General features: G+C 35.1%; 2 protein-coding genes across 3 annotated transcripts; one reads left to right on the top strand and one right to left on the bottom strand.

The window, feature by feature from the left end:
* Positions 1-43,157: 43,157 nt before the first annotated feature.
* Positions 43,158-138,541, top strand: LOC123557560 (uncharacterized). Of its 2 annotated transcripts, none has more exons than XM_053543836.1 (4): positions 43,158-43,288; positions 45,725-45,845; positions 131,601-131,726; positions 137,053-138,541. In XM_053543836.1, exons 1-4 carry the CDS (start codon positions 43,265-43,267, stop codon positions 137,466-137,468), a joined length of 687 nt encoding a protein of 228 aa, XP_053399811.1. In that variant the 5' UTR covers positions 43,158-43,264; the 3' UTR covers positions 137,469-138,541. The 2 variants fall into 2 exon arrangements, with proteins under 2 accessions (XP_053399811.1, XP_053399810.1); XM_053543835.1 differs by lacking the exons at positions 43,158-43,288; positions 45,725-45,845 and adding exons at positions 126,073-126,192; positions 129,764-129,884.
* On the bottom strand, positions 94,525-112,871 carry LOC128557114 (integumentary mucin C.1-like). The gene is made up of 4 exons (XM_053543837.1): positions 112,769-112,871; positions 111,845-111,941; positions 96,952-97,080; positions 94,525-96,708 (listed from the first exon to the last, which is right to left on the bottom strand). The coding sequence occupies exons 1-4, from the start codon at positions 112,790-112,792 to the stop codon at positions 96,275-96,277; spliced, it is 684 nt and encodes a 227-aa protein (XP_053399812.1). The 5' UTR covers positions 112,793-112,871; the 3' UTR covers positions 94,525-96,274.
* Positions 138,542-140,283: the final 1,742 nt, after the last annotated feature.

Raw genomic sequence — 140,283 nt, 5'->3', positions numbered from 1 at the left:
GTAAAATAAACCAGAAGGCCTAGATCTTAGATATTGGACATGTAGCGTTGCCTAGTAGAATTCTACAAAATTTGTTCAAATCATGACACCCGGGATCAAATTGACCCCGCCTCATGGGGTTACTTGATTGTACATAGTAAAATCTTCAAAATTTTCTAAAAATAAACCAGAAGGCCTAGAGCTTAAATATTTGACATGTAGCAATGCCTGGTGGACGTCTACAAAATTTGTTCAAATCTTGACCTCCCAGGGTCAAATTGACCCAGCCCCAGGGGTTACTTGATTGTACATAGGGAAATCTTCATAAATTTCCTAAAAATAAACCAGAAGGCCTAGATCTGAGATATTTGATATGTAACATTGCCTAGTAGACTTCTACAAACTTTGTTCAAATCATGACCCCCGGGGTAAAATTGACCCCGCCCCAGCGGTAACTTAATTGTACATCGGAAAATCTTCAAAAAATTTCTAAAAATAAACCAGAAGGCCTAGAGCTTAGATATTTGACCTGTAGCATTGCCTAGAGGACCTCTACAAAATTTGTTCAAATTGTGACCCCCGGCGTCAAATTAGCCCCACCCCAGGGGTTACTTGATTGTACATAGGAAAATCTTGCAGAAAATGTCTAGAAATAAACTAGAAGGCCTAGAGCTTAGATATTTGGTGTGTAGCATTGCCTAGTGGATCTCTACCAAGTTTGTTTAAATCATGACACCGGGGTCAAGCTTAAATGCAAATCTTCATAGCAACCATTTAACCACGCGAGCGATACAGGGCCATCATGGCCCTCTTGTTAGCTCATCAGATTTTTCGAAAAAAAGGAGTTATTGTCATCACTTGATCGGTGTCATCGTTGCCTAGTTAAGTTTTATGTTTGGTCAGCTTTTTTCCTAAACTTTCAAAGCTATTGTTTTAAAACTTGCAGAACTTATTAACCATTAATAGCTGATTCTGTATAGCAAGAAACATAACTCCATCCTGCTGTTTGCAAGAATTATGGCCCCTTTTGGACTTAAAGTATCATTTCTTGATTAAGTTTTATGTTTATATCAACTATCAAAGTTATTGCTTTGAAACTTGCAACACTTATTCACAATCAATAGCTGATTCTGTACAGCAAGAAACATAACTTCATCCTGCTTTTTGCAAGAATTATTGCCACTTTTGGACTTTGAAAATATCAGATTTCTTGGTTAAGTTTTATGTTTTGGTCAGCTTTTCTCCTAAACTATCAAAGCTATTGCTTTAAAATTTGCAAAACTTATTCACCATCAATAGCTGATTCTGTACCACTTGTCGGCTTCACTTAAGTTTAATGCCACACTCGGCGCTTGTGAGGTCTCGTGTTGGCTCTGCTGTCAAACCACTTGTCCGCTCCACTTTAGTTTACAGCCGCACTCGGCGTTTGTGAGGTCTCGTGTTGGCTCTGCTGTCAAACCACTTGTCTGCTCCACTTTAGTTTACAGCCGCACTTGGCATTTGTGAGGTCTCGTGTTGGCTCTGCTGTCAAACCACTTGTCCGCTCCACTTCAGTTTACAACCGCACTCGGCGTTTGTGAGGTCTCGTGTTGGCTCTGCTGTCAAACCACTTGTCCGCTCCACTTAAGTTTACAGCTGCACTCGGCGTTTGTGAGGTCTCGTGTTGGCTCTACTGTCAAACTACTTGTCCGCTCCACTTTAGTTTACAGCCGCACTCTGCGTTTGCGAGGTCTCCTGTCCGCTTTGCTATCAAACCACTTGTCCGCTTCACTTGAGTTTAATGCCGCACTCGGCATTTGTGAGGTCTGTTGGCTCTCGCTGCTATCGAACTACTTGTCCCCTCCACTTTAGTTTACAGCCGCACTCGTGTTTGTGAGGTCTCGTGTTGGCTCTGCTGTCAAACCACTTGTTCGCTCCACTTTAGTTTACAGCTGCACTCTGCGTTTGCGAAGTCTCCTGTTGGCTTTGCTGTCAAACCACTTGTCCGCTCCACTTTAGTTTAATGCCACACTCAGCGTTTGCGAGATGTGCGTTGGCTTTGCTATCAAACCACTTGTCTGCTCCACTTTAGTTTACAGCCACACTCGGCGTTTGCGAGGTCTCGTGTTGGCTCTGCTGTCAAACCACTTGTCCGCTCCACTTTCGTTTTCAGCCGCACTCGGTGTTTGTGAGGTCTCGTGTTGGCTTGGCTTTGCTGTCAAACCACTTGTCCGCTCCACTTTAGTTTGCAGCCGCACTCGGCGTTTGTGAGGTCTCGTGTTGGCTCTGCTGTCAAACCACTTGTTCGCTCCACTTTCGTTTTCAGCCGCACTCGGCGTTTGTGAGGTCTCCTGTTGGCTTGCTGTCAAACCACTTGTCCCCTCCACTTTAGTCTTACAAACGTCACGGTCACAGCATGGTCAAATTTGCTTCAAACTTCTTATAGTTATTCCTCACCATCACCCACATTATATGGCACAAGGGCCATAACTCTCACACCAATATTTCATGAATTATCTCCCCTTTTTACTTAGAATTTCAGTTAAAGTTTTGATGCACTTTTACTCTATCTCAGTTATTCCTAAATGGATTTGATTCAGCTGAAAGTAGTTGTTCCACACAATGTCACACATCATATGACACAAGGCCTATTACTCTGGCGCCAATATTTAATGAATTATCCCCTCTTTTACTTAGAATTTCAGGTTCAAGTTTTGATGCACTTTCACTATATCTCAGTTAGTACTGAATGGATTTGATTCAAGCTTAAAATAGTTGTTCAACATCATCACTCACATCATACGATACTATGGCTATAACGCTTACACCAGTATTTCATGAATTATTCACCCTTTTTACTTAGAATTTCAGGTTAAAGTATTGATACACTTTCACTCTGTCTAAGTTATTACTAAATGGATTTGATTCAAACTTAAAGTAGTTGTTCCACATTATCACCCACATCATAAGACACAAAGTGCATTACTCTGGCACCAGTTTTTTCATGAATTATACCCCCGTTTACTTAAACTTTCAGGTTAAGTTTGATGCATTTTCACTATATCTCAGTTATTACGAAATGGATTTGATTCAAACTTGAAGTAATTGTTCCACATTGATCATCACCTACATCATATGACATAGGACGCATAACTCTCGCAACAATATTTTATGAATTATGTCCCCTTTTTGCTTAGCATTATACTTGTATAGTGTTTTGATACACTTTATCTTTACCTCTCTTATTACTTAATATTTTTGACACAGACTCAAGCTATTGTGCAATATCTTCATCCGCCATTGGAGTCATTAAACACTCCAGTGACAGCTCCAGTTTCCTCAGATGTGCCAAGTTTCACTAACCAGTATCGAAATAGTCGAGCACGCTGTCTCCTGTGACAGCTGTTGTTTAACAACTTCTCATGAACCGCTCAGATTTGGACTGTTGACATTATTCATAGGTCTCTTCTATGTTTAAATGGGGGTTCTGTTAGGGGCCGCTAAATGTCTTTAAATGAATTCTTTTCATGAACTTTATGAATGATCTTCATTAAACTTGGTTTGTAGCATGTTTGTGTTAGGAGTCACTAAATTGTCCAATTGATGGAACTTGCCCCCTTGTAAGGGCCACTGATTTATACTAAACATAATTTGTTACCATTCATGATTCAGTATGTCGTACATTTATTCAAGATCAAACGGTCAAGGACAGGTGTGCGACTTTGTGACACTATCAAGAAAGAATGCTGTGGATTGACTTGAGATGCTAAATTTTGGCGAGGACTGTTGAAGAGACGCTGACTTTATTGCCCGGTGCTGTACGCAGATGAATAATACATACATCATTATGATTGTACACATATATATGTCAGTAGAAAAGAATTAATGTTGTCACATGATATTTGGATGATATCTATATGTGATTGGATTATTTAAAGTGTTCAATTATTAATGGGAGTTGTTGATGGGGATATAAGTGGGGTTGTAGAGTTGGGTGGGGCATAATGTTTTCAGACCAGGCCATGTGCCGAGCACCTGTGTTTCAAGGGTGAAACCTTTGGGGGATACCAATGATATAAATCATGATTGCTTTTTTTGTTTTGTATTTTTCACCACATAGTTGTTTATTCATGGCTGTACATCAAACCACTTTCATCACCCTAAAATGTCCGTATAGTTGGTCTGGAGCATTTTACATGCCGCTATGTTACATTGAATAATGGATGAAATTATAAAAATCAAAGCACTGAGAGGACTGTTGACAGCTTCTGGTAATGGGCATGAACGTTTAGCTTAAGTTTGGTGATTCTAGTTAAACCACTTTTGATTAATAAGCATTTTCAAGCTTTCTTTTACCAAAACAAGGGGTAAAACTCTGCTTTTACTCTGTCAAAGGGGATAAAATAATATATGAGCAAATTGAATCTCAGAAGCTTTCTGAAAGTTAAACAGACTTGAATTACGTAAAATTCATGGAACTACTTGTTCTTCGGTTTCGGATAGTAAATTCGTGGTATGGTAAATCTGTGGTCACGCTTCGCTGCCCGCAGTAATATTTCAAACGTTCATTATGGTCATATTTCTTAGATTTAAACTTATTATTTTTGTGTAATTTGTACGGTCATAAAGTTGACATAGCATTTCGTAAACAATTTCACTAAACTAGTGCCATCGGCGTAGAAGTGAACAGATGTCAGTGTTTTGAAACACCCAGAAATGGTTTGACATAGCCGAATTCATGGAGGAAATTTAAATGTTAGGCAAACTGAGCGGAATTCATGGAGGAAATTTAAATGTTAGGCAAACTGAGCGATATTTCATAAATCTGTAGGCAATATATGGCCTGTTTTTGAAAGGTACATGTTAAAGCATAAGTCCCATTCTAATTTTCTATTATACTTATGTCTGTCACCGTCTGAAGGGAAATAATAAATATACATACAAATGTAGTTTTAAAATTCTCCTTAGCGATTACTTCCCATACCACCTGTCATGAACTGACTAAGTCAAACCGAATCTTCTTTTAATTAGCTCATTTGCATTCTATAATTCCAGAGGATCTTTCTATGAATCTTAATGATATTGTACATAGACATGTAGAAGCTATATAATGCCCTTTTTGTAATAATTGATTAAAATTGATCAGTTGTTTATTTTTTAAATGTTCAATGTACATACAGTTACAAGATTATGACGCCACGGAACTCAGTTGTCCACTTTTGTTGAAATTTTATGGTGTACAATTAGGGTCGAAAGTCTGCTTTATGTGCGCGCACATTTCATTATTTCCTTATTCGATACGATCAAACGTAGATAAATTATTTATTCCATAGTCAAAATAAATCGAGGGAAGAAAGGAGTTCACTTTTAGAATTTGTTATCTGCTTTGTCATGTATCTACATTGTTAACACATTTTCTAGCTTTAACACCAACACACCATGCATGTACTTTAATACTATTTTTTTTTTCAAACAAAACGAAAAACTGCACATGTTTATACTGTAATGCAAAAAACTGCACACGTTTATACTGTAATGCAAAAACTGCAAAACCATCTTTATAATTATAATCTGTTCAACTCAACTTCAATCATATAAAATATCAATTTTCTTTAATTCCTACAAGGAAAACATACATATATGAATATACTTTCCCAGTCAGTGTGCTGCGTGGGAGGGGGAAGTAGAAAGATACCAAGTCTCAAGACCAGCTACCATTTTCTGGTGGCCTGACACCCCTCCCCACAATTTATTGCCGAAAATTATTATCCTCAGTGAAGATAATGTAGTCTATAAAAGTTCAATTGCTAGCCAAAAACATGTAAATTCATTAAATGTATGTCTTCTAAACATACCATTTTATTGAACTTACGAGTAAATATAAATTCATTTGAATTTTAACAATGCATTTATATTTTAGTGAGCTGTTTTGCACTTTTTGTAAAATACTGTCTTCTATCTTTCTGTCTTAAAGAAAATATAACTTTCTATTTTTAAAGGATCTTTAAACGAGGCAGAAGTATCATTCGTGATGCTTCACTCCATTATAGAACAGCATATCCATTCCGAGAAATCTAGGCGACAATGTAATCAACAAGTTAAGTACTGATTATACTTAAATCGGCTCTTACAATTAAGCATATCAAGCAAGTTAAGCAAACATATCATAAAATACATTGGGGAAATTTCAGTGCTGTGTTATGTACTGCTAATATTCGAAATAACTTTCTTTGATAATTGTTTTTATGCCCCCGAAGGGAGGCATATAGTTTTTGAACCGTCTGTCTGTCTGTCGGTCTGTCGGTCTGTCAGTCTGTCGGTCTGTCCGCAATTTTTGTGTCCGGTCCATATCTTTGTCATCGATGGATGGATATTCAAATAACTTGGCATGAATGTGTACCACAGTAAGACGACGTGCAGTGCGCAAGACCCAGGTCCGTAGCTCAAAGGTCAAGGTCACACTTAGACGTTAAAGGATAGTGCATTGATGGGCGTGTCCGGTCCATATCTTTGTCATCGATGGATGGATTTTCAAATAACTTGGCATGAATGTGTACCACAGTAAGACGACGTGCAGTGCGCAAGACCCAGGTCCGTAGCTCAAAGGACAAGGTCACACTTAGACGTTAAAGGGTAGTGCATTGATGGGCGTGTCCGGTCCATATCTTTGTCGTCGATGGATGGATTTTCAAATAACTTGGCATGAATGTGTACCACAGTAAGATGACGTGCAGTGCGCAAGACCCAGGTCCGTAGCTCAAAGGTCAAGGTCACACTTAGACGTTAAAGGATAGTGCATTGATGGGCGTGTCCGGTCCATATCTTTGTCATCGATGGATGGATTTTCAAATAACTTGGCATGAATGTGTACCACAATAAGACGACATGTCACACGCAAGACCCAGGTCCGTAGCTCAAAGGTCAAGGTCACACTTAGACGTTAAAGATCATTTTTCATGATAGTGCATTGATGGGCATGTCCGGTCCATATCTTTGTCATTCATGCATGGATTTTAAAATAACTATGCATGAATGTGTGACACAGTTAGACGATGTGTCGCGCGCAAGACCCAGGTCCGTAGGTCAAAGGTCCTAAACTCTAACATCGGCCATAACTATTCATTCAAAGTGCCATCGGGGGCATGTGTCATCCTATGGAGACAGCTCTTGTTTCTCCACTATTTGAATATTTGTCCTGGGTTTGATGATTAATTGATATACAAATTCAATTGAAAATATTAATAAATTTACTAGTTATGATTACCTCCCTTTATGGCTTTTGTGTATTTTAAAAAAAATTAAATATTGAAATAAATGATGATTCAGCAGCGTGTACTAGTATATCGATAGCTTTTTCATTTGTTTTAACTTTTAATTTTATTTCAGGACTTTAATATTTTACTGAAATTTAAAAATGATGCAGTTTGTATACATGTAAGCAACGTGAGCTGTGTTAAGCAATGCAGCCAACCTCGAATGACTTAACTGACTATTCAGCCCAGCTATGGACTTACTGAAAATAGCAATCAAACACTTCAGTAACCTTTCAATACAAAAAATCTCGATTTCTTTAAACCTAGGATAAATACATCTAAATTAAAGTAATAGTAAAATGAATTGAGACTGTAGTGTAAGATAGTTATTAATTTACGTTTTAAAAGTACGCTGAAATGAGATAGAAAATGACATGTAGCAGTTAGAAATGTGAATTTGGCAGAACCGGTAGCAGTAATAGTATAGGTAGAGCGCACAGAAAATCTAAATTGCGCAGCATCGTAGCGGGCAGCAATAACACGTGCTACAAACGTACGGCAGTAACAGTAGTAGCAGCAGCAGTTGCTGTAGGTACAGTAGCATTAGCAGCAGCAGTAACAGTAGCAGCAGTAGCAGTAGCAAACACGTTAAATCGGCAGTAACAGTAGTAGCAGCAGCAGTTGCTGTAGTAGCAGTAGCATTAGCAGCAGCAGTAACAGTAGCAGCAGTAGCAGTAGCAAACACGTTAAATCGGCAGTAACAGAAGTAGCAGCAGCAGTAACAGTAGCAGCAATAGCAATAGCAGCAGCAGTAACAGTAACAGCAGTAGCAGCTAGCAAACATGTTAAATCGGCAGTAACAGTAGCAGCAGCAGCAGTTGCTGTAGTAGCAGAGCATAGCAGCAGCAGTATAGCAGCAGTAGCAGTAGCAACACGTAACGGCAGTAGCAGTAGCAAACAGTGTTATCGCAGCAGCTAGTAGCGCAGCAGTAGCAGCAGCAGTAACAGTAGCAGCAGTAGCAGTAGCAAACATGTTAAATCGGCAGTAACAGTAGTAGCAGCAGCAGCAGCAGTAACAGTAGTAGCAGTAGCAGTAGCAAACACGTTAAATCGGCAGTAACAGTAGTAGCAGCAGCAGTTGCTGTAGTAGCAGCAGCAGCAGTAACAGTAGCAGCAGTAGCAGTAGCAAACACGTTAAATCGGCAGTAACAGTAGTAGCAGCAGCAGTTGCTGTAGTAGTAGCAGCAGCAGCAGTAACAGTAGCAGCAGTAGCAGTAGCAAACACGTTAAATCGGCAGTAACAGTAGTAGCAGCAGCAGTTGCTGTAGTAGCAGCCAGCAGTAGACGGGTAGCAACACGTTAATCGGCAGTACAGTGTAGCAGCAGCGTGCAGTAGCGCAGCGTACAGTAGCAGCAGTAGCAAACACGTTAAATCGGCAGTAACAGTAGTAGCAGCAGCAGCAGTTGCTGTAGTAGCAGCAGCAGTAACAGTAGCAGCAGTAGCAGTAGCAAACACGTTAAATCGGCAGTAACAGTAGTAGCAGCAGCAGTTGCTTTAGTAGCAGCAGCAGTAACAGTAGCAGCAGTAGCAAACACGTTAAATCGGCAGTAACAGTAGTAGCAGCAGCAGTTGCTGTAGTAGCAGCAGCAGTAACAGAAGCAGCAGAAGCAAACACGTTAAATCGGCAGTAACAGTAGCAGCAGCAGCAGCAGCAGCAGCAGCAGTAGCAGTAGTTTAGTAATAGTAGCAAACACGTTAAATCGGCAGTAACAGTAGTAGCAGCAGCAGTTGCTGTAGTAGCAATAGCAGCAGTAGCAGTAGCAAACACGTTAAATCGGCAGTAGCAGCAGCAGCAGCAGCAGCAGCAGTAGCAGTAACGCAGTAACAGTAGCAGCAGCAACAGCAGTAGCAGCATCGATAGCAGTAACGCAGTAGCAGAGCAGGAGTAGCAGTAACAGTAGCAGCAACAGCAATAGCAGTATCAGTAGTAGCAGTAACAGTAGATGTAGTATTTACAGTAGAATAACAGTGGTATCAGTAGCAGTAGCAGTAGAAGCAGTAGCAAAAACGTGAAATCAGCAGTAGCAGTAGCAGAAACGTGAAATTGTCAGTAGCAGCATTTCGCATACCAGAGGACTACTATGGTTGCCTGGTTCGTCTCGAGATTTTGACTAACCTTTGATGGATGAAAATGTAGTAAAAGTTGCAGTAGCAAAATATGAAATGGACAAGCAGCAGCAGTAAATTTGCTACTGCTACTGCTGCTATTGCTACTGCGTTTCACGATTAAGCTACTGCTGCAGATGCTATTGCCGATTTCACGCTACTGCTACTGCCATTTCCAATAGAAGTAGAATAAATATTGCTACCGCTACTTCCATTTTCACGTTTTTGCTAGTTCTGCTACTGCTTATGCTGCTATTGATACTACTGTGTTCCTGCTACTGATACTGATACGACTGCCAATGCTGCTACTGCCACTGTTACTGCCAGTTTCATGTTTTTGCTGCTACTGCTGATTTTACCATAATAAGTTTCATATCTTACATTCATGATTTAGCTTCAAATAATACATTTGCCCAGGCAGCGTACTTGTTACCTTATTTTACCAGATAATTTTGCAATATCAGTTATATAGAATAATATATTAGATAAAAATATATATACTTGCTTGAATCAATCTATTGTGATAATTTTAGTTTTTTTTAGCTCATCTGATTTTTTGAAAAAAATGATGAGTTATTGTCATCACTTGAGCGGTTGTCGGCGTCGGCGTCGGTGTCGGCGTCGGCGTCTGCGTCGGCGTTGCCTGGTTAAGTTTTATGTTTAGGTCAGCTTTTCTCCTAAACTATCAAAGCTATTGCTTTGAAACTTGGAATACTTAATCACCATCATAAGCTGACCCTGTATAGCAAGAAACATAACTCCATCTTGATTTTTGCAAGATTTATGGCCCCTTTTGTACTTAGAAAATATTAGATTTCTTGGTTAAGTTTTATGTTTAGGTCAACTTTTCTCCTAAACTATCAAAGCTATTGCTTTGAAACTTGGAATACTTGTTCACCATCATAAGCAGACCCTGTACATCAAGAAACATAACTCCATCTTGCTTTTTGCAAGAAGTATTGCCCCTTTTGGACTTAGAAAATCAGTTTTCTTGGTTAAGTTTTATGTTTAGGTCAGCTTTTCTCCTAAACTGTCAAAGCTATTGCTTTAAAACTTGCAACACTTGTTCACCATCATAAGTTGACCCTGTACAGCAAGAAACATAACTCCATCCTGCTTTTTGCAAGATTTTTGGCCCCTTTTGGACTTAGAAAATATCAGATTTCTTGGTTAAGTTTTATGTTTAGGTCAACTTTTTCTCTTAAACTATCAAAGCTATTGCTTTGAAACTTGCAACACTTGTTCACCATCATAAGCTGACCCTGTACAGCAAGCAACATAACTCCATCCTGCTTTTTGCAATAATTATTGCCCCTTTTGGACTTAGAAAATCATTTTCTTGCTTGAGTATTATGTTTAAGTCCACTTTTCTCATAAACTATCAAACCTATTGCTTTAAAACTTGCAACAGTTTTTCACCATCATATGTGGACACTGAACATCAAGAAACATAACTCTATCCTGCTTTTTGCAAGAATGATGCCCCTTTTTAGACTTAGAAAATCATGGGTAGGACAACATTTCTATTACACAAAAAAAAATCAGATGAGCGTCAGCACCCGCAAGGCGGTGCTCTTGTTTATAATTTTATATCTATCAATTTTGATAACCTAAGTCTTTCGGGTTTTTTCTGTGATATGTCTTCCCATATAATACTACACAAGAACCACAATGGAAATAAGATGATTTCTATCTATTTTTTGTGTCATTCTTTGTGTTATAATGTATATGACATGGCTTTATTTAACATGCACACTTGTTTCTTGTTATCTGTATGTTGTTATTTATATTGCCATGAATATGTACATTGTACACAGAAATAAATCTATCTATCTATCTAGAGAACAAACTAGTAGACATCTCTTACTCGAAAACCAGGTTTTCAAACTGCATCACGCCAACAGATTCTTTAAAAAATGGTCATATTCTATTATACATATCTGACTGCATCCAATCATGCCACTAAGAATAGTACATGTGTCTTTTCCCTTTGTAATTTATGATTCTTTGATAAAAGCTACCTAAACACAAAGTTTGCTGACAATACATGCACCTGAGCATAAACCATTTTTCTATTTTTAGTAACAGTGACCCAAAATACAATCCAAAGTCAGTTCTTATATTTAAAGTTATAAAGTCGAAACCAGCTTTTTGATGATCAAACTGAACTTTTTTTTTTAACTTTGACCATATTTTTCTATTTTCAGTCACACTGACATTGACCCTGATTCAAGTGACCTCAAATACATTCCCAACCTTTTGTGTTTGACAAAAGCTATCTACACAAGTATACTGGTAATAAGTGTACCCAAACTAAGGATACCGAGTGTAAGTCATTTAGCTCACCTGAGCCAAAGGCTCATGGTTAGCTTTTTAACTGCTCAATGTCCGTTGTGCGTCGTTTGTCGTCCGTCCGTCAACATTTTCTAAAACAAAATTTTCTCCTAGAAAACCACTGGGCAGAATTACACCAAACTTCATAAGAATGATCTTTGGGTGGCCCCCTTTCAAAATTGTTCAAAGTACCCAGCCAGCTTTCTATATCGGCCCGATATCAAACCGACGTCGTTTTCTATAACGGCCCGATATCGGCTTCAGTTTCGACTGCAAATAGGAATGATGTCGGCCCGACGTCGGCAGACGGTATCGGGCCATTATCATAATGACATTGGTCCGATATTGGCAAACGATATTTGGCCAACATCAAAATGATATCGGCCCGATATTGGCAAAACATATCGCGGTCGCGTAATAGTGTGACACGCAGTGCTTTATCAAAGTTTTCTTAAAATACACACTTTATAAATTCTCAGAATAATTTTCTTGAGAACTGATGTGTCTCGCATCATGTGTATGATGCTTATTAGATTTTATTGATATAATATTTTTCACAGCTATATACTGCATGTTTTATACAGGTACGTAAGTTTTCTGTATATTCTTAATACTATTAAAATTTGTTAATTAGAATTTTAAACATATTTATATTTTCAATTTTTTTAAATGGCGGCATTTTACATAAAACTAAAAATGCATCTTAATTATTACCTCCCTTTATTACATATAAAATTTTGATAAATACCGTCTACAAATTTTGTTTGGAACCTAGTTTGATTAATTCTGGCATACATCATATTTGTTTGATAAATTAGCACATATAAACAATTAGATTACTTTTTATACGCCCGTTTGAAAAACGGGACGTATTATGGGAACGCCCCTGGCGGGCGGGTGGGCGGGCGGCGTCCACAGACCTTGTCCGGAGCATATCTTCTACATGCATGGAGGGATTTTGATGAAACTTGGCACAGTTGTTCACCATCATGAGACGGAGTGTCATGCGCAAGAACCAGGTCCCTAGGTCTAAGGTCAAGGTCACACTTAGAGGTCAAAGGTCAAATTCAAAAATGACTTTGTCCGGAGCATATCTTCTTCATGCATGGAGGGATTTTGATGAAAGTTGGCACAATTGTTCATCATCATGAGACGGAGTGTCATGCGCAAAAACCAGGTCCCTAGGTCTAAGGTCAAGGTCACAGAGGCCAAAGGATACAAGAATGAAAAATTCAAGAATGACTTTGTCCGGAGCATATCTTCTTCATGCTTGGAAGGATTTTGATGTAGCTTGACACAGTTGTTCACCATAATGAGAGGGAGTGTCATGCACAAGAACCAGGTTCCTAGGTCTAAGGTCAAGGTCACACTTAAGGTCAAAGGATGTAAGAATGAAAACTTTGTCTGGAGCATATCTTCTTCATGCATGAAAGGACTTTGATGTAGCTTGGCACAATTGTTCACCATCATGAGACAGAGTGTCTTGCGCAAGAACCAGGTCCCTAGGGGCAAGGTCACACTTAGAGGTCAAGGATACAAGAATGAAAACTTTGTCCGGAGCATTTCTTCTTCATGCATTGGGGGATTTTGATACAACTTGGCACAAATGTTCACAAGCATGAGACAGAGTGTCATGCGCAAGAACCAGGTCCCTAGGTCTAAGGTCAAGGTCACACTTAGAGGCCAAAGGTCAGATACAAGAATGACTTTGTCCGGAGCATTTCTACTTCATGCATGGAGGGATTTTGATGTAACTTGGCACAGTTGTACACCATCATGAGACGGAGTGTCATGCACTGGTCTCTTCTTTTGAATTACTTCCCTTTGCTGTTACTATAAATAGCTTATATTGTAACTTTTCATTACAAGTCGTAGGGAAAAATCGGGACCACTTTTCTGTAGTACAACATGCATGTTACATCCAATTCTGAGGTGTATTTTGAGCTATCTCTACCTGGTGAGGATTTTTGTGTGGACTTGTAATTTTTTTTTTTTTTTTATTTATTTATTTTTTTTTCTCTTTAAGGATTAACTTCCCTTAGTTGTTACTATAAATAACTTACATTGTAACTTTTTTATAATTGACCGTAGGGAGAAACCAAGACCACTTTTCTGTGGTACAACATTGATGTTACTTTCAAATTTTGGGTGTATTTTAAGGTATCTCTACCTGGTAAGGATTTTTTTTGTGGACTTAGAAAAATAAAAGAATTACAATCATTTCTAAAAAAAAAAACATTGTAAACAACTAGAAAATTAAAATTCCATTTGCAAATACAGGTGCTAGTGTAAAGAAATTTGCTCTGACGGGCATATATTGTGACATTCTGGCACCCTAGTTCAAAAATATCTTGAAAAATATAATTATATTAGAGAATCCAATATCGGCCCGATGTCAATCCGACGTACGAAATAGTTACACTGATTGATGTCGATCTACCGATTTCAATATTTTGCGGCACTACAACTTTCTGACGTCGGCCCTACATCGGCACATTTTGCCGACATTCCGACGATATACCTATATCGGGCCGATGCAGTCATGCTGGCTGGGTATTGATCGAATTCCATGAAGAACTCTAGTTGCCATGGCAACCGAAAGGAAAACTTTAAAAATCTTCTTGTCCAAAATTTCAAGATGTAGAGCCTTGATATTTGGCGTATGACATCATCTTATAGTCCTCTATCAAGATTGTTCAAATTGTGTCCCGTCGTGTTAGTACAAAAATGCAGCATTTGAGCTTAGGACCCTCAAACTTGGTATGGAAATTGGCCGTGACTAGGTCAAGGGGACTGTTACAAGAAAATAATTATCCTGATGATATTTAATGTGTATACCTATATGCTCTATGTCAATACTTGATCATATTATTTTGAGCAATGGTACTCAGGTGAGCCCTCTTGTATTAAGATACTGCCTTGAAATTTGAATGACATGTACAGTTTTGCATGCCGATCTTATAACTGACTTTCAGTGACCTTGAGCATGACCTACTGACCTACTTTCTTGTTGTTTTTTTTTAAGATTCTGCCTTGAAATTTGGATTTATTTCGTCCTTTCGTGTTTTCGTTACTTTGACATTTCGCCTCGCCGACACGAACACACGAAATGGCCGAAATCAGTTTCTGATTTAAAAAGGCACATTATTAGTTCACAATTGAATGCACGTACTACTGTAATTACAAATATTGCTCGAGCTGACGGCAATTAAGAAATTTAATAAGATATTTAGAATATAATCACTGCAAAAAAATAGGTATTCATAACTTAATGAAAATATTTAAAAGATCAAGTTTCTAATACTACTACCTTTTGAAATATGACACAAGAAAAATTTTGAGTTTCCGCGATTACCAGCTTCTGTATCCGTTTCCATGGTTACGGCACACCGCTAAATTTCTACGACCGATCTTAAAAGTCAGTTCTTTTTTTGCTTAATTGTTTTATCATAGTAAAAAAGTTTTGCATGATGGATAAATTAAGTGTGGCAAATATTTTGAAAGATTCCTCGTATAGTAATTGCCGGTTCATTTTCCATTTTATTTAGTGGACCTTTTTTTGCCATTTATTTGGCCTTTTTAAACAATAGAAAGCCCCAAAATAGATGTAGATATAAATTTATGTGTGTGTGTGCGTGCGTGCGTGCGTGCGTGCGTGTGTTTGTGTGTGTGTGTGTGTGTGCGTGCGTGCGTGCGTGCGTGTGTGTGTGTGTGTGAACGTTAGACAGATATAAATCCGTCTAAAATAGACTGCGGGCGATTTTTTTTTTTCAAATGTAATAGCTCTAATATTTTCGTATTCTTTTAAATGATGTAATCTCAAGACAAAAATAATATTTTAGAAATAAAAACACCGGCATGAAACATTATTACCTAGCGTCCTAGACCTGTCAGCCATGGCGACAGGCAACTGACTAGGCGAGTATTTTTTATAATAACCATTGATGATATATATTCTCGTATTTTTGTGCTGAAACGCTCGGAGTAATTTATACTTGCTTTTTTATTATTGCATTGAGGTCACACTACACTAAATAGTATTCTCTATATATTCTTTATAAGACTGACATTTTTTAAAGAGCTACCAAACATAGTTAGACCCATTTCAGAGAACAAATCCTTACCTCAATTTAAAGAATTATGATAAAACTGATATGAAATGAAGAGAAACTGCTTTCCTCGCCAAAAAAAGTCTTGCCACTCTTAATCAATACTTCCTTCGAACACTTGGCCCAAATTCCAGTGTGTGTTTGTAATCTACACATTCGGTCCGTAAAAATCATTTGGGCCAAGTATCAAGAATTTCTGGCAGACGCTTTGTGGTGAGGAAAGCATCCATTTTCTTGTATTTCACGCTTTTTTAAAAAAAAAAAATATGTCTGGTAACAAGGAAATTATAGGTAAAAATGTTACTTGAATCGAGGGATTTTCCCCGGGAGTAAGGTACCGAAAAGTCACGTGGGTTTGCCATCTTGAACGTGACTTTCTTAAAACAAGATATTGAAAACAGATTTATTCCGAATTTTGAATATTGAAATAATTGGCAGATTAGATTCAAGGGAAAGGAGTGGTTATTTCATATGTAGGTAACTATTCATAACTTTCATACAAAGCCAGATACATGACACAAACGACCCTACGCAATATACAAATAATTCTAAAGTTTCTGGCTGTTTAAAAAATGATACAGCGGGAAAAATAAATATTCCCATAACTGATAATCTCTTGAAGAAAAATGATGAAGAGCAAAAGTCTATTATGTAATAAAAAATCAAAATTAACTCGGCGAGTACATTACATGCATCTGAAGTAGTGTTTAATTACTTACCAAGATCTTTTCTACATTTCTCAAAGCTTGGTTTTGCGTGCGCATCATACACGAGACATACCAGTACAATAAGTAAAGTATGCTAAAAGAAAAAGAACTTAGGGAAAATGTGGCCAATACGTCAGATAATATCATTGCTGGACTTGGGTATAACGGAGTATATTTACAATGAACATATAGTGACTTTAGAAATAAATATACACTAATTAAGAAATCAAATTAAGATTTTTCACTGCACATGCCCCAGATGATGCTACAAACAACAAAACTTTGAAGTTTCGTTGAAATATTATATGGATTTACCGTATTTTCCGGACAATAGGCCGCGGCCTATACGTTAAAAAAAGTGAAATTTTCCAGGGTGCAGTCTATGCGTGGAAGCGGCCTATACGTCATTTTATTTTTTCTAAATGGGCCTTTCCTGTGACCTATACAACAGTTTTAATTTTTCACTTGCATTTTGAAAGTTGTTGAAATTCAGCTGCATATTCCAGTGTCGATTACAGATAATATAATTAGTTGGATAATCTCTTGAAGAAAAATGATGAAGAGCAAAAGTCTATTATGTAATAAAAAAAAATCAAAAATGAAAATTAACTCGGCGAGTAATTACATGAATCTGAAGTAGTGTTTAATTACTTACCAAGATCTTTTCTACATTTCTCAAAGCTTCTGCCACGGCCATTTGGTTGCGTGCGCATCATACACGAGACATACCAGTACAATAAGTAAAGTATGCTAAAAGAAAAAGAACTTAAGGAAAATGTGGCCAATACGTCATAGTGTATTTGCTTAGAGCCATATTTTGGGTCCCGTGCGATTGGAAAAAAGATTAATGGCGACATTTACCAATCTGTTCAGTAATGTCTGAAGTTAATTTTAAGCCATGTCGCCAGTCCGAATTCCGCGACTGGACCGAGTTATGACGTCATCAAAATGGCGGCCATTTCTTAAAAATAAATCTATCATCATCTTCAAATGATTGATCAGAGTTGTTTGATTTTGATGATCAAAGTGAGTTTTTTCGTAATTTACATCGTACAAACACATTATTAACTCGCAATTTGTTATTTTGAATAAAAAGAACGTCATTTATACAATGTTAAAGGTATATTATGCCCAAATTTCATATCTGAATATATGAAAATTACCATACTATCTATGTGATAGTAAAATAAACATGTTTGTGAGTAATGTTAAAATACTACATACTAATGAATGTGTAACAAAATCTATAAGAAGATAATCTTGAAGCACAGAAGCAACCAAGCAAGGTAATAGCAGACTCGGTTTGATTGACTCTGTTCATAAAAGGATATAGAGTGTAACAACCCTTGTGCTCCCTAGCACCGGCCTAAGCGAGACTCTATTACATAGGTGTTGAATGAACTCCATGATCCCAAAAGACCAGAAAATATAACAACATTGAATCCAAGTACCGGGAGACTTTTTACAGTCGCCACATAAACACACAGTATGAACGCCACCAAAAATATGGAAGTTTGTTTGGAACAAATGGTCGTTACTATACAGACATGTAATTGTGACTGCAGCAAACACATTTAGTTTATATATTTGGCTAAGTTAAAAAATGTTTGATGAGGATTTTCTAGATTTAAATCAATATGCAATGATGAAATATTTACGTGAGCATAGTACATCTTTAAAGGAACATGGAATAAAACGTATTCTTTGACGAAGTCATTTCTATGCTGTTTCGTAATAAAATGTAAATTAAATACTAGTATAGAATCCCGTTTGATAATAAGAAACGTACATAACTGAACACAATGTTAATAACAAAAAACAAACAAACAAAAAAAAAACAACAACTTCATACCAAAAACACCATTACCTCGCTGGGGCTTGAACTCACTACCCTTCAAAAATTGTATATAAATATACTGTAATATAATTCTATATGTGCGTTATTTCACGAATCTTTCTGTGTGAGTGAACGCTTTTCTTTCGAATGAACTCTTGTTTTTCTATCACCACTATAGAATAAAACCCAATGGTAAGTATAACTATAGATGATTTCACTTTTACATTTAGTAATTACTTTCTACTTTTTGCTGTTTATGTGACATTCATATATCGGCGCTTTTCACCCATTTAAATCGATGTGTCGCGAAACCTTTAAACCATGAAATATCGCTGTTTCGTAAAACAGACATAGCAGCCAGTGAAAACTGACATGTTTATGGGGCATTTACAATCGTTTCAGAAATGTTCTAATAAATTTGCTTCAAATATTTCATTGAAAATAATCTAACTTCTGTTGTAATTATCTTTTTAACTAATATTGTTTTGTACCTGTAAAGATGTATCAAAATGTCTGATCACACAGACACTAAGCCCCAGGAGCACATCTTTGCAGGATATGGAAAGTATGTATCATATGTTAAAGGTATGGTAATTAAATGTGTGGTAGCGCTTATACAACTGTCTTTTCTACTACTCGAGAACGCAATATGATGATCGTGATATGACATGATAAACTGACTTTGCATCTTGGTAAAGAGATTGTGATAGAGCCGCGGCAAGTAAGTACACAGTAGTTCGTGCTAAAATCAAGTACTCCTAGTACTTACTAGAAGTTATGATGATCTTTTCAGCGTATCAACCTGTTAGTTTTCTGTCAAGAAAGGCAATCGCAAATATCAGTTGTTCAAAGAGACCAATGCTCTGTCGGTCCTTCAGCGGAAAGCAAAAATGACAATTTGAACATGTCGTAGACAGTCGCGTTCTCAACTCGTCACAGAATTTTACGTGTTCTATTCTTACATGTACGCAAACATCCACAAACCTTCTGCAGCTGTTCGTGGTCATAGCTAATAGCATTTACAACTTGCAGTCGGTTATTATGCATTCAACATTAAGCAGTACTGAAGTAAAAATACTACTTAAAACACATCAAAAGCAGATAATAACCAGCCAATAATAACATAATATTATTATTGTAAATGGTCGCCATACGTTCTTAGCCGTTGAAAAATGTGATTTCAAGGAAGGTACTTGTTGTGATAGCAATAGTGCTGTCAATAGAACTATTATGAAAATGCTCCAAAAATGTTATGAGATATTGTTTGCAAGCCCTTGACCATTGATAAAATTATCTTAGAACTTTCAAGAGTTAAATCAGAATGTCAGACTATGGAAAATGCTTTTTCACCCAGCCATGATCATGAAAAGTTTCCACAGACTAGCTTAAAATGGCCGAAATATTCTAAAATGACAGTAACAATGGAAACTGTGGATTGTTCAAAGACTCCATTATTGTGGAATAAGTTTTGAGATCCTATGGAAACTACCAATCTAACATTTTAAGGCTTCTATCAAAATAAAACATATCTACCGGGAACGAAACATTATAAGAAAGGTAGGGATTTATTTGCATGGATGCTAATCATTACATTTAATTAAGTGCAGATGTTTAAAATCATTGTGCAGTTCATCGCAATACGAATGCTGAGCCGGCAAATTGGTATAGAATAATGTTTATGTGTAAGCAGAGAATGAGCTTTGTTCAATTACAGGGTGCATAAATATTGAAACTGACATTTATTCATCACTTTTAGGTAGTTAAAAGCACATATAAAAGCTACATCACTGTTGGAATATGATGATATTCGTATATTTCAAAGGTAAAGCTTACACGAAACAAATATATTCAACAAGAAATAAATTTGTTGAAATAAAGTGGGTGGGGTAAGATATATTTTGATTATTTCACATCATTTTATTGTTTACATTCTTCAATAGTGTTATTTTACTGACAGCATATATTCCAGGATAGAAAATTAAAGAAAATAATATGAGATTTTGCTGTGTAACGTAAGTAAATTTTAAGATAAGCAAAGTTATATTTTCAAATTTGGCCGCCATTTTGATGACGTCATAGATCGGTCCAGTCGCGGAACTCGGACTGGCGACATGTCTTTTTGTGACCTTCAGACATTGTCTAACAGTTTGGTATATGTCGCCATTAATCTTTTTTCCGATCGCACGGGATTCCCGTTCTGTATACACTATCAGATAATATCATTGCTGGTCTTTTCACTATGATACTACAAGCAGATTAAGTCAGTTTCATTTCTTCTGACAAAGTATACATCAAATATTCAGTTAGCTCCAGCTAAAACTATACGGTATATTAAAAGGATTTCTAATATGACTAACAATGCTTTAATCATCACAACGATTTTATGTTGACGTCACGTCAACGTGTTATTTAGCGCCATGTACGCATCAAGAAATAGTGCTTTCAAATTTCGTGAAATGTTTTACTTAATAACATGTTTTAAACGAAATGTCCCTTTGCACAGATGTTTTGATTAATTTACAAACATACTGAGTTAGTTATTCGCTTTGCTGAATAATTCGCAATAATTTTCGCCCGAACTGAATTCTGCCGCAAGACGTATTACCATGTCCGGCCCAAACTCCATCGCAGCGATCTCCCTTGCCGCTTCGCTGAGCGAAGCGGTAAGGGAGATCACTGCGTCGGAGTTTGTGTCCGGCCTTGGCGTGTATAAACAAAGACCTACTGTTGGCGCCATGCTTGCGCGAAGAAACAGTTCCATCATATTTGATATAAATTTTACAATAAAGAACATATTAGAATCGAAATAATTTATAGCAAAACAGTGCTTTATCACTATTTATACACGATGGGCGGTTATACGTCGTCCGAAATAATTTCACTCGGGCTGCGCCCTCGTGAAATTATTACGCTCGACGTATAACCGCCCATCGTGTATAAATAGTGATAAAGCACTGTTTTGCTATAAATTATTTCTTAAATGTAGCATTTCAAATCAAGAAGATTTCTTTTCAGAAAACTATTCTACAGAAGTAGCAATAAGCAAGTCCATAATAAATTGTCTTATTTTACATGTATTAACATCTCACCTTAAGTAGCACCGCCGCTGCCATTTTGTCTACTGTGATGTGCGCGATCTTTGCTTTCTACTGCCGTTTTATATAGATACCTAAGTTTCGTATTCTATTTTTGTCTTCGGTTAACCAAAGGTAATTGTACGTGGATATGAAACAGGAAAACAAAACATGTATACATACGCGGAAGACTGGTGAAGAAATACTTTTTGATATACAACGATAAATTCTTCATAAATAATAAAACATGCAGTGCCTAAAGGTACGTCACTGAATAAATCGATTACTTTATGGTGATTATAGTTGTTAGGACCAAAGTGTGCGGTAGCCATTTTAAACATAATACATTTTATATCCAGATGGTTACTATATATTTATTCCTTTATAATAAGAGGCTGCTGGTATTGCCTTTTTCTTCCACATTAATTTATTTGATCCAATGCTGAAGTAACAAAATCGCCACAACTGCGAGACATATTTTAACAATCGTAGCCAATCGAGCATTGTGACCTTTAGAATACTCCACTTTTAGGGTCACAATATTTACCTTTCTGTAAACAGCTTCAGCTAAGGAAAAGTTTTATTAATGCGCATTGGCGTGCGAACATATAAGCCAAATTGCAGCAACATTTCTATTTAACAAAGACAAAGGTAGTAATTCGATTGATTAACGTTATTAATACACGGAAAGAGGTTACGTCCGCGAAATAATTTCACGAGGGCGTAGCCCGAGTGAATTATTCTGGCGACATATAACCGATTTTGAGTGTATTAATTAAGGTAAAACACGATTTTGCTATACATTTTTTCGATTCTAATATGCCCTGTATCTAAAACAGTAGATAAAATATAGTAGCGCTCTTTCTTGGTCGTAACAAAAACATTGACGTCATCGCACGTTAACGTGACGTCATTTTAGTGTAAGCGTGTTTTAACAGAAACAAGCATATTAGAATTTTCAATATAAATAGAGAATACTAGGTTAGTGCCGTAGATGAGAAAGTTTATCTGGCGAGGTGGAGGAGGTTATCGGGTGAGCCGAAGGCGAACCTGATAACGTCCGGAGCCGAGCCAGATAAACTTTCTCCATCTTGGGCACTAACCTATTATTCTATTTATCTTGTCATTACTTCATTTTCCGATATTTTGCAATTTATTTTACAAAAATAAGTGTGCGACAACCGTTTTAATGACGTCATATTCGTAATGACGTCACTTATATAATGACATAATCACCGACAAAATCGCAATAACTTCTTCGTTTTTGAGTAAAAGCTCATTATTTGACCACTCATTTTCTTAGTTCGGACATTTCCAACACAATTGATGGTTTCAATGCAAAATTTCTTATGACAACAATATCGATTATAAGGTCACATGATCAGCTGACCGTATATCACTGGTCACGTGTCAACTGACGGTATATCAAGAAAGATATAAGGCACCCTGATATCGGGTCGAAAATACTGCAAGTGACAGGATAAGATGCATTTCGCGACCATTTCATAAGAGTTATAAAATAAAACGAGACAAATAAATTATTTTTAGACGAATTTACAATTGGCCTGATTCTTAGCATTTTACATAGGGCAAAAAAACCCCAAAAAAACATGTGCGCAGAATGTAAAATACGTTTAAGTTATATCACATTTCAATCAGTTTGGTCAATATGAGTCTGCATTGTAATAACATATCAGTGCTGGACAAAGAAAGACATATGTAATCTTCTGCACGTCCAACACTGCCCTTACCAAAATATCAGGCTTCCGCCGAACGTTGCGGTGAATTTGCCGCAAACTTTCTTTTGGAAAACTTTTACCATGCAAATTAATTTGCGGTAAATTTGAATGGTAAAAGTTTGCGGCGAATTCGCCAAAACCGTTCTGGCGAACTTCTGGCAATGTTCTGGCGAGCTTTTGGCAAACTGTTTATGGAAATTAGTTTGCGGCGACTTTGCTGCAAACAATTATGCAAATGTGTTTTGCCGCAAATTTGCTACAAACCTTTGGCGCAAAAGTAACAGGCTCTTTGTTTTTGAAGAACAAAGGAATATGGGTTCAGCAATATATTTTCAAGAAAAGTAAGAAAAGACATATTTGTCTCTTAAATTAGCAAAATATATTATCTGCTGATAATTATTTATCTTTTCTAAATAGTTATACAGAAAGAAATACAAATGTACGAGATCAGTATAATAAAGTATGTCTTTAGTAAATATGTTTTATGCTAACATGGGTTTGAAACTCTTTAATATAAAGGTTGTGAAAGCTGTAATTCCTCTGTGTGCAAATGTCTTAATCAATTTGCAGATTCACTAAATTATTTATTGCAATATATTGTATCTAGTGGTCTTCAGGTAGCAAAAGTCTGAAAAAAAAAATAGCTAACCATTAAAAATCATTCAGTTTTTGCATGCGTAATAATGTGAGAACTAACCTTACATCGCAACATTTATCCACGGAATTAAACATAGTATACTTCCGTGATTTATCCGTCTTTCTGTAAAGTGTTTTGTTTACGCATGCGCCGGGTAGACGAGACATGGATTTTAAGCGGGGATATATATGTGGAATAAAGTGCAAATTTAGTGTTATCTGTGGATTTAAAAATGCCTTATTCTACAAAGATCTGTTGAAAATAGTATTATCTTCATGCCACCAAAGAAAAATTCAGTTGTCATAACCAGATTCAAGATTAGACACAATCATTTTCATTACGTAAATTGTACATTTTAGACATAAAAAAAAACAAAAACAAAAAAAAACAACCTTTCATGGCTGCACTATCATCTAACACCAGTGTGGTATAGTTTGGGTCAAATTTTGTAAAAGTCTTTTTTGTTTTGATACTGATGTATTTTATGCAATACGCATATACGAGTATGCAGAGCTAAACCAGTTCGATACTGATATGTTTGAACAAATAGGAGCTGGCGTTGAAAAGTATAAAACACAAGGCAAAGTATTTTTAAACGGTGACTTTTATTGTAGAACATCGAACGAATCATGTTATATTGTTTACGATAGATTTTTAGATTGCGACACAGTCTTAGAACATAATATTTACATTCCCCAAAGGGTCAGTCTGACTAAAGTACATCTCCTATTACGCTACGCTTAGGACCTGACAACGAACTGTTGATAGCCTCGTTCTGACAACCCTTCCGCTAGCCAATCAAAAGCTAACTTACAACATTCTGCAAGCTTTAAAAATCCTTGGTTTTTTGATATCTACAATTTTTATGTCGAAAGCTGTCAGATAGCCAGTTAGCTCAGTCGGTAGAGCACTTGCTCTGTAAGCGAGAGGTCCTGGGTTCGAGCCCTGGATTAACTGCAAATTTTTCTTACTGTTTGACATTCGAACAAGTTGTCTGATTGGTTCAGATAAAAAAAGATTTGCGAGAATAAAAATAGCAATATTGGAAATCCAAAATATACAGAAGACGAATGTGAATGGGTCGTTCTCAGATCTTCGTTTAGAAAATCAAGTACTTTAGTCAGATTGCCCAAAGGGTAACAAAGACCATGTGCTTGATACACGTGGTAAACGTCTGATTCAGTTATGCATATCGACCAATCTATTAATAGGAAACGGTCGTCTGTGTCAAGATGAGAATATAGGAGAATTCACTTTTCTCAGCAGAAATGGGGCGAGCGCGGTTGATTATTTTTTATTAAATTATAATGATTTCAGTCATATTAGGCATTTTGAAGTATTATCACCAAATTAATTTTCTGACCATTGTGCTTTGCGTATTTGTATAGAACAAAAACGCCCACGTGTTGTACCACTTGACATTAGTACCCGCGAACTATTTTTAGCATGGGATGAAAGATAGATAGATAGATAGATAGATAGATAGATATCTTTACAAAACAATAGGTTCAATATAACTTCATAATAAGGAATACAATAAAGTTAGAAACAATAATAATAATTATTATAATTATTTATTTTAGGACAAAGTACACAATACGTACAAGACAAACAAATAAATTATGTATCCCAGACAAAAGTGGCAAATATTAAGAATCACCATTAAAACAAGACATAAGAATTAAAACAAGTTAGACAGTCTGCATATAAAACCTAAGTTCATAGCGTACTTTTACTTATGACCAAAAGGGAGATGACTACTAAAAGTTAAAAAAAAGACTGTACTATGTTCCTATGGATAACCCATTAAGCTAAAAGCTTATTTCCAATGGGGCCCATGGGTAAAATTAACATGCCCAAAGTTTATGTAAAAAATGAATAATACTTTTAAAAAATGAAATCCTTTGTCAAGATTTAGGTTTAAAACAAGAGTAAAAATTATATTCGAAGTAAACAACTAGTAACAAGGAAATATTTCTTATTAAAAAACGTAAGTATATTCAAGAGCACCGCCTTGCGGGTGCTGACGCTCATCTGATTTTCTTGTATAATAGAAATATTGTCCTACCCATGATTTTCTAAGTCTAAAAAGGGCCATTATTCTTGCAAAAAGCAGGATAGAGTTATGTTTCTTGATGTACAGCGTCCGCTTATGATGGTGAAAAACTGTTGCAAGTTTTAAAGCAATAGCTTTGATAGTTTATGAGAAAAGCTGACTTAAAAATAATACTCAACCAAGAAAACTTATTTTCTAAGTCCAAAAGGGGCAATAATTATTGCAAAAAGCAGGATAAAGTTATGTTTCTTGCTGTACAGGGTCAGCTTATGATGGTGAACAAGTGTTCCAAGTTTCAAAGCAATAGCTTTGATAGTTTAAGAGAAAAGGTTGACCTAAACATAAAACTTAACCAAGAAATCTGATATTTTCTAAGTTCAAAAGGGGCCATAAATCTTGCAAAAAGCAGGATAGAGTTACTAGTATGTTTCCTGCTGTACAGGGTCAGCTTATGATGGTGAACAAGTGTTGCAAGTTTTAAAGCAATAGCTTTGATAGTTTAGGAGAAAAGCTGACCTAAACACAAAACTTAACCAAGATAACTGATTTTCTAAGTCCAAAAGGGGCAATAGTTCTTGCAAAAAGCAGGATGGAGTTAGGTTTCTTGATGTACAGGGTCAGCTTATGATGATGAACAAGTGTTGCAAATTTCAAAGCAATAGCTTTGATAGTTTAGGAGAAAAGTTGACCTAAACATAAAACTTAACCAAGAAATCTGATATTTTCTAAGTCCAAAAGGGGCCATAAATCTTGCAAAAAGCAGGATGGAGTTATGTTTCTTGCTGTACAGGTTCAGTTTATGATGGTGAACAAGTGTTGCAAGTTTCAAAGCAATAGCTTTGATAGTTTAGGAGAAAAGCTGACCTAAACATAAAACTTAACCAGGCAATGCCGACACCGACGCAGACGCCGACGCCGATGCAGACGCAGACGCCGATTAAATGATGACAATAACTCATCATTTTTTTAAAAAAAATCAGATGAGCTAAAAAACAAAACGTAAATGTAAAACTAGTGTTGGAAAAAAGGAGGGTATTCGAATTTCAAATTTAGCTAACACAAGCCCGAAATCTTTCTGGAAAAAAAATAAATATACAATATAAAAGAAATAATGTTCAATCAGATACTATAAATATAAACAGCTTGCACTCCAATTTTAATGACTGGTACGGATCACAGCCGGCCGGGAACCAAAACAACACGGATCCCAGAATAAATCAAACACATGATACGGATCAAGACTCGGACTTTACTATGAATGAACTGAAAAGATGCAGAGTTTTTGCCCAAAATAATTCAAAAAGCCCCAGAAATGATCATCTTATTGCAGAAGTTTTGAAGCACTCTTTTGATATAATATCACCTTTTCAATCAGTCTGTATAAATAAATACTCACTGATGGTATTTTTCCTGAAAGCTGGGAAGAGAGTATTTTTATTCCGATTTATAAAGGCTCAGTCCGGACGAAGCCAAAAATTATAGAGGTGTAACCATGAATAATATATTATCAAAAATTTATTCAAAACTTGTAGTTAATCGCTTAACACAATGGTCCGAAAAACATGAAAAATGTATTGACAATCAGTAAATCAGCAGGTGATTGTATTTATATTCTACAAGCTCTTATTTCCAAAACATTGGCTAAACAAAAACTGTATGTTGCTTACCTTGACTGGGAAAAAATGTTTGATCGAATTGATAGAGTATATTTGTGGAATAAGTTACTTAATGAAAATGTCAGTACAAAAATTATCAACGCTATCAAATTTATGTACTCAAACGTTAAGTCATATATACGTTATAAATCTAACAAATCGGAATTCATCAACTCAAACATTGGAGTGAAACAAGGAGACCCGGCTAGCAGCTTGCTTTGTTTATCTTTCTTAAATGATATTTTAAATAGCTTAAAGTCTAATATCAATGGTATTCTAAATCTAGATGACATAAAAATATTTTACTGTTAATTGCTGATGATGCGGAAGTGTTTGTATATAATCCAGTTTCCTTACAGTCCATGCTAAATGATATAGAGGGATATTGTAATACATGGGGATTACGTCTTAATGTTAACAAAACAAAAGTTATGGTCTTCGAAAATGGTCGACATACGCAGTATGATTTCTATTTATACAATAACAGAATTGACATTGTAGATTCCTTTAAATACCTTGGTGTTCACCTATTCAAAAACGGTAGTTTGCATCGTACACAAAAGCGAATAGCGCAACATGCCTCCTTTTCGTTGCACAATCTGTTTACAGTGTATAATCAACTCGAGTTACCTATTTCTCAAAAAGTAAAATTATTTGACTCTCTGGTTTCTCCGACATTAAATTACGGGGCCGAAATATAGGCTATCATCAAGGACCGGATGTTGAAGCTATACACTCGAAATTCAGTAGAAAACTCTGATGCGTTAAACGGTCCACTAATTTAGATGCTCTCTATGGTGAACTTAATAGAATATCGATGAAAATACACAAAACGTTGCTAATGATAAAACACTGGATTAAATTATTAGCATTAAATGACCAATCACTGTTATTTAAAACTTATAACATGCTTAAAACTGACGTAGACAACGGGCTATATTACAACACAAATGATTGGGCTTATCATATAAAGCTTATTCTTGATGAATGCGGCTTGTCTTATTTATGGACTAATCAATTTAACATGCTTATAAGCTATAATGAGATAAAGCAGAGAATTTTAGATATATACTTCCAAGGGTGGTACTCATCTATTGATACTGCAATATGATCATGATAGAATATGAATACCACTTTCTATTGATATGTCCAAAGTATTCTGAATTGAGAAAACAGTGTATAAAGCGTTACTATCTTACAAGGCCAAGTATTCAAAATGTCAGCCAAATCTAAAACATTGTTAAAAAATTGTGTAAGTTTATATACTTCACGAACCTACTTAGAACTCAGAACAATTAACATTTGATGACATTCACAATATTTTGCTCTTCTGCAAATCCATGTCTATGCTTACATGTATGTTTTGTTTGCAATAAACATTTTGTATGTTTTATGCAATAAAAGTATTGTATTGTATTGAAACAAAAATAATCCATGTTAATACATCGATGTTCAAACTCAAACGCAGCCAATAAAAACAAAGAAGAAGTCATGTGATATTGTTCTGGCAATCCTCTGGCGAACGTTCACATCTGATCAGATAATTAAAAGATTATGGCGAATGTTTTGAAGACGAAAATATAGATAAAAGATTCTGGTGATGTTTTGGTGAACAAAATTATGTGATAAAGTTCCTGGCGATGTTATGGCAAACTCTACATTCAGTAAAGTCTGTGGTGAGTTTGCAGCAAAGTCACCGAAACGTTTGCCGAAAGATCGCCGCTACCGGCAAACTCCTGCAAACATTTATTACTCTGTTCTGGTGAACTAAAATGTTTGCGGCAATGAGAAACACACTAAAAGAAACCTGATAATTAAGGCTAATGCACGTTTTTTCGTGTAACAACATCCGGACGGACGAGTGCACCATCATAGCCCTTTGGATCCTGCAGTTGTTGTTACACGAAACAAACGTGTGTTATCGCTATTCTTGCACAAGTCACAACAATAGTGCCGAAAATGTCGAAAATACATTACATAAGATTATTCAGGTGACTTCAGCCAATCGAAGTCGGCTGTTTCACGTTGTAATGGACACATAGTATTTGCGCATTTCAGGCGCGACAGTAACTGTGCATTCAAAATTCTTATCAATGTCGAGTTGACATTTATAAGTGTAGCAAGTCATGTAATTTCTTATCAAAATGCAAAATGAGTGTGATTCTCCCTTTTTTGATATTATTGGTACACAACGAAAACTTAAGACCTTTGTCTTTACACAATACATATGTGTCGCCATTTTCGTGTAATATAATAGGAATCGATACACGTGTACATTTTTTATATAATAAAAAATGAAATCTCTAGGCCTATTTATTTTGTAAGTCAACTTAGAAAAGTTTGCACTCCGCTCTGTCTCAATCAAAGTTTGATAAGCGCATCGGTCCAATCTAAGGGATTTTCTTATTAGGGGGAGGAGGAAGGGGGACAGGGTAATTTTCTGGGTAGGAGTAGGATATTCTACACACAGACGTTTTATCTATTTACTAGACCAGTATCTCTATATTTTTGTGGAATTCAAGTTTATTGTTTTAATTACGCTACTAAATGAAGGTTGTTGATTGCTGCACATGGTATATTTCCTCAAGATTAACGATTTCATTAAGAATATGAAACTGTTCCAGAATATAAGCATGAGATGGAGATATTTTAGGTACTTCCCTTAAGTAGATAAATACCTATAGTAATTTTATCCTTTGATACGATGCAGATCTTACGAATTTAGAACATCATTTTAAAAAGAAATTTGCATCGAGCCTGATGATTTTATATATTCTTGCATAAAAACTACTTTTATCACTGGATCCGCCCATGTATTAACGGGAGAAAAATCGTGTGCAAACAAGGCATAAAAGATGCAATCTAAACCATAGAATGTTTTGTTGCATCAGTTACCAACGCCAAATGCACTGCCCCCAACAATGTTCGTACTCGCTTCTTCCCTTGTTTACTCCCCTTTTAGAACTCAGCGTCGTTTCAGTGTTTGTAGATAACCGTGAATGTTTAAGAAATCGCATTAACTTGTGCGATTTTGCTTGTTTTCAGGAATCATATTTATGGTTTTGGTAAGTATCAGTCGGTATGTTTTTATCTAATTTCTTGGCGAATTTATATATTATAAAACAGCTTGAACGTTCGTACTCATCCTACTCCGAATGTGTCCGTACTCAAAATAACTCGAATGTAAAGTTGTTATTCTTGAAATTGTGCTCATGTTTACCAAATTTTGAAGTTATATGAACAGTTATTGGTAATTTCATGTTTATAATAACGAAAGATAAAAAATCGTTCAAAAATCTTCAGTTTGTGCTTTTGGTAATGTTGTTGATTTCTGGGCCCTGGTTATGGATATTTAAAACATGTTTACCGCTTCCAAGAACAACAGAATGGTAATTAAAAATGTACCGGAATCGTAAAATCATCACATATGTGAACATTACATTTAGTCGTCGTGTAATGTTTTTTATGCAAGAATAGCGACCGACAATACACGTTTGTTTTGTGTATTAACGACTGCAGAAGCCGTTAATACACGAAAACGTGTATTATCCTTACGATAACGTTGATTTTACAGCTGTAGATTTCAATCTGCAGCTGTAAAACGATTGTAAAACAGTTGGAGTTACGAAAATGAGATACAGCTGTAAAAAAGCTTACAGTTGGAGTCTCCAGAAGGTCAAGGTCGAAACTGCGCGGGGTTTCACTTTTCCAAAAAAAAAAATCCATTGTGTCACTTATTTTCGCGACCTAAATTTCATTGTTTACATTCGAAATCTTCCCCTTCGGTGTGATATGTATACATATACTCTGTGTGTGGTGGGGGTTTATGCTCGCAACTCTTTATATTATGAGTGCTGAGATAATGCAGGAAATATACCTCACAAACAAGATAATGGAGTCATTAGACCAAGTCGTGACCTATGGTCGAACGTTTTTGAGTACAAATTACATTCTCATAGCAGCCTTATTAAAGCATTTCTGTAATATTGTTGGTCAGCCTTTTGTTTCTAATAAATTGTCTTTGTATTTTGAACTGTGTTCTGGTCTAATCACTCGCCATAAGAAGAAACCCTTTGGCAAGAACCGTCTCACATTCCTATGTTTCATACTTACTTTAATGGTTTTTGAAACTGAGTCAAATCCCGGAAATGGCATCAAGACCGAGGCATATTTTGTGAGGACTGTAATATTTGGTTTCACGCCGAATGCTAGGTTATGAGTACTATAATGTACCAGTTTCATTCTGATCATTAACCCGCCCGCTTAGCTCAGTAGGTAGAGCGTCGGTCTACGGATCGCGGGGTCGTGAGTTCTGGGCGTATGTTCTCCGTGACTATTTGATAAACGACATTGTGTCTGATATCATTAGTCCTCCACCTCTGATTCATGTGGGGAAGTTGGCAGTTACTTGCGGAGAACAGGTTTGTACTGGTACAGAATCCAGGAACACTGGTTAGGTTAACTGCCCGCCGTTACATGACTGAAATACTACAGTTGAAAAACGGCGTTAAACCCAAAACAAACAAACAAACAATCATTCTGATCACTGAAATGAATCATGGCAGTGTACATATTGTGGTGTACGACATTTTAATTCTTCATTTTTCGACTATTCAAAATCACTAGATCTAGATCAGTCATTACCCTCCAATTCATCTATTCAGTCACCATGTGCAGCAAAACTTTCCATGCAAGTACACTGTAGCATGCCAGTCAGTACCTTCATATAACAGCAAAAACCGTCTGCCGAAACCATCACTCTGTCTTCCAAACTTAGAAAGATTAAATCTATGATTAAAAAGAAAACGGGATCATACGAATAACATTGTTTGTAGTCCTGAAGAACAAAGCATGGCACAGCCAAACGTTTATGGGGTTTTATAAAAAGTTTACGAAATGATTCTTGTGGCTTTGCTCCATTAAGAGAAAATGGTGTTTTAAAATCTAGCGCCAAGGATAAGTCTTAAATTTTAAACAGACAATTTTCGTCTGTTTTCACAAATGATCCAGATCATAATCTACCAAACCTTGGACCTAGCCCTTTTGCCAGCATGTCTGAAATAAAAGTAACAGAAAAAGTGGTGAAGGAAAACTTAAACCTAGAATTTTAAAGGAATGTGCAAATGAGATAGCACCAATTTTTACTGCTTTATTCAAGAAATCAATAAATCCATTGATACTGGTTCTGTACCCTCAGATTAGTCCGATGCCTTTAGAACGCCTGTTTTTAAAAAAGGTGAAAAATTTCAAGCTTCAAATTATAGACAAGTGTCTTTAACCTGTGTAGCTTGTAAGATCTTAGAGCACATAATAGTTAGTAATATTTTAGATCATTTAGATAAATTTAATATCCTGGTGGACAGTCAGCATGGTTTTCGAACCCAGCGGTGTTACGAAACACAACTAGTGGGTTTTATACATGAGTTAGCTCAGTCAGTACAGCGAAGCTAGGTTGATATTACTATAATGAATTTCTCCAAAGCCTCTGATGTAGTCCATCATGACAGACTGCTGTTAAAAATAACCCATTATGGCATCAGGGGCTCTACTCATTTTTGAATAAAAGCATTTCTGGGAAATCGAACTCAAAACGTTGTTGTCGGTGGGGCAACTCGGCGCTCCTGTTATATCAGGCGTCCCTCACGGGTCAGTTTTTGGACCTCTCCCTATTTCTGCTTTACATAAATGACCTACCTACGTTGTGTCTTCCAGTGTACGCCTTTTTGCAGATGGCTGTGTAGTTTATAGGACAATAAACTCTCAGAATGGTTCAGCTCGGCTGCAAGGGGGCCTAGACAGTTTATCATTATGGGAGCAGAAATGAAAGCTGTCATTCAATGTAAACAAATGCTACATACTGCATGTCTCTAGGTCCAGAAAACATATAAATACAGTCTACACCTTGCACAATCAGCCTCTGTCTGTTGTCAGTCAAGCCTCCTAGCTATTTAGGCGTGGAAGTATAATCAAATTTATCTTGGTCTCCTCGTGTAAATAAAGTTTTTAATAAAGCTAGTCAGAGCTTTAGGGTTTTTAAACGTAACAGACATTCTTCTAAAAGTTATACCAAAGCAGCTGCTTATAATACTATTGTAAGACCAACTTTAGAATACTGTTCTAGTTATTTTAAAGGACGAAAGCAAAGGTACAAAATGTTTTAGGATAAATTGTAATTCTCTCATAGACTTAATTGCTATAGCAATAGCAAAATAAATGATCTAGTAAGAAAGGAATAGTATGTGATATCTTTACTGTAGAGCAAAGTAGGATAAAAAGTAGACACTAACAGCCAAAACCAAAATTTTTACCCACTTATAATGGACAAAATGTAAAAAAATGAAAGTCTAATAACAGTTCTTAACTTGTAATATTTAAAAGTCCAATATCTCCTGGTGGCTCTACCACAACATTGATAGCCTTTTAAAAAAATCAAACGTCGAAGGGTAGATTTCAGTGACCATCTATATTTTTGTACATAAAGAAATTAAGCATTAACGCATTTACTTAATCAAAAGAAATTCTTTAATGGCAACATGTTTGAAAAGCACATCTGATACACAATACAATCATTATGACATTTTCTAACGTCTACGACGAGAGAGAATAAACGTAAATGACTGGCATTTTTAAGCTGTATTCTAGCATAAAACTGCTGTTATTGTCATTTTTCGGGGGTGTTTTAACAAGTAAAAAAACGTGTGTTAACAGAGAGGTTCTCGCGCTCACGTGCTGTTATAACACCTTTTTATATATGCGCGTTCCGTGGCAAAGCGTAAACGTATTACTGCCCCCAAACGGATAATTCAAATGGAAATGATGTACGTCAACGGAAGAAAGTAACTCAGATATTCCCGCGCATTTCGTGGAAATTTAATGACGTTGAGGTAGAATGTAGGGATAAACACGTTTTTTTTGTGTATTAACGTCTGCAGAAGCCCGCGGGATTGTTTGTGACCAAGACCGAAGACCAAATGTGTATTGTCGCTATTCTTGCATAAAAAAACATAACACGACCACTAAATGTATTGTTATCCCCCGCCGATGAAATCGGGAGTGGGGTATTGAAATGACGTTGTCCGTCCATCCGTCAGTCCGTCCGTCAGTCAGTCTGTCCGTCCGCAGCCATGTCTCAGTAACTACCAGGTAGAATTTCATGAAACTTGAAATAAACATGAACCAACATACTGCGATGATGCCCGTCAATTTTTTTTTTTGATTGGTCAATTTCCCTTAGAGTTATTGCCCTTGATTTAATGAAAAATGTCCGTCCGCAGCCATTTCTCAGTAACTAGCAGGTAGAATTCAATCAGACTTGAAATAGACATGAATCAAGATACTGCGATGATGCCCTTCAATTTTTTTTTTCGATTGGTCAATTTCCCTTAGAGTTATTGCCCTTGATTTAATGAAAAATGCACAAAAATGTCTGTCCGCAGCCATTTCTCAGTAACTAGCAGGTAGAATTTCATCAAACTTGAAATAACAATGAGCCAACACACTGCAATGATGCCCGTCAAGTTTTTTTTTGATTGGTCAATTTCCCTTAGAGTTATTGCCCTTGATTTAATGAAAAATACACGTCTGCAGCCATTTCTCAGTAACAAGTTTGTAGAATTTCATGAAACTTGAAATAGATATGAACCAACATACTTTGATGATGCCCGTCATTTTCTTTTTTTATTGGTCAATTTTCCATACAGTTATTGCCCATTAATTGTTTAAAAATCCACAGATTTGTACATAACAAATCAACCAATTGGAAGAATTTCATTAAACTTCTTTCATTCTTTTCCATGAACATTTATTATAAACATGTGAAGTTGTGTACCCACACCTGGGGTCGCCACCTTGCCTTGGTCACACCCCCTCCCCCTCACAACCCCCAACCCCTTTTTTTTTTTTTTTTTAATTTAATTTTCCATCAATATTTATAATCAACATGTAAAGTTTTGTACCCTCCCCCCCCCCCCCCCCCCCCCCCCCCCCCCCCCCCCCCCAAAAACATTCATTTTCTGTTAATTTGATTTTGACTAATGAAATTATTTGCTTCTTTGTAACATTCTTAACTTTTTGCTGGATATATTTTTTTGCCGTTCCTCACCACAGACCCTTTCGGCGGGGGATACCAATTCATCGAATTTGCTTGTTTTCATATGTGATGACTTTACGATTCCGGTACATTTTTTAATTACCATTCTGTTGTTCTTGGAAACGGTGAACATGTTTTAATGAATGGTTTTTTTATCTCTCGTTATTAAAAACATGAAATTACAAATAATTGTTCATATAACTTCAAAATTTGGTAAACAGGAGCACAATTTCAAAAATAACAACTTTACATTCGAGTTATTTTGAGTACGGACACATTTGGAGTACGGATGAGTACGAACGTAGTGTCAAGCTTTCAAGCTGTTTATATAAATTCTTCCAGAAATTAGATAAAAACATACCGACTGATGCTTGCAAAAATCATAAATATGATTCCTAAAAACAAACAATCGCACAAGTTACACGCGATTCTTAAATATTCACGGTTATCTACAATCAAAGCGATGACAGCACAGAAAGGTTGAAACCCGCAAACCACTCCACTGTAACAGTTCAAGTCACTTCCATGGAACAGTATTACATTCAAACCATTTGCATCCATGTTACATTATATACTAGAAATTTTGCTCTGACTAAAACCATCAAGTATGTTGAAACACACTGACAAGTTGGGTAAGGCAACCCTATATCGGCTTCATTAAAATTTACTATAATGTACAGTGTCTGTTTTATTAAAAACACAAATATTCAAAGAAAATAGAGATAATAGAAATATTAGATATTCTAACACGACCCGCTTTGTTTTCCTATAAAACAAAGAAGGCTGGCAACTGTGTGTTATTTAAGAAATAATAAGTTCACAAACGTGGTTTAGCATAGAATAATCCGTGTTTTTCGTTCTTATGCGTAAGAATATATCACGAAGGCCGTTGGCCTCAGTGATATATTGTTTCGCATAAGAACGAAAAACTCGGGTTATTCTACGATAAATCACACTTGGGAACTTACCATTTCGATTCTAATACGACATACTAGTATCAACAGTGTTAGAAAAAATGGTAACTACTTTTTACGACATGAATCGGATGACGTCATTGCACGCGAGTGGTTTATTGCAGAATAACCCGAGATAGATTTTGCTCTACATGTATGTAGGTTATTTGCTGATCGTATTAGATAGTCCACAATTCATTTTTCTGACATCATTATTATTACGTCAGAGCGTTAGACGGCATAGTGGCGCGCTGGGAAAGAAGGCACATATTTGATGAATATCGTCAAGGGCGTACATCATAATCTTCGGTAACGTGTTAGAATCGAAATAGTATATCTCAAACAGTGATTTGCTCATGAATAAATTTTTAATAATTGTTTGTTGTTTAGATGCGTATTATTATATCACTCGGGCTGCGCCCTCGTGATATAATTCCTTTGCATCTAAACTACAAACAATAAATCACTGTTTGGGATATATTATTTTTATTTCAAATTTAACACTTAAAGGCACTGGCCTCCAGCTCGTCCGACAACAACGACAACAACAACAAAAAAGAAGATTTTTAGATATCTGGAAATAAATGTTATATTTCTTAAGAATGCTTTGAAACTTGAGAATTAGCTGTTTTTACTACTTTTTACGATGAAAATTGAAAAGCGTTTGTAACACTTTACTCTGAATTACAATATCCAAACAAAAAAAAGATCTTTATATTGAATCCGCCCTTTGTACCTGTGGCGACACTGAGACTGCTTCAGTGTCGTAAATATCAAACAATTCGTGAAAAGTTTTTTTCCAATACTCCATGTCTATTTTCAGTAAACAATCTTCACAATGGCAACGACCGGCTTTCTTTTGAGCAGAATAAATCTCTAATCGTTGATGTTCAGCGTTTCATTCTCGCAACAAGAAGTTTTAATACCTAGGTCGGCGGGTCCTGCCCCCCTCCCCCAACGTGAGTATATAATTGGTTCAAGCAACACTCCTTTTTATTTTACAAAATTCAATTGAAACAAATAGCATTACAATTATGTTATACTAACCTTATTTGCCATATAAAAATTAATTAGTTATCACTAGCCATGATTCCTGACAATATCATGAATATGGTATTTGATGAATTGTAATTATTTCCTACATGGAGAGGAATTTATTTAAGATTTAAATAGCTTGTTTTCCAATCCATTAATTTTATGCAGTTATTGTTGTATACCATGTATACCCAATAGATAAAGTTTAAACTAACGCTTTACTCTGAGTAAACTGTCTTGAATATCTATATTTAACATGCATTAAACACTAAAGCCCCCATAGCTCTATTGGTAACGACATCCCGAACGCTGTGAATTGCAGCAGTAACAAGGATTCGCCTCAGATTTTCGTTTAGAAGATCAAGTACTTTAGTCAGATTGCCGGAATTTGTTTCTTTGACGTCTCCGCCATTCTACAGTGTCATGTGACTTTCCCTCTTGTGAAAATGCAGTGGTTATTAGGTCTCACTACACTAAATAGTATTTCCTATATATTCTATATAAAACTGACATTTTTAAAAAGCTACAAAACATAGCTAGACCAATTTCAGAGAACAAATCCTTACCTAACTTTAAAGAGTTACGATAAAACTGATAAAAAATGAAGAGAAAAGTAGGGGTTATGTATCTTCTAAGAGAGATTTCTCTTGTCACATTTGCTTTCTGTAAAATCACATCAAAATCACACTGCTGTGACCTGGAAGTACTACCCATACTAAAATTGAGTTTCACTTCGCTAAATACAACCTCCTCTCCCAATTTTTATACCAAAATGTCAAAAATACAGCCACAATGAAATTGAAACAGAAAACAGCTTTAATTTAGACCTCTGAGGCCATGCAAAGTGAAAAACCTGTCTGCCATTACGCAACTAGACCAGATGACTCCCACACTGGTTCCTTTACAATAATTAGGCCCATAATGAACGCATGTGAGGTTGATTCCGCATAGGAGACATAGATAATAATTGCTAGTTCTAGTGTCAAAGTAGCAAAATTGTGCTAAATATCTACTAAAATGGACTGGTCTATCATTCAATTTGGGCAGTGCCGTTGATCCCATCTTATTTGTAAATACACTTTATGTTGTTATTTCCATTATGTTTCCTTAAAAACGCCCTACTTTCGATTTCGTTAATGCAAGGGACCCTGCAAGTTTGCCTCACAGGATCCCTCTTGTCTGTCTGCACCCAGCCCGAGAACCAAGATTAACAAGATTTTCTATCGGCACGGCACCCTCAACTTCAGTGTTAGAATTTTAAGATGGTATAATTATTGAAAACAACATGTTTTTTTCTGAGGGAAATAAATCATGTTGTTTTACCCCCCCCCCCCTTAATATGCTTTTAAATTGAAGATTAATAACATGCATATTTAAATTTTAATATCAAATTTACCTATACCTTGGCGATACTTAAACCACCTTTAAACTAGAATTTGTATAATTTGATTTGATACAAAGAGGGGTTATTCATGTATAGCTAGTCAGAAAGAAGGTGGGTGGGGGGGGGGGGGGAAGGGTGGCGCGCTGTACCATAACAAATATAGGAACCCCCGTCCGCCCGACACACAACTCTGTATTATTGTGCTGCTTTTAAATACGAATACCATCTCATATTTCTAACAATGAAGTTAAATTGAGAATCTTAACTTTTAAGAACCCAGTATTTTATTTATTAAACTGATATTGACTTTTACTTATATTTTAGTTTGTTCGTTAAGTTTGCTATGTTAAGTCGGTTTTAAAAGCTCATTAGAGCTTATGTTATTTGTTACATTTGCACCGACTTTGTAAATAAAATTGACTTGACTTGACTTGAAGGCGCCGGTGCCGATAGAAAATTAATTGTGCCCGAAAGGGTTCCCGTGCGGGGTGTAGAGACTTAAAGACCATGACATAAATAACCGAACACTGTTTAAGCGTCTTCTTCAGTACTTTATTAGTATAAATTTAAGTCGTTCTACATAACTAAACAACTACCTGATTATCTTTATCTAGATTCGAGCCGATGACGATATTACATGTTCTATAAAAAGGTAACAAAGATCGTTTACTGTGGCTTTCCACGTTCGAATGACATCATACTCTCGGTGGTTGTCGCCCTGACGTGTTGCTGCACTCCGACGCTTTTTCGGCAAGTAAGTGTACTATCAATGTGAACATTGGCAATTAAATTCGAATCATGAAAATGCGACTGTGCCGGTTATGTGAAGCTATGGTTTTTAAAACGTTATACTTGCTTCCCCGGAAAACTTGCACCGACTGAGAGGGATCCCGTGCATTAACGAAATCGAAAGTAGGGCGTTTTTAGGAAACATAATGAAAATAACAACATAAAGTGTATTTACAAATAAGATGGGAACAACGACTTCACATCTTAGGTACTAGATACTTGCTATATTAAGGAAAAATCGTATTTAAGTTTCATATCATCCTAGCCAGTACCCTCCGTTTACATCCCATCTTCGTTTGTACTTTTAATTAAACAATTAAACAAATGTAACAATAAAAAGCAATGGTACATAGCTACGTCTTCCCGCGGTTCATATGTTTTTATGCACAAACCTGTGTTCAGGACGAACATTTCGATTGTCCGAGCTCCCTGTCGTTGGAGTTCATTGTTTATCACATAGAAGGTTCTGTGCGCGGACTGAGAGGGATCCGTTTTCTCATTTACCACAGAGAGGGATCCGAAATGCATACACACCGTGTAATAGTTTGTTAGTTTGTTTGTTACGGTTTAACGCCATTTTCAACAGTATTATGTACCCTAACCAGTGTTCCTGGATTCTGTACCAATACAAACCTGTTCTCCGTAAGTATCTGCCAATTTTTCTGATAAGTCAGAGGTGGAGGACGAATGATTTCAGACACAATGTATTTTATCAATTCCTCACAGAAAATACGCTTTGTTCAGGGGTCGAACTTACGGTCCCGCGATCCGCGCTTACTTTACTGAGCTAAGCGAGCGTGTATAGTGATCTATAAGAAAATTATATTTGTATTTTATTCGGAATCTGATCCATTCTCAAAATACGCCTATTTCATAATTCTTTACAAAATATTGAAAATATCTGGAGAAATTAACATTTTAGGTCAAGAAGGCGTAATGCAGCGTCATCTAGCGGAACGTCAAACATTACGCTTGACGACGCCACGTCTTTGTGTTCTAGGTGTTGACGGTAAACAGCTTGTATGCTAAAGATTTCATTTCGCATCCACATTTCCGTGATATTTAAAGCTAGAATCACACTGTCCCGGATGGGCTTGCGGATACGAGAACTCCTTACTCATTCGTAAGTCATCCGGTATATCCGTTCAGATATCTGGGCATCCGGGGGCAAGTGTGCAAAGGTTTGAACCTGTTCAAAATTTTGCCACGGATAATATATCCGTAAGTAATCCGTAATAAATCCGTAACAGTCCTGAAAAGATCGCAACAGATCTTAAAAGATCGTAACAGTCCGGAAGACAATCATAATCATGTCGGACCGAATGGCACACTGGTTGGAGCGTTCGCCCGTCAATCGAGCGATCATAGGTTTGGTGTCCGGTGCAATCACTCTATCAATGACGTGACTTATATTATATAATGAGACAGTGGAAAAAGAATTTAGTGCTTGTAAAAAAAATGTTGAAGAAAACGGGCGTAAAACCCCAAAACAATAATTATTCCTGGCTAATTCTGACTTTTAAGCTGGTCGAAATATGCACAGTCAAAACGACATGAAGTTAAACCTCAGATGAAAAATGTACGGACATGAAAAAAATTATTGCACTTTTGCATTTGATATCCATTGGGTTGGGTTTAAGCCCTTTCTCACCAACATTCCAATTATGTCATGGCGGTCTGCTTACACAACCTGTCTTTATAGTTTATAACCAGCATTGTACATCTACAATCTACATTGTAGAAAAAATTCCATTCACGAAAATGTTATTAAAGTTATGATATTTCCTTAGACTCTCGTTATGAAAAATTGCGTGAGGTCCAAGTCTTTCAAATCTATCTAGCAAAACATCAAGCACACGACCCTATTTGTTTTTTATTTGCTGAATTTTCTAAGTATTTCTGAAGTCTGAGTTTAATCATATTCTACATTGTAGAAAAAAAATCGATCCGAACGTGCAGCACTACATTAACATTTTCTAAATAATTAGAATTTGACATGCATTGCAGTAACCACTCCTAAAGTGTAACCTTACCTTCAGTATCAATTGAATTTATGGGAAAACTCAGATATTTCTGACATTATCAAAATACAGTAACTCTGACTGGCAGTGTAAATTGTGAAAAATTTAGAAGTAGAAAAACATATTTATATAGATGAGGGCAAAAACACACACACATATTATTACATCTGTCATGAAGCACATATTAACATATAATTCTGAAGATTACGAAGACAGTTAAACTCTTATAAAACATATAATCATTATGAAACACAGATACATATTTCTACAAAGATTATACGTGGCTTAACGAAATAAAACAGTTTACCTTCGCCGAAAGGATAAAAAAAGAGAATGGTTAGCTGAATAGGTTTCATCCCATCAAAATAGTACAAAATTCAGATTTTTTTATTCAGACTTTTTGATAACCATTAGCGTAAGAGATTGATGCTTAAAACAAAATGCCATTTCTAAAACTTCGCTTTATACTAAGATGAATGCATAATGTGCTGTTGCTCACATTGAAAAAGATATGCCCTACAAAATTGTTTTTCTAATTTCAAAAGCATTATGTATGAATTTTCTTATGATTCGTATTTCTTAATTTAAAAATTCTACCAATTTGAACACATTTGGTGTGTGCCAGTATTTTTGGTACAGATTGTTTTCATAAAACCGTATATATTTGAAACTCTATATAGAAGTGACACTTGACATACAGTACATTTTCTTTCATCCAGAGGAATACTAACTGGTCTTGCCCACCATCCGGTCTCAATCTGTAACCTATGAGAGGAACTCGTAAACACGTGAATTGACTAGCAAAAATTTATTAGTACATTTATTGAAACAACTAAGATAATATTGAAATTAAACGACGAAATGTGTAAGTATGATAAAATACTACTTGAATAATTTTAGTTTTGATTTCCAGATTTGGACAAGCATGTCACTTAGTTAAATGTCATATTATTAGCTTAGTTAATGTCATTTAGCTAAATACAAGAACAGGTCAACATGACACACACCTTAAAATGCTCGAGCATCAACAAAACCTAAAGTACACCAACGTACATTGTGTTGTTCATAGAAACAATGGGGATGTGCGTTATGTTTCACAAGAGAATAGGCGAAAACTTGTGGGGAACAGCGAGGAACTTTTTTGGTTATGTTCGGAAATGATTAACTTTACTGAAGAAAATAAAATTAACGTTTGTCACCTTATACGTCTAACTTTGGGTGAAACAGGGAAATAACATATCTATTCTTTTTTCTTTGCAAGTACTGTAACCACATTTAATGCAGACAGTATTAAAACATTTTAGTCGATAACTTCCTAATTTGCTTTCAAACGTAATACTGGTAAAATAAATCCCTACAGGCGCAAGAAAATAAAAACCCAAATCCATAAATAGATGAATGTATATTTAAATGGTATATAAAGAAAGTGAAAATCAAAATATTTCACAGCAAACATAGTCTGACAAGATGGTCATTGCTGCGACATCAAAGGTATGTTGAGTTAATTATACGCACTTTACTGCGCATTGGTCAAGGAATGTGTTCGTAAAATGTTTGTAAAAGTAATAAAATATGTGAATGTAACATTTTTATAAATTTCTCCATTGTTAGAATAGTTCTATTTTTTGTGTCATAAACTGCAATCCATAATGGGGGATGACGCACCGAGACGTTAGTTATTCGTCTTTGTTGTCTGCATATACCAAGGCAATTCGAAGTCGATGACCCCCATTTAAAAACAAAATACGCGAAATTAAGCCCTGTGCAAGCAATATTTCAACTTTTTTTTACCTTATTCATGAAATTTTGATTCAAGATCCATTTAAGCGTTAAGAGATTTGCCATTTTCAATCAGAAAGATGCTAATTTCAATAACATTTAGACAATTGCAGTGCTAAAATCAACCAAAATAGAGCCACCTGGTCGAAAAGTGGGTCTAAATTCAGAAAACTATCTAAAAATATCTAGAAAATAGTATTTATTGCTGAAAAGTTTCAGAAAAAGTGCACACATTTCCTGGAAAATTTGCAAATGATCGAGATAGCTACCTAGCTATCTCGTGGCAGAAATATGCCACCATAGAATAGGTTCTCGCGAATTTTCACTTTCTTTTGAGTAGTGAATAGTTTCTTTGTAATAGGATAGTTCTGCCACGAGATAGCTAGGTAGCTATCACGATAATGTGTAAACTTTCGAGAAATGTGTGCATTTTTTTCTGAAAACATTCCAGCAATAAATAATATTTTCTAGATATTTTTATTCATTTTCTGAAAATGATTTAACGCAAAATTTCGCGTTAATGCTTGGAACTGCCACGAGATGCTCGGTAACTATCTCGATAATATTTTAAACTTTCCAGCAAAGTTGTGCATTTTTTTTGAAAACATTATCGCAATAATTTTTTTTTCTCGATATGCTTTTTATTTCCAGGAAATTTTAGGCTATTGCAATAAACTTGTCAGAAAAGTTCGAAATATCGAGATAATTTCTAAAAGTATTGAGAAAAGTAATCTAGCTAATAAATGGCAGTTGTGGGCATTTACACAAAAAGTACTGAGAAAATAATGTAAATTACCGCAATAATATTTCTAGGAAACCTCCCACTATTGAGATAATCTTTTCAGAAAACATCGCTTTATCAAGATATTTTTTTTCTAAAGTGTAACTGTTTGTGTTATATGTTTACGATATCCAGGGTTGCCAACCCACGTGACTTTTTGGTATCATACACACAGGGAAAATCGCTCGATTGATGTTACAGTTTTGTTTTTAATTTCCTTGTTACATGAATAAAAACGAGCGCTTTTCTCGGCACAAAACGTCTAAATAATTTGCGCCAATCTATCTCGTGATAACAATGTAAAAATTCCAAAGGGATTTTCTTTCAGTTTCTGTCAGTCAAGATTTAAAATGGAAAACTCTTTTGGAAAATATTTTCTTTCAATTTGTCTCATAGCCACTAAATAAAATTATAAAAAGATCAACATATCTAGTCGTTATGGGACAAAATGGCAGATTTTAAAAAATAATCCTTTCAGTTTATCTCGTGGTCAAGAAATTTGCCTTCTAAGGAAAATAAAATACATGGATTTTATTTGAAATATCATTAAAGCCATTGAAAAATCATATAAAGTGTCGTGTCGAATTTGTTCTTTACCGTCAGAAAAAATAGTTTCGCTATAATGAATGGGATTTTTGTTTTGTTTGCGTGCGTGCGTGCGTGTGTGTTTTAACTTTTGGTGTTTGATTTTGAAAGAATTTTCGGAACGACGCCATCTTGTTCGTGTTTTTATGAATGACGACATATTTCACGTGTGATCTCGCGGAAAGATCCTTCTTTGATATGTTTACTTATGAATAAAGGCATATTTCTTCACGTACAAAATATACTGTTAATGTAAATATGACAATATATTTTTATTCTCCGCATTCCTGACGACATCCGGCTAATATTGAACATTTGTTGTTTCTTTTGTGTTTAAAAACATACATATAGGATATAAGACAGTGTATTTTCATATTGAATTTATTAAAAGAATTGAATAAAATAATAAAATGCGAGGCTCAGCCGAGCATTTTATCAATTTTATTCAACAATTTTAATACATTCAGTGAAGTAATATTCTTTTTATCACATGTTAGCTTTTCCTGCTGAAACATCAAAAATTCTACTTTTTTTAACTTTATAAACAAGTCAATTTGACCAACGCCTCACATATTATAAACGACGAGGCCCATCGTGTATAAATATTGTTAAAACACGGTTTTGCCATAAATTATTTCTTAATCAATGGTTATGTATTGTGTGATGACATTCTCAAACATTCCTATTTTACACACACAATATAATACTAATCATTACAAAAGTATTGGTATAATTCTTGCGATTACAAAGTGTATCTGACTCGTGCTATTTTTTATTTGTAGCACGTGTCTCATCTGCTGGTTGTAGCCCTTCTCGTTCTGGCAACATGCTCGGCTCACAAGTATGGTTATAATTCACAGAGGGGACGAGTGTCAAGCCGCCGGGGAAATCTGGCAGGAATCTGTAAGTCTTTTTTAATATCAAATAGATAGAACTGAAATGGATACTACTTACGATGATTTCTGTATGATTTTAAGATTCCAGTAACAATACCATTTACCATTCTGTGGTTATGGGTAACTGTCAACATGTGTTAGATACCCAGCGTATAGCATTAACCGTGGCACACATATGGACGACACTACCAAATGCATATATTCAATACAATGTTGGTTTTCATTTACTCTTTACTACAAAGAAAACGTTAAAGTTGCTAAATTATATCGTTTAATAATTAGATAATTATACTAGTAAATATTACATACATATTTCCTTATCAATGGTTAGCCGTCTTTTGGGCAAGTGTATAATCTTCTTCAAAGCCCAGTTGCTAACCGTTTACGCACAACAAGCAAGCAACGCCGTACAAAGCGGTAGTTTTCTCTCTATCCGAATAAATCTCATACATTTTTGGCACCAGAGTCTTCCATATAAAACGCATTTAAAAATAACTTAAGAGGCGACCAGATCAGGCTAAATGCAAACTAACAAGAAAACAAGAGCTGTCCGTAAGTCAGTAAATGCTCGACTATTCGAATTGTTGTCCCTGAAGCAGGAGTATTACCCTAAATGTTAAAATATCTATAGAGTTTCAATCCAGTGTCTGCATTAGTTTTGGAGATAGTAAGTTGGATGCAAAACTTAAACCGGGATTTTTAATCCAAAAGGGGGCATTATTTGGCAAACAACTTGTAAGAGTTATGGGACTTGATGCTATCACCTGGTTTTATAACACTGAAGACACAAATGAAGTTTCACATCAATATCTGCATTATCGCACGCAAATCTTTAAATAGGATTTTCTAAGTTCAAAAAGGGGCATAATATGCTCGAAATACATGTCAGAGTTATGGCACTTGATCCTGTGAGGTTGGTTATTGACATGGAAAAAGAAAAAAATAAGTTTCAATCCTATATGCCTTTAAATAATAGCTATATGAACTTGCATGCAAAGCTTTAACCAGGACGTTCTACGTCCAAAAGGGGGGCATAATTTGGCTAAAATGCATGTCAGAGTTATGGGACTTGATGCTATTACCTAGTTTTATATCACCAATTACTAATGTGAAGTTTCAATTCAATATCTGCATTAGTTTTGGAGATAGTAACTTGCATGCAAAACTCGGATTTTAGTCCAAATTTAAAGGGAGCATAATTTCGCCAAAATACATGTCAGAGTTATGGGACTTGACCCAGTGAGGTTGGTAATTGACCTAGAAAAAGAAAAGTAGTTTTCAAAGCTACATACCTTGAAATCATAGCTATACGTACTTGCATGCAAAACGTTAACCTAGGTGTGACGCCGACGCCAGGGTGAGTACAATAGCTTGGAGCTTGGACTATTCTTCGAATAGTCGAGCTAAAAACTACTTAAATACCTACAGGTTTTTTATTTAGTTGTTTTGCTTTCGCAAGTTATCTTAGTCCGCCATGATTTTCGATGACAAAACGGAAGATGCAAAGAACGTTTTCATTGACGAAAACTACTTCCGGATTTTATACATAGCGGTGAAATCCGATTCCTATCCGAATATTATAATGCAGCAATGGCAGGTGAAGATAATTACCGAAAGCAGACAAAAATAAGTAGCTATTCAACTGAGAACTGAGAACTGGAAGCTATTTACCTTCGAGTTTGCAGTTTCAGTTCGAGTGTAAAACTTGATTTATCCCGGGTAGTGTTATCCAGCATTGTACGGACGAACAGTACAGACTTTTGTCAAAATATCAAATATTTTAAAGTAGTACAATTGCTATTTATATATTATGTAGTTTGCATGAAATTTGAATTGTAGCATGAACTTTGTTTGCATTATTCTGTCATTAACGTCATCGTGTTGCTTTTTTAATGTTGCCCAATGCTATAGCTTGCAACAATATGCATGCCATGCTTTTGGATTCATTGTTCGGTGTTAACCTTCGAACAAAAATGTGACGGAACTCGCAACTGTCCAGCGGGAGAGGACGAGTTCAATTGTGGTGAGTATCTTCAAACAACTGTTCTAAAAAAATCAATAAACGAGTTCTGTTTATCGAAATGTTTTCAAAGAATGAAAAGTAAAATATAGCTTTGTTTTATAAGACAGATAATGAGAAATATGTAAAAAAACGTAGCAATTTATACAATAATATTATGTTGTTTATTATTGCTATTATAACATTATTAATTGTTATTTCAATGCTATTAATTGTGTGAGGTGTGTCGTATTGGCCAGACATCGTAGGGTACGTGAACTGCGCATTTGATTGGTTAGCAACCTAGTTTATCAGGCATAGCCATGTAAGATTAAAATTTTACCCTTCTGATTGGCAAGTCCTTTCTTCTGCTACAATATTGAAATAAAAACGAAGAGGAAAAAATACATGAACAGTTTCATCTCTTCTCATCTCCCGCACAAAGGTAGAAGATGGCAATTTGATGTTATTGACCATAAATAATCGAGTCTTTCACGATTCAAACAAATAATGTAATCTACGAGGGCTGTTCAAAAATAACATGGACGTTTGCTGTCAAAAGCCGTTACTAGTATTGTGTAAAGAGCAATGTGAAATATATCATTGTAATTCACAATCTTTCTGTAATTTATGTAACATGATAGGGGAAGCAAGTAGAACGTTTTAAAAACCATAGCTTCACATAACCGGCGCAGTCGCTTTTTCATGAATTGAATTTAATTGCCAATGTTTGCATTGATAGTACACTTACTTGCCGAAAAAGCGTCGGAGTGCAGCAACACGTCAGGGCGACATCCACCGAGAGTATGATGTCATTCGGACGTGGAAAGCCGCAGTAAACGATCTTTGTTACCTGTTTATAAAACATGTAATATCGTCATCGACTCGAATCTAGATAAAGATAATCAGATATATTTAGTTATGTAGAACAGCGACTTAAATTTATAAAGTACTGAAGAAGACGCCTAAACAGTGTTATCTGTGTCTTGATCTTTAAGTGGTATAAACGATTCGCAAATGGTTCAGAATTACTTAAAGACAGCTAGGGTAAAGGGAGAAAAGAAAAAAATCATGATTTGACGTTAACGTCAATGTATGACGCCTTGGATAAAGACCAATTTACTCACGATGCGCATCCTGTCTGAGATGCTTGCATAAATGGTCATACTTTTTTCAGTATTCTAACCAAACAGCTTATTATGATTTACGTATTGTTCTTCGAAATTAATTAGAAAATCTACAAATATAAATTAATATGAACTTAATGAAAGCGTCTTGATGAAGGCACGACGTCGTTAACGTGGTTGAATTATGATCACCGTGCTCTGGGTTCGTATAAATGACTTCTTATGAAAAGTCGTAACTCCTAACTGTATGATCATAATCATGTCAAATTTGCAGCGGGGTTTATTTCTTGTTTTACTTTATTTAAGTATATTAAAGCTAGAGACAAAGTCTACGTAATTTTTGAACAGTCTCCGCAGTAATGGTAAGACATATTGACTTGTTCTGCGCCATAAAGCCTAGACCGATCCAGCCTTCTTTTATTAAAAGACCACACAGTTCAAATTGTATATGCCGCTTTTATCTAAGATTACCACTTCTCGTATCCACTTGTTGGATACAGATGGCAAATGGAGTTTTGAAAAGTACGCTCCGATACTTTTGTCGCACGGTAATAAATAAACAAGAGGTTAAAGCAAGACCGTCTTCTTGTAAATAACCAGTACGGAGGTTAAAAAAGACTGTCTTCTTGAAAAATACCGGGTTTCCTTTCCAAAATAAAATATTACCATTTCCTGAGTATCGCCAATAAATTCTTCTACTATGTTTATGTAATAATTGATAAAGTCAATTTCATGGAAGACCCATAAAATGCAAAGTGTAAATCCTTGCACACAAGTGGCCTTGGATATTTTTAATCAACAAAAGAACCCCTAGCTTAAAAGTCATGGATCAAAGGTTAATAGGTTTTTTCCACTTCCCGACCCTAACTTTGTCATCCATCAAAGGATTTTAATATTACTGGACACAAATGTTCCCCATAATGAGACGATGCGTTAAGCTAGATCCCTAACTCAAAGGTCAATGTCACACTTGGAGGTTAAGGTTCAATAGTGTTTTCATGTGCAGCCCGTAACTCAGCCATCCATCAAGAAATTTTAATATTTTTTGGCACAGTAGTTTCCCATAATGAGACAACTTGTCATGCACAACCCCCAGACCCCCTGGCTAAGCTCCAAGATCAAGGTCAAACTTGGAGGTCAAAGGTCTAGCATTTTTCCCTGTCCGCCGTGTCCGGTCCATAACGTAAAGGTTATAAAAATTTGACCAAATATTTACCAAGATTTTATATATCAGTTACCACTTTAATTTAAATGAAGTAGTATGTACTTTTTTATACGATTGAGAGTTAAGATGTGCACAAGCTGAACCACAAGGGCGTCAAATATCCAAGCAACTGAAAGATGAACTATGGTTAATTTATATGATTATCCACAAGAGGGTCTTGTTTATGTTTTAAGTAAACATGTTGATGAAATTTATGCTGGACTTCATTATCCGAGTAGTAATCATTCTCACATACCTCAGGTCTACCATGGTTCCCTTGTTCGACCTCTGGTTATGGCACGCTAATTGTCCAATAATTACGTGAACCCAGGTTCACAGTCGAAAAACTAGGATTAACGATCGATGAACCAGGTTTTTCGAATACTAACCTATAGTTTCGAGCGAAAACTAAGGATAACGCCGTAAACCATAGTTTACGCTCGTAAACTTAGGTTCACGCCTGAAAACCCATTTTCACGGCGGTAAACGTAGGTTCATGCTCGTTAACTATGGTAACGACCGAAATTTATAGTTCAGTCGAGAAACCAAGTTTATCAAACGTAAACCATGGTTTACGGTCGATATATTAGGATTTTAAAATCAACAATGAATTTCGGGCGTGAACCATATTATGACCATAAACCATAGTACGTGAACCTATGTTTACGGACGTGAACCTATGTTTACGAACGTGAACCATAGTTTACGGACGTGAACCTATGTTTATGGACGTGAACATATGTTTACGAACGTGAACTTGGGTATAAAAGCATGAACCTAGGTTTGCGTTCGATGCGTTCGATAAACTAGGTTTTACGGTCGTAAACTTAGGTTCACGCTTATAAACTTAGAATAACAACCGAAATTCATAGTTCAATCGAGAAACGTAGTTTATCGAACGTCAACATGAGTTCATGAGCTTAAACGCCCGTTAACCTATGTTTTCACTCGAAAATATAGGTTAGTATTCGATAATCCTAGTGTTTTGATCAAGAACGTAATTTTTGGATAATTAGCTTGCCGTGAATCATGGTTTGCGGACGTGAACCTATGTTTACGAGCGTGAACCTATGTTCACGACCGTGAACTTGGGTTTACGAGCGTGGTTTCTCAAACAACACTATGATTTTCGGTCGTTATCCTACGTTCACGAGATTGAACCTATGTTTACGGTCGTAAACCCATGTTCATGGTCGTCGTAAACCCAATTTCACGGTCGTTAACATAGGTTCACGCTCGTGAACTTGGGATAACGACCGAAATTCATAGTTCAATCGAGAAATCTAGTTTATCGAACGTAAACCTGGGTTCACGAGGGTAAACTATGGTTTACGCCCGTTATCTTATATTTTCGCTCGAAAATATAGGTTAGTATTCGAAAAAAAACTGGTTTTACGTTAAAAAAACCTAGTTTATCGATCGTTAATCCTAGTTCACGTAATTATTGGACAATTGGCGTGCCAAATCTGGTAGTATAAATCAACCGGATGACACATACGGCAATTGACGTAATACCTGACGTCACCAAGTTTTCTAGACTGCACATCAACTGTTCTTTGTTTAACACGGAGGGCGATCCAACATATGTATTCCTAAATGGGCACGCTTAAAATCATATGTTGTGTTTCCGGTAGTACATAGGTGGTAAACATTTCACAAAAAAAACAGGTAAGATTTTTAATTGTGATTGAATTTTGTGAAAATGACATTCTTTTGCCAAAATATCGCGATACAGTGCAACCGAGTATACAATACCAAGCACGTAAGTGCATTTATCTTACCTGTATTTGTAGAAATTACGGAGAAAAACTTATCCTCCATGAAGCGGTATGACTGAAAATTAGCAACATTTTTATCAACAGATGGAAAAATGTTGTAATTGCCCTGCGCCTTCTTAAATTTTGCCCTTGAAATCTTCCGTAAGCTAAACCCCACCAAGAAGAAAAATTATATGGCGATCATTTTGCTAAAAAACTATTTATGAGCGAAAAACCGAATGGGATACATATGTTGTGCATGGGCTACATATGTGGTGCATTAAATTTTTTAAAACTCTACAGATCTTGAGCTAAAATGAAGGCTTGATGCCTTGTTGTCTTCAATTCGTTTCTTACACTCACATTCTCTTCTGCAACATGCTAATGTCAATATTACTTAACAACATTGAAACGACATTTTCAAGGTTTAAGAATATTAATGTGAGTATCGCGTAAAGCATCGCGATATTTTGGCAAAACAATGCCATTTTAACAAAACTCAATCACAAATAAGAATCTCACCTGTTTTTCTGTGAAATGTTTACCACATATTTACTTCCGGAAGCACAACATGATTTTAAGCGCAGCCCATTTAGGAATGCATATGTTGAATCCCCTTCCGTGTTATTAAGCTTAATAACTGACACAAAATCAGGTAAGCCGTGTTGGAATAAGAACTAGAATCTATGTGTTTTGAATGGGTCAGCCTGGCCATGTTTGACAACTCTGACATATATTTGTGACACAAGTGTGTATTTTTAAATTTATATCGATACGAACGCGTCACATTTAAAGATATCCAATAGATCTATTTCGACTTTAAGACTGAAATGCTAAAGGTTATATATACCACGAATTATTCTACATGGTTTGTACTATATATGCTCGGTCTTAAGGTTAACAGCTAATGTCAAAACTTTATGGCTGAAATCTGTTTCTGATGTCATGTAATTATAAAATACCCACTGAATTGATTGGCGGTCGGTAGTAAAATTTTGACAAGTTTAAGCACGGTCTGAGTTGGAAGGGAACAGTCCATCTATCTAAATTATTTTAAAGTATGCGAAGAAAGTAAACTGTTAAATGTGACACAACGAATTTCCACTACTTTAAATACGCCGTTATCTTGATTTATTAAGTAACAGCTGTATTGGCGGCTATATGCAATACATTCGCTCTATCCTTCAATGAAAATACTCAAAATTAGATAATGATTTTTTTTTCGCAAGCTGGCAGTATCAACTCTTATTTATGGATTTTTTGTTTTTAAAAATGCAATACTTTGTACTCGTATGGTTAGTGTGAAGTGTCTAATTGTTTAGTGGTCGAAACGTAATGTCATTGTGAGAATTCCAATGTGAAAAAGTCTGAATTGATGATAAAACGAAATCTTGCTGAAGATTCAAATATTCAAACTCAGTCCGACAAAAGACAACCAATTTAAAGACTTGGATATCACAAGATTGAGTATAATACACCAGTGCAGGTTGTGTCTGCAGAAGGGACCTATACGGCTGACGACATCGTATGTCAAGGTCTTGCCCAAGTGCCTACCGGAGGAACTACTGCTGGCACTAACGCTTTCCTTGTTACTACTTCCACACCGACGATAACTATTCAAGCAACCGCACACGTGATGTGCATGTCGTCTACTACATCATTTGATTAGTCAAAAGAAGCATTTCTAGAACATTTTTGAGAACTTTTACAAGCAATTAAGTCACATTTACTTAATGAAGGGGTTACGTTTACTGACACATTTATTCGCTTCTGTCAATATAGACAACCGTTAATGGCAGTGTACCTGTAAGAGAAGATCACATGAAAATAAAAGACTAATGGGCTCTCCAAGGATATATTTGACTGTATGTTTGCCTTTATGCCTCACATTGCATATTTGGTGTTTGTTTAAAAATGACGATGCACGCCTTGATAAAACGAAAAATTATGCATATATTCAATAATAAGATAATGTAGAAATTAAGTCAAAGCGGTTACCAGAAAGATTTTTGTATTCAGACGACAATTTAGTGTTTGATCTTTATACAAGCCAAGAAAAAAAGAGGAAAAACAATGCATCGAAATTTCATATAATTTTACCATATGATGCTTTTTAATGCTGCTAGACACGTATGATTTTATTGACATTTACACCAAAATTTACGCTCGAATCAATGTATAAATTACTGTAACAGCACTTTCAAAATGCTAAAACGCAATGATTTCATAAATAATGTAATAAGCCCTTATTTTTTTTTTTATACTTTTCAAAATGTTTTAAAGAAAACAAACACGCACCGCGCAGGTAAATTCGCTTTTATTGTGTAATTTGAGTCAGAGGTGGGCAATTCGATATCTTACAATCGCGTGAAAATATTTTTAAGCTTATATCTGTTAAATATGTGGGTTCTTTTCTGCACAACAAATATTTTTGGGGTATTGTGTATTTCTTAAGTTCATTAGACCTGGGCCTTTGAAAACGAAGTTCCTTAATTATTTTTAGCTCACCTGAGCCACAGGCTCAGGCTGAGCTATTCTGATCACTCACCGTCCGGCGTCCAGCGTCCGTCGTACGTAAACTTTTACTTTAAACGACATCTCCTCATAAACCGCTAGGCCAATTTCATCCAAACTTCACAGGAATGTTCCTTGGGTGAAGCTCTACAAAAAGTGTTCAAAGAATTGAATTCCATGCAGAGCTCTGGTTGCCATGGCAACCGAAAGGAAAAACTTTAAAAATCTTCTTCTCAAAAACCAGAAGCCTAGAGCTTAGATATTTAGTGCGAAGCATTGCCTAGTGGACCTCTACCAAGTCTGTTCAAATCATGACCCCGGAGTCAAAATTGTCCCCGCCCCAGGGGTCACTTGATTTTACATAGGAAAATATTAAAAAATCTTCTTCTCAAAAACCAGAAGGCCTAGATCTTAGATATTTGACATGTAGCATAGCCTAGTGGGCCCCTCCCCAGGGGTCACTTGATTTTACATAGATTTATATAGGAAAATCTTCAAAATCTTTTAAAAAATAAATCAGAAGGCCTAGAGCTTAGATGTTTGACATGTAGCATTGCCTAGTAGACCTCTACATAATTTGTTCAAATCATGACCCCCGGGGTCAAAATTGACCCCGCCTCGGGGTCACTTGATTTTACATAGGAAAATCTTCAATTTAAAAAAAAAACAAAACCAGAAGGCCTAGAGCTTTGATATTTTACATGTAGCATTTCCTAGTGGACCTCTACAAAATTTATTCAAATCATGACCCCGGGGTGAAAATTGACCCCGCCCCAGGTGTCAATTGATTTTACATAGGAAAATCTTCAATTAAAAAAAAAACAACCAGAAGGCCTAGATCTTAGATATTTGACATGTAGCATTGCCTAGTAGACTTCTACAAAATTTGTTCAAATCATGACCCCGGTGTCAAAATTGACCCCGCCCCAGGGGTCACTTTATTTTACATAGGAAAATCTTCAAATTCTTTTAAAAATGAACCAGAAGACCTAGAGCTTAGATATTTGACATGTAGCATTGCCTAGTGGACCTCTACAAAATTTATTCAAATCATGACCCCGGGATGAAAATTGACCCCGCCCCAGGGGTCACTTGATTTTACATAGGAAAATCTTCAAAACATTTCTAAATATAAACCAGAAGGCCTAGATCTTAGATATTTGACATACAGCATTGCCTGGTAGACTTCTACAAAATTTGTTTAAGTCATGACCCCGGGGTCAAATTGACCCCGCCCCATGGGGTTACTTGATTGTACATAGAAAAATCTTCAAATTTTTCTAAAAATAAACCAGAAGGCCTAGAGCTTAGATATTTGACATGTAGCATTGCCTAGTGGACTTCTACAAATTTTGTTCAAATCTTGACCCCAAGGGTCAAATTGACCCAGCCCCTAGGGGTTACTTGATTGTACATAGGGAAATCTTCATAATAATTTGCTTAAAATAAACCAGAAGGCCTAGATCTTAGATATTTGATATGTAACATTGCCTAGTAGACTTCTACAAACTTTATTCAAATCATGACCCCCGGGGTAAAATTGGTCCCGCCCCAGGGGTTACTTGATTGTACATCGGAAAATCTTCCAAAAAATTTCTAAATATCATCAGTTTGACATTTGAAACATGTAGCTCATATTACTCAGGTGAGCGATCCAGGGTCATCATGACCCTCCTGTTTGAAACTATTAATAAGAATGGTACAAATAGCGGTATGTAACAGCTAATTAATATGTTGGTACAAAATGGCCGCAAACAAATGCAGTAGAATACTTCTTAAATTTTTATTCCTATGACAGGCTTGTTATTTGAAGCCTTGATTTATAACATTAACCTTTATCTCTGGTGAATAAAAGTATAAAACATCGTAAATATGTTTCTTTAAGTGTTGTTTTTAGTTACTATATAAGACCTCCGCCGAAGCAAACTTTTGGCTCCGGCCAATGATAACCAATATATCCCCGCACGAAATTCATGAAAATCTTTCTGAAAATACATTTGACGTTCAAATAGATATATACTGCAATGCCTTCATATAGAGATTTACCCTAAGTCTTTTTTACGCAAGGGAAACAATCTAAATATATAGTGAAAGTTTTGAGTGAACACCGTTTCTTAATCCTAATCCTGCCTATGTTTTATCAGTGCAAAGGAAAAGTAACCTGTCTGTGATAAATGCCATGTATAATTACACAGTTATGCATCTAACAGTCTTGAAATTGATTTCTTCGATTTTTTCATATTTCTAGATATTTTTCCCATACTTTGACGCATATGTATGGGTAGTTGAGATTGTTCTCTTTCTAGCAGTAGCCTTTTCAACATATTTCACCTTGTTAAATTCTGTGGGTTTCATGGTTAGAGGTAAACAGTGGGTAGTTTGGATGAGGTACTAGGTCAGTTGTCACCTAAGCCTATCATAAAGTCTTTGCGGAGTTGTCTCCATTTTTTCCAGATATTTCATCCGGGATCATTTTTTTCAGCTCAAATAACTCTTTTTCAGGAAATGATATTTTAATAATTTTTTCAGTCCTTGTATTCTGATGCAGTTAACTTCACATACATACAATATAGATAGCTCCTACTTGAAGTTTGTATTTTCAGTTACAATGCCTACTTCATATAAATGTATTTTCATAACCTATCCGCTAGCTAATGCTTTTATAATTTATTATTGTTTACATATTATCTAGCTGAATATATATATATATATATATATACTAATAAACTTTGATAATGTGGCAGTTGACCCCAATACAATTGACACCGTTTATTTTCCAATACAGGTAAATCCAACGATTGCTTTACAATAGATCTGTGACGGATTATCTTTGAACAGCCCTGGACTTACTGGACTCAACTGCCACATTATCAAAGCTTATTGGTATGTATTGCACTGTAGAAACGCAGTTGGGTAATCAATTTATTAGACTGGCTCCCGACTCTATGTTTGTTCTTATTTACATATATCAGTTTTCTTCATTAAGAGGGAAGTAACTCCAGCAGGTTGTTTCTACATTGACATTTTTATTGCCCCTGGCTCCAAACATAGGTGTGGTTCAACCATCAGATAAAATTGTGCTATTTTAGAGGCTTAAAATGTTCTTATAAAATGTTTCTTGTATTTATATAAAAAATAACCATGCAGCCAGGGAGCCAGGTTATCAATTTAAGACGTACTACAACTCGCTGTCCTACTTTCCTACCCCCTACCCCCATATACTTCATCAACAGTCAATCTCTTTTCAGTATGGTTTTAAAAACATAGATAAATAACTACCTTACACTGTAGAAACAAACTTTGGTCTAAACATAGTACTAACTTAAGCATTCTGCTACATTAATTTAATAGAACGTTAAGACATTAAATACATTGCCTTGGCCTAATATAGGTCATTGTCAATTTGTAACTATTTACTTGCATCTCTCAGTTTGTATGCAGATCATGTATAAATACCATCATGGGAACACAAATAAATTCAGTTAATCTGTGTTTGGTCTTTAACTTCATAGCATTAGTCTGCCCCTCCCCACACACCCCACCCCCACCGCCAAAGAAATACATACCGGTAGATTACCAGGCATCTTTAAGTCGCCGCTTCAATAAATAAAAAATATTGTCAGAAAAGGTCATGAAACGCTACTGCCAACTGCTTGATTAGTTTTGGGTGTTCTAAGTACATTTTATTTGTTCTTGTTGTTGTTGTTGTTATTGGATTTAACGTCGAACCGACACATTAATATGTCATATAGCGACTTTTAAGTTTTGATGGTGGAGGAAGACCCTAGGTGCCCCTCCGTGCATTATTTCATCAAGGGCGGCAACTTTGGTAGAACCACCGGCCTTCCGTTAGCCAGCTGGAAGGCGCATTTTAACAACGTTTTAACAAATACTGGACAGTGTTTAGTGTAAATATTATTTTTTTGGAGGCGGGGATGTTGCTCCTCAGGTTTCATTAGTATTCATAATTTTCTGCTCGGTAGATTAGTGCATTGCTTCCAGATTCTGGCAATGCATTTCACTTTTGTTAAGGTTGAATCTTGCCGAATGAAAACTATTGTTGGAGTCTGTTACAAAATATCTCGTAATAACGATAAAAGATCTCGAAATAACGAGAATAATCATCTCCTAATGAAGAGAATAGATGTCGTTAAACGAGATAAGATCTTGTTTTCATCATTACAAGATAATCATCTCGTAAAAAGGAGAAAAAATCTCGATATTGCGAAAAAAGATCTCGTTATTACGAAAAAAAGACATCGTTATTACAAGAAAAGCAGATTTGAACATCCTAACAATAACTTGAGAACAATTTGACCTTCATTCTAGTATAAAACTGCTGTTTTTGTCACTTTTCGGGGGTCTTTTAGTAGGAGACAAAACGTGTGTTAACAGAGCGATTCTCGCGCTCGTGTGCTGTTAAAAAATCTTTTCAAATATGCGCGTTCCGTGCCAAGCGTAAACGTATTACGGCCCCAAAACGGATAATTGAAAAGGAAATGTCAACGTAAAAAAACTCAGAAATTCCCGCGCATTTCATGGAAATTTAATGACGTTGAGGGACAATATATTCATTTACTAGGTTTTTACGCGTTTTTATGCTAGAATAGCGTTAACGCATGTTCATTTCATGTTATAACATTTTCAGAATCTCTCAGGGTACGTTGGTACCCTCGCCCTACCGGGCCCGGGCACCAACCGATCCGTCGGGATTCTGCAGATGATATAACACGAAAAAACACGCGATATAACACGAAAAAACATGCGTTATCCCTAAATTGTCAAAGTGGACATATGTCAAGGTTCAAGGTCACAGGGGCCTGAAAGCAGTTTCCGATCAATAACTTAGAACCTTTATTTAGTCTTTGTCATAGGATGATTTCTTTTGATTTTGGGGCCAATAGGTAAAAGGTTACCTTATGAACTTTGACGGTTGTAGGTCAAATGCTTCTCGGGTTATTGGTTGGAATTTGTTTTTAGCCAGTGCTTTAGCATCTGGCTGTAGCTCTAAATTAACTACCAAGTTTCAACCTCGCGTCATTTGAGTTTTCCTTCTACGGCCGCATCACACAAATATTCTGGACGTGTAAAAAATAGTCCCATATTTATTTTTATAATCTTAATATTGTGTGAGTGTCAGCAACAGAGGACTCTGTTTTAAACAACAAAAACAAGCAGCAAAGAATTCTACAATTATGAACTTTATATTCACATTCGAAATATTCGGAATCACTCCGCTCTAGGGTTAGGGTTTATGGTTAGGGTTGAAATTGGCCCCACCCTGGGGCAAACTTAGTTTTATATATCTAGAGTTGTATAGGGAAAACCTTTAAAAATCTTTTTGTCTTGAACCACAATGCACAGAGCTTAGATATTTGGCATGTAGCATTGTCTAGTGGACCTCTACCAGTATTGTTTAAATCATGACCGGTCTATGCACAATGAAATGTTGATTCTCTAGGTGTTTCGGTTGAAATATCACTCAATAAGCACTTGGTAGCAGTTCTTTCAGGGCTTTGATTTTAAGTTCAGGCCCATAACTTGACTTGATCTATTGATCACAAATTTAATAGGAGTAATCTACTGACCATGACCTGTGTGCATACGCTATTTTCACAGTAAAGTGCACCAGCATGTTGCAGTCAAGTAGTAAAAATAAACTTTCGAAAAGAACTATAATTTTATTTCTAATGTTTAGCATATTGACCACTGTAACGCAATTTACAACAAAGGGGTCGTTTGCTCTGTTATATATAGAGGATATTACATGAGTGTCTCTCCATATTGAATTTATTAAAACGAGTTGAATAAAATAATAAAATGCGAGGCTCGGCCGAGTATTTTATCAATTTCATTCAATGAGTTTAACAAATTCAGTGCGAAAGTCACAAATGTAGTATTCTTTCTATCACATGTTTGCTTTTCTTGATGAAACATCATTTTTTTTTATTTTCTTTAAGGTAGTTCGGTACATTTTGTGCACATGTGCGAACGATTTCGGCTTAAGTAAAGTCGAAAAATTTAAGTTTGCTGAATTTGATTTTTTTGCTTGCTTTCCAAGAGAATCTTGAATAATTGGCGTTTTAATGGAGAAGGAAACTATTCGTTGACGATGTAAGTCAAAGTTTACCGTGAGGTTTTTAACGACATTCACCTGTTTCGTGAAAAAAAACCCAGAGAACAAAAGGGTTAGAGTGTCAAACAGCAAGAAAGTAATTGGAAGTGTCGCTGATTATCTAGAAAAATTGTTACAATCTTCATAAAACTTACCAAAATGGTTTGCCAATACAAGGCATGTGTACATACAGTTGTGAATAATGGCGGTAAAAAAGAAGGGTCAGTTAAACTGATCAAAGGAAATATCGATTTATGTCTTGTGAATAAGCGCGAGACCACTGGTTGACATTATCTTAGTTGGAATACTTTGAGAACACTTTAGAGGCCATTTTTATGGCAATTGGTCAGAATTTCTGCATAAGATTTGTATGAATTCAAAACTGGATCATGTGGGGTCAAAAGCTAGATTATGTAAAACCCGCCTAAAGATTTTTACAGATTGTTACCAGGGATTAATGTATGTTTTTTCATGTTATAACATCTGCAGAATCCCGAGGGATCGGCTGGTGCCTGAGCCCGGTTGGGCGACAGAACTAACATATCTCGAGGAATTCGGAAGATGTTGTAACACCAAATGAACATGCACTAACGCTATTTTAGCATAAAATGCCTAAAAACTGATAAATGAATACATTGTCAGTCAACGTCATTAAATTTTCGAATTGCTTTTACGTTGACGTCGTTTCCTTTTGAATGCTCCATTTTTGGGCCGTAATATGTTTCACACTTTTCCACGGAATGCACATATATGAAAACGTGTTTTAACAGCACGTGAGCGCGAGAATCTCTCTGTTGACATACGTCCTGTTAAAACACTCCCGAAAAGTAGAAGAACAGCAGTTTTATGCTAGAATGTCAGTATTCAACCATTTCACTTTGTAAGTAAACTTTTGCATGTGCTTTAAAACCTACATAGTAAGGTCATCAAGGACAAAATATGATGAAACTCATCCATTGGTCTGCTGTAGCTGTAAAAACAAAGTTTTCAGATTCCTAGCTCAAAGGTCAAGGTCACACTTGGCAGTCAAGTATTAACATGTCATGAAAAGGATTTTTGTGTGTGTCCTATCCCTTACTCTGTCATTCATCAAGAGATTACAACATTACTTGGCACAAATGTTCCACATGATGAGACAATGTGTCATACGCAAAACCCAGACCCCTAGTTCAGAGGTCAAGGTCACAATTTGCTGTCAAAGGTCAACAGCTTTTTTTCCCTGTTCAGTCAAAAACTGCCATCCATGAATGGATTCTAATATTACTTTGTACAAATGTACCCTATAATAAGACGGTCATGCACAACGTTCAGACCCCTAGCTTAATGGTCAAGGTCACAATTAACAGTCAAAATGTTAACATGGCATGAACGGTCTGTTTCGTGTCCGATCCAGAACTAAATGTCATCCATCAAGGGATTACAATGCTACTTGGCATAAATGTTCCCCATGATGAGATGAACACCCAGAACCATAGCTTTAATATCAAGGTCACATTAGGAGATCAAAGTCAATAGTTTTTTTTATTTCTGTCCAGTCTATTAATTTGTCATGCAAAACAGGATTTATATATCAGTTGGCACAAATAGTCCCCTGGATGAGACGTGTCGTGCGTATGGAAGTCAAATGCCAAAAGGGCTTTTTTCGTGTCCAGTCTGTAACTCAACAATCTTTAAAGGGATTTTGATATTACTTGACCTAAATATGCACCATGATAAGACGATTTGTCAAGCACAACACTCAGACCCCTACTTAAACGTCAAGGTCACACTTGGAGGTCTCTTTATTATACCAAATAAGGCCTGTCCGGACAATTTCTTTAAAAGTATTAACGGCATTTCATTGTAACTGCACGAAATGATAGAGGCCATTGACAAAAAAAAGTGCAGTATCAAAGAACTATAACTCTACTTTACCTAGTTTTTGAATAATCTCCCTTTATTATTCAAAATAAGGCTTGTCCGGAGCCTTATTTTCAAGGTCAGTGAATTGTCAGGGAAATCTTGATAAATGGTGAGTGAAAAATTACAATTTAGAAAAGTCAGGGAAAAATGAAATTCTAGGTCGATGTTTAAAATGTTCAGTGGCTGTGGCAGTCTTCAAGCAGTATTTATATGCATTTCCAAACACATTTTGGTGTATCTGTGTATAAACATAACTTAATGTAATTGAATCAATTTCGTCTCTATATTAACTTTGGAATTTTGAAGGGGTGTGTTTATAGCCAAGTCAACTCAATTATTGTCACTGACTGGTATCATCATTATAATGTTTACACTCATATATTTTTGGTATTTTTAATGACAGTTTATATCTGAAACAAAATAAATATAACAGGATGGATTGGACGGTAGTAGGGGAGGAGGAGGCCGAAATAATATGGTGGTATTGGTCAGTGAAAAGTATGGTATAGTCAGGGGAAAATCAGGGAATTTTATTTTCTCAACAAAGTGGCAAACCTGTAAAAAGCTCATATTGTAACGTTATTACTGGCCGTAGGGAAAAATCAAGACCACTTTTCTATAGTACAACATGCATGTTACTTCCAGTTTTTAGCTCCACTATTCGGAGAATAGGGGTGCTATTTTACTCGCCCTGGCGTCAGTGTCGGCGTGCGCTTTCTTGGTTTTTCGCCAACCTTTGTTTTTCTTCGTTACTATTGCTTATATCTTACTGTAACTTCACATTAACATTGTTCAGCATACAAAGTATATGCAGGGGCTGGGCCCATTATACCCAAGGTCAAGGTCACAAAGGTGTTATACTTAAGGTTAAGGTTTTCGGCAACCTTTGTTTTTCTGTCATATGTTTGTTACTATTGCTTATATCTTACTGTGATTTTTTTCTTATATATTTTAATTCCATCAAAATAAAGAGTGTCAGTACCCCTGCCATGTTTGACCTTTAACCCATCTAAGTAGTAGGGTCTTTTTATATCTTAGTGTATCTTCCTTTTAAAGTAGAGGTGTCTTATTGAGACATAAATTCATTTTACTGTCAAATCGCCGGATAGTGGACGCGATGTCTTACGGACAGCTCTTGTTAGGTGTATGTTTACCTATTGCTAACTGTTAAGGATTTTTGTGTGTAATTAGAATTTTATTAAAGATTAACTTCCCTTTGTTGTAACTATAAATAACTTATATTGTAACTTTTTATACGCCTGAAGAGATGTATTATGTTATATCACCGGTGTCCGTCTGTTAGCAATATCGTGTCCACTCTGTAAATCTTGAACCCCTTGAAGGATTTCAAAGAAACTTGACACAAATGTTCACCACATCGGGACAATGTGCGGAGCGCATGTTCTGGATGGCTCGCTTCAAGGTTAAGGTCACACTTAGTGGTCAAAGGTCATATGAGTGTGTTTCGTGTCCGCTGTACAACTCTCAAGTCAAACGATAATAGGGTCTGTTTCGTGTCCGGTTCGTAACTTTGCCATTTATCAAGGGATTTTAAAATTCCTTAGCATAAATGTTTATCATAATCAGACAATGTGTCATGCGCAAGACCCAGATCCCTAGCTCCAAGGTCAAAGTCATACTTAGAAGTCAAAGGTTAATAGGGTCTTTTTCGTGTCCGGTATATAACTCTGTCATCCATGAAGGGATTTTGAAACAACTTGGCATAAATGTTTACCATAATGAGACAATATGTTACGCGCAAGACCCAGACCCCTAGCTCCAAGATCAAGCATGTTCTGGATGACTGGCTTCAAGGTTAAGGTCACACTTAGTGGTCAAAGGTCATATGAGTGTGTTTCGTGTCCGCTGTACAACTCTTGAACTGCTTGAAGGATTTCAAAGAAACATGACACAATTGTTCACCATATCAGTGCGATGTGCAGAGCGCATGTTCTAGATGGCTTGCTTCAAGGCCAACGTCACACTTATGGGTCAATAGTCATGTTGAATGTGTTTCGTGTCCGCTCTGTTACTCTTGAACTGCTTGATTGATTGTAAAGAAACTTGGCACAAATGTTCACCGCATCGAGATGACGTGCAGAGCGCATGTTTTGGATGTCTCACTTCAAGGTCAAGGTCTAACTTAGGGGACAAAGGTCATCACTCTGTAACTCTTGAACTCCTTGACGGATTTCGAAGAAACTTGACACAAATCATGCCATGAATATACTACCACTTCAGATTCCCGTTTGTTAACTCAGTGCCGGGTTAGAGTGATGAGTACAGCTAGTCTACCTACCCCTCTGACCCGTGACATTTCGTGCAAAGCATGCAGTTGTTAATACATGTACACTACTGACTAGTGCACAAATTAACCAATTAGAGCTAATGCGGCTTAATATATTATGTTGTTATTGAGTTCTTAAGCATATACTATTTCAAGAAATTTAACAAAAACATTTGATAATTTTAGGTTTTTATTTATTTATTAATAACTCCCTTACATCTTTAAATGATGTTTTAGCGAATAACTTTTTATTTAAACTACAGTAAGGTCTTTTTTATGCCCCTGAAGGTGGGCATATTAAAATCGCTCTGTCCGTTCGTCCGTCCGATAGTAACTTTGTAAATTCTTGTCCGGGCTGTAATTCTGCTATCCATGAAGGAATTTTGAAATAGTCTGGCATAAATATTTATCTTAATGAGACGGCGTTTCATACATAATACTTAGACCCCTACTTACAAGGTCACACTTAGAAGTCAAACGATAATAGGGTCTGTTTCGTGTCCGGTTCGTCATTGCATCAAGGGATTTTAAAATTCCTTAGCATAAATGTTTATCATAATCAGACAATGTGTCATGCGCAAGACCCAGATCCCTAGCTCCAAGGTCAAAGCCATACTTAGAAGTCAAAGGTTAATAGGATCTTTTTCGTGTCCGGTATGTAACTCTGTCATCCATGAAGGGATTTTGAAACAACTTGGCATAAATGTTTACCATAATGAGATAATGTGTTACGCGCAAGACCCAGACCCCTAGCTCTAAGATCAAGGTCACACTTAGACGTCAAGTCAAAGGTTAATAGGGTCTGTTTGTAACTCTGCCATTCATCAAGGGATTTCGAAGTTACTTGGCATAAATATTTCCCATAACGAGAAAACGTGCCGTGCATAACAACCAGACCCCTAGCTCTAAGGTCAAGGTCGCATTTAGAGGTTAAAGGTTAACATGGTCTGTTTCTTATCCGTTCCATTACTCTTCCATCGATGATCGACAGATTTTAAAATCACTTTGCATAAACGTTCCCTATATTGAGATGACGTGTCAGACGCAAAAACAAGACCCCTAGCTTAAAGGTCAAGGTCACACTTAGAAGTCAAAGGTTAACATTTTATGTTTCTTGTCCGGTCATTAACTCTGCCGTTCATCAAAAGAGTTTGTTTTTTATTATTTGTCACAAGTTTCCCCTATAATGATTTGTGTATCATGCTCAAGACCCAGACCCCTAGCTCCAAGGTCAAGGTTACCTTCGGAGAACTTTTTTTTATCTGGTCGCAAAATGATTCATACCTAAACTATTCTGGCATATTTTGCGCAGACAACTGTAGCATTCTTGGGCACACTTCGAGGGCGTTTGTCACTAATAGTGACAGCTCTTGTTTGATGTTCAGTTCTAAATACTTAGTATATTTTGAGAGTTATATACTTGCATTTTTCCCCTATAAAATGTCAGGATCAGTAGTGGCTGTTTGTCAAGTTACTTTGAAGACGCACCACAAAATAACTGTAATCTTTTGTATTTCCATGATGGTAATTATACATTTTTTGCATGGAGAAAATGAGAAATAACAAGTGTCTAGTTACAATTTGACAGTGACATATATAAGGCTAAGACAATGTATTTAATGTCTAAATATATTACTGAATTAATGTAGTAGTATGCACGGTACTTCATGTATTAAGGTGTGTTTAGACCAGGGTAGTGCCTAATTATTTTATAAAATAATTAATTAATTACAATTATTTTTGCAATCTTCTCTATTAAATTACAATTAATTTCTTGGTTTTGGGGACATATAATTAATAAATTACAATTATTCAGGACAAGTAATTAATTATAATTAATTTTCATCAAATCTTGCCTTAAAAATTTCCCCTTTGTATCTTTCGGCAAAATAAAATGTTTCAATGCAGTCAAGTTCATGGTGTGCCTAAGCAAACCAGACTAGTAATGTGTATCCTACCAGTTGGCCACTGTGTATAAAGTGACACTACTGTATTCACTAAGAAATCACTCTTCAGTTATATAAAATCATGTTATATTGGTTAACAATACTAGACAAAATCTTGTTTCCTTGCTACATTTTGGAAAAACAAAAATCCAGAGCCAATTACTGTCATATACATTTTTTTCAATACAATACTTTCATCAATACAATACTTTCTAAAAATAATAATGCAAATGTCAGTTTTTGTGTGTTAGGCGCAATTAAAGTTATTACAGACCAGAAATGCACCTTAAATAGAGATAGACCCTAAAAGTTTCAATGATAGTAATACATTAAATAAAATCTGGAAATTGATTTTCAAGTCCTTGAAATAACCAAAAATGATTTCACAAATGTGAAGTTTATGATAGTTTTGTTAATATCAATAACAGAAGTTTTAATTTTTAATTTAAAGTTGTGATCCACAACGAATGACAACTCTTGCCTTGGGCTAGTACTTATAAGCAGAGATATCTATTAGTTTACTTCCCTTGCAATTACACAATTGAATGGAAAATGAAAAATGTTTTAGACACAATATCTCAATTACAATATACAAATTGTTCTGACAATAGCCCCCTTCTCAAGAAAATACTTTCAGTTTTTCAAACACTTAAGGAATAATTTGTGTACAAAACAAAATCTCCTTTTCTTTTTACTATTTCTCGATTTTTACAAATCATGTATCACTGCTATCATTAACATACATTCAGTAATATACTTATTAAATTAGTATCAAAGATCAAACATATCTAAAAGACTCAACATAAAGTATATGATTTCAAGAATATCATACAAAGTTCATCTCCTGACCTTTTTATTTTACTATCATCAATTATTCATTTATTTCTCTGATTGTAAGAGTACTTGTCATCTTTTCTGTTGACATAATAATTGTTATCACCAAAACCTTCTTTTTCACGATAGCTTCTGTCAGACCTACGTATAAACCCTTTACCGATATCATTTCTCATGTCATTTTGTCTCCATGACTTCTTATGCTCAGATTTATTTGGGCCATGGTCTTTATAACCCCTATCATCTCGTCTGTTAATATCTCTATCATATATACCCTTTCTGTTATGCCAACGTGATCCTCTGTTCACATACTTAATAGATGACCTCTCATGATATAGGTTGAATCCTTAATCATCAAAATTGTGTGACTCTGGTCTGTCATCAGATTGTCTCCAGTTACGTTCTGTTCTATCATGATGCCTATATTCTTGCAAACCATGCCTACCATAACTGTTCTTTGATGCCAGGTCAGTCTTTACTTTCTGGCATACATCACATGACCGGCAAAACCTTTTTACTTCATTTGTGATGCCTGGCCAGTGAAAACTCGTTCGTATTTTATCAGGTGTCTCTTTTGCTGATAAGTGTCCCCTTGCTATTGACTTATGAGCTAATGTCATAACACTTCTCCTGAACTGGGTTGGGACTACTATCTGTTTAACAACTCTTCCCCTTTTCTCCTCGAAGATTCTATATAATACGTTTTTCCTCACTTCATAATGAAACCTGAAACCTCTTTTTGTTTTCAGCTTCGACTTATCTGTAGCATAAGTCCTAAGTTTCTCTAACGTCTCATCATCTTTCTGAGCAATTTTCATTTGCTCAACATTTAACGTTTGCTCTTTGAATTTGCAAACCTTAGAGGGTTCTGTAATACCCACATTTATTGAATGCTGGGTTTCCGTCATCCCAGTTGCAGCAATATCTTCGCCGGATGAAGAATGTCTTTCATCTCGGGTTTTCCAGTTTGTCTGGCTTATCTGAAACTCCCTTTATATTACCGATTATTAAATCGCATATCATGATCGGCACAACTATTGCCTCAATTTCACCTTTAAAATATGGTGTATCAACCTGTATCTTTGCTGCAGGAACTGTCCTTGAACGTCCATCGATCGCAGCCATAAGGTACCTCTTATCTAACATTTAATTCTACAAGATCTTTCTTGACAGCTGCCAATTCACACCCTGTATCTCTCAAAACCTGAACTTCTTTATCACCTATATATCCTTTCTTCAATATCAAGTTCATTTCACCGTTTGTTGAATCAATGGTACAGGTGCTTGCTATAACCGAAATGGATTTTCCATGTGCTAACATAAGTCGTCCATCTTCTATGCAGTATTTTAACCGTTCGTCATCTAATGATATTGCTATAACTGAGGCTGCAACTTTTCTGTCATCCGCCTCTCTGTTTTTCTGCGCTTGGCCTTCCTTTCTCCAGTCTGTAGGTGTAGACTCTTGCATTCCATGCCTATTTCTCTGTCTTTCCTCATAGGAGTTTGAGCTAATTGAAAATTGTTAGTTTGAAACATTTAGTGATTTGCCTGATCCCTGAAATTGTCTAGCTCATAATTAAAATCATTTACGAATCATTGGTACACGAATCATTTAAGCAAGGTAGCCAGAGGAAAATTCTATATATGAGATATTTGGTCTCACCAGCTATACGTTTTAACAAAGGACATTCTACATCGTTTGTCAGCTAGTCTAAGACATAGTCATCTTAGCGATAGGACCAATTTCTTTGTTCAAGATACTAAAGGCGTAGGCACTTCCCTAGGTTATATAACCCGTATCCTGACATAGGCACAACCCTGGTCTAGACCACACTTTGTTTCTACAAAGTAAGATAGTTATTATTCTATGTTTATAAAACTATACTGAGAAGAGAATGACTGAAGTTTGCAGATGAAGTTGTGAAAACAGGGCATAAATTGTCCACCTGTCATCTTGTAGAATAGCTGTATTATACCAGTATTACCAGAATTATTTGCACCAAATTCATGTGGAAGGAAAAGGGAGGCCACTAGGTCGTGGTGGGTCTTTAACACTTCTAGTAATTTCTTGAATACCGATGGTTAAAAATAAACATTAAAGCCTATTTATTAACGGTTAATGCGAATACGATAATGTGACACACCGATAGCCGCACAAGAACTACATGCAGATACAGACTTGTCATAGTACGCTACTGCGAAAATATAAAGTGGTAGTATTGGACTGGGAGTTCATGGCATGGTTCACCACATCAACACAATGTGCAGAGCACAAGTTCCGGATGGCTAGCTATAAGAGCAAGGTCATTTTTAGGGTCAAAGGTCATACCTTTAGGTGTATATTGATCCAAGTTGAGGTACTCTCGTTTATAATTGACCTAAGGAAAAACCAAAACCACTTTTCTATGGTACTAGAGCTATCCCTAAAGGGGATGAATACTTCTGCCTCGCTCACTGTCACTTGGTTAAAGTAGTACTGTTTAAGAGACATAATGGAAAATATCTAGGTCCGAGTTATCTCCCCTTTGCTAGATTATCTTGTAATATGAACATCCTCATGTCATATACTACCAGTCTGTAAAGTTTCAACAAAACCCTTCAAATAGTTTAGAGTTAGGTTCACAAGAATCATGGACAGACATAAATGGACAGATGGACAGACTTTGAACTTCACCGGTGGGGTATAATACATGTAAATTTAATTAAACTAAAAAACAGGACTCATATTACCATTTTATTAATTCAACTAACTTATTCCCAGAACATTTAAGTAATAAACTGCAACTAAAAAACTTGTGTCACAAGGAAATGTTTAACCATAACCAAAAGTTATTTGCTCAAAATAAGTTTAAAGAATTCAATTTATGAAAACTCAAAGAAAGTCTACACACCAAAGTACATTCTACACAATACACAATCATGTCACGTAAGTCAGTTCTGCTGTGCTTCTGTATATCTGTACAGAATCATTTTATAATTTGCACAAACAAAGTGTGCCATGTTTTTCTTTCATCTTAATCACCAAACGCTTTACAAAGAAAGACAGCTCCATATAGACAAAGTAGGTGTAACACCACTAAAATCTCAACCTTACAATCTTAAAGACGCGAATTTTTCAAGAACAGGGATAGCAATGCCGGTGTTTCTCTGTTTAAAGTTTTGCTTTTTATGTACACTGGCAATATTGTGAGCATACATAAAGAACAAAATTCCCGACTTTTTCCAGGTGTTTTGCTCTTTCTTTAAAATTCAAGTACTTTCAAGGCCTTGAAAATGAAATGAAAAATTCAAGGACTTTCCCAGTTTTCCAGGAAGCGTGGGAACCCTGGAAGGGTCATTCGAAGTACAGAAGTTGTTTGTTAGACTACTTACAACAAAAGACATACCAAACGAACGAATTAGGCAATCGAGAATTGCTTTGATGCCAGACAAGTTTCTCGAAATCCAAGAAGGACTGGAAAGAAAGGTTTCTCCGGCTTTCAAAGAAAGTGTCCAAGATACCGCCTTTGAGCCACGACATGAAAGTGTGCAAACGTCCGAACGGAAAATTCATACTGCAAATTCCGTGCGATCCAATATGTACGCGACAGATACAAGTGCACACCTCGGACTCGATATGTTCCATCGATCCGGGAGGCAGGACGTTCGCGACATGTTACGACCCTAGCAACTTGACTGCGTTTCAGATCGGACCTGAGGCAGACAAGATAAAGGTCATTCACGAATTTCACGACAAGATCAATTGGGTTCACCATCTCCTGTCGTGCGCGCAAAAGAAAAAGCAGACGCAAGCTGTACAAGACAGAATCGGACGACTGAAAAAACTGCACCTGAAACTTAAAACGTACGTCGACGACATACATTTGAAGCTGTGCTCCTATCTTGTCAAGAATTATAAACTCGTCGTTCTAGGCAAGATATCTGTTTCATCCATCGTGAGAAAGCACAGACCGAACCATCTTGCCAAAAGCGCTAACAGGGACTTGCTCTGTTGGCAACATTTCAGATTCAGACAGAGACTGTTGCATAGAGTTCGTGGCACGGACTGCGAAGCGATCGCTCAAGACGAACGTTACACTTCAAAGACATGTGGCAACTGCGGATTGCAAAACAACAAACTGGGGCGGGGGAGGGGGGGGGGGGCGGGATGAGTGAAACGTTCTCTTGTCAGAGTTGCAATTACAAAACTCACCGAGACATTAACGGAGCGAGAAACATTCTTTGCAAATACTTGGGACATTTTCCATTTGCTACATAAAACAAATTTTCATGACACTTGCTTTTTAGGGCTCGATTCTTTGCCTTCTCGATGCATTTATTGCCACAGATTTTGTCAATGCAGTTTCTGGGGCAAGAATGTGTTCGGGTAAAAAGAGTTAACTTTATTACTAGACCATCACGTTGTAAGAAATTGGAGATAGAATAAATGTATTCGTTAAATGACTTAGCTCTTTTACATGTAACACTATAACAATAAATAATAGTGTACATTCAACATTGTTTTGTTGTTCTATTTCAATGACATATTACGATTTGAACATTCAATTAAGATAGGGAAATGTTGTATCTGTCTTTGTAACACAAAATGTAATACAAGAACTGCTTCTGTTCTGATTTACAAACAAAGATGATTTGTCCAAGGCGGTGCCCATTGTGTTCATTTTTAAGAGAAGTTTTGAGACCAGATTTATAATTTTTATTTATTTAGACTATATAAACAGGTGGTGCTTCTTACAATAGATTACTCCTGAGTTCAGTATTTTACCAACACGGAGATATATATTTGTAAAGTAAAAACAGATTGTCATTACAACAATATGTCAGACCGTAAAGATGAGGAAAGCTATACTCTAAAGGAAACATTGACTCATGTGATAAATTGGAAGAAGTTAATGAATAAAGCATCAAGCGAACAGGAAAAGATGGCACTTACGTTATTGATGACTGTCCGCATGATGAAAGATCTCGACAGTTTGAAGTGGTTATGTGAACTATATGACTGTGACATTGAAAACATTAAAATGGAGTGGTATATGCGTGACAAGATAGAAGACATGTATTTGTTATTTAGTTCTGAGCAATAAACAGAAAAATGAATGTTTGTTTCTGGTTATAAGTTCCCATACACAGTGGCAGCGGTGCCCGTTTCGACGCACAACTGTGTACTGTATCAACAATGAATTTTTCTTTATCTCAATGATCAATCTCGCTTTGAACATTTAAATCAGACAAAGAAATGTTGGATCTGTATTTGCAACACAAAATGTAATACCGGAACTGCTTCGTTTATGATTTACACACAAATCATAGAGGTGCACAGACAGTCAACATTGCGCACAATTTTGACGCGAAAGAACCTATTTCAATTACAGTACACGTTCAAAGTTTTATCATTTACATGAGACATCTTAGTCTTGGTACGTACAAGGCTTAAACAATGTGCTTGTAACGTTTGACTGTCGCTAAAACAGACTGTTTCTGAAACATGCATTTTATACAGCCAAACACTGTTGCATTGTGATCTATAAAGCGTTGTGCAAATTTGTGATGCAAAACAGCTTATTTCAAAACAGCACAGGTTCAAACATTCTGTAAAATACACAAGTCTTCGTTGATTAAATGTAAATAAGGCATTAAACACCAAATTAACAGTAAAGCAGAGAAGTCTGCGAAACAACTATGACGTTCAGAATCATTTTACAGTGTACATATACAAACAGTGCGTCACAGTCATAACTGCATTGAACAAAATGAAAGTAAAACGTTCTCTCGGTTTTTGGAGCATTATGGAATAATTTGGAGGATTTGGAAGTAACAAAATGAAAAGGTTGGTGGATTTTATGTCAGTGAATGACATATTCTTGCTTTGGTACGTTTGTCTTAGAAATAAACTCTTTATTTTGACTTTTTTCGCGCAACGGCATGTATGCAGAATGACAACAGTAATGCGCCATTTGCAATGTTGCAATTTTCATGGGTGTAAAAAATATCTCTTTTAGGGTAAGAAAGCCTGTTTCCCTAGCGTATTGAATGCATGCAAAGATTAAATTCTGGAACATTTGGTTTAGCATATTTTTTACTTTGAAAAAAATGACGGAATTCGTCAAAATAGGCATGAAAATGTGCCATTTTGAAGTAAAAATATCTCATTCAATTCTCAATGAAAATTCATGTTATTGGTCTCATTCGACAGTTAAACCCTTTTTTGTTTTGATGTTAATTTGCCATACTTTACAAAAGTGTGGAAATATATGATTTTTTGCTCAGAAATGACACCACGGTAAACAACAAAATGGCCGCTCCGTTACAACAAAGGTGCATGTTTGGGCGATCATTATACAGAAAGTAAACAAGATATGAAACTGACAATTTGATACCACAAAGACTTTGCTTTTCAGCTTTCTGCTATCAGAAATAACTTCAAAACAATTTCGATTTGAAATGGCCCTGTCATTCATTATCTCTCCTTTTTCCTGGAAACCCAATTCTAAAATGATGTTCTAGCAAAATATTTCAATTTCATTGTATTTTGAGTTGTTGGAAGCCATCTTGGATTTGGCAGTCCCTGCGTTGTCACAAACGATCTGATTGAACGAGCGTTTCAGTTTCAAGATGGCTTCCAACAACTCAAAATAACGTGAAATTGAAATATTTTGCTAGAATATAGTCATTCGTTGGATCTGAATTAGGTAAACTGTGGAATTGCAGACCTTTTTATTTAAGTGAATGATAGGTATAGCGATATGCCGTCAGAATGCGTCTGAGTCGCCGAAACGACGATATCATATGTTCCACATTGTTTGGCAAATGGACATATAGCAGACTTAATACCTTCTAATAAGTACTGTTTTGATAGTTGAGAATTTTTTTTCAGGGTTGTATCAGGGGTCTTGTAGGGTGGGGATTTTAAGGAAAACCTGAGAATGTCATATTTTTTTTCAGGGTTGTATCAGGGGTCTTGGGGTGGGAGGGGGTGACCAATCAATGATACTGCCACCTGTGCTCAGAGTGTCTGCCATTGAAAACTACCAACGATGGACTCGGTTGGCATATACAGGAGCCGAAATCTGCATGCAAAGGTGGGTCGGTTTTTTCTTCACGTTGTAGCAAAAATAAAAATGGCGGCCAGCAAAAGCTAAATGAAATGATGGCGTCTGTTGAATACGTTTTAGCATGCCGCAAGGTGGAATTTCTAGACCTTATGTTCAATGCTTTTTGGTCTAGAAGAATAAATAAGCATTTTCACTGATTGAATAGGATTTATTTCAGCATTTTAGAGTTATTGAATGCATGTTTCTATCAACAACTGTTGATTTTTATTTGAACTAGCCAAGCTTTCTGAGATGTTTCTAGACCATTGTCCCATTTTTGTGTGTAGAAATACATAGGCGATTTTGCAGAATGAGTTATCAAGAAGCATTGATTTTCTGATGCGTTGCTTATTGTTTTTTTCAGAGCACTGTAATTATTTGCACAGGCCAAGATGTCTCAAGTTTTACATTCAAACTGAAGTGATGGGTGACAGGCTTTTACTAGCAAAATTGTGGAGGAAAAATCAGGTAGCTATTCATTTAAAAAAATACTGAGCAGATAAATTATGTGAGACTGTAGATACTTTCCTAAGCATTTCAGTATCAAGTGTCATTCTACATTTGATTTTGTGTTATGCAGAAAACATTAAAATATGAGCAATGTTTTTGTTTAGTTTCTTTTTTTTCAGAGCACAGAACACAGAAATACCTTGAATTTCAACAAGCATAATGTCATTATAGCTTCATATTGTTGCATTGAATTACTGTCATAAATACACTAAGACCTGTTCATTTTCATTTAGAAAATTTGAAATGCATTTCAGTCTTATATGTTTTTTCCATTACAGGTAGCTAGAGCAGAAACCAAATGCAAATGACTGAGTTCAAACTGATGTGTGCTTTTTGATGAAACAAGAGATAGACTTTTTACTATTCAAAATAATAGACTCTTATTCAGTCCATATTTACATGCATTGTATTTCATGTTGATATCTGCCCGTACAAGATGCAATGCCCGTAAAAGAGGCACTATTGCTTGATGATTTTGCTTTTTCATTTATTAATAATAACAACAGTCTCTATAGAAAAGTACTCCAAGATGAAGGTTTAGTGTGTTTGTCTGTATCATAAGTCTTATAGTCTCTTCTGTCTGTCCGAATTTATAATATGCCGACTTGTTTGCCGGGTACACTGTCCATACCTAATACTTAGAGATAACAGATAAGGGTATTCATCTGTGTAAATGAACAAGTTCACTCACGCTGGTTGTACCTTTGCTTATTTAGTGTACTAATCAGACAAGTTTGGTCTTTAACATCTCGGAGAATTTATGATACATCAAGTAAGGGTCGTTGACAGCATGTGACGTTAGGAAAAATACAGTCAAATTTAAAACTTTTCATCGAATCTTACTTTAGAGATATTGCGCAAGGCAGATAGTTCTTCAAAATTTCAACACTTAGAAAAGCAAACCTCTGACTTCTGATTGATCTTTTTTTCCCCGAACGTCTCATTTTGTATTTGCCACCTAGCCCTTCACATCATCCAACCACATGCTTCTGCATCGAAATTCAAGCAGTTCAAACTTGTGATACTTTAGTATGATAGACTTACAATGCATCGTCTCAATGTGAATAAAGCAATAACTCTTACATACATAAGAATGACAGAGTTACCTCTTTTTGAGAGATGTTTCTTGTCAACCTTACAAGTAAGCTATAATACAAAATCATTATAAGACTCGTATCAAACTATCAGAATGTCGAAACATGACCATAAGGCTATATGATAGCAAACGTTACTCAGAGGTTTGAAATGCTTTTCGATGCAATAGTATGATGTTGAAATTTTATCCTACATCCAACCGTAATGCTACATGATGGTGCAATTTTATCCTAGTCCTTACATGATGTTGGGCATTTTTCCTCCCTTGTTTGGATTTTTGATCGGCATGGACTAAGTGTTAATGCTGGTTATTATGACCTGACTCTATATTTGGCGAGGCAGCGAAGCCGGTATGAGGAATTACTTTGCCCGACGCTGCGAAAATTTATAGATAGGGGTTAGATGCTTTTGTTCCGCCAAAGGGAAGCACGACGTTCCCTCAAATGAGATGTGCGAACACTCTCGTTGGTTGCCTAGCTGTCCGGACGCCGCAGTTAGTGTATGTGCAAGAGCATCGAATGTCTATCTATGATACCGATTCCTAAGATTCTAGGTTTGATCTGGCATCGCAGTCTTGTTATACTACATAATGTTTGAATTTTGTCCTGATGCGCCACATGATATTAAGCATTTTCACACATCGGGGTAATTTTATCCTGTTGCTAAATTTCGTAGGAAAAAAACATGATGTTGGAATTTTGTCCTGATGTATTTTTCTCCTACCATCTGTGAAATTGCTATCAATGCAAAAGGTCAAAATTGTAAATTTTCTCTCGTCACTATGCTTTTCTCCTAATTCCCCACAGCAGGAAAAAAACAACATGATGCTAACATGATGTTGGAATTTTCTCCTAAATTAGTAATATAATACATTACATGTTGTTGAACATTTTCTCCTACTGGTCTGATAGCAAAGTAATTCTACTTCAGTGTCCAATGTGGGGGGAACTTCTCCTGTTACAGTATGATGATAGTATAAGGAATGTCAAAACATTGTATCCATGTATGCCTGGACAAATTTGCCGACACTGTCCACATTCAAGGTTTTTTAGTATTCCTAGGAAAGCTAATGTATGATAGCATCACTGGCTTTGTATGATTTTGGACAATGCTGGATAAACCTCTCCTAATACAAAATGGTGATACATAAGAAATGTCAAAGCATTGTATCCTTGTATGTACAGGACACATTTTCAAAAACAGTCCACCTTGATAGTTTTACGTTATATGTAGGATTTCATGTTTGGTCAAACAGCATCAGTGACAGTATGTGATATTGTCTGATGTGGCAGAGACAGATTTCCTAAAGTGGTCCATACTCGTTGTTTTTTAGTATTAATGGAAAAGTTGGCATAGAGCATTTCAAGTTACCGTGGGGAACGTCAAACCGTCGTAGAATATGCGATCAAATCCCTGAGCAGATTCATTTTTGGTTCGATTGTCTCACAATCGATCCAAAGTTAACAATGCAGAAATTTCCTTACTGCAAACTGAACAAAATAGTGCGGAAAGTAGTTCCATGCCATAGATTAAGTCAACAATCACAATATAATTATTCTGGCACGACTGTATTTTCAGCTGCCGAACGTCCAAAATAAGAAATTCTTAACGTATTTTTCAATTTTTATTATATACATTTCTGTTGTGTATTTCTGACTACAGTAACATATTAATGCGCGGAAACTAGGTCACCGGCAAACCTACGATGCCAGCTTTGCTTGCAGCACAGCCTGATATTTAAGACGTTGTTTAAAGATTACAGCTAGCCTAAAAGAGTCTTTTTTGTAGCGATTTTGATGGTAACATCGATAAGATTTTATTGAACTGATTATCGGGGCAAAGGACAGTTAATTTGAAAATTCCACAAATCTGCGCTGATACCAGTGCGAAACAAATCTTGAAAAATCCAGTTATGATAAATTCAAGGCAAGTTTGAGCGAATGTATTGCATAGAGTTAGCACTTCATTGTGTGACATTTTCAGCCTGCCGATTCTGTTGCTTCTGTGATAAAAACGAGTAAAACGCAGGTTTCAGGACACTAAATTTTGAGGCAAAAATGACCCAAAATGCACACCTTGCGCGACCTGTACCGTATTATCTGCAAATGACTGACCTAAAACACATGCATATTTTTAAAGCATGTGGCCAGACGAAAATAATGGAGGGAAGAAAAGTGTCCCATAACCGTTTACTTTTTCCGCTATTTTGAGCTGAATCTGGATGGATGAATGACCTTTAATTTAATGACCAATAGGGGGTTTTTAACTGTTTCTGAACTTTAATACATATTTTGCAAATAAAACAGACAAAAATAATTTTTAGTAGCATGAAAAGATGTCTGTATATGAGCGTCTAAACTAGCCCACCCCTCACGTGCAAAATGAGCCAAAATTTACAATTTGTCGCTACGAGACAAAGAATATAAAATACGTCCGTTTTTAACATTTTCTGGCGTAATTTAACGTTTTCCGTCATTAAGAATGATATAAAGTCATTTTCGCATCATTTTGCGAAAATAATATGCCCCCACCCCCTATTTGCCACTATCATGGGGTTCCCACCCTCCAAGCATCCCCTGATTGACGAAATGCAGAGCTGATTGGCTAAATATGCGCTACGTGGGTTGAGATTAATGAAAATAATGTTTTTACGGTACTAAAACACTGTTAATGGTGGTAGAATTTTAAAAAATCGCATCTGTACATATTGACTTTCTACCTTGATGTGCCCTCACCGTAACATTTTTGAGCTGCTGTGCCGTCAATTAGTTGTTTTAAAGTCCCCAGAAAGTTCAAAAATATTAATCTTGAGGTTCTTAATATGTAAAACCGCGCAAAAATCGAGAGATTTTTCGAAATTTAATTTTGGCCGAATTCACTTATGGGGGCAAGTGACAGTTAATTTGAAAATTCCACAAATCTGCGCTGATACCAGTGCGAAACAAATCTTGAAAATCCAATTATGATAAATTCAAGGCAAGTTTGAGCGAATGTATTGCATAGACTAAGCACTTCATTGGGGTGACATTTTCAGTCTGCCGATTTGTTGCTTCTGTGATAAAAAACGAGTAAAACGCAGGTTTCAGGACACTAAATTTTGAGGCAAAAATGACCCAAAATGCACACCTTGCGCGACCTGTACCGTATTATCTGCAAATGACTGACCTAAAACACATGCATATTTTTAAAGCATGTGGCCAGACGAAAATAATGGTGTCCCATAACCGTTTACTTTTTCCGCTATTTTGAGCTGAATCTGGATGGATGAATTGACCGTTCAATTTATGCCCAAAAAAGCGGATTTTACTTTTTTCTGAACTTTAATACATCTTTTGCAAAATAAAACCAGACAAAAATAAGTTTAGTAGCATGAAAAGATGTCTGTATATGAGCGTCTAAAACTAGCCCACCCCTCACGTGCAAAATGAGCCAAAATTTACAATTTGTCGCTACGAGACAAAGAATACAAAATACGTCCGTTTTTATCATTTTTCTGGCGTAATTTAACGTCTTCCGTCATTAAAAATTGATATAAAGTCATTTCGCATCATTTTACGAAAATAATATGCCCCCCCCCCCATCCCTATTTGCCTAAATCATGGCGTCCCCACCCTCCAAGCATCCCCTGATTGACGAAAATGCAGAGCTGATTGGCTAAATATGCGCTACGTGGGTTTGAGATTAATGAAAATAATGTTTTTTACGGTACTAAAACATGTTAATGGTGGTAGAATTTTAAAAAATCGTATCTGTACATATTGACTTTCATACCTTGATGTGTCCTCACCGTAACATTTTTGAGCTGCTGTGCCGTCAATTAGTGTTTTAAGTCCCCAGAAAGTTTAAAATATTAATCTTGAGGTTCTAAACTATGTAAAACCGCGCAAAATCAAGAGATTTTTCGAAATTTAATTTTGGCCGAATTCACTTATGGGGGCAAGTGACAGTTAATTTGAAAATTCCACAAATCTGCGCTGATACCAGTGCGAAAAAAATCTTGAAAATTCCAATTATGATAAATTCAAGGCAAGTTTGAGCGAATGTATTGCATAGACTTAGCACTTCATTGTGTGACATTTTCAGCCTGCCGATTCTGTTGCTTCTGTGATAAAAACGAGTAAAACGCAGGTTTCAGGACACTAAATTTTGAGGCAAAAATGACCCAAAATGCACACCTTGCGCGACCTGTACCGTATTATCTGCAAATGACTGACCTAAAACACATGCATATTTTTAAAGCATGTGGCCAGACGAAAATAATGGTGTCCCATAACCGTTTACTTTTTCCGCTATTTTGAGCTGAATCTGGATGGATGAATGACCGTTCAATTTATGACCAAAAGCGGATTTTACTGTTTCTGAACTTTAATACATCTTTTGCAAATAAAACCAGACAAAAATAATTTTAGTAGCATGAAAAGATGTCTGTATATGAGCGTCTAAACTAGCCCACCCCTCACGTGCAAAATGAGCCAAAATTTACAATTTGTCGCTACGAGACAACGAATACAAAATACGTCCGTTTTTATCATTTTCTGGCGTAATTTAACGTCTTCCGTCATTAAGAATGATATAAAGTCATTTTCGCATCATTTTACGAAAATAATATGCCCCCCCCCCACCCCATCCCCTATTTACCTAAATCATGGCGTCCCCACCCTCCAAGCATCCCCCTGATTGACGAAACGCAGAGCTGATTGGCTAAATATGCGCTACGTGTGTTTGAGACTAATGAAAATAATGTTTTTACGGTACTAAAACACTGTTAATGGTGGTAGAATTTTAAAAAATCGTATCTGTACATATTGACTTTCATACCTTAATGTGTCCTCACCGTAACATTTTTGAGCTGCTGTGCCGTCAATTAGTGTTTTAAGTCCCCAGAAAGTTTAAAATATTAATCTTGAGGTTCTAAACTATGTAAAACCGCGCAAAATCAAGAGATTTTTCGAAATTTAATTTTGGCCGAATTCTCTTATGGGGGCAAGTGACAGTTAATTTGAAAATTCCACAAATCTGCGCTGATACCAGTGCGAAAAAAAATCTTGAAAAATCCAATTATGATAAATTCAAGGCAAGTTTGAGCGAATGTATTGCATAGACTTAGCACTTCATTGTGTGACATTTTCAGCCTGCCGATTCTGTTGCTTCTGTGATAAAAACGAGTAAAACGCAGGTTTCAGGACACTAAATTTTGAGGCAAAAATGACCCAAAATGCACACCTTGCGCGACCTGTACCGTATTATCTGCAAATGACTGACCTAAAACACATGCATATTTTTAAAGCATGTGGCCAGACGAAAATAATGGTGGGAAGAAAAGTGTCCCATAACCGTTTACTTTTTCCGCTATTTTGAGCTGAATCTGGATGGATGAATGACCGTTCAATTTATGACCAAAAGCGGATTTTACTGTTCCTGAACTTTAATACATCTTTTGCAAATAAAACCAGACAAAAATAATTTTAGTAGCATGAAAAGATGTCTGTATATGAGCGTCTAAACTAGCCCACCCCTCACGTGCAAAATGAGCCAAAATTTACAGTTTGTCGCTAGGAGACAAAGAATATAAAATACGTCCGTTTTTATCATTTTCTGGCGTAATTTAACGTTTTCCGTCATTAAGAATGATATAAAGTCATTTTCGCATCATTTTGCGAAAATAATATGCCCCCACCCCCTATTTGCCTAAATCATGGTGTCCCCACCCTCCAAGCATCCCCCTGATTGACGAAATGCAGAGCTGATTGGCTAAATATGCGCTACGTGGGTTTGAGATTAATGAAAATAATGTTTTTACGGTACTAAAACACTGTTAATGGTGGTAGAATTTTAAAAAATCGTATCTGTACATATTGACTTTCATACCTTGATGTGTCCTCACCGTAACATTTTTGAGCTGCTGTGCCGTCAATTAGTGTTTTAAGTCCCCAGAAAGTTTAAAATATTAATCTTGAGGTTTTTAAACTATGTAAAACCGCGCAAAATCAAGAGATTTTCGAATTTAATTTTGGCCGAATTCACTTATGGGGGCAAGTGACAGTTAATTTGAAAATTCCACAAATATGCGCTGATACCAGTGCGAAAAAAATCTTGAAAAATCCAATTATGATAAATTCAAGGCAAGTTTGAGCGAATGTATTGCATAGACTTAGCACTTCATTGTGTGACATTTTCAGCCTGCCGATTCTGTTGCTTCTGTGATAAAAACGAGTAAAACGCAGGTTTCAGGACACTAAATTTTGAGGCAAAAATAACCCAAAATGCACACCTTGCGCGACCTGTATCGTATTATCTGCAAATGACTGACCATAGAACACATGCATATTTTTAAAGCATGTGGCCAGACGAAAATAATGGTGGGAAGAAAAGTGTCCCATAACCGTTTACTTTTTCCGCTATTTTGAGCTGAATCTGGATGGATGAATGACAGTTTCCATTTCGTCTGGATTCCGTTACCTCAGGTAAGACTTTAGACCCGGCCGTCTACACGGAGCTAGGAAAATCGATTCAAGTAATATTTACTTAACACAATAACTACTCGTACGCAGGAATCCTCAGTTTTATAAACATCATAAATAACCAGTTGAATATAAATGCCTTTAAAGTGCATCTGTCTATTTTATTTAAAAAACGTACCCGGGCCAAATGCGAAACTGGCCCCTGCCACTTAAAAAAAAACAAAAAAAAAAAAAACAGTCCGAGATACTAAGGGAAACAGTTGTAGTTTGATTCGTCTTTAAAAGATTTCCTCCCTTTGTTTCACTTACGTCCTTTGCATACATTTCCACGAACAAAAAGAGGTTAATATATCATTCCAACTATTCATATCATCATGCAAATCATAACTGTTTTTACAACATACATGCTGATTTAATCTGTAATGTAGTGTAAATGCTCTAGACTCTAGTTTATTAATATCTGTTTATGCAGGATGAAGGCGTAATTTCGCCCCAGTCAGTTCGTCCCCAATCGATTTTATGGAATTGGTGAGAGATCCGTTACTTAATATACAATAAATAACATGTACGTATTATGTACTGTACAGCAAGTGTATAAATTAATTGCTGATAAAAGTTATGGTTATTTCTTATCACGAATTTTGTAAATGTTTTAATTATAATTTTCAACAAGTCATGAGCACAATCCATGCCTTTTAGATCTGCAACTTGAAAGTTATATAGAGCAAATCTTGCGAACATCGCGTGACAACTGAATGAGATCTCGTTGTAAGCTTCTGTTGATCACTCAATCAAGTTGGCAAACGCTTTGAAATTAGATTAATTTCGGATCGTTTGTTTTACAATGATAGTGGTGTTTTTTTTTTTATTGTTATTAGTATTTCCTACATGGGGATGGAATGAATTTATGACTGAAAGTCTGGCAAGTCAACAGTTGTTGTTTGAAAAATGAACTCGATTCTGTTTATCAGGGCCAGGCTTATCGCCTGTTTCATACTTCAGGTAAGTGTCTGTTGATTTGATCACAATTGATCAAGTTGGCAAACGCTTTGGAATGAGATAACGCGCTAACATGTGATGATGTGGAAGTATCTTCAGTTGCCATTCTTTGTAGTTTATAGTTCTTTGACTGAAGGAAACGTTAATTATTTTCATCAGTCAGTTCCAAGACCAATATGAATTTAAGAAATTTAACTTCTGATTAGGGTGTAGAAATTGCTATATATATATTGTTGAAGTGTCTCGCCGTCTGGTAACTGGGTGTCTACTACTAGCCTGGGTTCTAGTTGAAGCGATTTCCGATGAAACTTTCATCGCTGCTGACGCTTTAGGTTTAAATGCCAATTATTTCACGGATTTGGCAATAAATTCAAATGCAACTTACATGTATCAAAAGGGGATTCAATTCCTGATTAATTTATGTAAAAAGTATCAAATAATATCCAAAATTACAAATGCTCTGGTGATTTAAACCTATGTATGTACCGTACAAGATTAACATCTACTGTTACTTCACAGGTGAATTAGGCCTAAAAAATATTTGTTTCTGGTAACATGCTAAAAAAATTAGGATAGGTGAGTCAGTATTTTATTATTATTATTATTAAGGGAGACATTTTGGAAATTATTTTTGTTCAAAAATTGAAAAAGGGGTAATGGCTTAAGAGCATCAGTAAGTTGATTACCAACATCACTGGCCTTGTTTAAAGCTTAAAATGCGTCTTTTTGTCAAACAGTTGAAAAACATATTCTCAAAGGCCATAAAAAACTTCAATTTAGGACCGAGTAAAAAATTCAGAGTAGGTCGAGATACCAGAAACAATGTTTTATTTTAGCCTTAGTGATCAAACCAATAACTTTACATGTTTGTGTATTTTGATTTATCTTCCATTATTTTGGTCCTTCACTGTTTTGATGTTAAGATTGCCTGTCACAAATATAAAAATTATTTTGACGTGCCCTCCGGTGACCGGACAGCTAGCAAATTCTCAGGTGATTTTCTAGCTGTCAGGTTATTGATTTCTTAATGAATAATTAATGATTTTATATAGTTTTAACTGTTATTTACTTAAGATATCAATACTTATCTGTTTGCAAATTATTGTATGAAATTTACACTGTGAATACATACCAAGGTACATTTTTCTACACGAATAGATTACCAATTTATCAGTCGATAAAACGAATGAGATCTTGTTAAGTTGATTGTATATAGTGGACGCAACTTGACCCCGATGGTTGACCTTTAAATAATGAGGCACAACCTATTATTGAAAAGGAGTGTACGTAAAACACGAGCTGCACGAGAAAAAGGAAATATAAATTTGTGTAACTATAAATTAGTGTATTGGAAAGTTTTAACTGATAAAATGTAAGTATATATACTTTGATATTGCAATGTATACAAACTAATTCCATATAAATATACACGGCTACTCTAAGCATCCTTGATTTCTATAATGAAATAATCGATATGAAGCCTAAGGTCACCCATACGAAAAAGAAATTTAATAAAAGGTCAATAAAAGGCAAACAAAGGGCTAGCAAAAGGTACTTCTATGTTTTGTTAAAACCTTTTATAAGCCTTTCTTTTAACAAAATACTAACAAAAGACTATTAAGGATTTTGTGAGTAATACATTTTGTTTACCTTTTGTTTCAGATACTGCCTTTTATTAATGTTTCATTACACTTATAATTTGAAATTTACCTTTTATTAGCATTGGATTGGACTTATATTCTTAAATGTTGCATTTGTTTGTATTTCATTCCACTTAGAATCAACACTTTACATATTTTGTTTGTATTTCATTACACCCTTTCTTTCAAAAACAAGAAGTTTTGTTCATATTTCAATACATTTGTAGGTTTGACGACTTGTTTCACAAAATCTAGCATAAACAAATTAGTTTCATATTTCATTGATATTGGCTAAATACTGCTGCTGCTGTTTTGAATTTAGAGCTACATCTACCATTCACTATGTTCTTCATATACATAATTACACTTCTGACGATTGCAAAGGTTTGTCAGTAGGTAAATGGCTACTGAGCACTTGCAAATGCATAATATTCTTTATCATACATAATCAGCTTTAAGAGAGACAATCTATAAACAGAGACCACTTAAAATAATAATTAAAACTTCTCCTGAAAAAACAATTCCAATGTTTTTCTCATTCCATAGAATTCCTTAGAATTTTTTGAGATAATGCAAAGTTTTCCTAGTAAGATTTTTTTAATTTAAATTGCAGCAAGATTACATTGAAAATTTAAGATTTGTTTGATTATACTAGGTATCCAAATTAATTGAAATGAAACAAGGAATCTAACTAATTAAAATTTATGTCAATGTTTTCATTTTGTATATTAAAAGGATGTTAATTAGAATTCTATCATTTTATTTATAATTAATATAACAAGATATATCATTGAAAATAGGTCCTATTTATAAATTATATAAGCTATTTATTTTTTGGTTATTGAACACCTCAAACAACAGCACCAGATAATAGGCATTATAAAAGTCATTTCATAAGTACAACAAATTGTAAATGATATTATGCTTTTGATATAATGTTACATCCTCATAAATGAATTAGTCTATTCTTTTGATGATTGGCAGTGATTAATTATCCTGCTTTTACAGCCACTTGATATACTGCTGTTCAATTATCACATGTGTTAACACACAGAGATACAGCTTATCTGATCAAGATAAGGACCAATGAAAATACAGGCTTCTGAAACGTTTTACACCTGTACACCAAAAAATAATCCCATCTTTCTGCTTGTTTTTTTTTCTCTGAGATCTTTGCAAATGCTGTGAGCAAATAAATGGTCAAATTTTCCCATGAACTGTATACTTATATATTTTAAGAACATAGATTTTCCCTTCAGTAACTATATATTGCACCAAAGAAAATGGCTCATGAATACAAAAAAATTTTAATGTAAACAGGAAGTTCGTTGTTCATGTTTTGGAGGCAAATGGAAATAAAGCTAACTTGAACTCTAAAATGCTTTTAGAGAGATATCAGGTAAGAGTTTCAAACTTTCTAATGTAAAATTTAGTTTTACAGCTATATGTCACAGATCTTGAATAAATAGTCTGAAGCAGGAACTTTATTCATCTCAGTAGATTGAACTTTCGTCGACTGGTTACAGGTAACTTTTTCAGGTATATGTGAATGGGTAGATAATTTATAATGCTTCTAAGAAAACAGTTAAATATTCAATACTTAATTGTTGCAGTTCTCAATTTGTTTTTTTTTAAAAGTACAAATATGTTAGTAAATCACTCTGAACCTAGGACTTACAACAGCCTCTAAACATTTTCAGATGAAAGAGTGTGCATATATCTAGTTATTAGAGGTATATGCCTATATGTATGAATTGATGTAGTTGGGAGAAATCAGATCGCTTTTAGTGCATGACTATGCTACAGGATGATACAAGAATCATAGAAGAAATTCGATCAAGGATCAAACATAAATTACATAATACTTCAACTAAATTGTAAGTTAAATTTGCAAACAGTCTTATACTATACAATTACTATAAAAGGTTGATAAATTGTTTATTTTGTCGGGGTTAGCCTCACACTGAATTTAAAGGTTGATCATAATACACCAATATTTTGTCAGTTCTAAATTCTAAAATTTCTTTTTACGATTGCCTGATAAAAAACAACAACAAAAAACTTGCATTATTTTATGGTGAAGCAGATGAGGGATAGTACCCACAGGTGGTGCTCTCAATATTTTCATTTCGGTGTCCAATAAATAAATAGTTTTGATACATGTAGAATGTTTAAAACTGGCTTTAGAGTTGTCATTTCACATACTACTGTACTAAGTTAGGAATATTGTACAGTGTAACTTCCGAAAACCGGACCTTCTAAAAACCGGAAACCTTTGAAAACCGCACGAAATTTAAAGTCCCGAATTATTCTATTCTTAATTCAATATATTTTTAACTTCTGAAAACCGGAACTTCTGAATTCTGAAAACCGGACGATTTTTGAAGGACCGTTTAAAATTTAACACTAAAGTTGACTTCCGAAAACCTAACAGCAAAATATTTGCTGGATTAAATGTGTCACCAGTCTTTAACATGTTGTTAATCTAAAAACGCCCGTGGTAAGTTGTGAACATGTTCTTTTGTTTATCTATTAGCTGCACGCGTTTATTTTGACACATGTTATAATCACAATGATCAATTGATGCGAAGTGAAATGATAATCGACAATTACATTAATTTGTTTTCAATTTATGAAAACGTGATGAATTAAATATCTTACATGTGGAAAAATTTCTTATTGTTTGAATGAAAGAAAGTTTCATGTTTTAAGTGATTCACTTAAAACGATTAAACTATATGCATTATCAACAAACAATTAAATTTGACAACTCAGAACTTCAAAGATGGTAAAATATTATTATTATTAATATTTTGTATACAAAAATAAAAATTTATCATACATCCCTGATTATCCTTAATGTTTGTATAAATTAATCAATTCATATATTATTTAATTATTAATAATAAATTAATTAATTACTTTATATATAACTTGTACAATTATAAAGGATAATAATCCCCTTCATCCTACGTGTAAGAAAACATAAATCTAGCTGCACCACGTCCACTTTGACTGCAAACTTTCAAACTTCTGAATTCCGGAAACTTCCAAATACCGAACTTTTAGGTTGGTCCGGTGGTCGTTCGGTTTTCGGAAGTTACACTGTATTACCTTTTTATACTTAAAAGTCTGGTATCTGTTTTCACTAATATTCACTACATAAAGTCTTAAAAAGATCAGAAAAGGCTGTGAGGTAGATGCTTGTATCACTAAGTATACAATGTTTACTGTAATAAAGTGACTTATTTAAGAACATGTCTCAATCATGAAAAATCCGGATAATAGTGACTATCCGAAGATTGTTATACTTCCCGTTTTAGTCTTTTTACACTTCATCCACATATTTCAAAAAATCAAATAAAATTTTCTTATTTATTGAGTTTATTAATCTAATAAAATGGAAATAAAATATTAGCCATACGCAAACATTTGAATTATCAGTAAAATAATGTTTGAATGTGATCACCCTACCAACATTAATTTTCCATGATTCACTAAAAATAAGACCTCTTTAGCTAGTTTGAGTGGTGTTTTTTTTCCAGATGTAATCATAATTTATATTCAGTAAGAATATCAAGATAAGTCCCATTATCAGCGTATCTAAAAATAAAAAAGATACTATTATGATGAAAAATGTGTTGTTGTTGTTGTTGTTTTATTAATTCATTGCCACAAGAATTCAATTTTTTCAAAGTCTCAATGTTTTTTTTAAAATTATGTATGTAGCACATCAGCAAGGGCTGACAACTATTAAAAATATGTTTTTAGACATTAAGAAGTAGTAGGTATGTTTAATATAAGGATAATTGACATTTTCAAAAGATTGACCGCCATGGTTAAATATAAGGATAATTGACATTTTCGAAAAATTGGCCGCCATTTTGGAAGCCATTTTGAATCGCGTGATTTCGGACCGTAAACTGTGCCCGCATCCCCCCCCACCCCATCTCGGAAGTTTTTAGAAGTACACACACACAAAAAACACACACACGCACGCACACACACACACACACACACATAAATATCTACTTTGATATCTTTGACTAAAAGGGGAAGCGTATATGTTACGTCCTCGTCCGTCCGTCCCACAACACTCGCTGGAATTTAGCGAAACTTCATAAGAAGCTTTACTCCTAAGAGGAAATGCGCATTTTATCTTCATGGTCCGGTCTGATGCTATTTCACTGAGTTATTGCTCTTGATAATTCAACATAAGTATACTATAGCACAATTTCTTTGTCTGGAGTATTCCTCAAGAACCACTTGCTGAAAATCAGCGAAACTTCATAGGAAGCTTCACTCCCTAGAGGAGATATACACATCATTACCTCGCCTGAGCATGCATATAAGTGATCAAGGGAGAGCCATTGTGGTCAGTAATTGTCCGTTGTCCGTCGTCGTACGCCGTCCGTCGTCCGTCAACATTTCCCTTTAAACAAAAAATCTCCTCCTAAACCAACCGGGCCAATTTTGACGTCTTCTTTAAAAAAATATTCAAAGAATTGAATTCCGTTCAGAACTCTAAAACTTTAAAAATCTTCTTGTCCAAAACCACAAGTCATAAGGCTTTGAATCAAACCGAGCCTGCAACATTTTCGTTTTTGTCGTGTTGGGCGACCTGTGAAGTTTCCACTTTTCTCTATTTTGATATCGGGTATATAGAATCATCTAGTTGTCCTCTACCAAGATTGTTCAAATTATGCCCCTAGGGTCAAATATGACCCTGCTCTGGGGGTCACGTCGTTTATAATTATAGACTTAGATAGGGGAAAAAAATGAAAATCTTCTTGTCTAAAACTACATGACCTTAGGCTTAAATATTTGGTATGTAGCATTATCTAGTGGTCCTATACCAAGATTGTTTAAATTATCCCTAATAGGGTCAAATATGGCTCCACCCTGGTGGTCATATGGTTTATATAGACTTATGTTTGGATAAACTTTGAAACTCCTCTTGTCCAAAACCACAGGGCCTAGGGCTTTGATATTGGTATATACAATCGTCTAGTGGGCCTCTACCAAGATTGTTCAAATTGTATCACTAGAGTCAAATATGGCCCCACCCTTGGGGTCACATGGTTTATATAGACTTATATATGGAATACTTTGAAATTCTTCTTGTACAAAATCATTGCCCCATTGTTGTACCCTACGTCACCTTCCCACCCCCACAAACAAACACAATTACACATTAACTGCCTATGTTCATTTAGTAAAAACTTCTAAGTGTTCAAGCAAGCAATTAAACTCAGGTGAGCGATAAAAGCTAATCTGGTCGGACGATTTTCACAGAGTTCTTACCATTGGATTATAAATTTCAACAAGTATAAGTGATGAAATGATGCACGGATGGGCACCTGGGGTCTTCCTCCACGATCAAAGCTGGAAAGTCGCCATATTACCTATCATTGCGTCGGTGCAACAACAAAAATCAACATTTGTATACTAAAGCACCATTTTGTTCGGAGTATTCCTCAAGAACCACTGGCTGCAGTTCAGAAACTTCATAGGAACCTTCACTCCCAAGAGGAGTACGTGTTCCGGTCGGATGATTTTCACCGAGTTGTTGCCCTTTGATTATTCAAAATTTAGTATACTATAGCAGTAGGAAGCTTCAGACTATCAAATTAAATGAAAGCCTACGAAGCAGTTTAGATATGAATAGTGCGAATCTTTCTTCATTTTCTCTTGCCCTTTCTCAGTAGCATCGTTTTTAACTCGACTATACGAAGTATATGGAGAGCTATCCTACTCGCCTACTCACCCCGGCGTCGGCGTCTTTCCGCTTCCCTAAATTGGTTAAAGTTTTTTTTTCACACTTTCTCTTTATTCTTCTTATCTCTGTAATTACTTGATGGATTTGCATTAAACTTAAAACAGTTATTCCCCATCATCACCCTAATCATATGACACAAGGGCCATAACTCTCACATCAATATTTTATGAATTATCCCCCTTTTTGATTAGAATTTCAGGTTAAAGTTTTGATGCACTTTCACTCTATCTCAGATTTAATTCAAACAGAAAGTAGTTGTTCCACATCATCTCCCACATCATATGACACAAGTATACCAAAATAACCATAACTCTGGTACCAATATTTAATGAATTATCCCCCCCCCCTTTTACTTAGAATTTCAGGTTAAAGTTTTGATGCACTTTCACTATATCTCAGTTATTACTAAATGGATTTGATTCAAACTTAAAATAGTTGTGCAACATCATCACTCACATCATATGACACAAGAGCCATAACTCTTGCACCAATATTTCATTAATTATCCCCTCTTTTTACATACAATTTCAAGTTAAAGTTTTGATACACTTTAACTCTATCTCGGTTATTATTAAATGAATTTGATTCAAACTTAAAATCGTTGTTCCACCTTATCACCCACATCATATGACACAAGGTGCATAACTATGGCACCAATTTTTCATGAATTATGCCTTTTTACTTAGAATTTAAGGTTAATTTTTACTATATCTCAGTTATTACGAAATGCATTTGATTCAGACTTAAAGTAGTTGTTCCACATCATCACCCACATCATATGACACAAGGTACATAACTCCTGCACCAATATTTTATGAATTATGCCCCATGTTTGCTTAGAATTGTACTTATATAGTGTTTTGATACACTTCATCTTTACCTTTCTTATTACTTAATATTTTTGACACAGACTCAAGCTATTGTGCAATATCTTCATCCATTATTGGAGTCCTTACATACCTCAGTGACAGCTCCAGTTTCCTCAGATGTGCCGAGTATCACTATCCAGTATCGAAATAGTCGAGCGCTGTCTCCTGTGACAGCTCTTATTTTCACTCTATTGTGTTTCAGTACGTATTTGTAGCATTCTGTCGAAATCAGTATGTTCCTACCACATGTTAGTTAAAAGTGGCGGCGTTAAATGTTATATTTTCGGGAAAAAAATCATTTAAAGAAGTGAAAAGGAGTAAATTCAGCGGATAGTATTTAATAATGATAAAAGTTAAACACCCGTTTTCTTTTTCTGTAGTAGCGATATAGTTCTTTATGGGAATTAAGTAATTGCTTAGCTCAGTCTGTTATTTCAAAAGCTTGTTTTTGCCCTTATATCTCAGTTAAAACTGTATGGATTTGATTCAAATTTAAAATAGTTGTTCCACATCATCACCCACATCATATGCCACAAGGTCCGTAACTCTGACACCAATTTGTCATGAATTATGCCTCCTTTTTACTTGAAATTTCAGGTTAAAGTTTTGGGACACTTTCACCGTATTTCAGTTATACTTAAATGGATTTGATTCAGACTTAAAATAATTGTTCCACATCATCACCGACATCATATGACACAAGGTTCATAACTCTGGCACAAATAGTTCATGAATTACTTAGATTTTAAGGTTAATTTTGATGCATTTTCTTTATATCTCTGTTATTACAGAGAGGATTTGATTCAAGTTTAATATAGTTGTTTAACATCATCACTCACATCATATGACTCAAGGACCATAACTCTAGCACCAGTATTTCATGAATGATCTCCTCTTTTTACTTAGAATTTCAGGTTAAATTTTTGGTACACTTTCACTCTATCTCAGTTATTACTAAATGGATTTGATTCAAACTTAAAGTAGTTGTGCCACATCATCACCCACATCATATGATACAAGATGCATCACTCTTGCACCAATATTGCATGAATTATGTCCTTTTTTTGCTAAGAATTATACTTATTTAATGTTTTGATACACTTTATCTTTATCTCTCTTATTACTTAATACTTTTGACACAGATTCAAACTTTGTCCAATATCTTCATCCACATTGGAGTCATTAAACACTCCATCGACAGTGACAGCTTCTTCAGATGTGCACAGTTTCATTAGCACCGAAATAGTCGAGGGCGCTGTCTCCTGTGACAGCTCTTGTTCTATTTGCTTTATACAGAACTTGGTAAAGAACGTCAACGTTTCGGTTCGGACTTGCATTTCAGATGATAACGCCTGTTTTCAGACATGAAAGTGATAATTACCTCACGGCGTAGCGGAGTCCCGCAATAGGTACATTTATTCTAATTTATGTTTAGGTCGATTGTGAAACAGGTTCTACAACTTATATTAATCACTCTCGACCCCTCATTCCTGATGGAATCCACCGCCACGAGGGTATGGGAGAAGGGGCCAATTTCCCCTTTAATGCTGAGCGCCAAACAATGCAGCTACTGGTACCATTTTTCACGTCTTTGGTAAGACGTGACCGGGGATTGAACCCACGACCTCAATAGGTAAACGTTAGTCAGGTAATTTTAATATGCTGCACATGCAGGAGGGAGGCTTGGGTGAAAAACACAGTAAACATTTCTGATTGATATTTTAAATTTGAACACTTTCATTAAATTTTAGTACGCCTTTGAAACGTCATGTGATGACGTCATATTTTTTAAACACGTTGGATTCCCGTAATGTTTAAAATGAATTATTAAGATAATGCCGTTATCAGCAGTTTTCAATTTTATGTAAAAAGGGTCGTAACGAAGAATCAATATCTAATTGACTCGCCTTTCTTTCTTGCAAGAACTATTTATGGAAGCAGGTCATAAAATTTATAGAAGAAGCTCGGACACACGCACGATACGGTATTGGATTACAACTTTTCTGTACGTTCAGGTTAAAGGTTTTTCAACAATTGTCATTCAGATATAAATGACAGTGTCTCACAATGTCCAAAATTAGAGAGATGCCTCTATGGAATATCTCGCCGCTGAAACATGAAACCTCACCCAGTCACATTAAACTGACACTAGGGTGGCCAGTCCAAGAACTTTCCTCCTAATGCTAAACGCCATTTCAGGAAGCTGCTAGTACCATTTTTCATGTTTTTGGGGTGATGCGGCCACTCTACCACTAGGCTACTGAGGCCGTGATGTTTTACGCGTATGTACTTGTAATATAAACGCTGTATCTTTTTTTATATAAAATTCATGTAGTTGCGGTTATTCATTGGTGAATAACCGTTCGTTATTGGAGTTCGATTAAATTCTGGGGGAATCAGTGGGCCGTATGAAAGTTATGTGAACACCGCCTTGCTACTTCCTTTCACATCTGCGAGAACAGATACACGGTCGGTTTTAAGAACGATCAAGAAATTTTTCAAAACTTTTTCAAACAATGTCACATGCTGAAAACTATCGAAAAAGCATAAGATAAAAACTCATTGACTTTTTATTTCATTTTCTTTATTCAGCAAGTATAAAGGTAATTATAAAGCATCAAGGTTTTAATAAAAACAAACCCGTCATAAGTATAAACCTTTACACATGTTGAAGAAGTAGTGATTTAAAAAAAATGTTTTTTTTTTAAAAATTAAACTCAATCTATACGGATTTAAAATTCATTAATCCTAGGTTAGTTATTTCTGGCACTTAGTATTATACTCATACTGCAAACATTATTTCAGCATGATATTTGCAATTACTTTCTTCCCTCTGTGTGTTTTTTATTGTTGTCGTTTTTTTGTCTGTATAATTCATTAAATACTTATTTTGAAATTGCATCCTGCTTTCGGTAGAAGAAAAAATGATGTTCAAGCTATTAAGAAAGAGAGATTTTGATGCGTTATCAAAGACGCGCCTAGCCGTCAAACCTTATCAGTGCAGTCTAAATTATGACCGATATTTAAAAAATATTTGTGGTAGGTTTTGACTTGATTGATCTTTCTCGGAAACTGCTATTGGAATAACTTGCAAAGGATTTACATTCAGGATTTTGACAACAATGAAATTGTTACATACCATTCATATTCTATTATAGATGGAAACAAAGAGCGTTCCAAAAGTGTGTTAATCATTACTACTAGCAACAGTGACAGTTGTCTTAAAACAATACAAAAGACATTCTGGAACTTAAAAAGAATAACTCTTCCTATCTTACGTTGGATATTAGAAACTTTTGTTCGAAAGTAATTCGACAAAAAAATGCAAAGATTGTTACAAAATAAATAATGTTTAAACTCCTTCAGACTGATATTTGTTGATTATTGCTCTACATAGCAACAGTAATTGATAAAAGATAAAAGAAGAATATTTTGGAAATTAAAACTGTGAATCCTTTCGACTACACGTTAATAATTAAAGAGGGCTAGACTGTTCATAGTATTTTGAATCATTTCTCTTCTTAACATTATTTAAGAAATAATGTATAGAAAAATTGTGTTTTAACGTTATTAATACATGAAAAAGAGGTTATACGTAAGCGGAATAATTTCACGGGGGTGTAGCCCCGAGTGAATTATTCTGGCGACGTATAACCGATTTTGACTGTATTAATTTAAGTAAAACACGATTTTGCTATAAATTATTTCTATTCTAATAAGCCCTTTATCTAAAGCAGAAGATGAAATAAAGTAGCACTGTTTCTTGGCCGCAACAAAACATTGACGCCAATGTTATCCGAATAAATGGCGTTGGTTAGCCGAATTCGAGATATAATAACAGAATAATAGAATACTAACAACCTTACTGAAGGAGAAAGGCTTGATATCAAGCAGACTAAAGAATAAAGAGTGTATTTAAAAAAAAATCAATGTGTTAATGGGAGATACTTTGATAAAAATGTATTTAAACAAACCGAGTTTTAAAATAGCGTAGGTAATCAGAAATTTATTTCATCTAATGTTACAAGGGTATAACTTGCTAATTATAAGATCGTATCTTCAGTTGAAGTTAGATTCTATTACAAATAAAACCTGATTTATGTATTTTACAAAATAATGTTCAGTAGTTGCGAATGTTTTTGTCAGGAGATATTTCTAAAATATGCGCAAACATTGTCTCTAAGCCTGTATACTAATATTGTTGTTCTCTCCCTGTGTTACAATGAGAAGGTATATGCGTATTAATAAAAACAAATACTATATCAAGCATGCTTACTGCTTTAAACATAGTTAGACAGTACGCCTGTTTAATTCACAGTTGCAGTTGTCGGTGTGCAGGTCGCGGTGACTGAAATGATTAGAGTTGTTTCAGTGGAGGTCGTCCTGATCCGAAAGTCACCTTCCAAAGCTGGAACACCCCCAGCTACACTATCTAATATACATGTTTGACCGGTAGAGACCGTGTCACCGATATTAAGACGTACTACTCCAGTAACTGCTGCAGTAAGTGTAGATGTAACTGTCGTCGTAAACCATGCACTGCTGGAAGCCAATGATATGGAAGGCGTAGAAGTAGTCGTTGTGATGGAAGTTGAAGTGTCCTGGGAAGTTGTGGTGGATGTACTGGTGACCGAGTTAGTTCTGGTCGAGGTGGTGGTACTGGTTTGGGTTGTTGTTGTTGTTCTGACAATTGTTGTTGTGGAAAATTTGGTACGTGAAGAAGGTCGTATTGTTGGACGATCTGTATAGCAAAATTGTTTTTATGAAACTGCTGGACAAGGCGATACGCGGTATACAAGTGCTGAACAAATTAGCAGAATGTACTTGCTAAATTAATGCTATGGCACAAAATAGATAGCAGCAGGCATAAGTGATAATGACATTGCATGATTACACAATTTTAATATTATGTTTATGGCAAAAACTACATTTTCAATGTTTTCAAAAAGAAGTCTTCAAAAGTAATATCAAAGAGATCACTCACTGCAGTATTTCTCGTCCTCTCCCCAAGGACAGTCTACGTAACCATCACACATCACATCTCTTTGTCTACACATGACATTTAATCCAGTACCTTGGCAAGCAAACCCTCTTCCACCAATCATACAGCGCTCTATAGATAGACAGATGTATAGATAGATAAATAGCAGTACTTTTAGATAATGAAAGGATTTACTACAATAATAGAACTATTTTTCACACACACACAGACACACACACACACACACACACACACCCACACACACGCACAGATATATATATGTGCGAATAATAAAGAACCCGGAACGGGAACAAAATATCGTAAAAATATAAAATGACTTCACACGCTCGCTTAGATTTTCTTAAATTTTAATATAAAAGTCACAAACTAGTTTCGCCGTGAATGGCTCATCAGTGTGTCTCTGATAAGTTCAATTTCCAAGGAATAACAGCAGTAGATTTCTGAGTTATTTTTCAATAATTTTAATATTTCACTGCAAGCGCTGTCAATTGTTCATATCTTCAGGCAGTTACATTTTGAAATAATACAATGACGTAACGTCATAACAAAAAATACGGGAAACGTCGTAAAATGACGTTGCAGCAAACTTCAAGAAAATAATGTAGAATGCATCTCAAGAATACCCTGTGTCCACGCACAAAACTAGATACCGTACCCTCCGTAACGATTTTAATTAACCCAACATATAAATTTTTTTCATCAATATAAAAATACAGTTCGGCAACAAATGGAGGTTTTAAATGAGGTTGTAGAAATTTAGCGGTGTGCCGAAACCATGGAAACGGCTACTGAAGCTGGTAATCGCGGAATCTCAAAAACTTTCTTTTGTCATATTTCAAAAGATAGTAGTATTAGAAAGTTGATTTTTTTCATATTTTCATTACCTATTGTTTGCAGTAATTATATTCTTAATATCTTATTAAATTTCTTAATTGTCGTCAGCTCGTGCAATTTTAGTAATTAGCACGTGCATTCAATTGTGAACTAATAAGGTGCCCTTTTTCATCAGAAATTTTTTTTTTTTTGGACTTGATTACAACTATGACTGATTTTTGGCTTGAAAATGTTGTATAATACGCATGCAATAAAAATTCTAAAAAATTGGATACGTCAGTTTGACATCATTTTATCATTTTATACATTAATGCAGCGGACTATATGCCATATAGGTTATGAATTCGCTTCCTTTTTCAATACACATGGACAATGAAGTTAAGGAACAACTCGTTAAATCTCGGCTTATATAAACAATGTTTATTAAATCAATTGTTGGAAAACATGTGGATAAATTATGTTTTTGTGACATTGCCTTTTGTTAGCTATCGGTATTGTATAGATACGCTTAACATATAAGAATGCATGCATAAAATTGTTCTCTTTTTCGTTGATATTTTTACTATTACTGTTACGAAATCAAGTATTTTAGATTTGCTTCTTCAGTCACTTTAATAATTAATCATATAACCGGACTTCTCTACATAATTCAGCGGTACAATGATGGGAGTAAACTAGGCCTAGAGTAAAGACTTCCAGTGTGTGTTGAGCGGTTCTACCAAAGTGATGCTGATGTTCATGTACATGTTTCTATGAAAATCTGGTGCGCCATGTTAATTGTCAATTGCTAAAGATCAGATATCAATGCTAAATGCCAAACACCTTCTGCAAAATGTTTTGAAAACGAAATGACATTTATTAAGTGTAATGGAAGGCTATGGGAAGCCGGTGTGCCATGCTAATTGCCAAATGCTAAATGACAAGTACTTATTGCGAAATGCCATTTGCTATATTCTTAATGTCAAATATTGTCTGTTAAATGTAATTGTCAAACGATAAATGATACTAGTAATTGTTAATTGCGAAATACGAAACAATAAATGTCAAATACATATTGCTTATTCAGATAAAGAGCTGAATATATCAGTGTATAAATGCATCCTTTGAATAGTCATTGGCCTTTGTAACACAACTTAATCTCTATTAAAAAAAATCTTAACACTTTAGAGTGAAAAGTTTCGATCATGTCATCTCATAACCTATAGAACATGTTATTGCTTCAAATCAGGCTGATAGAACTTCATATATTTTCACGTGATTAAAAGTAACAGTCTTTAGTTTAAGAGATACAGATCATTAACTCACAAAGTTAAAGCATTTGACGAGTAGCATTTATTATTTGGCAATAATTATAGGCATTTAGCATGAAGGATATGGCATATGGCATTTTATATGTATGAAAGGCCGGTGCGTCATGAATATAGCCAAATATTTAATGCTAGATGCCAATTACTTAATGCTAAACGCAAAATACTTAATGCTAAATGCTAATTACTTAGTGCAAAATGCCAAATAATTTACCATTTATCATAATTTACATACCAAATGCTATATGCCTATGGAAGGCCAGTGTGCAATGCTAACTGCAAAATTGTTAATGCAAAATGAATACTTTAAACGAACTACTTAATGTCAAATATTGACTTTTAAACGGTAATTGTGAATGATAAATGCCTTATTTATTAAACAATAAATGCCAAAATGCTCATTGCTAAGTTTTCATTGAAATAAAGAACTGAATGTATCAGTTATATAATCATTGTCCTTCGTTACATAACTTTGTCTCTGTTACATATTTTAGTCTAAACATTTTACAGCAAAATGTTTCGGTTCCATGTCCCCGTAACATCTGCAACGTTATTGCTTTAAATTAGACTGGCAGAACTTTTTTTCAAACGAATAAAAGTTACATTCATTAGTTGAAGAGATAAAGATCATAAAGATTGATAATTTGAGAATTACCATTTATCATTTGGCAATATGAATTTGTTTTTATGACATTAAGCATTTGACATTTTCCATCTTGTATATGGCATGTTGTATTTTGTATGTAGCATTTAGCATTGAGTATGTGACATTTAACATTAAACTGTTGGCATTTATAACTTTGGCTTAGTTGTATTGCTTTTTGTATTGAGAAAAGGTCTAGATCACTTTCACTGTGAATTTCCATGTCTACACGTACATGTATAGGGGTTATCGCTAAACGACAAATTTCATGGAAGTATTTTCAGAGGGTGGTGTTTTTCAGACAGATATTTCTTTAATATATGTAACCTAACATCTCAGTATATTTTTTTTTTTCATTTTTGGTAAGAAGTCATGTTATATTTAATGGCTATATATGTGTTTTATTTCATTGAAATGCTGTAAAGCACTAACAATGAGGTCTCAATATTTAATTGTTTATATGAAACAAAGGAAGAATGTAACATTATGCCATTTCGGTATTTTCACTCAAAGCATTTTGGCAAGTGCCGGAACAGTCGTACTAATTTGCAATAAAGAATTATTTCTAGCACTGAGACGTCTAGAGTTTATTCAAGTTGCTCAAACTGAGTAAGGGGTAGTGCGTGGATGTGGGAATCCGGGGTTTGGCCACCCGGAAATATTCAGGAATTCGTCTTTACACATAGTCCTATTGCTTCTTAAAACGAGATTATGGTATATGTATGTTTTTATAATGTTTAGAATGTAAGTCATCATAGTAAAACGATTATTTGGATTTCATTTTTTTTCATTTTGTCAATAGACTGTAAAGTATGGTGGCTGATTTCTGCCATTTCGTGTGTTCGTGTCGGCGAGGCGAAATGTCACACGAAAGGTCGAAATAATGCATATTTGTTCGCGTCGGCGGGTCGAAATGTCGAAGACACGAATATACGAAAGGTCCAATAATGCTTATTTGTCGTGTGTTCGCCTTTCGACATTCGAGGCGAATACACGAAGTAACGAAACACTGAAGGCGAACACACGAACTTTTGTATTAATCACTTTTCGTGTCGGCGGGTATCAAAACTTCGTGTTGTCGCCCTTCTTTTGTCGTGTCTTCGCCTCGAAGGTCGAAAGGCGAACACAAGAGAAATAAGCAGTTTTCGACCTTTCGTTACTTCGACCCGCCGACACGAACACACTACAAATGTGCAATTTCGCCCTTTCGTGTATTCGTCTTCCGATAGGCATGCGCATAACCATTACACATATGCTGCTGAAATGAATATGCTATTTAGATAATGTGTTTTACCATTTATAAAATAATATTTGCCCTAAATCGTAAGATGATAATTTATATTCCATAAAAGATGTCGTTGTGTAGATATTTTATCACTAGTATTAAATTTACGTATACATACAATAAGCTTCTGTCAGTCTTACGGGGCATATCATGACGCTGACCTGAACTTTGAGTGCTATCTAGATAATGTGTTTTACCATTTATACATTTTTTCTTTCTCAATTTTTGATAGAAAATGTTCTATATGCAATAAAACATGTCACTCTTCAAGTATTTCAGTTCTGGTATAAAATTCATATAATACATTACGCCCCATTTTGCGCAATTATCTAATGTTTTATGTAGTTATATTGAAATCTTATGCGGAATGTAAGAAAATGGATAATAGTAACCAATGTTATTTGGAATATAGTTGGGTGAAAGGTTACTTGTTATGGCCATTTTCAAATAAAAAACTAGCGGTTTGATTTGTAATACCTTTTTTTCAGTTTCCGTTGATAATTTGTTACTTATATACTAAAACTAAGATCTAAAATTGTTCAAATTTCAGTAGAATATTGTGGTTTCTTAAATTGAATTGATGTTACCATGGGAACGAAGCCCGTGATCTATATATCTAAATGTAAAATTGAAAAGCGTTGACACTGGTCAATTTAAGGAACACAGCTTCGGCTTTTTATTTTCATTTCAACAATACCCATGAGAATAACAGCAGCATGCTGAACGATTTTTCTATGAAAAATGCCAGACGAAGGGTACTGCTGTAACTATTTTAAGCTGTGAAATTTGTTTGAATAAATGCAAATAACACAAAAATATAACTTACGTTAGAAATAATATGTTTTAAAGCTACATTAACAAGCAAGATAATTTTATTCAATATTTTTTTATAAGAAATTACGACAAAAAGCAAGATATAAGCTATTTTAGACATCTCTTTTGCCATGGTTACTTTAAACTTTAAGAAAAATAGGGTACCATATAAAGTGCCTGGTATTTTGCTAATAATATTACCAAAATATTCCATGTTGGTCATTAACAGAATGGCACTGAAACCGTCGAAAACCCCTGTTTTTATACATAGTTGTTTAAAAATGAGAGAAAATGCGTTACCATGGAAACACGAGCCCCGCGACATATACATTTTAAGCTTATATTAGAAAGCTAACGCGTATACTAGTAAAATTATCAATTATGCAGTCTTCTACGGATATCCGTATTTTCCTTCTTCTTTCAATATAAAATACCTTTGGAGGGTCATGTTCTTCAAACCTGGATAAAAAATGAAGTAGAAGGGACTGAGATAAACGAAGCTGAGATTGTAGCAGTTAAAACATCAAATTACACGAAATACAAAAAAAATTTTTGAGGTTCAACTGATTTGAATTTACCCTGGTAACAAGGTAGCCTACCTCCTTAAGTGCCCTTTTCAGTAGGTTTCAATGTGCAAACGCATTACAAACGCATTGATATTTTGAAAAGGCATACTAATTTAAATCAAATCTGATAATTATTTGAAAAAGAACTTTCAGCACAGATTTAGATGTAGTAAATTATCAATTTATACAAGCCGTTCTCGCTGCATAAAAGCTGTCATTTCAAACTTATCATAATTATGCAGTTTTGTCTGTACCTGTTGGATAGTCATTTTTGTTTTCTTGTCTAGTATAAAAACGCGGTAATTTGATTTTTTCTACATTTCAAAACACTCCAGTAGAACGCCTCAGTATTGTTGTATGTTTTCCAAATGAATAACTTATTATCAATTCATTTCTGTGGAAACTGTACTTTTATATAATAGACATGCGATTTACGTTCTATTTTACTGTTTAAATACAATTTTTGAAGCAATAACACTATTATAAGTTAAATGATCTTAGCCTGCAAGTGATCATTTTGCAGCATCAAAATACAAGAAAAATATAATTGATCTATAAAAATGAAGCGTGCATCCTGTGAAATAAATATTTTCGATTTTAAATTGGCCGGCTATTTTTTTATAAAACTGCTTTCCACACTCTAATTAAATTTTCGTTATAGAAAAAATAATTCTACTCATACGTGGTCAAAATATTCTGGTTTCAATAGTGAAACATTGATAATTGTTAAATTCGGCGTACTTTCAAAGATTTCAATGGTAAACTACTAACTGTCGTCGACGACACTTAGCAGTTATAAGATAACCACTTTATGGCCAACAGTAACAGAAACAGCAGTAAACACTAACGTTTATTGGTCGACGGAGCTTAAAAATATGCGGCACAGGTTCTCTTTCAGGGAATATATAATACAATTCATCCTACGTCATTTTACAGATATTTACAGATATTTACTGTCTTTCAAATTCAGTATGGCCCAGGATTTTATCTCTGGTATGAGTTCTTTCAATCTTTTACCTTATGTCTTCTATGAGAATGCCGTTAGAAGTACTTTTGAACAGGCCACAGATTCTGTATTAGGAAACATGACACCATTTAATTTGTTATATACTATTTTAAAGGTATTTATACTCTCTTTTAAATTCATATAAGCCCAGGTTTCTACCATGAGGATGAATTAGGTATATCATTTAATCTTACAGCTAAAGTCTTCTTGGAAAAAGCCGTTTAGAATACTTTTGAACAGCCCACTGACACGTTTTCAAGGAATGTGACACCATATGTTATACACTGCTTTAAAGGTATTTATACTGCGTTTCAAGTACATGAAAAGATAGGTTCCTATTTTGGGGATGAATAAGGTTGATAATTCAATCTTCAACATTAAGTCTTCTCGGAGGAACTGTTTGAAACACTTTGGAACAGCCCATAGACGCCCTTTCAGGGAATGTGACACCACTTGCAATACATCTTTTTGCAGACATGTATATTATATTTCAAATGCATTAAGAGTCATGCTCCTATCTTGGGGAAAAATGAGGTAAATAATTCAATCTTCTACCAGAAAGCCATTTGGAGCACTTTTGAACAGTCCACATACCCACTTTCAGGGAATGTGACACCACTTGCCATACATCTTTTTTAGGTATTTATATTGTCTTTCAGATGCATTAAGACTACTAACCATACATCAATTTGCAGAGATGTATATTGTTCTTCAAATACATTAGGAGCCAAGCTCCTTTCTTGGGGATGAATATAGAAGAACATTCAATCTTCTACCTGAGGTTTTCTTGTAGAAAGGCGTTTGGAGCACTTTTGGACAGCCCGCATACACTCTTTTAGGGAATGTGACACCACTTGCCATACATTATTTTGAAGGTATTTAAATTATCTGTCAGATGAATTGAAGCTCATGTTTCTATCTTGAGGATGAATTAGGTAAAACCTTTTAAACTTTCATCAATACAATTACCTGCAAAACGATATGCGGCTAGTTGTGTCACATTCCCCGAAAGATGAAAACTTGCAATTCGTCTTTATCATGAGTGGTGGGGGCATATAATTTATGTCTTGTCTATACATCTGTACGTCCATCCGTATGTGTGTATGTGTGTCTGAAAAAAAAAATTGTGACGCGCCTACCTAAAAAAAGTTTTTGATATAAATTGATGATTACTAAGTCCCCTATACATCATTTTGCAGTATTCATATACCGGTATTCATTCAGACGCATTGAGACTCATTCCTATCTTGGGGATATATCAAGAGGGCTTGTGGGGTGTTCATATTCATGATCAACTTCTCTATCATGTCTTGTGATCCTAGGCCCAAGCGTTCTCAAGTTATCATCCAGAAATCATTTAACTTATAATAATAATTTAATCTTGATGATTCTTAGAAAGAACGTCGTTCGGAACATATTGAAGGTTCCACAGACTACTTTCTATTAGGGAATGTGACACCATCTGTTATACATCATTTTAAAGTTATTTGTACTGTAATTTAAATACATTGAGAGCTAGGCTCCTATCTTAGGAACGAACAAGGTAGATCATTCAATCTTAGACCTTTAGTGTCCATGAAGAACGCCGTCTTCTTTGAGAAAGCCGTTCGGTGCACGTTTGAACAGCTCACAGACACTCTTTTAGGGAATGTGATACCATTTGTTATACACCATTATAAAGGTATTTATACTGTGTTAAAATGCATTACGAACCAGGTTCTTTTCTTAGGGACGAATAAGGTAGATCATTCAGTCTTTCACCTGAAGTGTTCATGGAGAACGCCGTTCGGAGCACAGACCTACCGACCGACAGTTATCTGCGAACAATATGACCTTATGTACCTCATATTTTGACAAAGTAAGAAGCATGGAAATCAAGAACTGATCAAAATATTTTCATGTATAAGAATAAAAGTCATGAAAACCAATGACAAAAATATGACTGCATCTGACTAGAATTATATGAATCAAAGAAACAGAAAAAATATTCAATTTTATTATTGATTTAAGTTTTTATGTATTCAACATATATAAAGGCACGTACTGTAGCTGATACCATGCTATTCTCATAAATTTGGTCCAGAATAATCAAACTATATACAAACCAGCTTTTTCCGCCAAAACTGGTGCTATTTTTTTCACAAATCATGAAATTCAGTTAAGACATTTAGATGTGGTAAAATAATGTTGTTGTTTTTTTTTAATGAAAAACAATGGAGCTAACTGATTGAACAACTTTTAAGTAAATTCTGTAATGAAAAAACAATGTTTTTTCAATGAAAAACAATGGACTAAACTGATATAAAAGAACTAAGTATATTCTGCAATAAAAAACAATGGTGTTTAGATGATAAACTTTGGGCATTGATTTCATCCAGTTTTTTTCATTTTTTTTTTTTAAAAAAAATGCTGTTCTAATATAGAAAAAGTCATTGAAATCAGTCCAGATGAATGTTTTTTTTAAATGATTTCTCTGAAAAAAAAAAAGTGTTTCAATGGGATTTAATGGAGTTTCAATGCTTTTTACTATTACATTTCGCTACGAAAATACGTACGGAAACATGTTTTATGAAGGTTGGGTTTGTTAAAAGATATGTGATCTGCTGATCATGAACACTTTAGGTCGAAGATTGAATATAATTCCTTTTTCATCCCCAAGATAGGAACTTAGCTCTTAATGAATTTGAAACACAGTTTAAATACCTTTAAAACGATTTATAATAAATGATGTCACATTCCCTAATATAGGGTCTGTGGACTGTTCAAAAGTGGTGACATATTCCCTGGCATAGTAATTGTTGGCTCTTCATCATGTTCACTAACGGCGTTCCTCCCTTGACAGCTACATACAAAATTGATTAATACACCCTATTCATTTTCAAAGTATGCGCATTGCCCTACATGCATATAAAAGAAAATAACATTACGTTTGAATTAATGTATAATAAATTGTGTCACATTCCCTAACAGTTTGTCTTTAAGCTGTTGAATATACCCCCAACGAACATTTACATTGCATCCAAGGCCGTATATTAGAATATTCGCCGTTAAGTACCGAATTTCTTTATCCAGAAGCCTTAGATAGCAGGGTACACTTAGATTCGAAAATTTTGGGCACGGCCAGGCTTACATGTAGCGAGTCGCAATTTTGCACTTCCCTAATGAGCAGAATCAGGGTGACCATTTTATAAATTGCGTGCATGTTTTGTGCTTTCAATTAATGGCAAGAACAGGACTCTCATTCAAGAATACAGAAAGTGATCAAAACGAAAGTTTTACACAATCCATTAAAAACAGCATGCCAAAAACATCAATTTTGTACTTTTTGAACTGCCCTCAATGATCCCGCTGCAGGAACAATGCCCAATTTTGTTGCATTTCCCAATTTGATAGTCCCTACTGAATATCAGGATATAAACGGAATGGGGGCCCATCCAGCTCGTTTTTTCGCAAAATAGCGAAAAAGTTCCTGAGTATCAATCAACAAGCCCGGAACCCTTCCGTGGTTTGAATTTCCCACGCCAAAGTGGCTCACCGATTCATACAAAGCTAGCAGCAGTTAGTTTTACAACTTACATCAAAATTTTACATGTATCGGCTGTTTAAATTTTCTAAAGAATCATTATCTCTCACCTTAATTTACAGACATCCAAAATCACGAAGTTTTAATTATAACAAATATTGACTGGGGCTAAAATTCGAAGTGTACCCTGATACCTTACTGTGCGCTAGGGCAGCCATTTTGTTACTGTTTGCCAGCTAAGTGTGCGCTCTTTTGATTACCATAGTCTACTTTCAATTTCACATTCTAAAAATAGGTTTCGGTACTCAGAGGAAAATAAGCGATTACAAAGTAACAAAATGGAATTTAGATAAAATAATTGCTATTTGCATATAGTCTGAAATCATAAAGAAAATATAGACAAATGATAAGATTGCTTGCGATTCTATGGAAAGTACCTTTAAGTGCGCTGTGATCAAATGTGAAAGAAAAGACAAATGAACTGGGAAACAGTTTTATTCTGATATTCTTTTCTGTCAGTTTTAATAGAGATTGTAGCATAAAAATTAGCAGTAACATTAAATAAAGCTATAAATCTAATTTTAAAGAAGAAATTCTTAAACAAATTAATAATTATGCACGTGCCAACTACGTAATTTCCCACGTGGACCGCAAATCTTGGTCACTCAGATAGTAACTTCCATTATGTTAAATCCATGGTTACAATACCGTATGTCAAGTTTCACTAAAAACTATTATTAGTAGTTTTAGTTTAAAATCGCTACATTTCTACGACCGATCTTGAAAGTCAGTTCTTATTTACTTAATTGTTTTATCATAGTAGAATATGTTGTGTATGACGGGTAAAGTAAGTGTGTCAGGTATTTTGAAAGATTCCTCGTATATTTAGCATTTGGCAAATAGCATGGCACACCGGCTTTCCATAGCCTTCCGTAGTACTTAATAAATGTCATTTCGTGTTCAAACCATTTTGCGTAATGTGTTTGGCATTTAGCATCGATATCTGATATTTAATAATTGAAAATTAATATGGCGCACCAGGTTTCCATAGAAACATCAATTAAGTAGAACCGTTCTTATAAGAAAAAAATTTTGTTTGATTTTTCTATGAATTTGCATTCATTTTAAGGTACACCTATTTTACAATGGTTAGTTTTGGTGCAAAATATTGAGAAAATATAGAGAAATGACAGATCATTACAGGTCACCCCAATCCCCCAAAATACGCAAAATTTAGCCCTGTGCAAGCAATATTTCAATTTATTTTACCTTATTCGTGGAATTTTCATTTAAGATCCATTTAATCGTTACGATGTTTGTCATTTTCATTCAGAAACATGCTAATTTCAATAATATTTAGACAATTGTAGTGCTAAAATGCGAGAAAAGACCTTTACTAGGTCCTAAAACGGACCAAAATAGAGCCACCTGGTCGAATAATGCAATCTAAATTCCAAAAACACAAGAAATTTAAGAGTTTTCAGCCATTTGTTACCGTTTTAAATCATAAAGAATAGATTAATGGCATTTCCATTCATTTTTGAGGAGTTTCAGAAAATACCATGTATTGCCCCTTGTAGGCTGAACACCACTAAATCCAGCTGTTCTTTATTTCATATAAAATCCACTTACTTTATAACATTTTTTTCGACATTTCCTAGCATATCAGATTTTCAGAGACTTATATTCCCATAAAGAACTAGATCGCTACTTTAGAAAAAAACAAAGAGAAAAGTGGGTGTTAACTTTTACATAAGAAAACTACAGTTTCGTTAAATACAACCCGCTGAATTTACTACGTTTCGCTTCTTTCAATTTCTCTTTTCGAGACATTAAATTCTTACGCCGCCATTTTTACCTAGCATGCGATAGGAACATGCTGATTTCAATAGAAGGCAAAGTGATAATACTGAAACGCGGTAGGGTAAAAGTATGCACGTTGCTGTCGAGAAAATGCACTAGGAAAGGAAAAAAGATTAGTACTATTTATATTTGGACTACTTGTGGCTAGACCAGCGGAGGCTTACATTCTATTTGGTAGTGATCAGCCTACACACACTGGAAGTCTTTACTCTTGGCCTACTTTACTCCCATTATGGTACCGCTGAATTATTGAGAGAAGTCCGGTAATATGGTTAATCATTAAGGTGGCAGGGGAGCGGTTTCGTAGTTTGGCCCCTGTCGATTTTCTGTATAAACAGGACAGGGTAGATATAAAGGCATATCTATCTTACTGGTTATTTATCATTATTAATTCTTTAATATATCTGGGGAATGAGGAACGGTTTATGATTCTACATGGCGGGTGTTTTAAAATTCCTAGCTCCGTACTTCCGGTTGAGGCTAAAACATAAACATCAGAATAAAAAGTCGGCCAGACGCTCGGCTGTTATCCATCCACTTTTTTTCAAGTGAAAATTAGGGAAATAAAGTGGTGGTTGGGAGACACATTCCACACCACCTGGGTATGCATCTATGTTCGCACTATACATAAATGCTACGAAATTGGATTTAAAAATACAAAATGGATGAATGGCAGAGTTCAAAGTGAGGCCCGGTTAGGCTCATTTTGGTCTATAAAATTTGGGTGATTTGGCCAATTTTCACTACATCTGGCATGGAAAGCGACAGGTGCATAGGACCGGAGAGTTGTCTTTATGTAGTCTATAGTATCTGCAATAGTCCATAGTAGTTTCAAAGAGAAATAAGCAAAAACGAGATTTCTATGGATATTTCAACACTGGTACCCACACGTCAATGTGGAATTCGCAAATCTGCACTCCCCTGCCACCTAAGGTGATAGAAGTATCAAATCTAAAATACTTGATTTCATAACAGTAATAGTAAAATATCAACGAAAAAGATAACAATCTTATGCATGCATTATTTGTTAGGCGTACCTATAAAATGCTGACAGTGTCACAAAGAACATAATTTATCCACATGTTTTCCAACAATTAATTTAATAAATATTGTTTTTATTTTCATATAATACACATTAAATATCCAATGCCGATATTTAACGAGTTATTCCTTAACTTCATTGTCCACATTAATGTATTGAAAAAGGAAGCGAATTAATAACCCATATGGCATGTAATCCGCTGCATTATTGTATAAAATGATTTTAAACTGACGTATCCAAATTTTTAGAATTTTAATTGCATGCGTTTTATACAACATTTTCAAGCCAAAAATCAGCCATGATTGTAATTAAGTCAAAAAAAAATTCTGATTAAAAAAGGCACCTTCTTGAATGCACGTGCTAATTACTAAAGTTGCACGAGCTGACGGCAATTAATATTTAGAATATAATCACTGCAAAAAATAGGTATTCATAACTTAATGGAAATATTTAAAAGATCAAGTTTCTAATACTACTACCTTTTGAAATATGACACAAGAATTTTTTTTTAGTTTCCGCAATTACCAGCTTCTGTAGCCGTTTCCATGGTTACGGCACACCGCTAAATTTCTACGACCGATCTTAAAAGTCAGTTCTTATTTTACCTAATTGTTTTAACATAGTAAAAAAGTTTTGTATGATGGATAAATTAAGTGTGGCACATATTTTGAAAGATTCCTCGTAAAGTTCATTTTCTATTTATTGGATCTTTTTTTCCATTTATTTGGCCTTTTTTAAACAATAGAAAGCCCCAAAATAGATGTAGATATAAATTTATGTGTGTGTGTGTGTCTGTGCGCGTGTGTGCGTGCGTGCGTGCGTACGTGTGTGTGTGTGTGTGTGTGTGTGTACGTTAGACAGATATAAATCCGTCTAAAATAAACTGCGGGCGATCCTTTTTTTTCAAATGTAATATTTCTGATATTTTCGTATTCTTTTAAATGATGTAATCTGAAGGCAAAAATAATATTTTGGAAATAAAAACAGATCGCCCACCGGCATGAAACATTATCATCTAGCGTCATAGACCTGTCAGCCACGGCGGCAGGTAACTGACTAGGCGAGTATTTTTATAATAACCATTGATGATCATATATATTCTCGTATTTTTGTGTTGAAACGTTCGGAGTAATATATACTTGCTTTTTTATTATTGCATTGAGGTCACACTACACTAAAAAGTATTCTCTATATATTCTTTATAAAACTGAAATTTTTTAAAGAGATACCAAACATAGCTAGACCCATTTCAGAGAACAAATCCTTACCTCAATTTAGAGAATTATGATAAAACTGATAAGAAATGAAGAGAAACTGCTTTCCTCGACAAAAAAAGTCTTGCTACTCTTAATCAATACTTCCTTCGAACACTTCGCCCAAATTCCAGTGTGTGTATAATCTACACATTCGGTCCGTAAAAATCATTTGGGCCAAGTATTTGAAAAAAGTATCAAGAATTTCTAGCAGACGCTTTGTTGCGAAGAAAGCATCCATTTTCTTGTATTCCACGCTTTACTTTAAAAAAATATCTCAGGTAACAAAGAAATTATAGGTAAAAATGTTACTTGAATCGAGGGATTTTCCCCGTGAGTAAGATACCGAAAAGTCACGTGGGTTTGCCATCCTGAACGTGACTTTCTTAAAAAATATTGAAAACATCTTTCTTCCAAATTTTGAATATTGAAATAATTGGCAAATTAGATTCAAGGGAAGCGGAGTGGTTATTTCATATGTAGGTTACTATTCATTACTTTCATAAAAAGCCAGATACATGACACACAACGGCCCTACGTAATATTCAAATAATTCCAAAGTTTCTGGCTGTTTACTTAGAGAAAAAATGATACAGCGGGCAAAATAAATATTCCCATAACTGATAATCTCTTGAAGCAAAATGATGAAGAGCAAAAGTCTATTATGTAATAAAAATAAAAAATGAAAATTAACTCGGCGAGTACATTACATGAATCTGAAGTAGTGTTTAATTACTTACCAAGATCTTTTCTACATTTCTCAAAGCTTCTACCACGGCCATTTGGTTTTGCATGCGCATCATACACGAGACATACCAGTACAATAAGTAAAGTATGCTAAAAGAAAAAGAACTTAAGGAAAATGTGGCCAATATGTCAGATAATATCATTGCTGGTCTTTGAACTATGATACTACAAGCAGATTAAAAACCAGTTTCATTTCTTCTGACAAAGTATACATCAAATATTCAGTTAGCTCCAGCTAAAACTATACGGTATATTAAAAGGATTTCTGATATGACTAACAATGCTTTAATCATCACAACGATATTATGTTGACGTCACGTCAACGTAATATTTAGCGCCATGTACGCATCAAGAAATAGCGCTTTCAAATTTCATGAAATATTTTACTTAATAACATGTTTTAAACAAATTGCACAAATGTTTTGATTAATTTACAAACATACTGAGATAGTTATTCGCTTTGCTGAATAATTCGCAATAATTTTCGCCCGAAATGAATTCTGCCGTAAGACGTATTACCATTTCCGGCCCTGGCGTGTATAAACAAAGACCTACTGTTGGCGCCATGCTTGCGCGAAGAAACGGTTCCTTCATATTGATATAAATTTTACAATAAAGAACATATTAGAATCGAAATAATTTATAGCAAAACAGTGGTTTATCACTATTTATACACTCGGACAGTTATACGTCGTCCGAAATAATTTCACTCGGGCTGCGCCCTCGTGAAATTATTACGCTCGACGTATAACCGCCCATCTTATATAAATAGTGATAAAGCACTGTTTTGCTATAAATTATTTCTTAAATATAGCATTTCAAATCAAGAAGATTTCTATTTAGAAAACCATTCTACAGAAGTACCAATAAGCAAGTTCATAATAAATTATTTTATTTTACATGTATTAACATCTCACCTTAAGTAGCACCGCCGCTGCCATTTTGTTTACTGTGATGTGCGAGATCTTTGCTTTCTACTGCCGTTTTATATAGATACCATAGTTTCGTATTCTATTTTTGTCTTCGGTTAACCAAAGGTAGTTGTACGTGCATATGAAACAGGTAAACAAAACATGTAAACATACGCGGAAGACTGGTAAATAAATACTTTTTGATAAACAACGATGATTTCTTCGTAAATGATAAAACATGCATTGCCTAAAGGCACGTCAATAAATAAATCGATTACTTTATGGTGATAATAGCTGTTAGGACCAAAGTGTGCGGAAGCCATTTTAAACATAATGAATTTTATATCCATATATGGTTACTATATATTTATATGTATTCCTTTATAATAAGAAGCTGCTGGTATTGCCCTTTTCTTCCACATTGATTTATTTTATTCAATGATGAAGTAACAAAATCGCCACAACGGCGAGACATATCTTAACAACCGTAGCCAGTCGAGCATTGTGACCTGTGGAATGCTCCACTTTTGGGGTCACACTATTTGCGTTTTTTTAAACAGCTTCAGCTAAGGAAAAGGAGTTTGACTATAAAAATGTTTTATTAATGCGCATTGGTGTGCGAATATATAAGCCAAATGGCAGCAACATTTCTATTTAAGAAAGTCAAACGAAGTAATTCGATCGATTAACGTTATTAATACACGGAAAGAGGTTACGTCCGCGAAATAATTTCACGAGTGCGTAGTCCGAGTAAATTATTCTGGCGACATATAACCGATTTTGAGTGTATTAATTTTGGTCAAACACGATTTTGCTATACATTATTTCGATTCTAATATGCCCTTTATCAAAAACAGTAGATAAATTATGGTTCTTTCTTGGTCGCAACAAAAACATTGATGTCATCGCACGTTAACGTTACGTCATTTTAGTGTAAGCGTGTTTTAACAGAAAGAAGCATATTAGAATTAAGAAATAATTTATAGCACAACAGTGCTTTATCACTATTTATACACGATGGGCGGTTATACGTCGGGCGTAATTATTTCACGAGGGCGCAGCCCGAGTGAAATTATTTCGGACGACGAATAACCGCCCGAGTGTATAAATAGTGATAAAGCACTGTTTTGCTATAAATTATTTCGATTCTAATATGTTCTTTATTGTAAACTATATATCAAAGATGATGGAACTGTTTCTTCGCGCAAGCATGGCGCCAATAGTAGGTATTTGTTAAAACACACCAGGACCGGAAACGGTAATACGTCTTGCGGCAGAATTCAGTTCGAGCGAAAATAATTGCGAATTATTCAGCAGAGCGAATAACTAATTCAGTATATATATAAATTAATCAAAACATTTGTGCAATGTGATATTTCGTTTAAAAGTAAAATATTTCATGAAATTTGAAAGCGCTATTTCTTGATGCGTACATGGCGCTAAATATCACGTTGACGTGACGTCAACATAACATCATTGTGATGATTAAAGCATTGTTAGCCATATTAGAATTTTTAAAACGAAATGTCACATTGAACGACTGTCTTGATTAATTTACACATATATAAAGTTTGTTATTCGCTTTTCAGAATAATTCGCCATCTTTTGCGCCCAAACTGAACTCTTCCGCAAGTCGTATTACCACTTTCGGTCCTGGAGTGCATAAACAAAGAGCGTGACGACCTAACAGTTAGAGCCATGCATGCGCGAAGAAACAGTTCTGTCATATTGATCTAAAGTTTACAATAGAATTCATATTAGAATCGAAATAATTTATAGCAAAACGATGCTTTTATCACTATTTATACACTCGGGTGGTTATACGTCGTTCGAAATAATTCACTCGGGCTGCGCCCTCGGGAAATCATTACGCCCGGCGTATAACCGCCTATAATGTATAAATAGTGATAAAGCATCGTTTTGCTATAAAATATTTCTTAAATATAAAATGCATTTTGCGACCATTTCATAAGAGTTATAAAATATAACGAGACAAATAAATTATTTTTAGATGAATTTACAATTGGCCTGATTCTTAGCATTTTACATAGGGCCAAAAAAACAAAACATGTCCGCAGAATGTAAACTACGTTTAAGTTATATCACATTTCAATCAGTTTGGTCAATATGAGTCTGCATTGTAATAACATATCAGTGCTGGACAAAGAAAGACATATGTAATCTTTTGCACATCCAACACTGCCATTACCAAAATATCAGGCTTCCGCCGAACGTTGCGGTGAATTTGCCGCAAACTTTCTTTTATTTTGGCAAAATTTTACCATGCAAATTAGTTTGCGTTAAATTTGCATGGTAAAAGTTTGCGGCGAATTCGCCAAAACCGTTCTGGCGACTTTCTGTCAATGTTCTGGCGAGCTTTTGGCAAACTGTTTATGGAAATTAGTTTGCGACGACTTTGCTGCAAACAATTATGCAAATGTGTTTGCCGCAAATTTGCTGTAAATCTTTGGCGCAAAAGTAACAGGCTCTTTGTTTTTGAAGAACAAAGAAATCAGGGTTCAGCAATATATTTTCAAGAAAAGTAAGAAAAGGCATATTTGTCTCTTAAATTAGCAAAATATATCATCTGCTGATTATGATTTATCTTTTCTAGATAATTACACAGAAAGAAATACAAATGTACGAGATCAGTATGATAAAGTATGTCTTAAGTAAATATGTTTTATGCTTACATGGGTTTGAAACTCTTTAATATAAAGGTTGTGAAAGCTGAAATTCCTCTGTGTGCAAAGGTCTTAATTAATTTGCAAATTCACTAAATTGTTTAGTGCAATCTATTGTATCTAGTGGTCTTCAGGTGGCAAAAGTCTGAAAAAACAAAAGCTAACCGTTAAAAATCATTCACGGTTTTTGCATGCGTAATAATGTGAGAACTTAAACATTTATCCACGGAATTAAACATAGTATTCTTCCGTGATTTATCCATCTTTCTGTGTTTTGTTTACGCATGCGCCGGGTAGACGAGACATGGATTTTAAGCGGGGATATATATGTGGAATAAAGGGCAAATTAAGTGTTATCTGTGGATTTAAAAATGCTTTATTCTACACAGAACTGTTGAAAATAGTATTAACTTCATGCCGCCAAAGAAAAATTCAGAAAAAAGAACTTTGGAAAGAAAACTAAAGCTGAATAACGAAAACAAATTTCCCCATTGTTCCCGGGTAGTGTAGCGGACAGTAAAAACAAAGTTTAAATCTGTTAAACAGGGACAGGTATTACACACATAGATTCGGACAATTCGGACAGTATAACGATTCAGAGTAAGCGATTTCATTGTTTACCAACATCGCCTGAATATTTCACATTTGAACCAGGCAACATGAGTTTTCCGTATATGCAGTCTCCAACGACTCCATTTCCAATGCATGTAGCTTCGCCCCCTAGCACTCAGTCCCCGCCATGGGTATCAAATATCATGGAAGATATAAAAAGTTTCAAACGCTCTGTAGCTAAAATAGAAAATGTTGAAAAGACAGTGAACTGAAGGCGACCAATCGTGGTACAACTACCGAGGGAATGAGGCGACGCGAGAAAGACACTGTACCCAATCATAAAAACCGAAAAGGAAAAAAGAAACAGTGTTAGACTTACTGCTGGTAAGTTGTATGTAAATGGTAAACGATACAAACCTAGCTCGACCGAAACCGCATGAAGGTGTCACGGAGAGCAGCTGGACATTTTGTGCTGGAATGTCAATGGACTAGTCAGAAAATAAGCTGACTCAGACTTTCTTGAGAGTATTAGTAAACACGATGTGTTAATATTTCTAGAAACATGGTTATCTGAAAAATCACATTATAATCTAGAGCTTCAAGGTTATTGCTCGAATAATTTATTTGGTAATAATCTCCAGGTATAAGAAAAGGACGGTATAGTGGAGGAATATCCGTACATTACCGTATAAATCAAATTTAAGAGATAAAGTACATATCATAGAAAAACACCAGTGTGGTATAGTTTGTGTCAAATTTTGTAAAAGTCTTTTTTGTTTTGATACTGATGTATTTTATGCAATACGCATATACGAGTATACAGAGCTAAACCAGTTCGATACTGATATGTTTGAACAAAGAGAAGCTGGCGTTGAAAAGTATAAAACACAAGGCAAAGTATTTTTAAACGGTGACTTTTATTGTAGAATATCGAACTAATCAGATTATATTGTTTACGATAGATTTTTAGAATGCGACACAGTCTTAGAACATAATATTTACATTCCCAAAAGGGTAAACAAAGTGCTTGATACACGTGGTCTGACCATTGTGCTTTGCGTATACGTATAGAACGAAAACGCCCACCTGTTGTACCACGTGACAATAGTACTTGCGAACTATTTTAGCATGGGATGAATCACGCACCGATACGTTCCGTATCAAATTATTGGACAACATAGACATTCTTGACCGATTGACAAGCAATTTGGATAACAGTAGATGATTCGGTTCGGTCATTCACATCGTTTATGCAGGACAACGCATTCAATATATACTAACAAATACTTAAAATAGTACTTTCAATACTTTTACGGCTCATAAGGAATACAATAAAGCTAGAAATAATAATAATGATTATTATTATAATTATTTATTTTAGGACATAGTACACAATACGTACAAGACAAACAAATAAATGAAAAAGTGGCAAATACTAAGAATCACCATTAAAACAAGACATTATAAGAATTAAAAGTTAGTCAGTCTGCGTATAAAACCTAAGTTCATAGCGTACTTTTACTTATGACCAAAAGGGAGATGACTACTAAACGTTAAAAAAGGTTGTACTATGTTCCTATGGATAACCCATTAAGCTAAAAGCTTATTTCCCATAGGGTCCATGGGTAAAATTGACATGCCCAAGGTTTATGTAAAAATGAATAATACTTAAAAAAGTATGAAATCTTTTGTCAAGATTTAGGTTTAAAATTATTTTCGAAATAAAACAACTAGTAACAAGGAAATATTTCTTATTAAAAAACGTAAACATATAAAAACAAAACGTAAATGTAAAACTAGTTTTAAAAAAAAGCGTGTGTTCAAATTGCAAATTTAGCTAAGACAAGCCCGAAATCTTTCTGAAAAAAATAAATATACAATCTAAAAGAAATAATGTTCAATCAGATACTTTAAATATAAACAGCTTGCACTCGCATTTTAATGACTTGTACGGATCACAGCCGGTCGGGAAACAAAACAACACGGATCCGAGAATAAATCAAACACATGATACGGATCTAGATTCGGACTTTACTATGAATGAACTGAAAAATGCAGAGTTTTTGCCCAAAATAATTCAAAAAGCCCCGGAAATGATCATCGTATTGCAGAAGTTTTGAAGCATTCTTTTGATTTAAAACACGGTTGTGATATAATCCTTTGTTAGTTTTGTCCATTATATAGGTTATTGTACCGATACCGTTCTAAACACACTATTATTTTACTATACCTGTCCATTATTAACCTGTAACTGTCCATTCTTAAAATAATGGATACTTTAAGAATGGACAGGTACAGGTTAATAATGGACAGGTATAGTAACAACCTTGTACGTTGAGAGGGTGTGAGTACATCAACCTATGTAATTCGAAAGTTTCAAAATATAAACTGCAACGTTTTACAGAACTTGTAACTGCATTTATAAAACCCTGAAGAGGAACGTATGACCTTAACCCAAATCGCCCCACAAATTATCAGTCAAATGAAAATCAAACAATTTGCCAAAGTAATTACAGAATGTTAGTTTAAATCTTCAACCGTTAGAAAGTAGTAAAGTCCTTTTTGTGTACTCCTAAAGCGCAATAGAAAAGTATCGCAGATATACAACTGGTATGGCATGTCGAAGGGGGGTGGGGGGGGGGTGCATAATTTTGTTAAATTGCAAAAAGGGTTATAGAACCTGTACAATGTATATCAGCTCATTACAATTGACAATTGTGTTAGTTTCAATCCATTCCCATGAGTGGGTACTGAGATACCAGCTAACATACAAAAAGTTTTACAAGCAACTGATTAGTCGAAAAAATGGCATAATTTTGTAAAAAAGTAGAGTTATGAAACCTGAGCCCTGCATGTCAGATCATCACAATGAACAAGTGTGTGACGTTTCAATCCACTTCCATAAGTAGGTACTGAAATATTAGCTTACATATAAAACCTTAATAAAAAGTTATACAAAATAGAGTTATGGAACCTGTGCAGTGTAAGTCAAAGTATCACAGTGAATAAGTGTGTGAAGTTTCAATCCATTCCCACAAGTGGTTACTGAGATACCAGCTTACATACAAAAACTTAACCAAATCGGGACGCCGACGCGGACGCCGACGCATGGATGAAATAAAAAGTGGAAAACCACAGGTCGTACACGAAAATGTTGCAGGCTCGGTTTGATTCAGCCTGTTCATGGACGGTAGTGGAAGTGCAAGCTCCCGTCCACGCCCTTAACCCCGGGTTGAGCAGAACTCAACATTTACACATGTTATAAGTACCAGAATGTAATTTGGAGACATCCGCAGATGTATTCATACGACGGTGCACATGGAACCTTCAATGATGCGCAGAGTGCAGTTCTATGAAAAGCGGCGTATGGTCTCCAAATAAAATAATGGTTGTGCCCTAAACGAGAAAACAATGGGCAGAATTAAACAAACTGAGTAGTCGAGCTAAAACACAATTTTCCTTATTTTTTCAAATATTGAAGACCTATCTTTCTCACGCACTGTTCGTGTTAAATTGGTTTAATTTGTGCCATAATTGACATTTGTTGCAGTCCTACCAAGAAATGTGCAACTTCACCTTTCTACTACTAAGACAAAAAGAAGAAGAAAAAACAACGTAAAGTTCCCTAAAGTTTTACTGCACGTTTCGGTATTACAAGAACATTTGGCCGTAAAGATCTTAATTAAAGCTGAATACAATTGTCTTGCAATTACGGTATTATTTATTGTAATAACGAAATATTTTCTCGTAAAAACGAGATATGAGTCATAACGAGTAAAGATCTCATGTGATACTGATAATTTTCTTCTAATAAAATTGATAGAAGATCCCGTAATTACGAGATAAGAACGATTGTTTTCTAATAATGATATAAAATACATATACATACATTTTAGAATGTTTTCACCAGGACCCGTCATTTATTAAAGTACTTGATTTATATAAAACTGCAAACTCAGCACGAACAAAGCATGGACAACTATTAATACATACATCATAAGGCCAAGTTAAATTTTACTTTTTGTAAAGGTACTTCAAATCATTTATAAATATGACAAAATGAGATATGTTCGAAACTTGAATATCATTAGTGTTTAAAAAACTTTTAACTGCAATAAATATTTATATGCAGTCTCTAATTTAAGCTCTATTTGACTTGGTATTTTCACAAATCAATGAATTGTCTTTGCCTCAAAGAGGGCAATATTAGAGACATTATATAACATCATGACAATCTTGATTTTTTCGTGAGGACCATGTTTTAAGCCAGCAAAAAGCCTCAAACTATCCATTATGTGAAAGAATGGACAATCTCGGCGCGTTGCGCCTCGATTTGTCCATTTCACATAATGGACAGTTTTCGGCTTTTCTCCTTTACATAATACCACCTTTTTTTAATCAGTCTATATTATACAATTATTGACTCTTGAGCCATTGGATATGATGTGATATTCACCGGAAGAGGGTAATATTGACCGAGGCGATTGACTTTTGAGCCATTGGATATGATGTGATATTCACCGGAAGAGTGTTATATTAACTGAGGCGATAGCCGAGGTCAATATTGTTCTCGTCCGGTGAGTATCACATCATATCCAATGGCTCAAGAGTCAATAACTGTTTTATTATATGGGTTCAGGTTTATGAATAAGTAACAAATATTTGTTGCAACATATTTAATGTTTGAAAGTAACAATAACTTTGTAAAAACTTATTAAAGTTTAAATGAAGACACTTAAAATTCCTCGATTCATTGTGCATACAGTTTCTTATCTCTGAAATATATTGTAGTTGATTTAACCTGAGCATTTTGGCCAGTTATCATTGACTAGGGTAACACAGCCTGTACTGTTCATATTGTAACTAGAGCTACATGTCAGTTCAACTTCCATTCTTTTTTTAGAAAATTTTGTTTAATGGGGAAAACCCACTAACCATTAAACATGAAATATATTTTGAAAGATGATGAGCGATTTCGGCCAATGAAATTTAGGTTATTTTTAGAACATATAATAAAATAAAATATTTACTGATGGTATTTGTCCTGAAAGCTGGGAAGAGATTATTATTATTCCGATTTATAAAGGCGGCAGTCCAGCGAAGCCAAAAATTATAGAGGTATAACCATAAATAATATATTATCAAAAACTATTCAAAACTTGTGGTTAATCGCTTAACAGAATGGTCCGAAAAACATGAAAAATGTATTGACAATCAGTAAATCAACAGTTGATTGTATTTATATTCTACAAGCTCTTACTAGTATTTCCAAAACATTGGCTAAACAAAAACTGTATGTTGCTTACCTTGACTGGGAAAAAATGTTTGATCGCGCGGTGAAAGTTCTCTATTTTGCTTTCATTCTTAGATTATATATTGGGGAAGAAATTTAGGTGGGTTTTACGTCTGCCCTAAGGTTATTTTTAAATGGAGTAAGCAAAATTCAAAACTGAAACACAGCATTCGACCTTATTTTTTCAATGTTGAAGTATAATTCCTCTCATAGGGTACAGATTGAGACCGGATGGTGGGCAAGACCAGTTAGTATTCCTCTGGATGAAAGAAAATGTACTGTATGTCAAGTGTCACTTCTATACAGAGTGTCAAATATATACGGATTTATGAAAACAATTTGTACCAAAAATACTGGCACACACCAAATGTGTTCAAATTGGTAGAAATTTTAAATTCAGAAATACGAATCATAAGAAAATTCATACATAATGCTTTTGAAATTAGAAAAACAATTTTGTAGGGCATATCTTTTTCAATGTGAGCAAGTGCACATTATGCATTCATCTTAATATAAAGCGAAGTTTTAGAAATGACTTTTTGTTTTAAGCATCAAATTCTTACGCTAATGGTTATCAAAAAGTCTGAATAAAAAATCTGAATTTTGTACTATTTTGATGGGATGAAACACATTCAGCTAACCTTTCTCTTGTTTTTTATCCTTTCGGTAAAGGTAAACTGTTTTATCTCGTTAAGCCACGTATAATCTTTGTAGTAATATGTATCTGTGTTTAATAATGATTATATGTTTTATAAGAGTTTAGCTGTCTTCGTAATCTTTGGAATTATATGTTAATATGTGCTTCATGATAGATGTAATAATATGTGTGAGTGTATGTAAATATGTTTTTTTACTTCTAAATTTTTCACACTTTACACTGTCAATCAGAGTTACTGTATTTTGATAATGTCAGAGATATATGAGTTTTCCCCTTAATTCAATTGATAAAGAACTTGAGGTAAGGTTACACTTTAGGAGTGGTAACTGCAATGCATGTCAAATTCTTAGAAAATGTTAAGGTAGTTCTGCACGTTCGGATCGATTTTTTTCTACAATGTAAAATATGATTAAACTCTAATTTTCCAAAACTTCAGAAATACTTAGAAAATTCAGCAAAAAAAAAAGATAGGGGTGTGCTTGATGTTTTGCTAGATAGATTTGAAAGACTTGGACCTCAAGCAATTTTTCATAACGAGAGTCTAAGGAAATATCATAACTTCAACAACATTTTCGTGAATGGAATTTTTTCTACAATGTAGATTGTAGATGTACAATGCTGGTTATAAACTATAAAGACAGGTTGTGTAAGCAGACCGCCATGACAAAATTGGAATGTTGGTGAGAAAGGGCGTAAACCCAATGGATATCAAATGCAAAAGTGCAGTAACTTATTTTTTTCATGTCCGTACATTTTTTCATCTGAGGTTTAACTTCAAGTCGTTTTGACTGTGCATATTTCGACCAGCTGAAAAGTCAGAATTGGCCTGGAATAATTATTGTTTTGGGGTTTTACGCCCGTTTTCTGCAACATTTTTACAAGTACTAAACTCTTTTTTCACTGTCTCACTATAAAACATTAGTCACGTCAGGGACAGAGTGATTGCACCGGACACCAAACCTATGATCGCTCGATTGACGGGCGAACGCTCCAACCATTGTGCCATTCGGTCCGACATGAGGGGTGGTTGTATTTTTTGACTCGATGAATAAGACAAGAGAGTATTTCTAAAGGTCAGTTGTATTCGAAGTTTCAAAACTGGAATTATTTTAAAATCTGAATTGCACATATTTGTTTACCATGGTTTAAAATGCCTCCCCCCGCCCCCCACCGTTTATTCATATTAATTTTTTACCGTTTGTTTTATTTATTTTTTATAGTGTCGTTTATAGACAGACTCTAAGCGATCATGTTTCGGGGGACGTAAATGTTCGGAAACGGCACCGATCTTTCATATTTTATATACTTCAGTTCATTCATTTGTTTCAAGCTAAAGTTGAAAATGACAGCGATTTAGCGGCTATATCCAGCCATAATATTCATGTTATTTAAATTTGAAAAGAGAATACACATACTAATAAAAACGGTGGAAATAAATATTATTTGTTTTTGCTTCAAGATGTTCATTCTAGCTTTGATGGAAAAGAATATATCAGAAAATATATTTAAAGTAGGCAGTAGTTATATCCTCTCCATGTATGAACTAAAAGTAGATATTTTATTGTTTAAGCTAGGATCACACTGGCCCGGATGGGCTTGCGGATGAGTTCCTGATTCAAACCCCCGGATTAAGGTAGTTCTGCACGTTTGGATCGAAATTTTTTTTACAATGTAGGATTTGATTAAACTCTGATTTTTCAAAACTTCAGAATATACCTACAAATTTCAGCAAATAAAAACGATAGGGTCGTGTGCTTGATTTTTTGCTTGACTAATTTGAAAAATTTGGACCTCATGCAATTTTTCATAATGGGAGCCTACGGGAAAACCATAACTTTTATAACATTTTCGCGAATAGAAATTTTTCTACAATGTAGATTTTGATGAAACTCCTCACAGTTATAAATAAAAACCTGACCTATAATTTTATGAAACAAAATGTATAGGTCCGTGTGCTTATTTTTTTTAGATACAGACCATGATTAAAGTGAACCGCACATTTCACGCTAATCATTTTGGATTATTTAATTTGTCATGTTTTGATATCATATTTTGACTTCAGAAATATAGTAACAGTGTCATTGTAATAAATTTACTCACAGGTTGCGATTAATTCATAAAATGATTTTCATTTTCGTACGCCGAATCCAGGCTTTATTCTATATTTTTTCCGGATAAATAACGTTACGCCATCACTTCCGGTTTATCAAACGTGCAGAACTACCTTATTAAAAATGGGTTTTGTGAATTTGTTACGTTAAAACTCTCAAATAAAATTGTAACAGAACCTTTATTAACCTTATTAGAACTGGAATAAAACCGTAATAGCTCGTATTTTTACCACAGTTATTGTCTTCCGGACTGTTACGATCTTTTAAGATCTTTTGCGATCTTTTCAGGACTATTACGGATTTATTACGGATTACTTACGGATATATTATCCGTGGCAAAATTTTGAACATGTTCAAAACTTCGCACCCTTGCCCCCAGATGCCCCGATTTCTGAACGGATATATATGAGTAAGGAGCTCTACGGATGCGTTACGGTTGCTCTCCGGAACTCATTCGTAAGTCATCCAGTATAAAAATACGAGCTATTACGGTTTTATTCCAGTTCTAATAAGGTTAATTAATCCGGGGATTTGAATCAGGAACTCATCCGCAAGCCCATCCGGGCCAGTGTGATCCTAGCTTAAACAATAAAATATCTACTTTTAGTTCATACATGGAGCGGATAAAACAGTCAAAACGACTTGAAGTTAAACCTCAGATGAAAAAATAAGTTATTGCACTTTTGCATTTGATATCCATTGGGTTGGGTTTACGCCCTTTCTCACAAACATTCCAATTCTGTCATGGTGGTCTGCTTACGCAGCCTGTCTTTATAGTTTATAACCAGCATTGTACATCTACAATCTATATTGTAGAGAAAATTCCATTAACGAAAATGTTATTGAAGTTATGATATTTCCTTAGGCTCTCGTTATGAAAAATTGCGTGAGGTCCAAGTTTTCAAATCTATCTAGCAAAACATCAAGCACACGACCCTTATCTTTTTTATTTGCTGAATTTTCTAAGTATTTCTGAAGTTTTGGAAAATTAGAGTTTAATCATATTCTACATCGTAGAAAAAAATCGATCCGAACGTGCAGAACTACCTTAACATTTTCTAAGAAATTCACATGCATTGCAGTTACCACTCCTAAAGTGTAACCTTACCTCATGTTCTGTTCAAGCACTTGCTTACATTGAAAAAGATATGCCCTACAAAATTGTTTTTCTATTTTCAAAAGCATTATGTATTAATTTTCTTATGATTCGTATTTCTGAATTTAAAAGTTCTACCAATTTGAACACATTTGGTGTGTGCCAGTTTTTGGTACAAATTTTTTTCATAAACCGTATATATTTGACACTCTATATAGAAGTGACACTTTACATACAGTACATTTTCTTTCATCCAGAGGAATACTAACTGGTCTTGCCCACCATCTGGTCTCAATCTGTAACCTATGAGAAGAACTCGTAACCACGTGAATAGACTAGCAAAAATTTATTAGTACATTTATTGAAACAACTAAGATAAGATTGAAATTAAACGACGAAATGCGTAAGTATAATAAAATACTACTTGAATGATTTAGTTTTGAATTCCACATTTGGACAAGCATGTCACTTAGTTACATGTCATATTATAAGCTTAGTTAATGTCATTTAGCTAAATATAAGAACAGGTCAACATGACACACACCTTAAAATGCCCGAGCATCAACAAAACCTGAATTGCACCAATTACGTACATTGTGTTGTTCAAAACAAACAATGGGACTGTGAGTTATGTTTCACAAGAGAATAGGCGAAAACTTGTGGGGAACAGCGAGGAACGTTTTTGGTTATGTCCGGAAATGGTTAACTTTACTGAAGAAAATAAAATTAACGTTTGTCACCTTATACGTCTAACTTTGGGTGAAACAGGGAAATAACACATCTATCTTTTTTTTTCTTTGCAAGTACTGTGACCATATTTAATGCAGACAGCATAAAAACATTTTAGTCGATTACTTCCTAATTTGCTTTTGGACGTAAATACTGGTAAAGTAAACACCTACAGGCGCAAGAAAATAAAAACCCAAATGCCATAAATAGATGAATGTATATTTAAATGGTATATAAAGAAAGTGAAAATCAAAATATTTCACAGCAAACATAGTCTGACAAGATGGTCATTGCTGCGACATCAAAGGTATGTTGAGTTAATTATACGCACTTTACTGCGCATTGGTCAAGGAATGTGTTCGTAAAATGTTTGTAAAAGTAATAAAATATGTGAATGTAACATTTTTATCAATTTCTCCATTGTTAGAATAGTTCTTTTTTTGTGTCATAACTGCAATCCATAATGGGGGATGAAAATCACCGAGACGGTAACTTCCGCATATAGTTATTCGTCTTTGTTGTCTGCATATATGAAATTCGATGACTTCCGGTCCCGTATTAGGCTGAACACCACTAAATCCGGTTGTTCTTTATTCTATTTTAAATCCACTTATTTCATAATGGCTTTTCGACATTTTTTAGCATATCAGATTTTCAGAGACTTATGTTCCCATAAAGAACTATATCGCTACTTGAGAAAAACAAAAAGAAAAGAGTGTGTTAACTTTTATATAAGAAAACTACAGTTCGTTAAATACAACCCGCTGATTTTACTACTTTTCGCTTCTTTCTATTTTTCTTTACGAGACATTAAATTCTTATGCCGCCATTTTTACTTAGTATGCGATAGAAACATGCCGATTTCGATAGAATGCAAAGTGATACATACCAAAACGCGGTAGAGTAAAGGTAAACACGTTGCTGTTGAGAAAAGGCACTAGGAAAGGAAAAAAGATTAGCACTATTTATATTTGGACTACTTTTGGCTTACATGTTCTGGTTGTGATCAGCCTATAAGAATTTTGTTTTTTTTGTTTGATTTTTCCACGAATTTGCATTCATTCTCAAGGTACACCTATTTCACAATGATCTGCTTAGTTTCGTTGCAAAATATTGAGAAAATCTAGAGAAATGACAATTTATTACAGGTCACCCCCATTAAAAAAATACGCGAAATTTAGCCCTGTGCAAGCAATATTTCAACTTTTTTTTACCTTATTCATGAAATTTTGATTCAAGATCCATTTAATCGTTAAGATGTTTGTCATTTTCAATCAGAAAGATGCTAATTTCAATAACATTTAGACAATTGCAGTGCTAAAATGCGAGAAAAGACAGTTACTAGGTCCTAAAATCGACCAAAATAGAGCCACCTGGTCGAAAATTGGGTCTAAATTCCAAAAACACAAGAAATTTAAGAGTTTTCAGCCATTTGTCACCATTTTACATCATAAAGAATAGATTAATGATATTTTCATTGATTTTGGGGGAGTTTGGCAAAATGCCATGTGTTGCCCCTTATAAGAAACAAATTGTTTGATTTTTCCACGAATTTGCATTCATTCTCAAGGTACACCTATTTCACAATGATCTGTTTAGTTTCATTACAAAATATTGAGAAAATCTGGACAAATGACAATTTATTACAGGTCACCCCCATTTAAAAAAGAAAAAATACGCGACATTTTGCCCTGTGCAAGCAATATTTCAACACCTTATTCATGAAATTTTGATTCAAGATCCACTTAATCGTTAAGATGTTTGTCATTTTCAATCAGAAAGATGCTAATTTCAATAACATTTAGACAATTGCAGTGCTACAATCGACCAAAATAGAGCCACCTGGTCGAAAAGTGGGTCTCAATTCCAAAAACTATCTAAAAATATCTAGAAAATAGTAATTATTGCTGAAATGTTTCCAGAAAAAAGTGCACACATTTCCTTGAAAATTTGCAAATGATCGAGATAGCTACCTAGCTATATCGTGGCAGAAATATGCCACCTTGAATAGGTTCTCACGAATTTTCACTTTCTTTTGAGTAGTGAATAGTTTCTTTGTAATAGGAAAGTTCTGCCACGAGATAGCTAGGTAGCTATCACGATAATTTGTAAACTTTCCAGAAAATATGTGCATTTTTTTCTGAAAACATTTCAGCAATAGATAATATTTTCTAGATATTTTTATTCATTTCCTGAAAATGATTTAGCGCAAAATTTCGCGTTAATGCTTGGAACTGCCACGAGATGCTCGGTAACTATCACGATAATATTTTAAACTTTCCAGCAAAGTTGTGCATTTTTCTGAAAACATTATCGCAATAATCTTTTTTTTCTCGATATGCTTTTTATTTCCAGAAAATTTTAGGCTATTGCATAAACTTCTCAGAAAAGTTCGAAGTATCGCGATAATTTCTAAAAGTATTGAGAAAAGTAATATAGCTAATAAATGGCAGTTGTGGGCATTTACACAAAAAGTATCGAGAAAATAATGTAAATTATCGCAATAATATTTCTAGGAAACCTCCCACTATTGAGATAATCTTTTCAGAAAACTTCGCTTTATCAAGCTATTTTTTTCTAAAGTGTAACTGTTTGTGTTATATGTTTACCATATCCAGGACTGCCAACCAACATGACTTTTTGATATCATACACACAGGGAAAATCGCTCGATTGATGTTACATTTTTGTTTTTAATTCCCTTGTTACATGAATAAAAACGAGCGCTTTTCTCGGCACAAAACGTCTAAATAATTTGCGCCAATCTATCTCGTGATAACAAGGTAAAATTTCCAAAGGGATTTTCTTTCAGTTTCTGTCATTCAATATTTAAAATGGAAGATCTTTTAAAACCAAAACTCTTTTGGAAAATATTTTCTTTCAATTTGCCTCATAGCCACTAAATAAAATTATAAAAAAAAATCAACATATCTAGTCGTTATGGGACAAAATGGCAGATAATTTTTGAAAAAAAGATCCTTTCAGTTTATCTCGTGGTCATGAAATTTGCCTTCTAAGACAAATGAAGTACATGGATTTTATTTGAAATGTCATTAAAACCATTGAAAAGTCATATAAAGTGTCGTGTCGAATTTGTTCTTTACCCTCAGAAAAAAATAGTTTCGCTATAATTAATGGGATTTTTGTTTTGTTTGCGTGCGTCCGTGCATGTTTATGTGTTTCAACTTTTGGTGTTTGATTTTGATTTTTCGGAACGACGCCATCTTGTTCGTGTTTTTATGAATGACGACATATTTCACGTGTAATCTCGCGGAAAGATCCTTCTTTGTTATGTTTTTTTTTTATAATAAAGGCATATTTCTTCACGTACAAATACTGTAAATGTAAATATGAGAATATATTTTTATTCTCCGCATTCCTGACGATATCCGGCTAATATTGAAGATTTGTTGTTCCTGTTGTGTTTAAAAACATACATAGAAGATATAACATGAGATAGTGTCTTTTCATATTAAATTTATTAAAAGAGTTGAATGAATTAATAAAATGCAAGGCACTGCCGAGCAGTTTCTCAATTTTATTCAACAATTTTAATACATTCAGTGAAGTAATATTCTTTTTATCGCATGTTAGCTTTTCCTGCTGAAACATCAAAAATTCTACTTGTTTTAACTTTATAAACAAGTCAATTTGACCAACGCCTCACATATTATAAACGACGAGGCCCATCGTGTATAAGTATTGTTAAAACACGGTTTTGCCATAAATTATTTCTTAATCAATGGTTATGTATTGGGTGATGACATTCTCAAACATTCCTAATTTACACACACAATATAATACTAATCATTACAAAAGTATTGGTATAATTCTTGCGATTACAAAGTGTATCTGACTCGTGCTATTTTTTATTTGTAGCACGTGTGTCATCTGCTGGTTGTAGTCCTTCTCGTTCTGACAACATGCTCGGCTCACAAGTATGGTTATAATTCACAGAAAGGACGAGTGTCAAGCCGCCGGGGAAATCTGGCAGGAATTTGTAAGTCTTTTTTATTATCAAATAGATAGAACTAAAACGGATACTACTTACGGTGATTTCTGTATGATTTTAAGATTCCAGTAACAATACCATTTATCATTCTGTGGTTATCGGTAACTATCAACATGTGTAAGCCCAGCGTATAGCATTAACCGTGGCACACATACATGTATGGACGACACTACTAAATGCATATATTCAATACAATGTTGGTTTTCATTTACTCTTTACAACAAAGAAATCGTTAACGTTGCTGAAGTATATCGTTTAATAATTAGATAATTATACTAGTAAATATTACATGCATTATTTTTTCTAAAGATATTTCCTCATCAATGGTTGGCCGTCTTTTGGGCAAGTGTATAATCTTCTTCAAAGCCTAGTTGCTAACCGTTTGTAAACGCACAACAAGCAAGCAACGCCGTACAAAGCGGTAGTTTTCTCTCCGAATAAATCTCATACATTTTTTGGCACCAGAGTCTTCCATATAAAACGCATTTAAAAATAACTTAAGATTCGACCAGAAAAGGCTAAATGCAAACTAACAAGAAGACAAGAGCTGTCCGTAAGTCAGTAAATGCTCGACTATTCGAATTGTTGTCCCTGAAGCAGAAGTATTACCCTAAATGTTAAAATATCTATAGAGTTTCAATCCAGTGTCTGCATTAGTTTTGGAGATATAACTTGGATGCAAAACACTAACCGGGATTTTTAATCCAAAAGGGGGCTTTATTTGGCAAATATCTTGTAAGAGTTATGGGACTTGATGCTATCACCTGGTTTTATAAGACCGAAGACACAAATGAAGTTTCACATCAGTATCTGCATTAGGTTCTACGTCCAAAAGGGGGGCATAATTTGGCTAAAATGCATGTCAGAGTTGTGGGACTTGATGCTATTACCTAGTTTTATATCATCAATGACTAATGTGAAGTTTCAATTTAATATCTGCCTTAATTTTGGAGATCGTAATTTGCATGCAAAACTCGGATTTTAGTCCAAATTTAAAGGGAGCATAATTTCGCCAAAATACATGTCAGAGTTATGGGACTTGACACAGTGAGGTTGGTAATTGACCTAGAAAAGAAAAGTATGTTTCAAAGCTACATACCTTGAAATGATAGCTATACTTACTTGCATGCAAAACTTTAACCTAGGTGTGACGCCGACGCCGACGCCAGGGTGAATACAATAGCTTGGACTATTCTTCGAATAGTCGAGCTAAAAACTACTTAATTACCTACAGATTTTTTATTTAGTTGTTTTGCTTTTGCAAGTTATCTAAGTCCGCCATGATTTTCGATGACAAAACGGATGATGTAAAGAAGTTTTCATTGACGAAAACTACTTCCGGATTTTATACATAGCGATGAAATCCGATTCCTATCCGAACATTATAATGCAGCAATGGCAGGTGAAGATAATTACTGAAAGCAGGAAAAAAAATAAGTAGCTATTTAACTGAGAACTGGAAGCTATTTACCTTCGAGTTTGCAGTTTCAGTTTGAGTGTAAAACTTGATTTATCCTGGGTAGTGTTATCCAGCATTGTACGGACGAATAGTACAGACTTTTGTCAAAATATCAAATATTTTAAAGTAGTACAATAGCTATTGATATATTATGCAGTTTGCATGAACTTTAAATTGTAGCATGAACTTTGTTTCTGTTTGCATTATTCTATCATTAACGTCATCGTGTTGCTTTTTTAATGTAGCCCAATGCTATAGCTTTGGACAACTTGCATGCCATGCTTCTGGATTCATTGTTCGGTGTTACACCTCCTCTCAAAGATGTGACGGAACTCTCAACTGTCCAATGGGAGAGGACGAATTCAATTGTGGTGAGTATCTTCAAACAACTGTTCTAAAAAATCAATAAACGAGTTCTGTTTATCGAAAAGTTTTCAAAGAATGAAAAGTAAAATATAGCTTTGTTTTATAAGACAGATAATGAGAAATATGTAAAAAAAAAAACATAGCAATTATACAATAATATTATGTTGTTTATTATTGCTATCATAACATTATTAATTGTTATTTCAATGCTATTAATTGTGTGAGGGTTGTCGTTTTGGCCAGAAATCGTAGGGTACGTGAACTGCGCATTTGACTGGTTAGCTAGCAGCCAGTCAAGATAAAACTTTTACCCTTCTGATTGGCAAGTCCTTTCTTCTGCTACAATATTGAAATAAAAACGAAGAGGAAAATTATATGAACATTTTCATCTCTTCTCATCTCCCGCACAAAGGTAGAAGATGGCAATTTGATGTTATTGACCATAAAAAATCGAGTCTTTCACGATTCAAACAAATAATGTAATCTACGAGGGCTGTTCAAAAATAACATAGACTTTTGCTGTCAAAAGCCGTATACTAGTATTGTGTAAAGAGCAATGTGAAATATATCATTGTAATTCAAAATATTTCTGTAATTTATGGAACATTTTTGCTGACAGGGGAAGCAAGTAGAACGTTTTAAAAACCATAGCTTCACATAACCGGCGCAGTCGCTTTTTCATGAATTGAATTTAATTGCCAATGTTCGCATTGATAGTACACTTACTTGCAGCAACACGCTAGGGCGACATCCACCGAGAGTATGATGTCATTCGGACGTGGAAAGCCGCAGTAAACGATCTTTGTTACCTGTTTATAGAACATGTAATATCGTCATCGACTCGAATCTAGATAAAGATAATCAGGTAGTTGTACGACTTAAATTTATACTTATAAAGTACTGAAGAAGACGCTTAAACAGTGTTCGGTTATTTGTGTCTTGGTCTTTAAGTGGTATAATCGATTCGCAAATGGTCCAGAATTACTTAAAGACAGCTAGGGTGAATGGAGAAAAAAGTCATGATTTGACGTTAACGTCAGTGTATGACGCCTTGGATAAATACCAATTTACTCACGATGCGCATCCTGTCTGAGATGCTTGGCATAAGTGGTCATACTTTTTCATTATTCTAACCAAACAGCTTATTATAATTTACGTATTGTTCTTCGAAATTAATTAGACAATCTACAAATATAAATTGTGAACTTAATGAAAGCGTCTTGATGAAGGTACGACGTCGTTAACGTGGTTGAATTATGATCACCATGCTCCGGGTTCGTATATATGACTATTTTTGAGGAGGCGTAACTCCTAACTGTATGATTATACTTATGTCAAATTTGCAGCGGAGTTAGTAGAGACATTGAAAATCATGATGGTATACTTCTTGTTTGCTTCATTAGAGTATATAAAAGTTAGAGACAAAGTCTACGTAATTTTTTAACAGTCTCCGCAGTAATGGTAAGACATACTGACTCGTCCTGCGCTATAAAGCCTACACCGATCCAGCCTTCTTTTATTAAAAGACCACACAGTTCAAATTGTATATGCGGTTTTTATCTAAGATTGTTACATTTCGTATCCACTTGTTGGAAACAGGTGGTAAATAGAGTTTTGAAAAGTACGTTCAGATACTTTTGTCGCACGGTAATAAATAAACAAGAGGTTAAAACAAGACCGTCTTCTTGTAAATAACCAGTACTGTGGTTAAAAAGGACCGTCTTCTTGAAGAATACCGGGTTTCCTTTCCAAAATAGAATATTACCATTTCCTGAGTATTGCCAATTCTGCTACTATGTTTATGTAATAATAAGACAATTTCATGGAAGACCCATAAAATGCATAGTGTTAATTCTTGCACACAAGTGGCCTTGGACATTTTTAATCAGCAAGCGAACCCCTAGCCTAAAAGTCATGGATCAAACGCTAATAGTTTTTTTTTTCCAATTTCCGACCCTAACTTTATCATCATCAAAGAATTTTTATATGTCTGGACACAAATGTTCCCCATAATGAGACGATGCGTTAAGCTAGATCCCTAACTCAAAGGTCAATGTCACACTTGGAGGTTAAGGTTCAATAGTTTTTTCATGTGCAGCCCGTAACTCAGCCATCCATCAAGGAATTTTAATATTTTTTGGCACAGTAGCTTCCCATAATGAGACAATTTATCATGCTTAACCCCCAGAGCCCCAGGCTCAGCTCCAAGATCAAGGTTACACTTGGAGGTCAAAGGTCTAGCATTTTTCCCTGTCCGCCGTATCCGGTCCATAACTTCCCTGTCCGCAGTATCCGGTCCATAACGTAAAGGTTATAAAAAATGACCAAATATTTACCAAGATTTTACATATCAGTTACCAGTTTAATTTAAATGAAGTAGTGTGTACTTTTTCATACGATTGAGAATTAAGATGTGCACGAGCTGAACCACAAGGGCATCAAATATCCAAGCAACTGAAGGATGAACTATGGTTATATTATATGATTACCGACATGAGAGTCTTGTCCATGTTTTAAGTAAACATGTTGATGAAATTTATGCTGGACTTTATTATCCGAGTAGCAATCATTCTCACATACCTCAGGTCTACCATGGTTCCCTTGGTCGACCTCTGGTTATGGCACGCCAGTTGTCCAATAATTACGTGAACCCAGGTTTACAGTCGAAAACCTACGATTAATGGTCGATAAACAAGGTTTTTCGAATACTAACCTATATGTTTGAGCGAAAACATAGGATAAAGCCGTTAACCATAGTTCACGCTCGTAAACGTAGGTTCAAGATTGTAAACCCAAGTTCAAGGTGGTAAACATAGGTTCACGCTCTTAAACTATGGTTTGGTGAACCGGGGTTCATGGGCGTAAACATAGGATAACGGCCGTAAACATAGGATAACGACCGAAATTCGTAGTTCAATCGAGAAACCTAGTTTATCAAACATAAACCATGGTTTACGGTCAATATATAAGGATTTTAAAATCTAGTATGAATTATGGGCGTGAACCTACGTTTACGAATGCGAACCCATGTTTACGACCGTGCGTTTTGACCATGAACCGTAGTTTACGGACGTGAACCCAGGCTCACGGTCGAGCGAAAACATAGGATAAAGCCGTAAACCATAGTTCACGCTCGTAAACGTAGGGTCAAGCTTGTAAACCCAAGTTCAAGGTGGTAAACATAGGTTCATGCTCTTAAACTATGGTTTATGAACGTGAACCATAGTTTACAGACGTGAAATGTATGGCAATTGTGCAATAATTACATTAATCCAGGTTCACGGTCGAAAAACTAGGATTTACGATCGATAAACAAGGGTTTTCGAACGTTAAAGCATGTTAACCTATTATTTCGAACGAAAACATAGGATTACGTCGTAAACCATATTTCACGCTCGTGAACCCCGGTTCACGCTCATAAACATAAGATAACGACCGAAATTCATAGTTCAATCGAGAAACCTAGTTTTTCGAAAGTAAACCATAGTTTTAAATTGACAAATCAATTTCGGGCGTGAGCATGGGTTCACGATCTTTTACCTAAGTTTACGGTCGAAAACCTAGGTTTACGAATGTGAACCTATGTTTACGACCTGAACCTAGGTTTATGACCATGAACCATAGTACTTGAACCTATGTTTACGGACGTGAACCTATGTTTACGACCGTGAACCATAGTTTAAAGACGTGAACCTATTCTTATGTACATGAACATATGTTTACGATCTTGAACTTGGGTTAACGAGGTGAACTAGGTTTCTCGAACAAAACTATGACCAATGGTCGTAAACATAGGTTCACGCTCATAAACTGTGGTTCATGCTCGTAAACTTAGAATAACGACCGAAATTCATAAGTCAATCTTAGATTCGTTTCTTACACTAACATTAATATTCTTAAACCTTGAAAATGTCGTTTCAATGCTGTTAAGTAACATTGATATTAACATGTTGCACAGAAGAATGTGAGTGTAAGAAACGAATTGAAGACAACAAGGCATCAAGTATGCGAATGTGACACAACAAATTTTCACTACTTACGCCGTTATCTTTATTTATCAAGTATATACTTACATTGTAAATTGTAATTAATTACATTCAATTACAATACCAAATGTGGTGCTTCTTATTTTAACACTGTAGCAAAGTTCTTTACTATGTAATACATATACATGATACTTCACCTGTAAACTGTAAACTGATTTCAATTATTTCAAAATTGAATTTAAGCTCAAAGTAAAATCTATGTTTTTGGGAGAACATCACTCAGTCTTTAATATTATTGCAAAAGGAGCTAAAAGTCAGCCCTAATTAATAGTTAATACATTGTCAAGCAGAATTTGGTTAGAGAAGATGCATGTAAAGTCAGGTATTTCTCTGCGGTCTGAATTTCTCTGAAGTTTATAGGATCATGGTTCTGCAATATGTTTCAAATTTAACTTGTATAATTCAATATTTAATCATTTACATTTTAAACATATATTTAAAGTTTTTATCCTTGACAGTACATGTTTTCCAAAGGACCACACTGAAAATAAGTTGTAAAACATTCATGAGTCATCCTAGAATAACTATGTCACTAAAACTGTAGAATACCCATGATGTCTACAGTAATAATTATATTTTTATCTTGTCAGAATTGTGGTGTCAAATGTTATGTTGCTTGTATCATTTAATACAACGAATTTTATCATAGATAACAAATGATCAAACATATACATTATACTATTTTTCAATAAACTGGATTAGCATGTTCCATGTAATTGGAAAGTAATTGAAGTGTAATTGCCGGTTAAACCCTAAAACTCCTCTGCAATTAATTAAATTACAATTACAAGTAATTGATAAATGACCAAATTACAAATTGCATTCAATTACTTAGGAAATGTAATTTAATTGCGATTAATTACAATTACATTTTTAATTACCCCAGGTCTGATCAAATAACAACTATACTTGCGGCTATATGCAATACATCCGCTCTATCCTTCCATTAAAATACTCAAAATCAGATAAAAACAATTTCGGTAGCCAGTATCAACTCATATTTGTAGATTTAAAAAACTTTAAATACTTAAGTACTCGTATCGTTAGTGTGAAGTGTCTAATTGTTTAGTGGTCGAAACAAAATGTCATTGTAATGAGAGTTTCAATGGGAAAAAGTCTGAATTGATGATAAATCGAAATCTTGATGAAGATTGAAATATTCAAACTCAGTCCGGCAAAAAACAACCAATTTCAAGACTTGGATATCACAAGATTGCATAGTCGGCGGAAAACAGATTTTAACGGGGTTAATTTTATTCTAACATACATGTCGCATTTATTTCAGTGTCCGACATAACAGTAACAAGAACGTCCTTCTCCACAACGACATCGACAACGACCACAACTTACACTACGACCTCGTCAACGACTATTTCTGCAACAACAACCACAACTGTCACCAGCTCGACGACAACCATCTCGACATCCTCTCGGAAGCTTACGGCCGTCATACCATGGAAAGCGACAAGCTCATCAACTACGGTGATTGTCTCCTCTACAATAAATTATAGTACACTAGTGCAGGTGCCTATAGGATTGGACTATGCGGCTAACGACATCGTATGTCGAGGTCTTGCCGACGTGGCTGCAGGACCTGTTGCTGGCAATAATGTTTTCCTTCTAACTATTTCCACACCGACGATAAATATTCCAGCAACCGCACACGTGATGTGCATGCCGTCTACTACATCATTTGTTTAGTCAAAAGAAGCATTTTTAGAACATCTTTGAGAACTTCTACAAGTAATTACGTCGCACTTACGTAATGAAGGGGTTAAGTTTACTAACACATTCATTCACTTCTGTCATTATAGACAACCGTATATGGCAGTGTACCTATAAGAGAAGATCACCTGAAAATAAAAGGAAAATGTGACTCCCCAATGATATATTTGACTGTATGATTGCTTTTATGCCTCACATTGCATATCTGATGTTTGCTTAAAAAATATGAATGCACGCCTTGATAAAACGAAACATGATGCATATTCTTAATAACAGATTAACGAAGAAATTAAGCCAAGGCGGATACCAGTAAGATTTTTGTATTCAGACGACAAAGTATTTACTGTTTGATCTTTATACAAGCCAAAAAAAGAAAAAAGATCAAAAACAGTGAATCGAAATTTTATATAATTGCATCACATGATGCTTTATAATGCTGCTAGACACGTATAATTGTATTGACGTTTACACCATAATTCACGCTCGAATCAATGTATAAATTTCTGTAACAGACACTCTGCAAATGCTAAAGCGTATTAATTTCATAAATAATGTAATAAGCCCTTATTTTTTCATACTTTTCAAAATGTTTTAAGAGAAAACAAACAGGAACCGCTCAGGTAAATTCGCTTTTATTGTGTAATTTGAGTCTAAAGTGGGCAATGTGTATTTGATTTCGATATTTAACAATCGCGTGAAAATATTTTTAAGCTTATATCTGTTAAATATGTGGGTTCTTTTCTGCACAACAAATGTTTTTAGGGTTTTGTGTATTTATTAGGCCTTAGCCTTCGAATACGAAGTTCCTTGAATATTTTTTGAAATTATTAATAAGAATGGTACAAATAGCGGTCTTCAGTATGTAACAGCTATTAAATATGTTGGTACAAAATGGCCACAAACAAATGCAGTAAGAATACTTCATAAAATTTTATTACTCTATTTTCAACATGCATAAAGGTATGTTTCTATGACAGGCTTGTTATTTGAAGCCTTGATGTATAACATAAACCTTTATCCCTGGTGAATAAAAGTATAAAACATCTTAAGTATGTTTCTTTAAGTGCTGTTTTAGTTACTATACAAGACCTCCGTCGAAGCAAAGTTTTGGCCATGTCCAAGGATAACCGATATTTCTCCGCACGAAATTCATGAAAATCTTCCTGAAAATACATCTGACGTTCAAATAGATATATACTGCAATGCCTTCATATTAATGGTATTTTCATAACATAACCTATCCGCTAGCTAACGCTTTTATATTATCATTGCTTACATATTATCTAGCTGAATATATACCTCTCTCTGTCTCCCGTTCCTATGTTTATTCTTATTTACATATATTAGTTTTCTTCATTAAGAGGGAAGTAACTCCAGCAGGTTATTTCAACATTGACATTCTTATTGCCCCTGACTCCAAACATAGGTGTGGTTCAGCAATCAGATAAAATTGTGCTATTTTTAGAGGCTTAAGATTTTCTTATAAAATGATTCAAGTATTCAGATAAAAAATAACCATGCGCCCAGGGAGGCAGGTTTATACACATTCCAAGTACTGTGAATAGTGATACTAGTATATTAAAGACGTACTACAACTCGCTAACCTACTTTCACTTCATCAACAGTCAGTCTCTTTTCAGTTTGGTTTTAAAACATAGATAAATAACTACTTTACACTGAGGAAACAAACTTTGATCTAAACATATTACAGTGTAACTTCCGAAAACCGAACAACCTCTGGACCAGCCTATATGTTCGGTATTTAGAAGTTTCCGGAATTCAGAAGTTAGCAGGCAAAATAAACATAAACAAATTAAAGAAAATGTTGACAACTTGCCAAGGGCGTTTTTGGATTAACAACATGTTAAAGACAGGTGACACTTCTAATCCGGCATATATTTTGCTGTTCGGTTTTCGGAAGTTAACTTTAGTGTTAAAAATATAAACGGTCTTCCAAAAATCGTCCGGTTTCCAGAATTCGGAAGTTCCGGTTTTCAGAAGTTAAAAATATATAGAAATAAGAACGGAAAAATCGGGACTTTGAGTTTTGTGCGGTTTTCAAAGGTTTCCGGTTTTTAGAAGGTCCGGATTTCAGAAGTTCCACTGTACTAACTTAAGCATTCTGCTACATTAAGGTATTAGATCACTAATAGTAATGTTTACAAAATGGCCTTCGCTTGGTATATTCTGAGAGGTTACCGTGTTTTTGCATTATTTTGCAATTTTTAACAACTTTTACCGAGCCGTTTTTTATTATAATTTGTATAACTTATGGGATCTCCTCAAGCTCAAGTAGAGACAAATTTCAAAGTGATAGCCACTATCCAAAACGTTTGCAGAGAACTCATTTTACCATTAATTTTGATAAAAGAAACATCAAACTATTGCTAAACAATTATAAAACACGAAATAAAAATGTCAATATCATTTTTTCTATAGGGCCTCAAGTAAATGGATTTAATGAGACAGAATTCATACTTCAACATTGAAAAATATGGTCGAATGCTGTGTTTCTGTTTTGAATATTTTGCTTATTCCATTTAAAAATAACCTTAGGGTAGACGTAAAACCTACCTTAATTTCTTCCACAATATATAATCTAAGAGTGAAAGCAAAAAAGAGAATTTTCAACGCGTGTAACTCAATATTTTTAAAGATGTGTAACTCTACCCCTTCTGTTTAAGTAGTAAATTCACTTTGAACACCAAGAAATCGCTTATAAGATTCATCTTTTTCTTTTTTTTGTACAAGAAATCAATAATAAGTCTTGAAAGAAGTAATAACTTACTAG

This window comes from Mercenaria mercenaria, chromosome 5, assembly GCF_021730395.1.
Source record: "Mercenaria mercenaria strain notata chromosome 5, MADL_Memer_1, whole genome shotgun sequence".
Taxonomy (NCBI): Eukaryota; Metazoa; Mollusca; class Bivalvia; order Venerida; family Veneridae; genus Mercenaria; species Mercenaria mercenaria.
This window is presented reverse-complemented; position numbering and strand designations above follow the sequence as displayed.

Bases quoted from the DNA above. Each gene is read 5' to 3' on its own strand.
- LOC123557560 (XM_053543836.1), top strand. From the start codon at position 43,265: ATGGTCATTGCTGCGACATCAAAG. The intron at 43,289-45,724 runs GTATGTTGAGTT...TTTTATTTGTAG, and splicing joins TCATTGCTGCGACATCAAAG to CACGTGTCTCATCTGCTGGT. The intron at 131,727-137,052 runs GTGAGTATCTTC...CATTTATTTCAG, and splicing joins AGAGGACGAATTCAATTGTG to TGTCCGACATAACAGTAACA.
- LOC128557114 (XM_053543837.1), bottom strand. From the start codon at position 112,792: ATGGCAGCGGCGGTGCTACTTAAG. The intron at 111,942-112,768 runs GTGAGATGTTAA...TTTTTCTTTTAG, and splicing joins CAGCGGCGGTGCTACTTAAG to CATACTTTACTTATTGTACT. The intron at 96,709-96,951 runs GTGAGTGATCTC...TTTGCTATACAG, and splicing joins AGAGGACGAGAAATACTGCA to ATCGTCCAACAATACGACCT.